Source organism: Cebidichthys violaceus, unplaced genomic scaffold, assembly GCF_023349555.1.
Source record: "Cebidichthys violaceus isolate CVI_PGR_0920_01 unplaced genomic scaffold, fCebVio1.0.p SCAF_11, whole genome shotgun sequence".
In the NCBI taxonomy this organism is placed as follows: Eukaryota; Metazoa; Chordata; class Actinopteri; order Perciformes; family Stichaeidae; genus Cebidichthys; species Cebidichthys violaceus.
In genome coordinates this window covers 16456687-16600865 of record NW_027176274.1, presented here as the reverse complement: position 1 = coordinate 16600865, position 144179 = coordinate 16456687, and the positions used below count along the sequence as shown (strand labels likewise).

The 144179-nt window shown below is 41.4% G+C and overlaps 1 protein-coding gene and 1 non-coding gene across 2 annotated transcripts; both read left to right on the top strand.

The window, feature by feature from the left end:
- Positions 1 to 28675: 28675 nt before the first annotated feature.
- Positions 28676 to 134095, top strand: LOC137868393 (tomoregulin-2-like). The gene is made up of 10 exons (XM_068705159.1): positions 28676 to 29497; positions 41706 to 41815; positions 70784 to 70913; positions 82690 to 82716; positions 114130 to 114226; positions 124928 to 125076; positions 127030 to 127077; positions 127336 to 127465; positions 130747 to 130905; positions 133464 to 134095. The coding sequence occupies exons 1-10, from the start codon at positions 29302 to 29304 to the stop codon at positions 133558 to 133560; spliced, it is 1143 nt and encodes a 380-aa protein (XP_068561260.1). The 5' UTR covers positions 28676 to 29301; the 3' UTR covers positions 133561 to 134095.
- Positions 134096 to 137122: 3027 nt separating this feature from the next.
- Positions 137123 to 137204, top strand: trnas-aga (transfer RNA serine (anticodon AGA)). Its single transcript has one exon. It is a non-coding gene; the product is annotated as a tRNA-Ser (tRNA).
- Positions 137205 to 144179: the final 6975 nt, after the last annotated feature.

Here is a 144179-nt window from a genome sequence, read left to right as displayed (position 1 = left end):
GGGGATAAGATTACTTTTGCAGGTACTTGGGGATAAACTCAAAGTATAGGCCGAATGTTGCAATATTTTTAATAATCTGTGTATGCTATAAAGTACAACAACATATACTGTATATCACATAATTGCATCAAAATGTATTTCTTTTTTAATTGTTTTTTCAATAGATGCCTGAAACATGGTCTTTGTTGAACACAAGTTTAAGATATTGTAATGTTTGTTTCTATGACATAAAATACATCAGTACCAGACGTACTCACGCTGACTAGTCCGCCTTCACAGACGTGTTGTGTTTACTTACTCATGCGACCGTGGTGTAGTTTGTTTATAGCCTATAATGTTAGCTTTCTACCTCTGCCGATTGCATTTACGCTTCAAAAATTGTATTAGTGGTGTTCATTTGTGAAGATTATTTTGCTGAACAAAAATATCAGAAACGTTTGTTTGCTGCAAAGCTTATTTTCTCCAGAATCCAATAGTAACATCCTATCGACTTTTTGAAACCAACATTTGATACATTGATTGACAACCAATTCAAAACTTTTTAAACACCTCAACAACTTTACCCTTGCAGACATTTCTTTTGTACATATAACGTAAATTGTTTGCATTTCTTGAGCTATTCCTTTTTCTCTGCCTTTCTCTTGATATGTAGCACATTGCTTGTTTATTCATGCGAAAGCAAACCATATAAAGGTTAATTTTGTTCATATTTCTGTACTTGCCTCACAGAGGACAATCTCCATATAGCTGAAAAGTCACTCCACCCTACAGTATGCCAATGTCTATACTGAGGATTCCTCTGAAACACATCTGTCAGCATGTGATGACAGCAGGAGCTCTAATTTCATCAACTGTCACACTGGATGCCTCTCGCTGCAATATGAAATGGAGAGAAAATTTAATTATCCTTAGCTTTGTTGTTGCATATTAATTATGCTTCAAAGGGGGAGCAGCAATGGATAGTGCGGTGATGGATTTAAATAGTTTCCAGGGCTACTGGCGGAATGTATTAGTGTTGAGTGAGAGTATTATACACATTTGTTTAACCAAACTAAGAAGACACTGTTGCGGTTCTATCAGGCATTGCGATGTATTTTTTGTCCCCAAACATGAGCATTGTTTCTTTAAAAGACAGCACAAGAGAGTAATAAAGACACATCCATGTTTTATTTAAACACTTTGTTCAAATACTGTACTTAATTAAAACAACATATATTTAGAATTCCTGGCGATGACCTCTTGTGGCTGTGTATACTGTATAACAGCCATCCCCTCTCAGTAGCAAGAAGTGGTCAAGTCACCTTGACGTCACCCATTGGCTTGTCTCTATCTTGGTGTTTTGGAACCAGAAGTGACATGAGAGGGTGGAGCTAATTACAACCGAATGCTGAACAGACATTTTTCATTGACCAAAATGTTTAACTTTCATGAACTGAAAATACACTTTGAAAGGGTTAAACTTATTAAATACGGACAACGCCATGGTTGTCCATATTTAATAAGTTTAAATAGTCCTGTCAATCGCAAGTATTGATTTGTATAGACTTGAAACTAGCAAGTGAGACCATAAACTCATGTTTACAATGTTTACTGAGGTACTAGATCAAGTCAGAAGTAGGGCCAGTTTCTCATACACTTCTATATAATCAGACTTATTTTTGTAAACAGAAGAATTGCCCGCTGATGGCCATAAGAAAGAATGCAAGTTTAAGGCAGTTCCGCATTGGCCTCATTTTGAGACCTGGAGGTCGCCACCTGTTCAGTAGCAACGGTGAAAGTAAATTATGTGGCTTTATGTCACCACAAAACCAACAGGGGGTCATAAACAGCATGTGACATGTATCACCTGGGACTGCAGTTTGAATCTCATACCAACGCTCAATATTAGCTTGTTTTTGAAACTTGGAAGGGGATCTTTCCCTCACCAAATAGTTTCAGTTGCATAACATTACATTACATTACAGTCATTTAGCAGACGCTTTTATCCAAAGCGACTTACAATAAGTGCATTCAACATTGGTAATCAAAAGAACTACTAGTCACCAGAAGTAATAAGTACATTTCCTTTTCCAAACAAGCATCTAAGAGCATGAAGCCGAGCATAACTCAGAGCCAAAGTACAGTGCAGAAACAAAGAAAAACAGTAAGTTAAAAAAAAAGTAATACGAATACAATAAGTGCAACAAGCTAGTATGAATACAATAAGTGCTAAGTGGCAGGCTCAGGGTAGCACTTCCTGAAGAGGTGGGTTTTCAGCCTGCGCCGAAAGATGGACAGCGGCTCCGCTGTCCTGACGTCAGTGAGAAGTTGATTCCACCACTGTGGGGCCAGGACAGAAAACAGCCGTGACCGGGTCGATCGGCTGCAGGGACCTCTGAGCGACGGGGCGACCAATCGCCCTGAGGCAGCAGAGCGAAGTGGTCGGGCGGGGGTGTAGGGCATAACTTTCAAGGAGAATTCAATTTTTTACATGAGTCTGTTTACAGGTGTTGGAACATGTTGAAAAAGTTGTAATAAGCTTTGTTGACTTTACTTGAGAAAGGCTTAATTGGGGCTGAAAACTAATAGTTTGAAAATGAAAAAAAAAATCTGGGGGTGTGGAGTTAGAAAGAAGTGAGATTACCAGAACTCAGTAGCCCGCTCCTCATCTCTGCTTGATCCTAGCGGCTGGAGGCTACATTAGCCACTAATAGGACAAATTGTCTGAAAAACGTTGAACCTGGCAGATCAATTAAAAGTTTGGGGCTTCTAATAAGTCTAGATTTCCTGAATTTGTATTGAATGGGAACATTGGTTACCTGCTGAAATCCATTTTGAACAAGCCCAATACTAATGCCCGACAGGAATTCATAATTTGACACAACCCAAGTTCCAAGGAGTCATCCATCATCAGAAATTCATCACTGCTCACAAAGAGAAAGTGTGCAGCTCCAATTCTTTTCTTCATTACATTTTTTTTCCCTTAACAATATACTCATTCATATGTTGAGTTATATTTCTTACGTAAAATTGTAAATTAGGAAATAACCTGCCATACAAGATCAGCACACATGTGGGGATTTCTAAGATCTTTCTGTTTTGCCTGGAAGCAGTGACATGCGGGTGATACTGACATGCGTCTTGCTAATGTGCGCATAGATCAGCGTCAGGAACCTTTGACATAACCAACCAAAGGGTATCTCGATGACCTGGCAGCCTGAGGTCACGGCTTATCGAGGGGACTAAATGCTTACCAGACATGCCGCAGGGAATGGACAACAAAAAGACATGCCCCACTCATATCTACACTTATGCTAGAGATAGCTCAGGGTTCATCAAAGGTCTAAGTGTACTTGCAGGAACCCTTGAACGTCAAGTATACCACATATTACACTTTTTGCAACTTTAAATCAGTTAGTCAAGGTATGTTTCAATTTGAATGGTCTTAAGCTTCCTAACCTCATCCATCCATATAAAACACTGATTTGCTGGCTCTTGATAGCTACAGAAACCACCTAATTAACTGGTACCATAAAGCCTTAAGTAGCTGTTTCCCTTTTACCACCTACTTACAGTGTTGTTTTATTCATTAGATATAATGGAGAAAGTCTATGAAGAGACTTTTCATCACCTTGCAATGATGTTCTATTGCGTCTTTCCACAAGTATTTACAGTTCAACTCGGAGGCCTTTTTACGAGAAGCACACTAATCAATATCTGCTTCTGTTGCCTCCCTCTCTGTGTGGATTTCAAGACAAGTTTAGGCTAAGGTGATATCATGGATGGAACAAAGTCACTTGAAAGTAATTCAAACTTTGCCGGAGGCAACTAAACTGTCTGACAACTCTGCTCTGTGGAGGAGATGTGCTGCAAAGGAGAAGAGATATAAAGTTTCTCTCCAGTGTTGGAAAATAAAAACTTTGTCAGTTTAGCAGCATTCAAGTGAGCAATTCAAGTGTGCATAGTTCTGTGGCTGAATCAGAACATTGTATCGTCTGTCTGTCTGTCTGTCTGTCTGTCTGTCTGTCTATCCATCGATCAAGCGATCTGTCTGTATGTCTCTCTGTCCGTCGTCCATCCATCTATCTGTATATCTGTGTTTATGTATTCATTTTCCAGACAGTTCCCCAGTTCTGACCTACATCTTGTTTACCTCTGTGAGGCATCTGTTAAAGAAGCAATGGCACATGGGATTATTTCAGTCCACTACAGACGACACGCTTTACGTATGTGCTGATTCACTATTTGGTGGACAGCTTACGTTTACGTGCTGGAATGTACTTCTGATGTGCTTCTGATGTGCAAATCAACCTGTCCCATGTTTCAGATAAACATCCCCACAGTGGTGTTGCCTTAGGCTCGGCTCCTGTGGAGGTCAGGTCTGGGCCTGCAGCTCTCAGGCTCCAAAGCCTCCTGAAAGTCTCAGTCATCTGCCAAGAACTGAAAATGGTTTATTTTTTCTTGTACTGCTTTTTCTTTTCTTCCTCTCATTCATCAGACAAATGTTATGGGTGTTATATATCTTAGGTGATTGCAGAGTCTTTGCAATCACTTGAGACACACACACATTGCGGTTTCATTTAAAGAGGCACACTCTGCTGATTTCTGGACAAACTGTTGTTTTCTTGTCCTCAAGGCCCTTTTATTTAATTTATGATCATAATCATTCCAAGGCATCAGCTGTGATGCTCACTTCTCAAAGGGAGGCCACGCTACAATTACTCTTGGCCCCTATGGGAAAGAAAAGAATGCTGACATAATGCACACTTTTTTTTCAGGGGAGTGCGTTTGACTGGAAATGAAACCGTTGGACTGCGGAAAAATGCATTGTATTAAATTATTTGATTACTGGCCAAGAAGTTTCAAATCGAATGGAAAAAATACTAATAAAAGTGGGTGGGGAGCTCTGCTTGTGTATGAAGGATAGAAAAGATACGACCGGTATCTGTGTGTCTTTGTGGGTTGTCGATACATTTATAATTATGGAAAAACAATCAATATAATGGAAGAATCGTCTCAAATTGTATGTGTAGATTTATTGTTGCACCTTAAGTGTCAAAAAAATTGTAAAAAATTGAGCATCCATTAGTCTTTACTGAAAAATGATATTTACTAATCACATGGTATTTATTATTATATATATCAATCTACAAATAATCACATTTAAATCACAAAAATATGAGTTTTATCAGTGCCAATTTATTAATTAATATTATACCTTATACATACATCACCTGTTGAATTAAACGCAATATGTTGTTTACAGTATGGACATTTAACTACTAGACCTACATTTACATAATCAGATTTTGGTGTGCAGTTAGACAAGGTTAAAACGAGAAGTTGTGGTGTTATGGGGGTTATGTGCCGGACTATTTTTTGACTGGGAGCAATGACTTTCCTTTTTCCTCATGCCAAGAAATAGTCCCTCAGTAAATTTGCAACTTGTCATTTTACACGTTGGTTTTTCATCCACATTAAACAACAAGATATACCATTCTAATTAGTCAGTTAGACTAAGTTCCTTCGGGTGGATTTTTTTTTCCCCTTTGGGACAGAACCAGGCTACTTGTTTCCACACTTCCAGTATAGGTGCTGAGCTAAGCTAACCTGCTGCTGGCTAAAGCTTAATTTAGTTATATGCTGTATTTCTGTCTGTGTGTCTTCTCTCTTGGTTATCTGTTTCAGGAAGCTGCAACCAATCATGTTGATCATGCGATCACTCACTTTTATTGTTTTATACTGTGTGTTAGAGCTAACGGAACTACACACTTGATTTAACGCACTTTAGTTTGACCCCCCCAAGCAGGATTGTAACATCTATGCAAGATTAGAATACGCATATTTCCCAAAATATCGAACTATAACTTAAATTTACACAAAACCTATACAGTCTATTTGGAATAATGATATTTCAAGCAACTGGACAGGGGAAGTCAATTGAATTTATTAAATTCCCATCTCAGTCAGATGCTGATAATTCTTTCACTAAGAACACTGCAAGAAAATGATTCTTGGGCTTTAGTATATCAAAGCTAATTGTAAAGTTTTATGATCCTCAGTAAAAAAATGATTGCTTTCATAGAAAACTTGCAATGAAATGTAGTTTGGAAATTCATGTTTCTAGGTGTTATTATAGACACGTCAGGGATCCCTTGACTTTTTATCTAGCCCCATCATAATACTAAAGATTTTATTTGTATACTATACTTTACTATACTATAATTTGGTTAGTGAAAAAAATACCTGTACACTAATAGCATTCCCATCAGCCTCAGCTGTACCTTGTGTTTAATGCTAATTAGCAAATGTATGCAAACGTGCAAAAATAAGACGGTGAACATTTCAGAGTTCCAATTTATTTCAAATCACACATGTTAAAGTAACAAACACTTTTTTTCCAAGTTAAACACATTATAAACACAGCTTAGTTAAATTGCAATAATTAAATTGATGTAACAGTACATGATTAGAGGATAATAAAGAGTGCAGTGGCAGGCATTGCAACACTTTTTCTTGTGAGACATTTTATTTTTGCCTTTTATAATGGGTGCTTGGCAAAGAAATACAAGTAATCAACCTTTACTACACTGGTCAGTGTGCTTCTCTTGCCAAGGTATCAAAAGAGCAAGCTGAGTTAAACCAGTGTTCAAGACCTCTGACAGCATCTGCATTCACCCTCGGATCACATGCTGTTTGGCCCAGGAGCACTAATTAAATTTGGAATCCAATTATGGAAATGGTAATGAAATTTCCAAATGGGGAAACTCGTAATCTGCTCATTGAGGTGTTTAATTACAAGCGGGCCTGTGCACTGCAGATATGTTACCCTTCTGGATTTGCTGGACAAAGACATGGACACGGGTTTGGTGGAGAGTGTGTGAGGGATGCGATCGAAAAGAGACAAAATACTGAATGGGTGTGGTTGTGTATTGGATGTAATTGTTGTAGTGGAAATGGAAGTTGCCTCCCTTTGTTCCCATGAGCCTGTTTTTCCAAAGGCCAAAGTTCAAACTAGACAGAAAACACATGATCAACGAATCTAAGTAAGAAATAATCATTAGAAGTTACATGAAACCAATTTTCCCCCGACAATTGTAATTTAGCTTTTGATGTTATCCTAAAATCACAGATCACTACCCTCAGTCAGTCCTGTGGTTCGTCTGCTTTCTCAAGTGCTCAGAAGTCTTGTTTAGTGGTCTCACTTGTCTCTGTAGTTTCTGGGTTGGCCTAAATTTTGCCACGCCTCCTGCAGATGTGCAACCCTACTCTGCTAGAGAGAACACTGAGTTTAATATCTTCAAAGTCCTTTAGTGCGCACAGAATGTTCCTTTAAGTGTGCACTTCAGTCAGTCCATAGTGCCTGTCCTGTGTAGAAAGCACAAGCTGTTTAGGAATTATCCACTGCCCCGCCTGTTACTCTAATGGATGAACCTCCAGAGGTACAGAGAGCTACTTTACAGTGACAGCCCATTACATCAGTCCTGAGCAGGAAATAAAACGTCCTGTTCTGCAAACTTGCCCCTCGTATGAGCGGCACACAAACATAAATCTGGCAGAGAAACTAAAGGAGGTACTGCTGGAGCAGAAAACTGATAAATTTAATAATGAAAATAACTACGCCAAATCCACAACAAGTCACCAAGCTGTCTGACCATGTAGCAGCGGCTGAGTGACGGCGATGTACTCAGCAGTGTGTGCACCTGTAGGTCCGTTAGCTGGCAGTCAATGGCAGTATAAAACAGGCTATAAAGGGTGTTTTGAGAAAGTGTGAGACATTGCAACCAGGAGTGCTCCTTGAGCATGCAGCCATAACTGGCCCCCCCATAACATTATGAATTTTGCTGCAGCAGAATGCGAGATTAGCAGTGGATGGACACAGAGGTGCACACTCACTCGCAGATGCATGCAAACACAAAGGCACACACACGACTTATTACAAGATCCTCCTCGTGGAGATGATAACAATAATGAAACTCCTATCTCTCAAAGCCAAGTTTCTGAAATCCATGATAGGAGGCAGCGTTTTGTTATTTTCTTTAATGTAACCCGGGTTCTTGGGACTTCCTCCAGAAATGCCAGTGGTGGAATGTAAGTACATTCACTCAAGTACTGCATTTTAGTACAAATTGGAGTATTTCAATGGCATACTTTATACTTCTACTCTACTCCATTTCAGATAGTAGTGTCTCTAAAATAATTTGGCAATTTTACTTTCTTTACTTTGTAGGTTAAGATTTTTTATACAAAATATGATGAGTGAACCATTGTTGTAGACTGAAATACTATGTGCACATTAATGCATCGGTTATAATTATTCATGGATATAAATTAAAATTGTGTATAACTCTGTCAGCACTGTTGCTGTTGTTTGCACTGTTGGAACCTTTAGCTGTGAACCACAGGCTCAGCCGTTACCATATTTAAAACTGTGTAAAGGCAGTAGATATGCTCTGAATTTCCTATTCAGCACCTTTAAAGCAATAGCGTAGGTTTTGTTTTAACATTGGGTGTGGGCACATATGAGGTGGGTGGAAAGGGGGTCATCAGACACCTTATTTACTGCATTATGCAGCAGTTTATGATGGCAATGATGTTATTTTCTTAGGAAAACACAAAATTTGGGTAATTTCATTCACATTTCATATTGAAAAAAAATAATGGAATATAATGTTTTTCAGTGAAAAGAGTAGAGAGACAGTCCCAAACAAGGCAAATGTGCCATGCCGTTGTATCATCCAGAAGTCCAGAAGCTTTCGATGGCATTCCGTTGAGGAGAAATAATTTGTTGAAGGGGTTGAATTGGGGGAAAGAGTTGTGTAGAAAATGTGATAAGGAGATGACTGTGTGAAGTCAGTAGGCGGAGAGGCCATGATGAGCAAGAGGTAAACATCAAACCGGGGTTGGAGCAAAATAATTTCTTCATTTGTTTCTTTTCTTGTTTACTGGCCCTGTTAGAGATCATTCCTTTGATCAGTGCCTCAAAGCCTGCAATAGTGCAAAGCATGGCATTCGTGAGATTACTGCGGAAGGGCTGCAGGGGCAGAACCAGCTCCACTTTACCGCAGAGCTGCAGCCTCGAACGGTTCAGCTTCCTCTGAGAGATGATCTAGTGTCAAATGTCCATTGATTAGCATCTGGATTTTTAGGGAACACTGACAGTATGCATTTTGGTTAAAAGACATGCAGTGGCATTGATCTTAAACGTGGAAAAAGAGTATCCACACTGCTACAGGGCAGTCTGCATAGATGAGCAGGGAGCTTCTTCAGATACAGTATCAATTTCTGACATTCAACAGAGAGGGAATGTTGGCCCTGGTATGTGGTCGGTTGTCTGTTGGATAAAAATACAAACTGAAGGGAAATCCTCTTTCTCTCCAGTGCTGTAAATATTTTACTGCTGAGGCTGTTGATGGAGTAATATGAGAAGGGCGAGCTCCATTTCAGGAGCTGGACAATTGCTTTGTACTGTTAATCTCTTTATTGAAAGCAAGCCTGCTGTGTTGGAAGGACATTCAGCTGATCTTTTATGCACCTATTACATCCGCACTGACATTTTGCATGGGACTTGTAAAGACAAATAACAGCCACACTGGGTTGAAGCCTTGGATAGAATAATACTTAATACGCATTGCCTCACCTCTACTATACACCACTTTAGCTACTTGACAACTGTGAACTGCTCTGTTTTGAATTAACAAGTCGACCATGTCCTCATCTGCATTGAAGCTCAAGTTCAATTTGGCAGCCACACATTTAATCATCTCCTAGGTATCTGAGTCAAGTCAAGATAACTTCCTACCAAGATTTCCTTGTCAGTCAAAGAGAAAGCTCTCCATTAATGAAATAGCTTCAGATCTTGGGGAAATATGCTTCATTCCACTCACTTGTCTGTCCTTTGAAGATGAAGTTACAGGAGAAAAGAAAACAGCTTAACTTAGCAGCTAGCCTGGCTCCTTCCGAAGATAGAACAAAACGTTTTTTACCCTTGTTTTTTTTTTTTTTAAGGAATTAAACAAACAAGATACTGCATGTTGATAAGGACCTTTAGAGGTGCTGTAAGGAAGATTTTATTTATTTATTTATTTTAACTTCGGACAGAGCCAAGTCAGCTGCTTCCACTCTTTATGCTAAGCTAAGCTATTCACCTGCTGGTACTAGCTTCAAACTTAGCGTACAGACATGAGAGTGGTATCGATCTTCTCATCTCACGCTCCGTATGAAGGATTAAAGTATTTACTAAATTGTTTGACCGTTCCTTCAAGTTATAGGGACATCAAACAAGAGCTCTATGGCGCAACTTTGCCACTCAATGTATGGAGAAAGACAAGTTTAGTTAACGTTGACAGTATTAAAATGAACAGGTGATTGACAGCAGCAGGTAAAAGATTTACACCACATAATTGGATAAACGTTTCCTATTTTCTTACCAGTTATTACTTAATTCCCCAATCAACAGGTAAACCACACAATGCATAACCAAATTGTCATTGTTTTGACATCTTTTGCAACCATTTGGTTTAAGAACAGCTTCACTGCACATTAAGCCAGCATGCGGTCACAACGTGTGCCATCGGTCTCCTCAGAGCCATTTGTGAAAACTACATTTAATTTGAGTTTATAATTACTCACTCCTCCTATCCCCAGTAGCTGGCAAAATCAGCTAGGAAGCCAAATGAACTCTGCCTTACCAATTAGCCGAGTGGGCTGCTCAAGCTAATGACATGAACAACAGTCTGTGGCTGCTTCATTGCTGCAGGAGGCCCTAAGGTCTGCAGGATCCCTCCCTCACAGATGAGAAGATTTTAGACGGATTTCGGTTACTGAGCCAAATGCAACATTAATTACTTTAAGGGGCCTGGAAGTATGATGTAGGCTCTCTGCCCTCTGGGGCCACAATTGGATTTCTTTAATTGACCTGTACCAGAACAGCTGACTTTAACAAAAGCATCACCTGAAGAGTTTTAGATGGCCAAGAGGGTTGAAGAAAGATTGTGAAGCTTTTACTTATCACTTCATAATGATGCAATTCAGACCTATTATAGCTGCAATTCAGACCTCTGCTTAAGCACCAAGTGGATAGGTCATTATGCAATTTTTACTCTTGCTAAGTTCTTGCATTGGCCCAGAGTGCAGGTGTAAGTCATCTACAGAAGGATGCCAGTATTGGTGTGAAGATTTTTGGAGATGGATCAGGTGCTATAAAAATTGTATTGTTGTCATTTGGAGAAGCCTCCTAAAGTGAGATCAATGCCTTGTTAGGGTTAATGAATCCTTAACTCTGCACTTATTAACAGTTAACTATGCAACTCCTCCATCTGGAACGAGCACTACATATTGTCAAGGTTGATTAAATGAGAATAAATAATTACTTTACAAAAAGAACGTTTTATTAAATATAACATTGAACAAGCCTAAGAAAACAGTACAATTATTTGTACAATTAAAGTATCTTTCAAATTGAGGTAGATTATATATTGTAAAAACTTTTCTGAAAATGTGATATAAAACATCACTAATCACTTCAACCTCAATCAAAGTGCAACTGTAATATATTTATTTCATATTTTGTTTTTTTTATAATCTACAATTTACCTTAATGGTAAAAGGTACTGTGATTGTATTATTTGTACTGATTGAAGCAATATTTTATAGAACGTTCTTTTTGTGGCCATTTACATGATGATGGAACGGTAAAAATAAAATTAAAGGGCATGTCTTACAGTGTGTTTCTGTGCTTCACTGTCTAAACATTGTTTGCATGTCATTCTTTATTCAAGTTATATCAACAATGACAGCATAGTGCTCACTCCAGCTGGGGGAACTGCGAAAAGCATGGTTAGTGTACTTATTAATAAATGCATAACCAATATTAATCTAAAGAAAAACAAACAGAAAAAGCTTAGTAAATGTATAATCATGACATAATAGGTACGGTAGTTACACTCAATAAACCTATTAACTAACGCTTATTTCATGGACCTTAATATAAAGTGCTACCTTACGTTTTTAGTGTGCTGCCTATGCCAGCAGCCGGTCCTGCGTGTATGAGGGAGGCTGTATCAAACAGTTTTGGAGTCTTCTGGTGGTGAATAGTTTAAGGTGGGGTCATGGTTACCCAGTGGGTAGTCACCTGACACCACAAACATAATATTCTACATACATACTACTCGGTGATGCAATTCCCTTAATGCCAGAGAGTTCATCTCTTGGTTGTGCCAAGCGTAGCTCGTCCTGTATTTTACACTTACTGCATGGACTGTGGGTTCCTGAAAATAAAGTGTTGTGTAAAGAGTGCTGTGGTAGTGCACAGGTGTTTCATCTCCTCAGGTAGACTTCAAAAAAATGTGGAAAAAAAACCTCAACAAAACACTACAAAACATGACCTTCATGCAAATTGCATTTTAAAAAGACTTTCAAATTTGTGGTCAAATTACTAGTGCTCGTAAACACACTAGGTCTGGTCCTGAAATGCTGTATACAGTGTGATGGCTCCACAGGGCTTTTCTCCTTTTAGTTGCGTCCCTCAGGGAGACCTGGATGTTGTTGAAGGAATTATTATGCTCAGTACGTCTCTGACCTTGGAGCAAACCTCTGTACAACGAATGAGTTGTCATTGAATCATTTGCTCAAGGCCCGGGAACCTCCACTGCCGGCGTGTGGGCTTTTTTTCTTCTTCTTCTTTTTCTTACTCTACCTAGATATTGTATAATATCTTGACTACTGTTATATGAAGTTCATCAGTGGCATTTGTTTTGTTTTGAAGAGAATGTCAGGGCTTTCTTTGTATTTAATTAAAAACAGAACTTAATACCTTAAGTTCTGTTTTATAGGGTATTGTCATCGGTTTGAACATTTTGTTAAGATCTCACAATGTCGTTTTAAAGACCGTTAGTTGTCAATGCTGATTTATTTCTCACATAAGTAACGGGACTGCAGTTATTTTAACCCAAATGACAATCTTTTCCTAAATCTAACTAAGTTTTTTTGTTGCCTAAACCTAACTAAGATTTTTCCTGTGAAGACTGAAGTTTATTTTGACTGTATGCATGTAACATTTGACACGCGTTGCTGGACTTTCGTAGAAAAATGCACAAACTTTTCTGTAAGATATCATATGAACCGTTGTATGAGGATATGATGGTTTGTTTGACCCATCCACCACCTCTCCTGCCCACCCTTAAAATACTTTTTTTTTTGCTCTTAGGAATAAGTTTGTTGCTGTGAGCGTTTAATAATGATACTGATGGGTTTGGTCTATATCAAAGTGCCGCGGGCCACTGGCCAAGCGTCCGAATGTGGCGCCCTGGGGGTGAGACCAGGCCGAGTGATCATGCTGTACACAAGGGATGTTCAATATGGCCCCGCAAGCTCAAAGAGAGCAAAACACACCTACCCTGTATTCTCTTTAAGCCTCGAGGGGACGAGTGTCTGTCTCTCATACCGCGTCCATCAGGGTGAGAAATGAGTTGGGTTCAGCTGTGCCAAAAACAAATCAACCACATCACCCCAGAAAATGAAGATACAAGCTTGACAGATTCCTTCTCCCTCTCTCTGCGTTGTAGCCTAGATAGCATCCTCTCAATATAGTTTGTTCCTTTGCCACTGGCTATTGCACTAATTTCTCATAAGTGCCTGCTGTCACTCAAAACTTGAGTGCCCTACAAACCTTATTAGAGCTGCAGTGAAGGTGATACTGCAAAAGCCTTTCATGTTGATATGTAGCCATTGAGCCCACATCTACACATTCTAGTCTCAGCATGAGTCTCTTCCAATGTATTGGAAAAAATATAACATTTTTCTTTAACTTTTATTTTTTTACACACACTGATCCCCACACGGCATTATCTCATACCCACTATGTACCACAGAAAGTTCTTCTCTAAGTGACAAAACCGCTGTAACTCAAAATGTCCTCTGTGATCACCGCCAGTCGCATTGATTTTTGTTCACTCCTGTCCTCGCTGACCTTTCAGGATTTGGTTTCAGGGCTGTCGAGCACTGACAAGGTTATCTTGGAAGATAAGCAAATAAAAAATACAAAAAGTTAAAAGCGACAGTGACTAGAGGTGGTTGAGTCATCATCTGGGCAATAATCAACACACTTGTACCTCCTAAAACCACTTAAGCACTTGAATATTTTTTGACAATATATAAAGATATATATGACTATGGGTGTGCAGTGCAACATAATTTCTCTGCTTCAGCTGCTGTATTTGGAACCATCTGTCGTTGTTGTTCTTTTTTACATGCTGTCACAAACCAGAAGACACTTCTCTGAATTTCATTTGCCACTGTTAAAATAATTGGTCTTCCTATCCCCAATTTGTATGACCTTATCTCCTAAGCCCTTACAAGGAAAGCATACAGTAAATTATTATACTGTCAGCTTAAGTATTTTTAGAGGCACTTCACTCTTGCAGAAACAGGACAAAAGGCTTACTTCAGAGGGAAAAACATATTAGTTTCTATACATACCAATCAACACTGTTGAAATTAGTAATTTCTAGTATGGATTTATTGTGTTATTTGTATGCAATGCTTTTGTTTTTGTGGTATAAATCTCAATTTGAGGACAGCAATCTCAACAATCATAAAAATTGATGATCCCAGCTCCCTGCACGAAGGTTAATATAACAATGACATAGATAACATCACTCACTAAATGAGGACGGTAATAAAGAAATACGTCATTAATGAGCAAAGCCTCCACAAATGCAAAAGTCATCAGCTAACCTTTTTTTTAACAAGGGGTTGTCGTTCCTTACAATTTATTGATGAAAGCACCAATAGAATACCATTATGAAATGAGCAAGACACCCAATAATTTATTCCCCTTTCAAGTTTTTTAAAGCTTGTGACAACCATCTACATGGGAAAGTTCACTCAAAGAGAAGTAGAAATCTCAACAGCACTGCAGTAACAATGTGCAATTTGGAGACCTTGATTTCTTTTCGTCAGTATTCAGTCATTTACCCTCTCTGAACACTGCTTGTCCAATCATACTGCAAAGAGGCAACCATAAATGGGCAAGTCCATCAAGCGTTTGAATCTTCTAAATATGCCGAACAATGTGTACGTGTTGCTATAGTGGGAGAATTGCTTGGCAGCCAAAAAAGTGTAAGAGCAAAGAAATGGATAAACGGTGTCTGCTCTTGTGGTAAGCTGATGCAGCTGCTATTAGCATGCCTTGCTATCTAACCACCTGCAAGGCTCTACTCTACTTCCAAGGCCAAGAGAGCAGCAGGGCATTGGCTAAGTACATCATAATGTGTGGTCACAGGTTATGTTTGAACTTGTCCTTTTCAGGACTGAAACACTTAAGACTGTTTTTCTACTGGTGGTTTTGCAAGTTCGATTCGTTTAGTGTCCACTGGTACTTACGCCTCCAGGAAATAGCCATATGCTCACATTCTAAAGTCTGACACTGACTTACGCCTTCTCTCACCCACTCTGCTTTTATGTGTTACCAAACTAACTGTCAGCCATATAAGTGGAAGCATACACAACCTGAAATAGTCTTACAAATTCAGTCAGTACTGTGTGTACTGTGAGTGACAAAGTTTAGCTTGCCGTAAGCTCGACTGAGACCGCACAGTACTACAGAAACGTATACACCACTTGACTAACTTATAGTATCTATTAGTGTAAATAACTGCTTTGCATATTCATTTAAATACTTTTAAAATCTCCAGGTCATTTCTTATTTCTACTACTCTCATGATTCAACATCGTCCTACACGAGTTGGTATAAGTTTTGTTTGTTTACTCTAAAAATAATGAATGCAGCATCAACACAATTATCACAGCAAGTAAAGTAAACCATCTCTTGATTTTCATATGTTATGAGCTTCATCTAGGATACAGCTTCATACTTTGGAAGGACAATGAAGCATATTGCTTTACTTGTCTGCAATGTAAAGTGTGAAGAGAAGGGGAGCCGGATCTGCTCCCCGTGGAACCCCCATACTGCAGATAGCCAGTCTTTTCCATTACGTAGAGAGGGCTCAATGATGATGACAGCTTCATCAACTCTAATGCCATGATGATAGGCAAACTGTACAACATTTAGTAGGTTATGATTGGCTAGAGATACACACCCACTCGTTACTGCATCAACTTAACTAGAGAACAGAACAGTAACCCTGGAAGCTTCAGTGTAAATCAAACTGTAGAATTAACATGCATGTAATGGTTTTTTTTGGTAGATATATTCAACATCTACTGCCATCAGATCTAAATTGTAATTCCTTCATTTAGTGCATGGATTTCAAAAGTGGCAGATCAAATTTCAAAGTGGCAAACAAACAAAAAATGTTCTGACAAAAATTCAGACCCTGCCAAACGCAGTACAGTACTGTATGTTAAAGCAGAAAAAGGGTCCTGGGTTCGAAACCCACCGTCCCCTGGCTTTCTCCCACAGTTTGAAGGCATGCAGGTTAGGTTAAATGGCAACTTTTACAGCATGTATGCGAGTGTGAGTGGCTGTCTCTCTCTCTGTGTCAGCCCTGTGATTGACTGTTGACCTGTCCAAGGCGTACCCCGCCTCTCGCCCAATGTCAGCTGGAATCAGCTGCAGCCACCCATGACCCTCTAAGAGTAAGCTGTTAAGGATAATGGATGGATGGATTTTCGACCTCACAAGATCCACCTAAAGAATGTCTTTCATATGCTCTTCTAATATGATCAGCAGACTGGTTAAAGAATGTCTTAAGAGTCAATTACTTATGGATTTATGCTTTGGATTCGACAGCATCACATCATGTCTGTCCCTGGAGTCTCTCTCTCTCTCTCTCGTTTGCATATGCACTTCCTCATATCATTTATCATTTATTTTATCATTGTCTGCATAATGGCTTTTTATTTTATTCATCTACTTTTTTGCTTCTTTCGGTAGCATTTGTGTCATATTGAGATTTTTCTGTTGTGATGCCCTCTGAATTTCTTTTGTCTGACAGACAGTTTGTATTTCTTTGCTCGCTAGTGTTTTTATTATTTGTGCAAGTGAAATAAAACTGCAACATCTCAAACAAACAAATAAAGGAACAGATCATGAACTCTATCAGTTGCATTTTCTGCTTCTTGGTTCTGAGGCTACTGATGCCCTCACTGACATTACCAGTGATGTTTCATCATTGCATGAAACCATTCTGAGTAATAATGCATGACATTTTCCACTCTTTGTTGCTGCAGTGATTTAACATACAGCCAGTTCATGAATGCTTTTACATTTACATATATAAGCAGGCAGCTTTTTACAGTGAAAACTGGTGATGCACACCAATATTTTTTATGTTTATGGAAGTAACAGCGCTGTTGGGAATAAACTTAATTAAAAAAGAGAAATGTGCACTTTTGGGTTTCCTATATCTACCTACTTTTAAAAATTGTCAATTTGTAGCTTTATTATTATGTTTGGCTAATGCCCACATTAAGCTGAAGCTTCTAAGACCTCTTAAGTCATATTGTAGAGTATAATGTTATGAGTAGTCTCAGCTTCAAAATCACTGTTGCGGCTATTATTAAGGTCCCTGCATTCTGTACTTTTACTTGAGGCTACTTCTTTGTTTGCTAGAACATCTTTGACAGTTGTGATGGACCACTCAACAAAAGTGAGAAAATCAACTTAAAGGAGACATATCATGCTCATTTTGAGATCCATACTTGTATTTGGGGATTTCACTAGAACATGTTGACAGGATTTAATGTTAAAAAAAACTTTTTTCTCATAGTGTCTATCTGAATATATCTGTATTCACCCTCTGTCTGAAACGCTCCGTTTTTGCGCCTGTCTCTTAAGCCTTCATCCTGATCTAGGCAGCTGATCTTGGTAAGTAAAATGTATGTGCACAAACACTGAAAAGGGAGTTTTTTATGGTATGTCCCCTTTAAACACTCACATGGAATCTATATATATATATATATATATATATATATATAATACATCATCAAAGATTGAGCGTTTGCTGTTGGCCTTTTTAACTAAAAAATATATGCAGGGATAATGGTGCATGAGAACTTTGTGTAAATTGGATGCATAATACCATCTGTATAACCATTGCTTGGTCTGCAGGCCGCAATTCTGGTATTCTACTGTTTGTCCATGTAACACATTCTAAAAAGGCTAGTGTGTAAAGGTTTGTCAGCTCTTACTCTGAGACCAGGAGTGGTGGAATGTAACATGTACTCAAGTATGTTATTGAAGATGAAATTTGAGGTACTTGTACTTCATTTCAGGCTCAGTTATACTTCTACTCCAGGTCAATTCAGAGGAGAATATTGTACTTATATCACTAGTTACTTTAGATATTTTGATTATTGATACAAAATGACAATCAACAAATAAATTCTACGTGATGTATTATTATAGATTAAGCTACCCAGCAGTACATACTATGTGTTATTCTGAAATTGATGCTTTAATACTCTTGTACTCTAATAGTTGCCCTATTGTATTGATACTGAATGATGACTATGAATTATATAGGAATATGCATACTCTTACTGTAGATATGTACACTATGAGGTACAACTTGTAAATATTATAACTATTTGTGGTACTCTTGATCTTTTTGAATTTGTCTATAAATTGTGTGATTATAATTCATCTTAAATTTGTATGGCGACGGATTAATAATAATGTAATCAAACAGAAGGTGACACACACAGAGCAGAGACCGAGGGAGAAGGGCGGATAGTACAGGTTTATCCCTCCCTCAGCATCTAACTCAGACGAGCACGGCTGCCTGCAATCAGGAGAGACGCGCTGCTTAACGCCTCTTGTCCCTCTGCCCAGCACCTGCTCATTAAATTCACTGTTCAAAGAAAGAGGTAGCCGGTTTGCAGGTAATGGGTGGTACACTCTCTGTACCATGCAAGTTGCTGATGCTCTGAGTCACACATCCACGTCCATATCTGCTCCATACCAAGAAAGGTATGTCCCAAGTGTTATGAATATACATATCTGAGTCCAATGAATCTGATCCTATTTCTGTGTCGGTATGGCCAGTGGTGAGTATGAATGTTGTAGGGTTTAAAGCAATCTACATACACCAGTGAATGGATGTATCAAATTGAACCATGTTAGTACCAAATTTCAAATGACATTTTACCATGTATGTTTAGGCTCTCTACACATGTTTTACACTTTAAAGTTTGAGCAAAACTCAAAAGTCGTTTCCAATAGGACAACTTGTGACCCGTCTGTATGAGTGGGTTAAACTAAGTTGTGTGTAGATTTCCAGATAGAGACTAGACCTCAAACTCTCAGTTGTATGCCTCCGCCAACCCGTCAAGTTGCAGTTTACATCCAAGTCTGTCCATGTCTATCCCTTCATAATTGTATCCAATTAGCCATTTGTGAAATTGTCACAATTAGCATTTGAATTCTCGAGTTTTGTGAGGTCACAGTGACGTTGACCTTTGACCTCCCAAATGTTACCAGTTTATCCTTGAGTACAAGTGGATGATTGTGCCACATTTGAAGAAGTTCACTCCAGTTCCTAGGATATTAAGTATCTTAAAAATAAATGGAAGTAGTGAGTTAAGGATAAGAAGAGGGGATGGATTCACTAAAGGAAAGTAAAACATTTTGGGTGCAGTACAAAACTAAAGAGGTACATCACATGTCAACTGCCCACAGGAAAGCAACAGTTTTAACTTTTTCTCAGATTTGGAGAAAATACCAAAAAACAAAACTGTGTGGGCCTGTACAGCCCTATAGGTAGATATTGCCCGGAACAGTGGCTTTACTTCCACTGGTACCATCCACACTTAACATATGAGGGATCATCTTTCGTTGTGGTGCTTTAGTTGCAAGTATCCACCAAGTGGTATAGTTTGCAGTAACTACAGTGCTGCAGCTGCCTTTATCCTCTACTATAGGCTTTTACCCTCAGGCTAACTCTATTAGTTCCCATGAGGGGGAAGAGGAAAACGTTACTTCCTCATTCATTCCTTCAAGCATACAACAGACTGAAAGTACTGGGATATTTATGATGGGTATTTCATGGACTGAATGGCTTTGTGTCAAGGATGGATGCCCTCGTTCCTGTTTTTATTCATGTTCCAGAGCACACCTACTTGTGAAAAAAATGTCTTTGATATGCTTCTTTTCTGCTTGAAGGACTGAAGTTCAAATTCTATAGCTTTTTATTTACAATGTTAAGAGCTAATCATATCAGAGGGAACATTTTTTAAATTACACAAATTATTAAGTCTTCCATTTCTATTGAGGGTGTCAGCATGTGCCTTCAGCAAATGGCTATCAAAGTTAAAACCTGAAGAATATTTCACAGTCAAAATTTAGATTTTATCCTGCAATAACAGGGATGTTTGGCCCCTTGGGGACAGTATAGAAACAAGTTTTGAACACAGCATTGACATATCACCTTTTAAGTTGATAAGACAAACTTGTTAGCAAACTGTTGCTCATTTACCCATCCAGCAGTTACGGAGCAACATTGTCATTAGAGTCGTGTGGCTGTCAAACTGTAGCTCTTCTTTTAGCTCTGTTTTAATTTCCACTCTGTCTGTCTGCTGTTTGGCACCGAGCCAACCCGGTTTCACTCCCAACTCATCAAATATGGGTCAAACAAAAAGAACGTTCACCTAGGACACCCGTGTTCGTGTCCTGTGTGAAACCATGTCAACGTTGACTTATTTTACCAGAGTTACGTACTTTGCTCTCGGCAGTTGCGTAACAAACTTAGTTATTTGACATAAGAAAGTTATTTTAATCCAAACTGACCTTTTCATAAGCCTAACTAAGTGCCAGTAGTTAGGTTGCATAAGTAAACTAAAACTAAGTAAACCTAATTTGAAAGTTTAAAAAAAGTATATGCATGTAATGAGTGGAAACTGACACGCTGTCCCTGACACGTCCAAAACTGTCGCTAGAGATGTGCATGGAGTGTCATAGTTTGAAGTGTATAGGGCCACTGACCAAGCGTCGGTTGAAGAGTTGGGAGTGAGAATGTGTTGGCCGAGGAGATAGTGTACACTTTTTGGCTTAGACAGCTTCCTGCTGCAGCCATAAACAACACTACGAGACTGCCGAGAGTGAACACAGTAATGTTGTGGGCTGGCCAGCTAAACAGTAAGCTGAAACTTACTATAAAGCTCCATAAAGCCAAGCGGAGCTGCAGATTGAGTGGATAATTCTCTGTACAGACGACCACTTTCACATTGTCACCTTGTTTTCACATTGTCATTTGATACATTGTTATTATAAAAACTATTGATTTTAGCCACTTTAACTCCAATATATTAAGTCTTGGCAGTCCAGTAAGTAATAAAAGGGGGAAGAGTACAAATGGCATGGAGGTGAGATAATTAAGTGGGAGAATTTGACATTTTTGGGGACTAGTTATTAATTCAATGCACAGGCTTGCTAATTTAAGAATAAAAAACTACCCTCAAGACACTTTATGCCCTGAGCTCTGGAACCAACCCTGTCTGATTAAAATTACATTTATGTACGACTAATTCACAACAGCAAATACATTTCTAAAGAGACATAATGCAGCCTAGATTACATTTTCTAAAATGCTTCTTTGTTAATGTAAAGCCTAATTCACAGGAAACAATGTTAATTTAAGTATTTGCCAAGTTGTCAAATGTTGTTATTGAATATATTAGCAAAATGTTCACTGACTACATATTTAATTTGTTGTTCTACAATATCCAGTCATAGCAACTACATCAATTTTTATGGTTTATTTACATTTAACCAAAACCACAAGCTTTCTCCAACCTGAAAGATCCCCAGTCTCAGGTATTCTTTTGAACGGCCTCCAACCACCCAGACCACCCACCTACGACTCGCATGCGGTACAGAAAAGTGCTTATACAAGAAAAAATGTTGCCAGGGAACATGATCCAGGCAGCGTTTACCTTCCCTTCAAAGCACAATTGGGAAAACAGATCAGTAGTATATACATGTCATTTTTTGGAGACAGTGTTGCCTTAAGAATGAGTTTTCTGTTACGGTAATAGCACCAGCATGAAGCCAGTTTTGTACTGGAGTACACAAAAATGAACACACAGACACACACATGTATTGTATGCTCGCATAATATACAGAGTAGTTTCTTTCAATTCCAATATAAATAATAACAACGATGATGCATTTCGGTGCTGCTCTCGGTGTACAAGTACAATTGCCTACGACCGAAATGAGAGCGAGTTTCGCGAATGCGTTGCATTATTGTCATCAGCAGCAATGAACCTTTTGAATCAATACATCGACGATGAAAAAAGAATGATTGAGAAAGTGGGAAGCAAATTACAATAAACGTAGCAACGATGATGAATATTAAGGCTTGAGGTGATGATGATGATGATGATAGTAATGATGACAATTCCTGGAACAGCAGCTCTGCACATGGCAGCCTATTCTCTTCTCAAGAACTTGCACGTAATCATAGCTTGAGAGTACTGCAGCTACACGAGCAGAGAAACTCACACACTGGAGTCGTGACGAAAGTATAATTTGACAAGCGCCTGGCTCACAAGTTACACCCCCACCACACACGCATACACACAGGCACACACACAATAAACTGCCAGTGCTTCCAAGAGCCCAGCAACATGTTGTGACAATGCATCTTAGCAATCACCGCAACATGCCGACACACTTCTATACCATACGCTTCTATATGCACTCTAACCTTTCAACTTTGGCCGTGGGTAATATACACCGGCAAATGTTTCCCATGACATTGTCATCCCCTAGATTTACTAAAGAAATGGATGATTTATTAATACATTAGAGTAATTATGAGGTAAAAATCAATCATCAGATATCTGATACAGGGTTGAGTGTTATTCCAGAATGCTCTCTCAGGAGACGGTGTACATTTCAGTAAGTCAGAAATGTAATTAGCCTTTAGCTTGGGGCTAGGCTGCGTTTAGGCCGACCTCCTCTTCCCAATGCCCGCATGGGCGTCACTGATACCGGACTAGGTATTCAGTCAGACTAATGGATAAATAAATGAGTCGCAAGCAGAAGAGGAATGTTTTAGAAATAACTGTTTCGCCGCAGTGCAAAGTGTACTCGGTTGCAGTCGTGTTAAAGCTTGAGATACTTGTAAATTCTGCAGCCGGCACAGAACACTTTTCTTAAGCAGGAATCAGGAGGAGTCTGTGCTGACCTTTATCAACTTTGGTCACTGGAGTTGAGTGGAATAGCGGAGAACTCTGACTGGCCTTGAGGTAACGCTCATCCAAAACCAAGATGGTTCATTTTACACCCTGCAAATTCATGTGGGTGAAGTTTTGCACAAAGATTGACTGAAGCACGGCTGGCAGTGTAAGTGTCCACCTACACAGAACCAGACCGAGTTCTCTTAACTGCTTCAGGAATGTAAATGTGAGCTTCATTTTGCGCTCCTGACCTCTGAAAGAAAGTTACAAGTCATGCATGTCTTGAACAGGTGTACACACACCCAACACAAACATTTACATGTGAAATAAGTTCTTATTTTTGTCTCTGTATTGGGGTTTAAAACTAATTTTGAACTGTGTTTTTTATATATATATATATATATATATATATATATATATATATATATATATATATTAGCTCTCAATGGTAAGGTTCACATGATTAGAAGTAGTTGTGTCTGCTTAAGTAGAAAATTTGAAATGAGAAAACCTTGATTCTTTTAGCTTCCTGCATGCAAATTATATAATGCAAGGTTGGCCAATACACAATGGATTGGCCAAGATGGCGAATCTCTAGGCTAGTGCTCTGTTGTTGCTTTTAAGGACAAGAATGAGGGCCAGGACCAATTTGCTCCTCAAGGACGGATTCATCACTTTGCATGACTCAATGATACCCATGTCTTTGTTAGTAAATGTCAGATTTGTTCATCCTAAGCTAGCCTGGTTGAGTTACCATGGTGCACTAGACCAAAGTTTTTAGTATAAGCTTGCTTAGAACAAAGGTAATCACCACTCAAGGTGTGCTTTGCTGCTATATCAGAAAAAGAGAGACAACTGTCTGTAGGTAGTCTAAAGAAGATGGATGGTTTAGCTTCTAGCAAGTAGGGCACCACTAACCTTCAGCCAGGATGATACAGTGTGTGTGTGTGTGTGTGTGTGTGTGTGTGACAAATTGGTTGTTGGTCAACCATCAACTGGCCTAGAAAGCCCTTTCAGAGCTACTCTAGATAAGATGCAACACAATGCTGATGGGACAAAACTACTGCTTTCGCCAGAGGCTAACGCCACTGCCGCCGCCAATGTCATTATTAACCCATTTATCATCGCTTTAGCTGGGTTAGTACATGTCACTCTTGAAGGGGGGCGGCTGCGGTTCAGGAGGTAGAGCAGGTCGTCTATTAATCACAAGGTTGGCGGTTTGATCCCCGACTTCCCCCGTCTGCCTGTTGAGGTGTCCTTGGGCAAGACACTGAACCCCGAGTACTGAACCCCGAGTGGCTCCCGATAGGCAGGCCACTTGGACGGCAGCTCTGCTACCATCGCTGCGTAACTGTGTGCGTGAGTGACTTGTAAAGAGCTTTGTCAGTTAAGGTAGAGTGGCGCTGTATTAATGCAGCCCATTCACCGTTTTAATTAACATTGCTCTTCTAACAAAGCGAACCTGGGACTGGCTTTGTTCGGTCAGCAGCAGGTTACACCACAGGAGTGAATATAATAAAACTGGTGCTTCTCTGGAAAGTTGATGCGTGTTGACATTTGTAAATAGGACAGTGGCATATCCCGCAGAGATGACATCCATTAACCCGTAATCACACGTTTCAAGATACCACCAGTGTGTTTGCTTAGAAAACAACGGGAGCGGGTGTTCTGACATGCATCATACGCCACTGATGTGTTTTGCCATTAATTAATGTTTTTAATCACATCATTTTGATCTGAAATTAGGAACTGATTTTCTCGGATTACAGTTTTTGTATCAGTATCATGTTGCTATGGCTGCTTTGGTGTGTTAGGGATGAACAGTGTTAGCGGCACTGCTAACTGCCTACAAATACTGTATTCCTTGATTCATTCTGTTTGTCCTCACACTCATTGATACAGTTGTGATGCTACACTGGATGCTGTTTGAATTTAAGTGTTTCATACATGCCGAGCTCCAAAATATGGAAAAGTGCAGGAAGCTAGTGTGGCCCAGAAAGCATTTCCCCATTATGAAATAAAATATCTTTAAAACTATTCACAGGGCAACCTGGATGATCAGTTATTATTCAGGGTTATTGTGACGTCTTATTCATGGAGATTTCATATTTGTTTCACGGGAAACATATTTTTCTCCTGACTTGTTTTTGACAGATTTTCACAAAAAAGCTTGCAATCATTGTCAACAGGAGTCCACATACGGAAGGGATCGAGGATGAGGTCAAACAAACAAAGGACTTTCACCAAGGAGACCACTGTTCATGTCCCATTCCGTTCAAGGTAACTGATTTTAATTTACATCTGTAACATAAATAACGTTACAAACATACCAATCACAAGTCAAACCGTGATGCTTTTACTAAACCTAACCAAGTACTTTGTTGCCTAAACATTATCTTAATTAAGTCATTTTGTTGTGTTTCTTTTTTTATGTGGGAATACAGTTTAGTTGCACGGGAATGTCATTTTGTAGAAGAAAGGGTTGCACAGTGGTCCAAATCTTTTGAGTCAACCTGGAAAATCTTCAAAGATTCTTCTTGGCTTTTTCGACTCGTCCATACAGCCGAGTCTATTAGCACTAAACTACTGCTTTGTTTGCAAACCCCTAAAAGAAAACCCACTCAACTTCTTAAGTCAGCATTCCCTGCTACAAATCACAGTGGTGGCAACTGGCCTATGCACATACTCAAGCTAAACAGGACAGAATGGGAATGAAAAATTCTCCTGGGCCTTTGAATCAGACATTCACTAACATGTCTTTGTGGTAAATGGACTATTAAAAGCAGCTGAGTTATGACCATATGCTAAAAGAGTCAGATCATGACCAATGTCCACGTGATAGCTTTCTCCGCCCCACAACCAGTCTGGGCTATTCCTCAATGTGACAGCCCCCAGGAGTTGAGATTTTTCTGTCTTTTCTTTTGCAATGTGTTGCATCAGCCAAAACGGTTGAAACTGCCCACCAGAAAAACTGGTCCAAAATGGCCCGTCTGGTCCTGTTGGTGATTGCTCCAAAAACGGAACACTGGCAAGTAGCATTTTATCTCCTTCTGCCAGGACTCACAGTGAAAGTAAGTTTAGCAAATGTGTTACAGGTGTCACTGATGGAAGCAAGGACTAAAGCTTCTTCTCCACAGCTGGGCTACCGAACAAAAAGCACACACTTAATATGAAGTACTCCATTGCCAACAGAGAAATGGTTTAACCGGCTTCTCAAATGTCATTACAATAAAACTTGTATTTAACTCCGGTTTCTCCTATTGTACTCCTATTTCACACAGCAGATTATACACAAGGCTGCCTGGAAAGCAACTTTACAGTATGCCCAAATGCTTCAGTGGACAAATGAAGACTGCTGGAAGCAAAAAGAGAAGTCTTGCTTTGAATTCCAAATTAGCACTGGTACAAAGGCAGCTTTGGGCTGCCTTGCCGCTGTTCTGCAAGTTAGCCTTCTCTTTTCCTCAGGCTGATGCTATACATACTCAACTTTTGCCTGACAAATGTACAGACAAAGACTATACACGTCTTTGTTTTGGGATCAATCTAAACACTACATTCGTCTGGTAGATGCTTTTGTTTTTACTCCCACATACATGCACACTGGGAGAAGTTTTGTGTTCAGTGTCTTTCTCAAGGAAGCTGGTGATTAAACCACCAACTCTTTGATTAATGGCCTGTCTGCTCTAACATCTGGCCTGCAGCTCACCCGCCAGTATTTGTACCCACTACATTTATATTTTGTATCTTGATGAATTAAAATCTTAGCACAATGCCCACTTACAACACTGGCAGCCCATCAACGCATGTGTTCTTCAAGTTGAATGCGACATGTGATTGACCCACTGCCACAGCAGCTACAACCCATACAGCCAGAGAGCACTGCTCTGAGATGTCTAAGATGGCGGCTCGTGGCAAACAGATCTAACAGGTTTAAACTTTCTGCGAGAGATTTTATCTCAGGAGTTGGTAGAGACTCACATTCATCAGGTATCCAGAAACATGACTCATGAATGAATGTGCGAATCTACTGGATGAGTAAAAAAGCCACTCATGAGTTGGCAATACCGACGTAGAAAAGGCGATAATATGTCAGTGTTGTGTTTACAGCTTGCATCCGCTGCCCCCAAGTGGACAAAAAAGAAAAATCAGTCAATGCAAGTTTAAACATCACGCAGACACATTAAGCAACATCAGCATTCCCCCGGCGTTCCATAGCCAAATTTAGTCTCACCTCCTGCGCCGTGTTTTTTTCGGAGAAGCGCTTCCCATTTCCTTTTGGCATCCCGTGCAAACACAGGACGCGTCGAGCTCCTCAGCCAGCTCACTGTCCTCAGCGACAGTTTTGGCGTCTGGCAAGAAAACACACTGATAATCAAATATAAACTATAGAAATTATATATTATATAAATGATCTGATTCTGATAAATGATAAAATATGCATCCCAGACTTTTGACTTTCCTCTCTGCTCCCCCTGCTGTTCTGCCTGAGCTTCAGATGCAGTAGTCATTATTACCAACATCCCAGATGTGTTCTAGTACACCTCTGGGTCCCATCCACCTCTGTGTGTGTGTGAGAACAAATCCATATTGTTTTCTTCATTGTGATGCTACAGAACAGCTCTAGCGCGCAGGTGTGTGTGATTACATGCGCCTTGTTGCTGTTGCTGCAGCTGATGGAACACGTGTGTCACGAACCCCTACGGCAGAGACAAACGGTGGATATCCCCAAGTAATGAGCGTTAATTCAGTGAAAGGCAATAAAAAAGGATTATTTGTTTACAGGCAGCTGCAGCGCTGCCTCCTTATAATCATGAGGTCAAGTATCTTCATAGTCGTGACAGGCCCCAACAGCAGCCCCTTTGTTTTTCCTATAGGGCTTTTCCATGCGCATGGCTTCCAATTTCCTTGGTTGAAAGAGGGTGAGTGTTCTCAACCTGGTGTTGGTCTTGGCCCCTTTTTTAGCTCGCGCAGATGCTGCACACTTTGTAGGGCTTTCATGGCCGAAAGCGTGTCAATTACTAGCCGCATCCTGCCCCGCGTGAAAGCAGTAGGTTATGTCCGAAATATGAATAATATTGAGGTCTCTCTGGATTGCCTGAAGGCAGAGACCCAGGAATAGCGTCCGTGTCGTTTCAAAGCGGAGCAATTATCCGAAGCCAGGCTGCACGAATCGATTCCCGCAGACTTTTTAAAAAATGCTCCCGGCCAATTATAAAGGCAGTGCATCCTCGCCCTTTTAGTCCTATCCAGCCACCACCAACTGATAGGGTTACACCTGGAGCACTCTGTCTTTTTTTCTGTTGCTTTTTTCCTCCTTTTTTAATTTTTTTTTTTTTACCCTATCTCTCTCATTCTCTCCCTCTCTTTTGCCTCCACCAGTAAGATATTCCAATTATTACTGGAGGAGCACCCCCCTCCCTCCTTCGCATCACACTCCACGTGATCGTAACCACTGTAGGAACCAGCTGCTGGTGAGGGAGAGAGAGAGAGCTTGACATAAGGGAGAGAGAGAGAGAGAGAGAGAGAGAGAGAGAGAGAGAGAGAGAGAGAGAGGCACCAACTCGCTGCGACTCTGAACGCACCGCACATAGCCGACAAAGTAAACGGGAGGACCGCTGCGCTCGTGCAGGAGAGCTGCTCGTTTCACCCGTGGATACTATCACACAACAATCGTCGTCTCCACACCGCTGTCTGTGGGATACTCTGGCTCCATCCTCTCGGTTTCACAGTTTTTTTGTATCACCCCCCTCCCTCTTTTTTTTTTCTTTCTCATCTTTCTTCCCCTTCTCCTCATCCTCAAGCATCCTTCCCTTTTCGCAAGTCGTCTTGCCCGCCTGGCTAACTTTTTCCACCCGCCTCCATCCCTCACACTATACCTCCTCCATCGCTCACCAGCCCTCGGCAGTTCACCCGCACCCCCCCGCACACCCTCCTCTCCCCCCCTCCACCACCCACCAGGTCCTCCTCTTATTGCGGCAGCCTCCCCTGGATCGGGCGGAACCCAATTTTTTTGGTCACACTACCACCGGGGCACTGCTACATGGGGCGCGCGGTCTCGCACGGAAAATGGTCCGCTCGCGGTCTCTAGGTGCGCCGCTAAACCTGCCGGGATTGGAGTTGTCGGTGCGAGTCTGCGTCTCTTCCCCACGTCGCCCGTGCTGTCGGGGCCAGTGAGATATGGGTCCCTCCGCGGCGGCGGCGGCGCGGGCACCGCTCGAGGAGCCCCGGCGGCTGCGCCAGCGGGGCGGGACGGCGGGAGGCTGGCTCAGGATCACCCTCGTCTCGTTCCTCGCCACTTTACCTGTGGAGCAGCTGCGCGCCTTCCCCTCGTCCCTCAGCGACTGCCAGACGCCGACCGGCTGGAACTGCTCCGGTGAGAGTCACTTCCATTTGAAAGGCGGAGAGTTTTGTGCTTCACCTATGTGTCCGATGTGCAGCATGCACGAGCCGTAGACCAGCACGCAGCTTTATTATAGAGTACCGAATCAAAGTTTAGAAGAGACTCGCTCTCATTATTGTGACTTAGTGTGTGTGTGTGTGTGTGTGTGTGTGTGTGTGTGTGTGTGTGTGTGTGTGTGTGTGTGTTTGCATCCAACAAACCATGGTTCTGTGGAGCATAGCTGCAGATTCTTAACACCGCAAAGCCCCGCGATGAGAGGATGCAGAGTTGTTGTTTTTTGGGTCGGGGGGTTGCTTGATGTGCATTTAGAGTTTGCCTGGGAGCATATGAAAGCGAGGCATTCACCGCCAATCATGTAAAAAAAAAAACCCTGGCAGGGGGAAATAGGAAAAAGAAAAGGGGATCAATGATGTCGATCCGAGGAGGCAAAGTGAAAACAGCGGCTGGTCGTTTTACCGGGAAGCAGAGCGGAGAGAAGGCTTCGGGAAGAATCGTCGCCAGAATAACGCGACGCGTGCGCCAATAATAATACTAATAATAATATCAACACTGTTTGTTATATGATACAGATACGTGAAGTCCAAATAGCAGCTACTTCATGTAGTCGCAGTGTAACTTGATGTTTGCAGCTCAGTTTGAGTTTAATCCCCCCCCCCCCCCCACACACAAATTTCTGGGAATAAATCGCACCGAGAAAATTATGAATCTAGTTCAATCGACGCATTCTTGGCATTGTTTCATCAAGTGTCACTTTAAATACGAGTGCAGTCGTTTGCTCTTTATAGGCCACCGAGCTGTAAACTTGTTTTCTCTCCACGGGTTTGCCCAAAGCGATAAAAAAGAAAAGAAAAGAAAAGAAAAGAAGCGGACCGGGCTGCAGAGCACAGCGCCTCGCCTCCCCTTTGTAAATCAGCCGACTGTGCCGCCATATATTTCCCCTGTCGCCTGTCCAAGTCTGAACCCTTAAAATAGCTCCGAGCCGATTCCACACACTCACGGGCAGTGGCAGTATTGATATAATAGCTCATAACAGCCACGCATCAATACGGAGTCCACCGGCCGTTCGCAGCCCGAATACTTGGATGTTGATATGAAGAGAGGGGGGGAATATTTCCATGATAAATAACACACGTCATAGGGATATTCGGTGACAGGATAGCTGGCAGGAGATTTTAAATCATATTTACAGTCAGATAAAATTCCCCGTCAGAAGATACAAGGACCTCATTTGGATATTCAAGTTTGTTTTCTTCTTTTTATGAATTTTATCGTGATAGTAGGCTAATTAAGATTTGCATAATTCAAACACAAACGAGAAATATTGTTTTCATGATGCTGATTTGTAACATTTTGAAGATTGCTGTTATCATTGTAAGCATATTTGTTATTTAAAAGTCTTTAAAAATGAAGCGTTGGAGTCTAGTTCTTATATTGCTCTTATATTGGAGGCTCATTTTGCGCTGCTGTTGATGGTGGTGATGATTTGCCCGTGACGACCGATAATGGTACACATCCTGTCCAAATGCACACTTGCCCACCTCCCTACTTCCTGACACACTCTCATATGTGTTTCAAGGCTTTTATCCAACACGCCTTGAGGAGGCTTAAGTGCATATACTGTATATATATTCTACTGAGAATAAAGCAAGCACTCTTGCACCCAGCATCAATTAGAATTAATAGGACGGAAAAAGTGACACGTGATCCATCGTGAAAAAGATAAAGCCCTTTCACTAATGATCATAATAATACAAAAAAAAAAAAACAGGCAGTAATTGCACAGGGCTTCATTATCCACTCCCTTCCTGAACATCATGCACTTTAACAACAGCACTACGTGTGACAGTTTTCAGCTCCGGGGAGAATAAGGCAGGCTGAAAAAAACAGTTTGGTGTTGAGTTTAGTGTCACCTCAGTGTTAAGACACAGATAATTACGGGCAGTAGTGTGAAAAAAATGGGAATAGGGTACCAGATTCAGCTGTGCTGCCTTTGAACCAGTGCTGAATGAGATTCTGTTCCGTGGAATAAAACAGAGATTGTCATTCTGTTTGGTTTGCATCTGTGGTTGGGCATGAACAACTGCCATCGAAGGCTTCTCTCAGGCAGAACAGAGGATCCCTAAATGGTCTTGACACTGAGTTTGTCTTTGTTCTATTGTGAGTGCAGAGATAGACTTGGTCTTGAGATTGCCTGTGGTGAAACCCAGTGCGTCATTGGGATACATGTACTGTAGTGTGTGAAGATGCACTAGGCTTAATGTCTCGCTCCCAACTCGTCAAATACAGACACTTTGTTGGTGAACCCTTGGCGTCTTATACCGACGCAACACGCTTTCAACTAACTCCAACCTAAACCCACTTGCGTAATTTTTTTAGTGTGTTGCTAATTATGTGACTCAAGTGTGTTGCTAGTCATGTGACTCTTTTGTTCACCCGCAGGTGAGTCAAGTTAACGTAAACGTGCTCTTTTTCCTTAACCAAATGAAGTGGTTTTGTTGACCTAAACCTCACTTCCTGTGCAGACAGAAGTCTATTATGAGAAGACACTGTGCATGTACCAAGTGGAAACTGACACGGCGTCCCTGACGCGTCCAAAACTGACGCACGCTGGAGCCGACGACCGAGAGTTGCTAATTGACCATAGAACTGTGAAATGTTTTTGTCACCAGCCACTGTTTTAGGCAAGTGATATAATACAAAAAGTGTTAATTTGCGATTTTTTTTAAATAAATTAACTTTTATGAGCTTTTAGACTCTTTTCACTGAAGACATGTTGACGCAAATCCAATTAATGAGGACTGACTTCCATTTAGCTGCTTCAGTTTCAAGTGTTGTGCATGCTGGCTCACTGTCACACTGTCATTTACTTAGATACTCAGTAACCAGATATTCAGCAACACCTGTGCTTTTTCTACTGCGACCAGTGTGAAAAAAGGCAGATTGTATATTGGTAGGTGCGTTGTTCAAATTATTTGTAGACAGGAAAGGATTACCTCATATACCTTCATACCTTCTACACCTGCTCCATCAGAAATTAACAAAAAAGATGTGCTACTTTTCAGGCTGGAGGATGAACATTTTGATACAGAAATACCTTACGCTTGGGGGGGGTGTAACGTGGCTTTAATTCCAACATAGTGTTGCTGTTGCTCAGGAGGTGGAGCAGCTCGTTCTTTAATCACAAAGTTGGCGGTACAATCCCTCCGCATGTCGAAGTGTCCTTGAGCAAGACACTGAACCCCAAGTGGCTCCTGACATCGTATCCTCATATAATGGTTTTTATGATATCCTACGGAAAGCTATTCCCCATTTTTAGTGCGTCTTCTGGCGGCAAGCGGCTATATTTCCTGGAATCCGGTGTAGCCAGCGGATATCCGGGTCAAAACTTCCTTTTCTGTTTTTTTTCATTGATTACAGTCAGATTAGCAATTTAAGATGCAAGATCAGAGTTGGGGTTGAGAGACGAAGTGTGCGACTGGATTGTTTCACAAGCAGCCAGTTTACAAGCTAATTTGTATCCAATCAAAATCGAAATCATCATCAGACGATTGCCAGTGGGTTCCCAGATTACATTTTGGCTAGTGCGTTCTGCTTTTTTTGAACGTGATTAGTCACTACTACTCAGACTACAAACTAGAACGCCTCACATGGTCCTGTTGCATACAGACTCTACATAGATGTGAATGCCGAATCTATCATAGAGATTACAGGCATACGGTCTTTTCAAATACAACTTCTGACTTCACAGGGAACAACCTGGTTAGGTTTGGTCAACAAATCTACTTAGGTGTAGGAAAAGGTTGTGGTTTGGGTTAAGATAACTACAGAAGTGGTGTTACTAAAGTGCGGCAGTTACGTGCCAAATAAATCAATGTTGACCTCTGGTTTCACACGGACCACAAACAGTGGCCTTCTGGGTGAATGCCTGGTCTTTTGGGCAGGTCCTTCCACCGCAATCTCTTTCCTAAGCTCTTAATACTTCCTGGTTAACTTTTACGTGGATTACTACAAATTGATTTTGTGGGATGCATACGGATTACAGTGCATTATTTTTTTTATGTTTGATATGAGAACAGCCTGCTCGCGATGGCAGCCCAGCCATAGGGTTAGGGTTAAGGTAGAAAGGTGCTACATGCAGTCCATTTATGATTTTACCATTTTGCATTACTAAAATAAAACTTTTGAGACAGATAAATAGCAGTATTTAACCTATATTAACTCATTTTTTGGCTACTCAGGGGCAGCAGAAACAAGCTTTACCTGGCATTTATAAGTTCAATATTCCCTGTCTTTATCTCTGTTTTGGTCTCGACCTATTCCGAAGTGAAACATCTGTCTCTTCAGCTGCTAAATGTTCCGCTATGTCCACTAGTTAGTTGCAAAATGTGTCATTCGGTTAATCAAAGCTTTCTGCTGCTGCTGGAAACAACGCTGATGAGAGTAGTGAGACTGAACTAGAACAGTAAAGCCGTGAGCCTTAAAACCAAAAAAAGGAGTTGTATTCAGTTGGTTTTCAAACCAACTAGTCAAATCTTAATAAACTAGCAATGTGGTGATGGGGGTCTTGTTACCATGGTATTTTACCTGGTGCTACATTAATTGAGCGGGGCAGTATAGCTTAGGACGTAGGGGCTTGGGAACTGAAGGGTTTTCTGGCCAAGTACGGAGTGTGGACTGGTAGATGAAGAGTTTTCCTCCTGGGCACTACCAAGGTGTCCTTTAGCAAAGAACCCCCAAAATGCTCCATGTTTACAATGTTTCTTTACATGCAAATGAAGATGGAAAGACAATTCCTTTCAAACAAATTGGACCGCTTTTTTATATCCATCCAGCACAGTTGACTGTGTTTTCAACATTTTGTGTACTTATCACAGTCAACCCATGGGTGGCAGTTTGCCTGTCATTCTTGGCTTGTACCACTTTAGATAAATGAGCTAAGGCTGTGTTATCTTTAATAGGTGCACTTGCAGACTTTGGCCAAAAATCAGCTCATGTCTTTTTTTGCCATTTTGTTCATCCAAATCAAAAAACAAGTTGAGGCGGAGAATATTAATTTTCATCTCTCGCTGAATGCCAAAGTGCCAGTTTCAGTCAGTCCAATTCCGTTTTTTGTTATTATCACAATTAAAATAGCTGCATAAGTTGTAGTATTGTAATGGTGGTACTGCATGAATGTCTACCCAAAACGTATTTACCCCATGAATTAACGAACATCTCCTGTGGAAGAATTTCCGAGCTGGGGCCACAATCCCTTCTTCACTGAACCCTCCTGCTATTGTTCACTCTGGAAAGGCCATGCGATGCTTTGATATTTGAAGTGACAAGGGGTGAGTGCAGAATATGCAAAGCCCCCTGTAAATCCCATCAAGTGGAGAGAATTACCAGTAGTCTGGGGAGAGTCGGCCATCTGCTTCCAAGATTTGTCAACATGGAGGTCAAAAGTGCCTCCCTTGCATGTAGGTCCACACCTCTGAGAGGAAACAGCAGCAGAAAGCCGTGTAATCGAATAAGACATGGCAGTGAAAGGGAGGTCTAATCAAAAAGTTACAAATTAGCAACTGGCTGCTTTGAGGGAGTTGCTTACCTGAAATTGCCTTAAATGTCAGACTGTAATTAAAGTAGCCATTCTGATGACTATTGGGGTCTTTTAATACTTTGAGTTATTGGGCTTTTTAATAACGTAATGAGGGCTGAACTATAACTCTCTATGGCAAACATTTTAAAACCTGTTGCAAAGTTATCGAAAAAAAAGGCCCCCTAGCATTAGAGAGGTCAGGAAAAAGATGTCTCACCGCTGTGGTTGTTCAGCCTTCATTATTAATTTAGTCTGCTTAATTATTGATCAGAACAATGCTTAAAACAGGGGGGAAGGACTCCTTGTACTTCTTAGTGTTGCGAAAATTCCAGGTAGGTAGGAGGAGATGCATTTGGCTGACAAGCTCTCTCTTTTAGACAAGTAAGTGCTTGGCTTGCCATCTTAATCGTTAGCATATAAACATTACCTTTTCAATATTTGATGTTTGCCAGCTTGTTTTCGTTAATTATTCAGCTCACTGTAATCTCCTCCTGGAACGGCAGGGTGGCAGCAGGAAGTGTAAGTTTTCCAGGCCTCTGACATGAGCAACTTAGGCTGTGCACAGAACCTGTATCAACCGGCACCCAATAACATTGTGTGGAAGAAGTTAGACGGTATTAGAGAGACAGATTTTGTTTGATTATGTGTACTTTTTGTTTTTAAAAAAAGTACATGAGCAGGAATCATGCAATGGCAAAAAGTTCAGATAACGTAAAAAAGACGAAAAATAAACAAACAAGTAACACTACACCTTGTACCACATGTGAACAATGACAGCTCAATATTAATATTATTTCAAATGTTACAATTAATTAGGAATTAAGAGTCTGTTTCATTTCATTTTAAATGTTAAAAAAATATATTAAATAGCTACTTCTTCTGGTAGAACTACTGGTTTTTCTGCTAATTACTAAATGTTTACTTTAGGACAGGACAGAATATATTAGATGTCATTGTGTCAGTAGGTTTTTAGTTGGTCTTTTTTATATTTTTAATTAGCATTTTGCAGTTTTTTGTCATGGCAAATATTTATTTGTTCAGGCTGCACAAATTACATGGACATGGAGTCCATAGTTTTCCCTAACAGAAAAGAAATGGTGCTAGCAAATGGGTACTTCTTTTCTTACTTCTTACTTCTTACTTCTTTTCTTACTTCTTTTACAAATGGGTACTTCTTTTCTTACTTCTTTTACAAATGGGTACTTCTTTTCTGTTAGGAAAACGATGGACTCCATGAGTCTGGGTCTCGCGTGATTGACGCAAATTTGCTTCAACCTGTCATCACTGACGTCCTGCCGTTGTTGAATCAGGAAATAAATACTGTATCTGTCTGTGTTCACCAGGAGCATTATTATAGCTCATATCAATAGAGACCGGACCAAACTATGTGTATAAATGTGTAAACCATATGGTACTAACAATGAAAAAGACGCTGCCGTATTTACGTCTATATGACGTTATTGTGAGTGTTGATGGAGCTGCTACAATGTTAGCATAGCCTAGCACTGATCGATCCGAGCTCCATTGAGAAAACAAGCATTTTAAAAGTTATTTGCTTGTCGTCCTGCGGAGAGAACATTAATTCAGACTTTTTACAAATCGGTGTCATTTGTAAATTAACGCGGCGTGAATAATTTGCGTCGCATTTGGTGTGAACGTACCATCATGTGACGTCTCGAACAGTTTCTCTGTTTTCGAGGTGGAAAACCAGCTAACAAAAATGGCACTGAAGTGTAGCCTATACATATATTTTGTTTTTTCACATTTCATAGCCTACATACATAGGCCTACATACATTACTTTCCCACACAGAACTCAGGCTGCCAACCACATGGGTGGAAACTATCCCAATCTGGCAACACTGCCAAAAAGTTGCTCTTAAAGCCGAGGATTTTGAATCAGGGTTCAGTATAGAGCAATTATGACGGTGTGCAGCTTTTCACATCATTTTAAACGATTGAATAAAGATTTATTGCCTTATCAAGACCTCTTTGGTATTCCGTACTTCCAAAGCTTGTTTCTATCAAAAAGACTTAGCTCTGAGATTCTGACAGTTTCGTGTCTGTGGGTGGTTATAGTTCTGCAAACTGGAAATGCTCATCTTTAAAGACAATTATTATCATAAGGATGTTGTTTAGTCATTTGTTAAAGTTTTTTTGGAGCTAAGCCCAAGCGTTGGAAAGAAAGTGAACATTTACTGTCACTTTTCTAGTTTCGTTTCTTTTACTACACAGGCACTCTATTTTTTTCTGTTTTTTAGACAGGCAATCTGTAGTTGTCGGAACTGAATTTCAGCTCAGAAATGGATCCCAAGGAGACAGAACAATACCAGTAAATGCTTTTCTTTGTCAAATGCTGCGGATGTTGATGTTACACTCTCTGAAAACGTGATGGGTGTGCAGAGCTGTCAGGGTTAGTATCTTTACATGCTCAACAAAGAAAACGATTTGTGTTGGACAAACCTAGAAGCTTAAGTAGTAAATGTGGACATTTCAAAAGAAGCTTTTGAAAAAAATAAAAGAAATGAATTATCATGTTTTTGGATTTAAACTATGCTTTGAGCTATTACAAACACAATAAGTCTCACTCCCCAGAACAGTATCCCTGACAGCCCTTATTTTTAGCATATGATATATGTTGCCATGAAGAAATTGCTTTTTTTGCGACAAATCTTGCAAATAGCGATGCTAATGTTTTCCTAACGTATGCACTCGGATTGCAGAATTCAAAACAGCTGCCACTTCGGAGAGACTCAAAAGGGATTGTAGCAATGACTAAATTAGTTTCATGGGTAAAAGATAACGTCCCAAGGATGATGAAAACTAACTTGCATTTCGGGGTGAACGTACGTCATTTATTACAGTGACAGTAACAACATTTTTTAAGAATATTGCATTCCCTCAGCCCATAACTGACAAGTATGAGAAATTGCCTCTCAGGTTGTACCATTACTGTAAATCTATATTTGCACTCGCTTTAAGGCAATCATTGTCATACAACTAATTGAGATTTGTGCTGACTTCTCTTTGAAGCCAAAACCCTGTTGGCCCTGATGTTTCTGAGTGGTGATCATCTGGGACATTTATTCTATTATGTTTTGTACTTGTTTCATTCAGAGGCTTGACATCCATAACAAAAGCTGGTGAGTCACTCGCATCCTTGTAAACAGTTCACAGAAACTGTTTTTGTAATTCTAGTGTAGACAAATTGTGTCTTTTTATTTATAAGCCTCGATTGCACTGTTGCCCATGAGGATGACTCCATTGGTAATAAATTCCTCTATGTTGTTGTTTACCACCGATACATGTGTTCTTCTTGCTTCGTGGCTCCTGCCGATGTCCAAGCTGCACATCTGTTTCTTGATAAAGAACTTTAATGGCATGAGGAGGACACCACATTCTCTCTTTTTTTACTTCCATTTGTTGTTTTCCATAGCCTGCTCTCCAGTGAACCCTGAAAAAAAACAAAAGCTAAAATATCAAACTATCAAATTAGTCGCTTGGAGTGGTTTCACACACAACAAAACATTTCCCATTTTACAAAGAGTCTACCAGCTGGTGTGAAAAGTATGTGATATTTTACAGTCATTTATATACACCTGGCCAGTAGTATGATTGATCCTCATAACAATGCCTCTCTCCAGTGGGTGTCACCATGCCAGTTTCCCATGTGCCAATTTTTTTTTTGTGGCTTTCCAGATTGCCTCGTACAATATGGCCCTCTTCCGTCTGAGGGCTTTGTTCCGTCGATGCTCTCCAAGCGTCGAGACCTCTCATGTCACTGTTCTTGGCTCGATGATTGCATATTTGCACAGAGGGCTTGCACTTTACGGTCATTCAGGACCCTGGCAAATGACAGGTTCCCTTTGAACACTGGACCTCTCTTCCATGGGGTATTATCGCCTGATAGGTTGTTCCATGCCAAGGAGGGCTTTTAGAAGTGGAAAGGGGCATCGGTTATTACAGTTGGGTTACGGAAGGTGCTGAGTATACAGTAAGTGTCCATTATAATAATACTGTCTATGAATGGAAAATAAAACCTCCGGCTCATAATGTTGACGGTAAAGAGTCCAAAACTCAGGACATTGAGAACTTTTTGGGGTGATAAAATCTGCCTATTTTCTACAGAGCATTGGGGTTCATTTTGAGTTAAATTAAACTTTTTTATTTGAGTACAGCTCTTGTGAGGTTTTGTATCAATAGCACCTGGAACTCTCCTGGATATTAAAACTATAAAGGAGGTTTCAAAGCCCTTTTTTATGAAGTGATTATCACTCATACAGTAAAACTGTACATTTTTTGTTTGATTTTTGTTCATACTGAAGTTGTCTGGCTAAATAATTAATAAAAGTTAGTTAAGAAAAAATAACCTGAATATTACTTTTAAGAGATGTTTGTACCTCAACATTTTCAATTCATACTCACTTCGTCTGACTTACATAGGTAACATATGTTGCATGTTTACACAAGCTTTACACAATTTTCCATGATGTTACAAAGCATGAACTGAGACAAATAGTGGGACAAGCCGCACATTGTTCATAGTTAAACATCAAAGATAGGTATCCTTTTTACGTCCTGTGCTTTACATTCCAACTATACCACGCATTCCGGACTTCAGGCTCTTGTTAAATTACAATATTTGTCATATTTAATGCTTCATTAAAATGTAACCTCCAGAAAGAAGGATCTACAAAATGCATTTGGAGGGTATATCTGATTCAGTAGTGAAAACCAGTTAGAAAGATAGAAGTCGATCACTTTTACAGAACACAGTGTAAAAGTGACCTTGACGAGAGAGAGAACACAATATAAGATGTTTTGCATTGTTATCCAGTCATCGTATCAGTACCCACAGTTCTCTGGGTTCTTTTGCTGCAGTCGCCTTGTTGTGCTTTATTTGCAAGCATGGTTGGGAGACAGCTTTGTCATTTCTTCAGAAATTGAGATTCAAATTTCAATATTCAATTTGCTTATGTGCATTCATAGTAACAGTTATATTATGTAATTTTAAGACATGTAGCTGAAGGTTAATCTGTCTGTTTCTTTGCCCATCATGCATTTGATCCTAAGATGACGACTAGAGCTTGACCAATGGACTTTCAAGGCTAACAGCATCATAATCACTTGTGAAAGTTACATATCTTATATTTCTTTGTCATTAACACATTCATAAAGGGCTTTGGTAAATATGCTTGAAATGAGACCATTCTATTGTTATGAAAGATGATGCTTAATGTTACTGGAAATCAAATACTATAAATGCTAAACAAAAACATAGAAAAACAATATGTAAATCTTAGCATGAGAAAAAAATAAGGATTAACTACCAACAGCAGAGCCGATCATTCATGAATGTACCGTAATTTTGTTTTGCATATCTGTGATAAGCCTATATAACTGGGATATCAGTCAGGCACACGGGTCTCTTAAAGCTGATGAAGCAGATTTTAGATGCATAATAATGACTTTTACACTAAGCCCTCCAAATGCATAAGCAGTACAAACAAACTGAGAATCAGAAAAATAAGAATTTGTTTTTACTACACTGCATTCCAAAACATGGTGTAATCAGACTCATTTGCGTTATCATCAAGCAATTAGTAATTCATCATCAAAATACGCAGAGTGTTTGTTTTTTCTTTGAGTTAGATGAAAAATGTGACTAGAAATGTTTCGCTCCTCATAAATTAAGACCACTGTGGCCTGTGCCAATATCTTCAGTATCATAGCATAATGAGTTTAACTTTCTCACCAGTAATTTGAATTTATACGTACGTCAAACTTGGAGTAAAACCTTTGCTTCTTTAACATTGAAATTAATGAGATGATACTGTAAGGTCCCCACATTAATATATCATAATACTATAACATCATATTTTCTGCTCCATGACAGCTAGAATTCAGGCGAATGTAGACCTATGTACTTTGAAATGCAAAAGCCTGCATGTATTTTTTTTTTTTGTGCAAGCAATCAGTTCAGGTAGACTGATAGCCCCGAGCTCCGTCTCGTCTCATGCCCATGTGACTCTTTGATTTGATTCAGGATGCTTTGTTGGAGTCATTTGAGATCCCTAACGCAACCTGAATCGGATCATATCCCAGGTTTGCATCTCTAGGACAACGCCCCAGAGTCAGCCTCGTTGTACACAAACAAATGTCACAGAAACAACCTGAATAAATGAGTAGAGAAGCGTGACGAATGCAGATGCTTCCATAGATGGGCATCACATGCAATGGCCTCTACAGTCACCACACGCAACCTGAGATTGTAGGCCGACGTATGCAGCTCTGTTCACCGCCAACGTCATTGAAACAGCAAATAAAGAAATATCTTTTGTTCGTGCCTCCAGTATAGTCCAGAGACTAGTCTCTTTTACATGTATTTCATCATTTTGGCAGCTAAGGACAAGAACGTGTACTACCATTGTCTTTTTAAAAGTGCACAGTATGTGATCAAAGAGGGCCTTGTGCTGTGGGAGCCATGACTAATGGTGGACACTCATTATGGACGACCCCGGTTCGGGCTCAGGTTAGAGTTGCTTGGGGGCCGAACAGAAAAAAAACACTTAGTCACTGATGTCTCTTGTTGGCTTTGGTCCTCCAGGTTTTGATGACCGGGACACAGACCTGTTCTTGTGCGACACCAACACATGCAAGTTCGACGGGGAATGTCTACGAATTGGGAACATGGTGACGTGCATTTGTGACTTCAAGGTAAGACCTGTGATGTTACTATTTTATTTTTATTTTTTCCTTTTCAGGTGCATTTGGTGTTAATCTAGTTTTCATTTAACCCTTCTCCGAACGGAGACTGTCTGATCATAGCTCGGCAACCGTAACTAGTTACGGCAGGCCTGTGAAGCTTTGGATTTCTCTACATGTTGAAGCAGTGTGCATGGAGCTGTAGTAACAACAATACTCTGCAAACACCAGCAAGTGATGAATGGATTAAACAGGGTTTTATTTGCTCCAACATAAGATGCAATAGCATGATTACCCGGCTAACAACCTGCAAGCCATGTTCATGACTGGCACACCCACCCAGTATTTATCCATTGTCGGGAACCAGCCCCTTTATGCTATCAGAGTGTAGATTGTCGTTTAATTTGGGGAAGTTTACTAGAATTGTGTGTAGGATTTGTCAGACACAGTGGTTAGTCCTCATCTTAAAAACCTTTCTCTTGTAATGTTGAATCTGAAAACATGTTAGCTGCATGATATAAGTAAAATATGGAATAACATTGTGGAATTTTTTTAATAACAATTTTACTGGCGATAAACAGAGTATTAAAGTGTTCTCACTTCTGCCGTTCTGCTGCTTTTCGGCACACTGCTTGGAAATTATTTCAAACATTCTTTTATTGAAGAAATTGAACATTGAGCTCAACACAAAAGGCACGAATATAAAATGAATAATGGTAAAATTTGAACAAGCTGTTTTTTATCAATAGAACAATATCTCAATGTCAACTTACGAGGAAAAAACTATGTATCCTGCAGCCCTAGTAAGGAATTCTGAACATGTGAGCAGAAGACAGCATTTTCAACCAATAAGCTAACGTTAGCTTAATGAGGTAGCTAGCTAATTTCAGCTGGCAAAATGAACGACTACTGGCTTGAAATGTGAAGCCTGCTTTTGTCCACCTCTGTTTAAAAATGCCGGACTCATTGACTTGTTTCAAAAATTGTAACTGCAAGGCGGTCAGACGGGGGAGGGCTGACAAATGTTGTGGGTCGCTGCAGTAATTAGTCGAACAGTATATCATTGTCAAGAAATCTAAATATTCTTTTTTGTAGTCTAAAAACAATCAACAACAGAGAAGAGGCACGAAAGCGCTCACAAGGTGTGATTCACTGAGCTTAAAAGTGCTCGAGAGAAGTTCTTGAGGCACAGCACATGTTAATAAAAACAAATGTAACTGGGGGAAGATATGTTGAGTTGAAAGGTGATATATTATTAAAGTGAAGCAATAGTTTAAAGAGTTATCCATATAATCAACTGGATCGAAGTCCATTGTCTTGATTGGACAATAGTGGCCCCCGGGGGCGGTGGTTTATGGCTCCTTGTGAAACCCCATGTCACTCTTCTGGACCGCTGCACGCTCTCCACATTCATAAACAAGACTGCCACTGACGAGACCGAAGCCTGAAAGGCCCTCGTTAATGGCATAAATCTGGGAAATTATGCTCTTCTTGATAATGACTCATACTTAACTTTACGACCAGACCCATCATAAAAAAAGGAGCAAACCAGTCCGCCGAGTATTGATTTTGGTATAACGCTTGCAAGCTTTGCCGACTTGTATGCTACGCAGGGCCCCAGATGAATGGAGCCGCTGAGATCTGAAGACGTAGCATGTGTTCTCATCCGTCGCCTTTATCAGCGCGTCATCAGCGCAGCCAGGCACTAAGCAGGCTGGCACTCGATTGGTCAACAGCTTTTATCTCAATTCCGTACTTCCCTGAGAGCAAACGTTAACAGAGGCCTGCAGATAAATGACATTACAGCTCCATTCCTCTTCAGGAGATCTCACACTGATACCGCTGTCGCTGTGCACCGAGGCGCCTCTTTGTGCTGGCAGAACGGAGCAGGTCGCATCGCAGTTTCTGCCTTAATACCGTGGGTCTGAGGTCAGCTCATCTATGCGTCTTCTGTTTGTTCGTGCGGACGGTTCATCAGTCAACGTAAGCGTGACCTTCCTAGCCTAGCAACTGTCGCCGTGCCCTGAAACAATCAGTCACCCTCAATCCGTGTCAAATCAGCGGGTCTGAGATTCCTCTCCCGTTGGCAGTTTGTTCAGGACTGTCGGAAGAGACATGAAAGTTGTATAAATTCTCATCTTGGATGGATTTTCCTTTGTTCTAACAGAATCTTTGGATGTGCACACTCACACGCACAAGAAAAAAACAAAAAACCAAAGGAAGAGACATGCAAGGGGCTCTGTGAAGAGGAAGTGAGTTTGATGTGGTGGAATCAATGGACACTATTCATTGCCAAGATGCATTAGATTCGTCTCACACTGGCTCTTGAAAGAGCCAAGACTTCCACTCACTAGCCCGGAGTCAAACTGCTACAAAACAACATGCCCTCATTCACCTGAAAATGAGCATGTTTTTTTTTTTTTGTGTGGCAACTAACAGCTCAGCTGACCCTGTCTAATAACACATAACATTTATTTGTAATTCATCTCCCAGTAGCTGCTGGGAAAAGCTATTCTTGCCCAGTTTGGTTTCGTTAATGTCAGGTCACGGTGCCGATTCCCCAAAGAGCCGACCGTTCTAAAAATATGTGCGCCCATGGCGCTGTGAAAACACTTCAACTAAAACTGTCCACCGAAGGGTAAATGGCATATTTCATTGCTTTCTGTAATGGTGCTTAGTAATATATTCTTTGGGGTTGGAGAGTCACCCGAATTGTTTCTGAGATGTGCATGCAGCTCTGATTTTTCTGCTGTCTTTTGTACAGTTTTTTGGTACAGAGGACCTCTGCTTACAGTTCTCAATGAATGCAGTTTACATACAGGAGTTGCCAACAGAAAGACACATTTCCCAAGTCCGTTGCCAGGACCAATATATCCAATAAAATGTGAACAAATGTGTGTCTTTTGAAAGGTCAGTTGGCAGGGTAATTGTACTTTGTCTTTCTGAGTCAGATATTAACATAGTAACACTTCTTTAGTTGCTTATTAATGCAACAGGACAGTTAATTCAAGTTATGGAGACGGGGGTAGCGGAAGGAACCCTTTTACCAATCCATACATATTACATCTATGCATAGTAATCCATAGATGCATGCAGTTCTGGACTAAAGAACTAAAAATAAATATATAATGTAAGATTACCATTTCAAAATATCCATGACACAGTGATCAACAATTGTTTATTTAACCTTTGTTTCTACATACGTAAGGTAATTAATATGGCAATTGGCCGACAGTAAATAAAAATGGCCGACGGTCGAAAAATGGATAAAAATGCATTGCATGAGTTTTATTTAGAGGAAAGATTATTGGCAGCAGACACAACCGAAGCATCCAACAAAATGTGTGCCAGCGCATCTTTTCAAAGTGCAGTTGGCAGAAAGGCGTCTTGATGTAGATAATTCTTTTGAAAGGCGTTCAAGTCATAAAGGGCAGGGAGTTGGACAACCCTGTGTGTACTTCGGGGACAGACAGCAGGTTTGTTCACAAAACGAGACGCCACACTGCAGCAGATTGCGAGTGGAATGAACTGTAAACGCGCCCGAGGTTTGAGGAGACTCCTGTGGAAGATTTTGCAGATGAGTTGGGAGACAGATGTGAACACGGCAGATGTAAGTAATATGATGGGTCGTTTATGTCGGCATTACTGACGGCTCAGTGCTGCCGAGCAGGTTACAAAAAAGTACTTCCAGTCCTCTAGATAGAATGGATTTAGGACATTGTGTCAATATGGCAAGAAAGTTCAGCCAGTTACTGCAAATGATCTTTTCTATGGTTGGCACATGTAACCTCACACCGCCTTTATTGTCCGGATATAGTATGTGAGAACGAGGTCTGTGGTGGGTTTGGTTCACAGTCAGGACATGACTTTGTGGCACCAGAGACCTGGTAGAATATCTCTGGGTTTGACCCAAGAATGGTGCTTGTCTTGTTTTGAATGTTTTTTTGCAGAATAAAGAAGACAAACACCCAGTTGTATGTAGTGATTGACAGGCTCGTGGTGGTCTTGCTTGATAACCCAGAACTGTCTATGACTACAGGCTTGTAGAGAGGAAGCCAACTGTGGGCTGGGAGATGACATCCAGCTCATTTGTTAGGACTGTCTTGGAACAGTTCAGTTCATAACACCACACTGAGCGATATCGAAAAGTTTGTTTTCATACAATAATTGTAATTGTGTAAAAGCGGCCGTTGACTTGTTGGTGATAAACATGTGAGGACGATCTGAAAAAGCACAATTATTGCGTGTGTGCAGTACCGTATTTTTGTGTGTAGTTCTTGAAATGGCTATTGGAAATACACAATGGCTCAGGTAAACTCAATTATTCCACCCATGAAAAGCAAAAAAGCAATAATTGTTTTGACTGCAGACTTCAAAAAATACATTTCAGCCACATTCAAAATGAAACAAAATCTCTACCACAATGTGAGGGTGCAGGAAAGTGTTTTAACGGTAGTTAAATTTGAATGAAAAGTCAATAAAATCAACATAACTCTGAGAGATGTATGTCTTTTACTGCAGGCGCACACCAGCCCTAAAGATCTCATTTAACGCTGCTTCCAACAGTGTCTGAAAACATTATTGACATTGTCGACATTGCAGTCACAAGAATTTATGTTGTTATTGGCACATTGAACACAAATGCAAAATGAAAACATTCTTTAGTTGGGCCCAAATCATCAATATTACATTAGAGACCCTCCTTGCCAGAAAGATAACAACATTGGTTGTTCATTCAAATACTTACAACAACCTATGAATACCTACCAACTGGCAACGCTGGTTTATTTTTATCCAAGTAACTAAGTCACTTTAGTTGCCCAATACCTAACCCCATGTCTTATGTTGCCACTTGTACATTAACACAAAGCTTGCCTTTTCAAAATGTCAGAGACGTTAGCTTAACTGATCTCACTGGATTTAACAGATACATCTAGTGTTCAATTTAAATCGTATCATTTTCTGCACAACAAAAAAATACCTGTGCCTCTATAATTCAGTCTGAAAGCTCATTGCAGATAATTGTATCAGTATCTGTTTATATGTCAGAAATTGCAGTATACAGAAATGCCAAGCAAGGTTTGAGGGCCTTTACAGTCACTAATCCGCAGTTGGTCCACCAGAGTACATTGTGAAGTTGTTACTTAGATTCTTTTAAAAACCCAAAACATCCCAAATATTAATATCAGTGTCTGAAAAATCCTGCATTTATTGGGTTATGGTGGACCCCTGGAAGAATAGTTGTTACTGCGGTAATAACTCGTGGGGATCCTTAATAAAGTAATAGTCTGCATACAACACAGTTGGTGCTCAGTTATTTATTTTCGACTGCATGCAGACATCTGCATCACAACCTCAAGGGCAGATGAGTGAATTTAGTTGACGCTGATCCCTCGCGGCTACACATACTGTAGGGAAAGTATCATTTCAGTTCATGTGACACCAGTTCACACTTTAGTGGCTTATAGTCGCTCCTCCACGTGCAGACAGTATCCTCTGACATGCTAATACACATTCAGCCGGCGTAGCGCGGTTATTGACTTGATATAAAAGAACTTAGGGTAATGTTGCCACCACATTTGGTCTTCAATATGCTCCCCGCTGGTTGTTTGATGTGGCTACTATTCGCTGTAATGTCCGACCTCAAATTGCTCTTTCCTGCCTTTCACTGCCTGAAGCCGCCGCCTAATGTTCGTGGGGTTGTGATGGCCGGGGGCCCGCCGGAGCTCGCGGCACTTCAAAGAGGGATGAGAGCTAAGTGTGGGTTCATGTGCTGATGGGATGGTGTGGAAGGGCAGTGCGTCCTTCACATTGCACTAAACATGGACCTGTGAAAACGCTTTGGGACACACCTTTAAAAAAGAAACACACACACACATACACACACACACACACACACACACACACAAAGTATGCTGCTCAAAGTACAGGAGCACGACCAACCCGCCCACCTTCCCCTCTCTTACTCTGCACACAAACATCTCCGCATCCACACAAACAGGCTTATATAATACGTAAAATAATGAAATACGTAGCATTTCACAGATACACACACACACACACACACACACACACACACACACACACACACACACACACACAGGCCCAGGTGGTACTGACACCAGCTTCTGATGCAGACCCCATTCCATATATTTGCATTTATTTATCTATCCTCCTTTCATCCAGGGCCATGTTGAACGGACTGGGACTAGGGATTCTGGGTAATGGTGAATGTATTTCCTGATGCAGGCCCGTATAAACGGCTGCACATGGGAGCTTTTTAACAGCGGGAACCCCCCACGAAGACGATGATGGGAGTCCGTCTGTGACGAAGGTGGCGCAACGGAAAATGCCGGCCATCATCTCAGGGTTGCTTATCAGACTTTTCATGAAACTGAATGCACTTTTGTTTTCATACGGTACAAAATCAGCTCCAGCAACTGATAGTGAGTGGTAATGAGATCGCTGAAGAGGGCCCTTCACACAGCTAAAGACTAAAGGCAATTGGATAAGCGATGCTTTTTGAAAGTCATTTTTGAACAACCTTTAGAGTATAATTTTTTTGCGATTTGATTTGTTTATGGACACTTTTACCCGATGGTAGTTGGATCCCTGTGAGATTGCATTATTTAAAAAAAAGCAAGTTTCTCTATAGCACCAACGGTTCCTTCTGTAAGAATAACAGAATAACCCTCATCCTGCCAAGTGGTGTCCCCGCAGACCAATAATATTTGTCACATCTCACAGGTGTTTATTTCCATTGTTCCAATTCCATTTTATTACCTTTTTAATGTGTTCCTAATGTTTCATGTTTTAATAAGTGCTAAATTCCAGCGTATTGGGACCCAGTCAATGGACTAGATAGATCAAATGTTTGCCATCGGTCCCAATTCAGGGTAGCGGTACACAGTGGCAGAAATCTGTCAGTCATTATGTTGCTTTCCTAAAATTAGAAATAATAAATAAATGTTTTTTTTTCTTCAGAAGACATTAATTACATAAATAATGAAAGGGAAAAAAAGGAAAAGATATTGCTGTGATGGTTTTTCCTTTCAGTATTTTATTCTTGTCATAGGGTTAGGGACCTCAGTTGAAAGGCCTTGTAAAATGAACACAAATTTAATCTCATTAAATAAGTAGCATTAAATGGCTTAACAAAAACACAGTTATTATAAAGTGCTTCCTTTGAAGGCATTTTCATATATATATATATATATATATATATATATATATATATAGATGTTTCATTTTGTTGGTGCCTGCCTGTTTGATTCATTAAAGTCAGATGTCTTAGACGACTGCTCTGTATTTGTGAATTGTCTGTCAGGCTTTTAGTTCGTATAAAGTCCTCTTTACAAATAGGTGTTATTGTGTGTGAATGGTTTGCTTTGTACATGGAGAACAAACTGTCCAATGGTTCAGCCAGACTGACAATTGAAAGGGCAGAAAGAGACAAATAACCCTCTGAGCAACAGTTCAATAATAATAGTAGAAAACACTGTCGTTGGTGAAAGAAACTGGAAGCTCAGCATCAAAATGTGTGCAGATTTAAATAGGACCAGGTTCCTGTTTTATGTCAAGTGCACAATAATGAAGACTAACAAGCTGGAATATTAACAGTTGTGTTGCCCAAGCAAAGTTATTGTTAAAACATCATAATAAAAAATAACAGGTTAGCAGAGGGCCCTAAAGAAAAAGGCTACCTAAAATATTTGAATATTTGGATTCATTTATTTCTTCTTCTTTTGGGGCCAAAACTATTTCAAATGTAAATAACACATTTGGTGTCTAATTATACTCTTTTGTCTCTGTCTGCATGTGTTTTTCCAGTGTGGTCCTCTTGCCAGTTTTTCTGTGCTTGTAGGAGAGTCAAATTGTTAAAATTTCAGTTTGTCCAAATTACAAAAACTCATATTTTACCATTTACTCCCAGTGGCTTCTCTCTATGCAGATAGATTAGGTTTTACGTGCTAAGGCTTTGAGATAACCATCTGAGATTTGTTCTGCAACTGCAATACAATGGTGGGCAGTGGAATTTTGTAGTTCTCAGCATTTTGTCCTGCTTCAAACTATACTTCATACAGGCAAAATATACTCTGAAGCTCTTTGGATTATCTTGAGTGGATTCTGTAAAGGTAAAGGAGAGACAAGCAAAATGTCATTCCCCTGTGTTACATTACAGTGGCAGCAGAAGTGAGGAAGTGTGTTTGCTTTCTCTTTTAATTTGGGTCAATTAATTGTTCTCAGGTTTTCACATTCCTCCTGTCAGAGGTGTCTGCGGTGAGGCACCACCACCTCTTGTGCATGATAAATACGCCAATTAAAATCAGCAAGATGAGCTAGCACTGGAAGCCAGTTTCCGAGCCCCATATACTCGGTTTGAAACATGTGAGAGCTTGCAGCTCAAACAAAGCAGGTGATGACGAAGGAATCGAGCGTTTAGCACAAGTTAGGCTGTTTCATGGAGTGAACTGTTGAAATAATTGTTTGAGGAGCATGTGCTATTACAGTATGTGCTATTTAACACAGTTTTAATTTGTCTCTGACAGGGTTTCCTTATTTATTTTTGGTTTTATTTAAGAAACAGCATGTGTAAGCTTTGTGAATGTGGTGGCTTTGAGGTGGAAAAAAACAACAATCGACTGAATTTCTCCCAAAGTTGTGCTGCAATGTGGTGCTGCGATCACAATGTTGGCTAAGATGAGGTGATATTCTTCTTTGCTAGAGTGGTCGGGTGCATGGCGCTTGTTTTTCTCCTCAGTGCAGCCTTTTCCAGGGGGCTCGCTCCCTTTCCCCTGTGGTTCTGTATTGCCATTGATGGTGACACTTTTGTTACCCAGGGCTTTAACTATTATTTTTTATTATCATATTTTCTGCTGCCAATGAAATGTCAGAACATATTGACTGTTTACCCAGGAGGGGACGTTTTCAAATACCATGCTTTGTCTGACAAAAAAATAGTCCAAAAATAAATATTCAACATTCAGTTTACAATGATATGGATCAAAAAGAAGGACATCTTTACATTTAAGAAGCTGCAACAGGCAGATGTTTTTCAGATTAGTTTGAAAAAGGACTTAATTATCCAAATAGTTAGCAAGTAATTTTCTGTCAATCAACTAACTGACTGTCGACTGATCCTTTCACCTCTAGTCTGTTCTGTGCGGAGAAAAAACAAATAATGGACCTACTTCACATTGTTTTTGCTTTCCCCTGCATCTTCCCCTGATTGTGTAATATCTTTCATGTGATGTTTTTTGATTTCTGTTTTGAGATTCATCATGTGTTAAAATGTTTTGCATCTCATGGCTGCCGTATTAGTGCACTGTGCATCATCACATTAGGTTTTGAATAGCTAATTCTAATCATAGCTTGCCTTTCCTGATTAGAATCAGATTAAAAACACAACAGACGTGGTTAAATGTGCTCAAGGGAGGCCGCTCCTGTCCACCTCATCTCCGACCATCCAAAATTCACTCCTGCCACAGCCGGGCTCGGAGTCGCCTGCTACATTCAGACCATTTAGTCAAGGCGAAGAAGAAAGATGCATGGACTCGGGGAGGAATTGTGTCGGGCGTCTCTCCTGAAAAAAAACGGAGCATCTGTGTCAGCTCCTCTGTGGCTCGGGCTGGCCTGTCAGACACTATTACAGAGGAGCCTGTCTCCCGTGACTCGGCTGGGGAGAGTCCGCAGGGACCGGCGGGCTAGGCCCTAATCAAGAGAAGACTGCCGAGCGGTTAAAGAGCAGAAGCACAAGCCAGCCACCTCCCAGTCTCCCTCTATCTCTCTCCATCTTCCCGTTGTCACAGTAACTCCCTTCTCCTATATTGCTCTCCGACTGTCTCTTTCTCCTCCCTCGCTTGTCCAAACAGCTCACCCTCCCTCGTCTCCGCCGTCTGCTACTCTCTCTTTGTCTCTCCTTCCATTGTGAGGACTTGACCAATGTTCGTAAACAAGACGAGGCGTCATGGGAGAAGAGTTTGTCACTTACCCAGAGAACGTTTGACAAACCCTCCGTCCAAGAGGTCTGTGGAAGACAACACAGTGTCAGGCGCCGAACAGATTTGTCACTTCGACGGCGCTCCTCAGGGATCTGTTGTTGGGTCTCTTGCTCTTTTTTCCCATTCACCTTCCCTGACATCGACTGCCTCTAAGTGTCTGGGGGTATGGTGGTGTTGCTTTGCTCAAGTTTTTCTCAAACAAAATAAAACTTTGCCGGTCCTGTAGAACACACCATTTGTCTGCAGCTGTTTTTCCAGTCGGTACTAACTCCAGTGAAAAACAAGGCCAATCTCTCCAGGGATACCAAGTTTCATATAATTGATTAATATAATTGGCCCAACTCTGTCGGCGACCATTATCTCAGACACACCAACCCACACCACTGCTCTTCTTCTTCCTTAGTGAGCCATCATTAGGGCGTTGGTTGTCCTGGTTTCCCACATGAAAGAAGGTCAGTCCCCCAGCATGAGGCTAATAATCTGACAAATAGCTGTTTCAAGACAGTGACACAGGATAAACCAGGTTGACCTAAATGGGCTTAACACCTGTTATCCAGTTCTGGGTTCAAGACCCTTTTCCCATTTTTTCTTTTGAATGGATGAATCAGTGAAGATAATTGGTTTGATTCTCTTTTTCTGGCCACTTGACTACACTACATTTTGTTTAAAAAGGCCAGTGATGTGCCTTACCTAGTCTTGTTTCTAGATACACTCTTCAGATTCAAGACACATTGCACTGGGGACAGGTAGAATTATAAACAAGAACATTTCTGAGGCTGAGTAGGATTAATTGGCTGTGGGTTCATGGATATTGGATCATTTAAATGTATCAAATACAATAGACTTTCAGTTTTTTCCTTGATGAAAACTTTATTTAAGTATTAGACATGCTGCAGCAACACAATCAATTCATGCAGATTTTTATATATATATATATATATATATATATATATATATATATATATATATATTTGTCAAGTTGTATATTCAAATAAACAAATACTGTCACTTAAAAATGCTCATGCTGTCCCCCATTGGGGGGGAAGGGGCTGATGGAAAGACAGAGGGCGCGTCAGAGAGGCAGAGGAATCTTCTTGGGCGAGAGCGTCTGCCTCTTGTCACGAGCCACAGGTGCTCTCTGCCACCAACATAAGAGCTGAGACGTCTCTGTCAGAGTTGATAAAGCCGATGATTTTGAAAAGTGCGAGAAGGCATAAGTAAAGACTGTGCCGAGGGGGGGGGGGTCTCGGCAACTGAAGACAAGTGGTGTGGAAAGCAAAGGCAACGCTCCTACATCTGATGAAACCAGAGAGGGTTACATCAGAAGTAGAACGTGCTGGGCGGTGTCGTCTCCATCCTCCGAGGCTAGCCCTAGTTTCGTGGAGATGTTTATTATTGATAGAGGTGGATGATAGCCTTGGGATGAATTGCATAATCTAGAGCCGCCTCTAATGGATGCAGGAAATGGATCAGGCTATCAGTCAGGTCTCCGTGGATGAAGGATGTGTCTTTGTATGCATGTGTCTCCCTTTGTGTGTGTGTGTGTTTGCACTAAGGCCGGGCAACCTAACCATCAGCACATGCAGCAAATCCCTGATAACGTGCATTGCGTGGATGTGATTACTTAAACTCAAATGCATCTTTTGAAAATTCACTTTAAACGCGCCATTTTTTACATTTTAAAGGGTATAACTCGGCACAATGCTGAAAACGATAGAGGATTGCGGTGCTTTCCCAGTGGGAGTCTATAGCACATACTGAAATGTAGACACACACACACACACACACACACACACACAGGAAAACAAAAAACAGCAGTCTCAGAGGAATGCTCTGTGAAAATGTCAGTTTACACTTCTTTATGAGCAAAGCTGACAATACATTTGAAATCGGCACGAACACAATTGCTGTTCCTGCATTTGCTTCCATATTTAAATGATATGCACTGCAGACATTTAGATCAGTAAAGGGGTAAATTCACATTTGAGTTGCATTTGTCCGATCACTCTGAATAATCACTAATGAATGATTTTTTTTTTTGGAGCATTTATAAGCTTCTTCATAAAAGACATTTATTAGCACAATTCCAGGAATTATAACCAAACGTCATGAATTTAAGCAAATGAAAAAGATGTTATCCTTCCACCCGAACCGCTGCAGCAAAACGGAAAGAAAAAAAATGTAATAGAGATGTCAATCAACCGCAGTCTGCACACGCCCACACAGTCCTCCGAAGAGGTCTAATCAGACACGATAAGTGAAAACACCTTTGACGCTGCACTGGCCTTTGGAGAAGATACCGCTAATCCACTCATTGATGCAAATAGCAAAAGCCTCCGACTATCTGTACGTACTGCACCGCTAAGCATTGTGCATCAAGTGGGTTTGATGAAAATACCTGGTGGGAATCACACAGGGAAGAGCTGACTGAGACGTACACTATCATGAGCATATATACCTCACGGCTAATCAAGACTTTTCCTTCAGTAATATGTGAAATGCACATCAAACATTCATGTTGAAGGTTTTCAGCGAGGGTAAGAATCAACAGCGAAGTGTTAAATGTCAGATCGCTTATTGTTTCGGTCAGAGCAGCGTGTGATGCGATTAACGGTGTGAAGTGACAGAAAAGCCACGATTTAATTAAAGAACTTCTTTTGAAAAATACCTCTATTGCCTTAAAATGGAACACTGAATAAACCTTAGGAGTTAACAGCTAATTGACTAACAACTAACTGCAATTTTCTGCAAAAGTGGTTACTTTGCTCCAAGGTGTGGCTAATTGTGGGTTCAGTTGCATTAAGTAGAAAAGGTAAAAGAATGTGGAGTAGGATCCAGCCTGTGACACAAACCCCTGCAGAGTATAGACATCAGCTCCACTTGCTGAGTGAACAGCGTTGTTGTAGGTAACTATTGATTCTTTATCGACGCCATAATGCTTCCGTTTTCTTTTGGCTGCTCTGCTGCTCTTTAAAAAGAAAAGGCAAAAAAGAGAGAAAATAATTTGAAAACCTGAAGGATCGCAGTGATATCTTACCACATAATGTCTGTTTTGGCCTGAGTGGAGCAATACCGTCAAGTGTACTTGCGAAGGTGCTGTCGAAAGTATCGACCATTCAGTGTACAGATTTTCCCAGTATGAGCAGGCGAGAATGAGAACAGAGAACCTCAGTTCTCCCAGACTAATGTTTGTAAAACTACAGAAAAACTGTGTGTGTTTGGATTAAATGAAAATACAGTTTAACAATTACAGAGTAATGGGAATAAATTGTTAACATCAAACACCAGTTGTTCTGGTTCAGTGACTTAGTCCAGAAACCTGCGGAATTCTAGGCCAAAGAGAAAGATCATGTGACGGATAAATACTGCAAATTAAATATATGGCGCGCTATAAAAATAAAGGTTAAAAGGATTAATTGAATAATTGTGTGAAATATGTCATGTGAACTGCTGCACAGCTATTTCCCTCAGGATAAACACAGTTGTATCTCATCTATATCTTTATTTGATCTGATCTTACATCACTTTTTCTCCTGCTCAGGCATCAGTGTATCGATTAGGTAATTCGCCACAATGATTCCCACAATCATCACCATTCTCTTGCACAAATGTATTTTCATGAGTCAAAACTATAACTTTATTTTCAAACTAAAACAAAAAAGAAGGCACCATAGTTGCTGTTTCTGCTGCGATTTGGACTATTCCACATCACCCCAAGCAGTGGTGGTGATGGATTGAACCGTCTTGCACTTGTTGTGTTCGGGCAGGAACATTCCAGTCGGACTCTGTCGGATTCAAACATATGATTCAAACCTATGATTTAAACCTATGATTTAAACCTATGATTCAAACCTATGATTCAAACCTATGATTTAAACCTATGTATGATTCAAACATATGTATGATTCAAACCTATGATTCAAACATATGATTCAAAGCTATAATTCAAACCTATGTATGATTCAAACCTATGTATGATTAAAACCTATGATTTAAACCTATGATTCAAACCTATGATTTAAACCTATGTATGATTCAAACCTATGTATGATTCAAACCTATGATTTAAACCTATGATTCAAACCTATGTATGATTCAAACCTATGTATGATTCAAACCTATGATTTAAACCTATGATTCAAACCTATGATTTAAACCTATGTATGATTCAAACCTATGATTTAAACCTATGATTCAAACCTATGATTTAAACCTATGATTTAAACCTATGATTCAAACCTATGATTCAAACCTATGTATGATTCAAACCTATGATTCAAGCTGACGGTGCTGGGTTAGTTAGCTCTTTTGTTTGTGGACATGTACATGCATGCATAAAACTGTAAGTTGGCATTCATCATTGTTGTTAATGTTGTTGAATGTTTCTGTTGTTATGTTCCAAATATTGCAGTTATTACTGAAATGTAAGTTTAGCAGCATTAGCGCTACCAGTATGCAGCTTAAAACTAGCTGTGTGTGGTTGTGTTAATATAACGTTACTGTCATAGTTACTGGACTAATGTGTGTTGTAAATATTCAGTATTTGTTGTTCATATTGTGGTTATTATTTGTCCAAGGTTGCCTTTTGCACCAAATTGATGATTATTGCATCAGTATTTTTCCATACTAATCCTGCCCGGATGTTTAGCCCATAGCTGGTTTATGCTGCCCTCTAATTGTAACATCACCTTTATTTTTTTGGTGGGTCGTTCCAAATACTATTACACATGTTTGTTACACATGTTCTGCTGAACTTAGCACAAAGTTCTGGACAGTTTTGTTGAAAAACACCGTGGACAGTGATTTCTTCAATATGCACCTTTTATAACAGAAGACAGGAATATCTAGCTGTCTATACACAGCGCCCTTAATACAGTTCTGTTGACAATTTAGGCGTCTCTCTTTTGTCAGCTCTCTAAGGCAGCTAAGTGACTGCTATATTAGTTTCGTTCTTGCTCCATCTATATATTCTTTGTTTTTGTGGATACATGCATTTGTCTGTCTCCACTTTTTGTCTGACTGACCCTGTGCTGCTGATTTGATTTTCTGTGTAGGCTCTCGTCTCAGTAAATCAAGAGATTGTGAGCACCGATTGTAAACAGTATTTCAGGCCTTGTTTTGATAGACACCTTCACAACTCACTTCTCCTCTGATGTCTCTACATTATCAATTCTAACGTCTGGATAGCTTGGCTGCTCTTGGTTTTTGGTGGGACTATAGTACTGTGGGCTCCTGAAGACACATGTATCTTCATTGCACAAAGGAAACGTATCTTGTAATCCTGTCAGAAACCTAATTATGAATGAAACGGATTGAGTTTCAGTAATTTCTCAGGTCTTTGGTTAGCCACGTAATACTTTCCTCACTCTCATTTTACAAGGTGTATGGCTACTATTTATGTTTATGAGGCTCTGCGGTGATAATTGATGAGTCCAAAAGGACATTAGCATGTAGTATACAATGAATCCATAGAAGTCTCTTGCTTCTTACGCTTTGTTATATTGCACTGTTTCTACCTCAATTTATCACAAATTGGCAGTTTTCTATACGTCTTAGTCTGTCTGTGTCCTTCTCATACAGCCAAAGCTAGTATGACCCAGCATACATCTTATATTTGGAGCAGATTTTTTTTTCTTTTTTTTCAAAGAATAATACCTGAACAAGACAAAAAAAAGAGAAAGCCTGAAATTGCATTTTGAATTTTAAACAAGTGCTCTATGAGAAGATTATTGCAAAAGCATAAAACAATAAAAAAAAAACGAGCATGATGGCTGTGGAGGCTCAGCCTCATCTTCCTCTAGACTTCAAGTAATTACTAACTGGTAAATGAAAAACTGTGTTTTATAGACCCATAGCAGCTATGTAGTACAGAGCTGAAAAGCTGACGTTAATAGAGGTTGCATTGACTTGCATTATGATGCATTGAAGGTATATTCAGTTAAAATTAGTATTAGGCAAAGTCATTTTTAACGCAATCAGGATGTGTTGAAATGGGATCTTTTAAAATGTAGTTTTTGGAGATAAACATGAATGACTACAATTGAAGGAGATGACTACAATTTGAACCAGATGTTTTCACAGCAATATAAGGTAGATACTAGAGATGGGATTATCACCTCTTTAACTTCCTAACACTAGCTCTTATAATACATAATTAAAATGACTAATAAAAAATATGTATTATTCAAAGCAAGTATTTCAATAAAAATACAATTATTAATTTCCTAATCATTTGAATTGTCTGTTTTGTGCAAATAACCACTATAGATGTTAATAAGTAAAATGATAAAATTTTGAATATTTGACAGTTTACACTGATTTTGGGATGGCTGCAATTATTTATCGTGATGATTCCGGGACAGAGGGGTAAAAAGTTAGTCTGGAACATTGCTGTTGATTGTGGTTCTTCGAAAGAAAATCGTAACTGGAAAATATTTGAATCGGAAGTTCAGACTTAAAAAAACTATTTAATAAATTTAGAAACGGCCAAGAAAATTGCAGTCGGTGCGTCTCCAACTCAGACTAAAGGAAGGATTTGAAGGCCATGTAATAAATTATTGCGTAGCACCTTAGCTCTCAGCTGGGATCAGTGGAATCCATCGTCTTGAAACAGTTTTCTTTGCCCTCAGAAAATGTCAACGCGGTCCTTGAAATTCATTCTATATGCCACACATGCTGATGAAGGGGTCACGGTGTAGTGAAGTGTTTCAAACCCCTGTCTTATGTTGGGGTGGTGCTTGAGATGCTTGCACAGAAAGGTTCCCGAGAGTGTCCTTCAGAATGAAATCCCCTTTTCAGCAGTTCTGAGCCACTGACTCTGTATTTAGGAGGATACTCAACAGGCCCACATATGCGCACTCATTCTCTGGAGATGTGAGCGTTCCAATAAAAGTTGTTGAGCTGGCCTTCATGTACAAGTTGCAGTTGTATCATGTAGGCTGTTGGTTTCTATTTCGTCGGCTCCTTAATGATTAAGTCCCACTGTTCAATTGTTTTGTCTCATGAAGGGCCGTCCCAAAGTGGACACAACTAGAGAAGCAAACAACAATTTATATTCATTTTTCGATGAAGCACTTTTAAGGATGAGGAGCGTTTGAATTTTACCTACATGTACTAAGCAGGACGTTTAAAAAGAAATAGTCAAAAACAATAGTAATAGCAATCATGCCCATAAACAGTGTTTTATGTTTCATAGTTTTATGTGGTGATCTTCACTGGAAATCAAATTAGAGCATCATCTGGATCTGATAACGACGACAATGGGGCCGACCTATTTAATTTGACCATATGTTTATATACCATATACATTATTTACTGGAATTTTAATTCCTGTTTAAGTCTTGATCAATTTGTTGCTGCATTAAAAAGGTTTACGCTAATTTCAAAGATTGTTTCCCATGTTGCTGGTGCATGATTTATTAGTTTAATGATAAATACCAACTTTGTCAATTTATTTGTATTTATTTATTTGTTACATTTTGTTTTATAAAGTTAGGAAAGCAAACATTTAAGTCCAGCCTGATGTTGCCTTTCGCATAAAAGAAAGCTCCCGGTCACTTCCACACAGTGAGGTGGTAGAGACATAGTAATGTGTAATCTTTGATTGGTTGGAGTCTACCATCGGGGTGACGGAGAACGCTTTAGATGGGGATTAAAAGTCAGCATGGACTTTGCACATGGTTTTAAGTTGCAGGCCTGTTATTGAGATAGATGGACCTAGTTAGACTTTAGTCTTTGCCTGAGCGTGACACACTGGTAGTGGAGGCATTCAGCCTCGATGTAAGCCCAGAGCAGTCCAGTAGGCTGTCCTGGGACTAAGAGTCGCTGACGGAAAAGGCCGCCACAGTAAGTCCATTTAAGTTAAGGCCTTCTCAGTGAATAACATCTGCCACATTGCCTGCATGTGCAACAGTCCCTCGCTGTGCACTCTAAATTTGCCCCGACCGAGCCAGTCATATCATTAGCTTGTGTTATGGTCTCTGTTGATTCTTGTGCAGCTGCTGTCTGAATGCAACGTCACAGGGGGGTCTGTAGACCTCGTGTTTGAGGACACAGTTAGTTTCTTTTCAAGAATTGCCTGTAATCTCTCGTGGGTGACAATTATCAAACTATTTACAACTTAAATGTTGTCATAACTAGAGCATCTGTACAGTGACATAATGCTTCGCTCAGCCAAGAGCCTGATGTAACATAATCTCCCAGCATTTTAATAAAATCTTTTATTAATCTTGCAATTCATACAGTGTTTTGAAACTCAAGGGGTTTGATGTTTTTGTAAGATGTGTATAATTGATTATCTTGTAATATAGTCATAGTAACTCTTTCATTCCTTTATTCATGGTAGTGAATTTAAGTACAGTATTATATTTTTCATCTGTCATACCAGCTGGATCATCACTGAAAATGGACCTGGAAAAGTCCTGGGAAATGATCCTCTAGAAAAGAGTGGGCATCCTGTAAAAGTAGCACGTCAATATTTCTCATCTAATCTGCAACCGTATGATCATGATCAGCGTCGCTTTACTGATAGTTCATCATGTGCAAAGCGCGAGAGAACCGAAGATGACATTTGGAGATCGTCATTGAAGCGTCATTTGTACGGGTTTTCGCCGATTAGCTTGAAAAAAACCTAAGTATTAAAAACGTATTACATTATATTGATAGAGGACGTCCGGCCCTATGGGAGGACAGCAGGAGCTCATCCTCCTCTGCCTCCCATCACCACTTTCTCCGCTGCATATTAGTCAACATTTCAATGATTGATTTTTTGTTCCAAAGAAGAGAGGGAAATATTTTATAAATGATACTGAGATTTGGGAAATGGTTTATTTCAACCAATTACTATTTTTTTTAATGTATTTTGATCTCCCCTTTCCTCCTTAAAAATAGAGGAGGAGCAACCTCCTCTGCCTCAATGCACCAGCTTGCTCTGATACACATATAATGTATAATGTATGCATCTTTATAAACAGACAATTTTTTCTCTTTCCATTTCTGGAGTCACTAAAACCTTTGTCATTATAAATGTAAATAAACAAAAGGATGTTTCCATGGCTCTCGTTTACTACTTAGCAACCTTATGTGAGTGTTTCTCACCTGGCAGCGGGCTCTTCATAATTGGCCTTAATTGGCCAACAGCAGTTTATTAGTATGGCAATGGTTTTCTGGTGGTTAGATTGGTTTGATTGGTGAATGGGGAGCTTCTGCTGGTTGACGTGGTTCTCCTTAGGGTCAACATACGGACAGCTGAGAGATGTTTTTTTGAAAAATGCAGAATGTGTATTGAAAACCCTTGAGGTATATAAAATGATGCCACTGCTGTTTTTTTCTGTCTTTTTTTTAAACTAAGCCAGTTCTCAATACGTTGTGGGGACATGATATTATCCGCATGCAGAGCACAAAGCACATTTTTGTAGCGTTTTTGTCCCGCGCTAATACCGTATGAAAGATTTCGTGAAATATAATTGACTTCTGAAAATGATTTCATGCCAGATTCCAATGCCAAGGACAGGCGTGAAGTACAACATGGCATGTCGTCGTCCCCCCCCCCCTGCACCCAAACACAACTGTGGCTTTTTGCCTCGCTTGTCCAAAGTACAGTAGTGTCTGTGTGAGCTTCATTGAGTCGAACCGTGCTTTAAAATTTCACCCATGAATTTCCAAAATCTCCACGTATTGTAACCCTTTATGTAATGATCACACACTGAAACCTCCTAACAGGGCTCCAGAGGCTTAGCCACTCATCTTTATGCATCTGTGCACTGAAAAATTAGCCGTGAATGCTGGGCTCTGCTGCAGTGTGTTGCTGCTGCTGACTTTCCCTGCAATTAGCATAGTGCTCAGAAAGAGTATGAATACTGCAGAGCACCTGCTGTCTTGGTGGAATGCTTTGTAGATGCAACTGTTTGGTCATTTTCTGCCCACTGTCTGTAGGAAGAGAAAGTAGAGGCAGTGCTGCTGGTTTTACTCATTTTAATGTAGGCCGACTTCACACTAACTGTGCCATATACCTGTGTTATAAAAGGAAAAATATAGATAGTTTGAAAATATCAGATCATACTTGGCATTGACAGGATTAAACAGGTACTTGGAACAAAGATTGGGATCAGAAAATGTGAAGCAAACATTCAGGGGGATTGTCAGTTGGACAGCATGACACTAAACCAGGCCAGCTTGGGTGCTGTGTCCACAGCGGAGTCAGCTATGGTGATCAAGCCAAGGCAGAAAGAGTAGAGATTTCTGCCAGTATTGTGACTGTTGTCTGGGATATATTGCGGTTGTTTGTTTTTTTCCGAAAGAGAGGGTAAAATTGATCGTGGGAAGAAATGATAGCTAGATCCGATGACTGCAGTGATGTGGGCGTCACGCAGGACGAAGCTCGCTTTAAAAACAAACACTTGAGTTGAGACACTTCGTCTGAAAGAGGGTTTCATCGACCATAAGGAGCCCAGGGACTTTGGAAATCTGCTCCTCTACATTGACAAGCATGGCTTCGGGCAGTTCATGGTAAAGTTGTTTTCTGTGGGTGCCCCCCTTGTGAAGGTATTTAAAGTACGAGTAAGCAGGCATCAGACCCATGGGGCGGACTGAGGCCACACTGCCGGGACCATCAGTCTGCAGGGACTCCCAGCCGACGGGGAAACACTTTTGAGGAGTTTAGCAAAGTAACTTCTAATATCTACTTTGTTACAATCTTCATCCGGACAGATGGATTGCAAAGTAGCCTATTATGTATTACCTATAGCAGCTATTAATTGATAGTTGTAAAGTTGTTTTTCTGGCATTTATTTTTACACGGAATCAACAGTGTGGGGAGTCATAACACAATATAACTCGATTTACAAATGTGTCCCCCTTATTTAAAACTGCGCACACCTGTCGCTATTTGGTTCCACCACAGTGACAGCTATAATATTGTGGTATAATTCCAGATGTGTGTTTCAACAATGCCACCAGACAGAGAAACGTAACTCGATGAGCCATGCTTAAACGTCATGCCGTTCATCAATACAAGTAATTTAAGTACAGTATTATATTTTTCGTCTGTCATACCAGCTGGATCATCACTGAAAATGGACCTGGGAAATGATCCTCTAGAAAAGAGTGGGCATCCTGTAAAAGTAGCACGTCAATATTTCTCATCTAATCTGCAACCGTATGATCATGATCAGCGTCGCTTTACTGATAGTTCATCATGTGCAAAGCGTGAGAGAACCGAAGATCGTCAGTGAAGCTTCATTTTTACGGGTTTTTGCCGATTAGCTTGAAAAAAACCTAAGTATTAAAAACATATTACATTATATTGATAGAGGACGTCCGGCCCTATGGGAGGACAGCAGGAGCTCATCCTCCTCTGCCTCCCATCACCACTTTCTCCGCTGCATATTAGTCAACATTTCAATGATTGATTTTTTGTTCCAAAGAAGAGAGGGAAAAATTTTATAAATGATACTGAGATTTGGGAAATGGTTTATTACTATTTTAGCAAAGTATAGTTCCAGATGTGTGTTTCAACAATGCCACCAGACAGAGAAACGTAACTCGATGAGCCATGCTTAAACGTCATGCCGTTCATCAATACAAGTTGAATCGAAGGCCGTTAAGGTATGAGGCAGACAAAATGACCGAAGTTCAACTTGGTCAACATGCTGCCCCAAATTAATATGCTGCTGTCAGACAGCTGCATATTTATAAGCCATATACACAAACATTTTCCCTTTTTTAATGATTGCTTTTCAAGCTATCAAGCTTGAAGTTTGTTCGCATCTTGACTTATATTTCCGATTTTTTACTTTGCATCTAAACCTAACATGATTTAAAAAATATGAACTAGTGCATCATTTGAAATTAGTTTTGTAATCATAAAAATCGATAGTATTCCATTCAACGTCAAATCCAATGATCGTGCAATCTCGTACAGTGGATATCTTACTTGTCTGACTAATTGTTGCATGGAATGATCATTTTTTGCATATGTGGAGATTGCAGGGTTTGGGTGGAGCGGACGGATGACTCGTTTGTTTTATCGCTCATTGATGCTGATGTCCTGTCATGTTTGCTCTCGCTGTGTTTCGCAGAGCTCTCCCCTCAAATTGGCATGGCCCCCTTCCCTCCGCCGCACAGTCACGCACCGATGCCTGCACTCGCCTTCACTTCGCATCTCTCCTCTCCTTTGTCTCCCACTCGTAGTGTTTCCTCCCGCGCGCTCTCTCTCTCTCTCTCTCTCTCTCTCTCTCTCCGTCGCGCACGTCCCTCGCCTCCATCCCTCCTCGTCCCTGTCGTCGCCATCATCCGTCCGCCTCCATCACTTACACTTTCTTTACCTCCTCTGCTCCCTCACCCCACCGGCCTCCCTGCATCTCCGCTCTCAGTCCCCTCTGCCTCTTTACACCTCCCTCCTTTTTTCCCTCACATCCTCCTCTTCAAAACCAGCTTTTTTTTCTCTCTGCATTCCTCCCCCCTCCTCCTCCTCCCACCACCTGTCTTTGTTCCACCTCTGTCAGCCGGCGGTTATGTCGGACGCTCTCCGAAGTCAGCGTTGGGAGCTGCTACGGAGGCACAGGATGAATGATGATGGTTCTGCCTGTTTTGCAAGGTTGTTGTGTGTTGTTGTGACCTGGTAAGGCACGGATGCCTATTTTTTTTTTTTTGTGCAAAGTGCTCAGACGGTGGAATGCGTCGGTGTGTGTGTGTGTCTGTGCATGCGTGTGATGCACCGATCCCAGGCAGGTAGAGAGACAACAGGTCCTGGCTGCAGTCCCAAAGCTTAGCTTTTGGAACTTTGATGAAGAGAGTTGAGGGTAGGCAGATCCACAGCAGCCCCTGCAGGAGGATTATGGAAACGAAATTCTAGTGACAAAAAACAGAATGGGTGGGAAGGGATACGAAAGAATAGAAACAAACTTAATTGCATACAAGATGCTGCAAATTTGAACTTGAACGTATGCTGAAGTGCACGGATGTTCACCTCTATGGGCGGACGTGCGTTGTCTACCATATGTCCTGTCCCTAAGCCGCTCCGGTCACACAAAAGAGCACAAGCACATTTTCACACGGGGCCGTCGACACCTCTGCTGTCGCTGCGCTCTCGGTCGAAAACGCCGCACGACTGTCCAGGCTTTGTCACAGCAGAGGTGCAAGGCGATGTCTGCGACTTTCGCTAAGCCCGAGCCAGCGGGCACATAAGGCCGTGCCATATGGCCCGGCCAATGGCCCCCGCTACCCTGTCTGCACAGAATTGTGGAGGATCAAATTTTCTCACCGTCTGTCTTGTTCACAAGCCACCTCTCATTAACCCACTTCATTTTTATCTCCTTCAGAATCTTCCTTCAAATGGCCCCATCTTTCACACAAACTTCTCCGATTTATTTTTCCTTTTTTTTTGGCCTCTTTGTCTTGTTTTATTTACATTTAGCTGACAGTGATCAGGGGCCGACTTACAGTAAAGTGCAACAGCTGACGAAGCTTATATTAGCAGAGCGCCGACATCACACGCTAGTAGTCATCAAGGCACTCGAGGATCAAAGCTGCAGCGCCCCAACAAAGGCTATAACAAGAACGCCTTTGTCTCTAATACGGTCATGCGCTGTGTAAAGAAGTGCTTTGCGCAGAAATACGAGTCAGTTTGAAAAATTTTGAAATTTGTAACCTCGGCTCGCTCTCTTCCTCGCTGTCACATCAAGAGAAGTCCCTGATGAGTAAATAAGAACTTGGCAGATAAGTGTCGAGGTTTCTTTTTTCTTTTTTTTTGACTAGAGCGGCTGAAGATCAGTTGAAAGCGTCAAGTCAAGATGAAGACGCGCCATGTTTTATGTCTTGTCTCATTTTACGCTTGGCAATCTGTTTCCGCCACCATACCTGTCTAAGCCGCTCACTTCTGGTCCTCCTCACCTTAAGTATGAAAGAGATGCACCCAACATGCTTTAAGAGGCCCTGACGACACACAGGATCCTCCTTCATACCCACGTATGAGTATTTCTGGAGGAGACTGTAATCCGCACACAGCTGCCTCCGTTTTGTACCTCCTCCGAGGTAGACGGAGGTTTTTCAAATCACCCGTCCTCCCGTCACTCCTCTCCTTTCCGCAGGGGTGAGAGGCAAAAAAATTGTTGAAGATCAAGAGATGGGGGTGGGGGGAGTTTTCACGGAAAAAGAAGGCACTCTTAAAAGACACCCGCAGGGTTCTGCCGGGCAGCTTTCCCTTCCGTTGCATCACGTCTGGCATAAAGCGAGAGTCCCCAGGTTAAGAACAGCCTGAGCCAGATGGGAGAGAGTGTGAGAGTGAGGGGAAGCGAGTGGGAGACAGAGGGGAAGGATAGAGGATGGCAAAAAAAAAAAAAAACTAGCGCAGGCCCTGCAGTAAGCTATTCCAAGCGCCTTTGTGGGGTTGCCACTTTTTCATTCTCTCCCACTCTCCTTTGAGGGGATTTTCTATTCCTCTCCCTCTCTCTCTCTATCTCTCTGTCTATGTCCCCATTTATTCTTCTCATTCTTTTTTTATTTTATTTCATAATGTTCTTTTTTTTTGTGCCTTGGTTTCTTCAGGCGCTGTGTTTCTTTTTTATCGTGCCAAGTTTGTTGAGCCAGGGCTCCGTCTCTCTCTCTCTCTCTCTCTCTCTCTCTCTGTCTCTCTCTGTCTCTCTCTTTCTTTCTCTCTCTCTCTCTCTCTCTCTCTTTCTGTCTCTCTCTTTCTTTCTGTCTCTCTCTCTGTCTCTCTCTCTCTTTCTGTCTCTCTCTGTCTCTCTCTCTCTCTCTCTCTCTGTAGCCGTCTGCGTCTCACGTCTGTATTTTTCTTTACTTCCATTGCCCCTCAGTCCCCTTCTGTCTCACTCTCATTTCCACTGACTTCTTCCCCCCCCCCAAGTCCAATTTCACTCATCATGTTTGCCTCTCGTCTGCTCTACAGCCATTCCTTCCTGCATCTCAATCCCTTTGATCAAGAGCCAGTGCACCGTTTCTCTTTCCCCTTCCATACTCCTCCTCCTTTTACTCTCTTTATGTGCATTCTGCCACCCCCACCCCCCCCCCCCCCACCCCGAGCTGGTTAAAGACAGTGTTCGCACTTGATCGTTCTGAGGCTCCCGGGCTCCTGAATCGATGGCGCGGTTATTTTTTCCGCTTCCACCCTACGGCCAACAGACCTTGTGTGTGTGTCTGCGTGTCTCAGATGACATTCTCGCCAAGCCAGCTGAATTTGAAAAAAAGCAGTTTATGTGTGAAAACGATGTGTGTTCACGCTGCTGTTTTCAGGTCCTTTTTGCTTATAGTTTTCTGTCCACACTCAGACACCTAAACGATCTCAACCAACAGAGAGTCTCCGTTAATTCTCTGTTCAGTCCCCTCCTGCCCTCTGTGATCACCTTTGGTATACCTAACTCTCGTTTAGCGGTTCTCCTTTATATATCTTTCTGTTGTCGGACCTGAACGAACATGATAATCATATGAATATTTTTTGTTTCATTTTCTGGCTGGCCTTTTTGTTTAGAGAGAAACTGCCTTGAGGAAGTTGAGCGTTCTCTCGTAACACATGCGAGCTTTGGATTGCTAAAGACAAAGGTTTGAAGTCGTTGTTAAATAAATAAGAAAAGATGTTGAAGAAATGTCATGAAAGTTTTATGTTAGCCTTGTGAACAGTAAAGTAACTCCTGTAATACTGTGATAAAATGTAACTTAATGTGTTCTGACAAATGAGCAAAAATCAGGCGGCAACCCTTGGATCTGAAAAGGGAAGCCTAAAAAAGTGCCTAAAAATTGCATTCTCTTTAATAGCCATCAGGGGGCGACTCCTCTGATTGCATAGAAGTCTATGAGAAAATTACTCTACTTCTCACTTGATTTATTACCTCAGTAAACATTGTAAACATGAATTTATGGTCTTAATCGCTAATTTCAAGTCTTCTTCAAAACAGCATGATGTTCATTTAGTTAATTGTAGGTCCATTTACAGTAACATAGACCATAAAGCAGGGTATGCTTTAGGCCAGGGCTACCTTGTGATTGACAGGTCGCTACTACAACATTGTCTGGTTTGAGAGTGTGTTTTCAGTTCATGAAAGTTAGTTGTAACATTTTTTGGTTGCCTTAATGGGGCTTATTCAGTGTTCGGTTGTACTTAGCTCCACCCTCTTCTGTCACTTCTGGTTGCAAAAGAAACAAGATGGCGACGACCAAAAACCATGATGGTCACAGTCAAAATGTCGAACTTGAGGTTTCAACACTGTAGTCAACAAACCAATGGGTGACGTCACGGTGACTATGTTTTATTTACAGCCTGTGACATAAATACAGGTCCATGACAACAGCTGTATTGTGTGATTGGCTATACTTGCTATTTGACTGCTCATACGGTGATTTATGGGTGGCAAAGTTTGCTCCATCGTAGCTCCTGCCTGTGACGGAGCAGGCTTACACCATCCTTTTAACAAAGCTCCCATTTTTTCCCGTCCACACTAAAACTCAAGGCATTTTAAAATGTGTTCACATTGGCGAATGTTTTTAAGCAGCTCAGGCTGTAGGCTTAGTGTGAGCCGGGGGCCAAAATGAGAAGACAAAGATGCATTTTCACGCTGGTTTAGTGTGGACGTATCTACTTCTTTGTAGTTGGGAGTGTCATGTGGCTGTAAACATTCACAGAGTGTGGCAATTCTTCTCCACAGTCATGTGCTTTTTTGGGAGTCATGTAATGTTCTCTGAGGCCACAGACGGATGATTTGGCCCAGAGAGAGCAGATTCCAGGTCAATCCATTAGAGATTTAAAGGGGAACAGAAGTGGAGACAAAGAGCCATGAGCTCCTTAGCCTCCTTCCTGTGGGGACTCTCAGATGAGCCCCTTGTCCTTGTGATGTCACACAACCAAGCAGGAACACATTTTCACACATTGCCCATTTTTCAGCCTTTGAATTTAATCAGGTTATGGGATGTGACTTCTGAGCAACAATTTCTCTGGACCCTCTGATAGCCATTCCTTCTTTCCAGGGAATAGAAGGGAATATTTCACAGTTGAATAATCACATGTGTTATTCCTGCGATGTTGTACAGGGGAATCGATATCAAATCAAATGAATATCTCTCCTCTATGGCCAAAAAAAAGGAAAAGAAAAGAAAACTAAGACTCGTCGGTGCTCTGTGCCATCAGTCATCAGAAATCTAAACTTGGTCCGAAGCCAACAAATCATGTGGGGAAATGAATGTGTAGTGTTCTTCTGTACCTTAGCAACTATTTTGCTCAGTGCCCTTGGAAGTACATAACATTAGCTTTTCCTTTGAGCATCGTCCACTTTAAACCAGTGAACAAATCAAACTGTATTAACTTTGGCAGAAATTAGTGTGTTCATGTACAAAAATGCAAAACACTCACCCGCAAATATTTTGAATCAAAGTTATTCATGCCGACAGAGATGCAAATTTGTCACAGTTGCAGATTTCTTTTCAATAAAAGGTTTGAATAGATTCTCGCAGGCAGAGGAACATCGACCAGGTTTCTATTGACTCATAGCGTTTCCTTTGAGCGAAATGCTCTGGATGAGTTAAATTGCCTCTGGTAAACAGTGACACAGTCTATATGTCTGGGGTTTTTAATGTGAAAGGCAAGAATGGAAGAAGTCAATCTGGTCTGCGCTGCCTATATCAAGGTTGTCTGGAGTAATACAATTTGCCGTCTCGGTTCAGACTTCATATCCTCTGTGTTGCTGTACACTATAGTGTACGTTTTCAATATGTCTGTTACGCACAACGTGATTGGTTGATGGCTTTATTTGCAGTGAAAAAACTCAGTGGAAAAAAATAACGTTGCTTATTCGCCACGTAATATTCAGATTTTGTGTGAGAGTGTCAGAAACAGTTCGGGAAAATTGTATGTAGTATTGACGTACGATTAATTAACAAAAAAAGACGTCCCTTGTGTGTAAAGGCCTTAACTCATAAGAAGCTGAATGAGAAAATATGTTTTCAGGGCTTTTACAATTGTAATGTGATTGTGATGATATGTCAGTTCCATAATTGACTACAATGCTGATTAGGCATGCACCCCCAGCTGTTCTTTATAGCTGAATTTGGTGATAAACAAATGTACACCTTATAAATCTCAGCACTCAATGTATAGATCTGTCAACTGTGCAGTCTGTTTCAATTTGATTAAAGTATCCTGTATCTTTGATTTTCTGCACAATTTAACTGCTGTATGTATTTGTATACAACAGTGCTTCACCTCAGGGATTGATAATTCTCATTTTATTTCAACAACATATTTCACCATTATTATCTAGTCATAATCAAACCCATTAGGCACAAAGCACAAGTTCAACCAATAACCTTTGGCATCTGTTGCACCATGGTTGGCTGAAAATCTCAATTTCACACTGGCAAAACAGCTTATACAATGCGTATCGGACAAAAAAACAAACGCACATCAACCATTGACTCTCACTTACACATTACTAATATTATTATTTTGTTACATTGTGTGATTGCATTATTTTATCTTGCACAATCCATTCTGGACCCAGCATGAATTCAAAAATGTTAAATTGAGGTCTTTTCAGGTCAAAATTAAACATTTTTAAACCACCACATTTGAAAATTACATTTTCCACTTGATTTTAACTTTTTTTGTATGTATTTATACATTATCAATGTGTGAATTATCTTTGCAGTTGAGAATATCTCTCTTTTTCCATTTGAAAAAAAATGCTGTATGATGAGCAGAGAAATTGGCTAGCTAATACAATGATAAAAGCAGTCCTTCGCATTGTTTTCTAAAGTGGCATTAATGAAATGGAGTTGACCCTTACAAGGCCTCACACGTGGCATTAAGCACTCAGCTGTGTTTAGTAAGTCCTTAGCCAATGGCACCTAGCTCAAATGTCTGAATATTGAATAAACATTCATCATGCTTCAATGACACGCAATACATTTTTTTTTTTTTACATGACATTTATATGACCTAACGTTCTTACCCGTTTTCTCCTCTCCTCTCTTGCAGTGCAACAACGACTACGCCCCAGTGTGCGGCTCCAACAATCAGAACTACCAGAACGAGTGTTTCCTGCGCAGGGACGCCTGCAAGCAGCAGTCCGAAGTACTCATTATGTCAGAAGGCGCCTGTCCTGCTGGTACGTGCATTTACATTATTAATATTATGGTGCCAACACAGACGAATAAACAAGAAAATGCTCATCACAATCGCACCACAATGCCACGGTCACAATCGGGTGACCGTGGCTAAGTGGAGAGCAGGGCCGCCTTTCAATCAGAGGGTCGGCAGTTCGATCCCCGGCTCCTGCTCTACTAGCCTCATGTCAATGTGTCCTTGAGCAAGACACCTAACCCCAAAATTGCTCCCGTATTTATAGTATTTATATATTTATATATCTACGTATTTATTTATCCCGTAGCTACGTATTCTACGGTGTGTAGATAGATACTGAATTGTAAGTCGCTTTGGATAAAAGCGTCTGCTAAAATGACCGTAATGCACCAACGCACCCCTGCAGCGCCCACAACACCTACACCAACAGATAAAGACTTGAGTAAGAAGGTAACACTCTGGAAGCTTGCAGAGGATGTAAAGCAGAAGGTCCATTTGTATCGCACCTTTCGTGCAAGAAATGGTGTGCTATCATCAAGAGCATCGTCAGAAAAATGTGACGGTAATTTGAGACTCATTAAGCGTGAACTACGAAAGTTTGACGCCTTGTGCACAGTTTATTTTTGGTACCTAGACGTCTCAGGCCAGAAGCAATCGCAGACCGTCCCGATTTCCCGCCCATTCGCTACAGGTCTCGATTACACCGAAATAAGCATTTTTCAGCCACCCTCAGAACATCTTCCCTGGGGTGTAACCTCACTGCAGGTCTTATCTGTGTCAGGTTCAGAAAACTGCAGCGGGAAAACCACTGAGTGTGGCACTGTGGGGGTTCTCAGCACACACACCACAGTCTTTGCATCCAAATCTACCGGCCACTGAAATAGCAATAATATAACTAAAATTGTAAATAGCTAATTGAACGTTGTATACAGCAGTTACATTTTCAGGCTTGAGTATCATAATCATCAATACATGCAAATACTTGCAGTGGACGGGGTTCAGTTATTGCAGAGTGATGCAGTACTTCAAAGAAATTAAAGCATGATGAAAAAAATAATTGCCAGAGGTGACAGACTGATGTAATTTCCCCAAGTTTAATGTAAGAAGCACAACTTCAATGACAAGTGACAAGTGTTCTCATTGAACGGATGGAGATTTCATCATAGCCACACAATGTCCTCGCAACAAACCGAACGCCGCATTGCTCAAACGCCGAGCGTTAAACAAGTTAATTATACAGTTTAGTTCAATTTGGTGTGTTAAACAGAAAGTTGAAGAAAGCTTGACGGCTGTGGCCTTTTCGTTGCGTAATGCTTAAATAAATGTCAAAAGGCATGAATTGTCATAGGTGGTTACTGTAACACTGTTGCCAAGAGGCATGCTCAACATAGCAGAAAATCCAATGGCTGAATCACACATCATCTTGATGGCCACTTCATTCTTTACTGGAATGTGAAGACATTTTTTATTTAAAAAATTCAAAGAGTGCTCGCATTAATTCTGCGACAATACCAGTGAACCCACTTGGATTTTCTATTTTAAATAAATCCTCACTGTATGACTAATGGAGCAAAAAATTGTTGTCAAAAAAGCTGTTGACTTGGCTGATTTTGGTGAGTCGTGGTTAAAATCTGGACACTCATTGGTGCAATCTTTCAGCACATTTGTTTTTTTTTGCTTAAAGAGTTTTGCCTCAAAATAATGTGCTGGCAAGTGGCCATGGTACAAGCAAGATAAATCTTTTCCCGTAGTAAAAAAACAACATACTCCACAGGGGCAAACCCCTCCTCTGCTTCACATCAATGAGCGAATAGGTTGTTTTTTTGTTCAACAACCGCATAGCTTGTTGTAGATTATCCCTAATACAGTATATAGGGAATACCCATTTTTTGAAAACCAGCTTTTTTTGTATACCAATAAGAATATAACTTCCTTTTCAATACCCTGTCCAATTAGGCAATCACCTATTGTTTTCATCTTTCCTTGGGCTGGAAAGTAGAAGCCCTCAGTGTAATTATCTAACATAATTGGGATTACTGTTTGCTGATATAGCTTGGTGTTTAAGCAGCTGAGTCGGTGGGCGCCTTCAGTCGGGAAAGGTCAGCCACTTCATTAGCCGCGTTATGAACACCGGCAGTGCAGCTCGGAGTATGCAGTGCCATAAAGTTAAAGGTTCCTAGTCATTAAAAAGGTTTGGGAACGCTTATATGGATTCACTCTATAGGCAGCAGTAGAAATGAGATCCTCGTAAAATTGCGACATTTCCTTGCGGGTGACTGCGTTTAAGGTGGGACTGCTTTAATTATGACACTCAGCCTTCTTTTTGAAAATTACCGCCGTGACTAGTGTAATGTAATTATACACATATTACATGTTCCACGGTATTATGGTATACAAGGTTATTTAGAAATCCTGACGGTATGATTTTTAGCGCTGTCACAAATACAGACGCGGTGCTTTCTGTGATGCTGTACGCGCTACCAGAGGTCGGTCTCTGCGGTGTAACAGGCGGCTGAAAGAGCTCAGAAAGATGGCGTATTTAGGTTTTTGGTCTTTTTCAAACTACAAGCATTTTTTTGCCACATGATTTTATTCAACTGCCAGTCCGCCACCACCATATCATCTCCGTTCAGTCCACTGATGTGTCGGTACCGTTGGTACCCGCTGCTTGCGAAAAGTATAAAAGGTATAGACACAGTTACCGCCCAAGCCTGGTTTCTATTTATGCCCTTTTTCATTGAACAAGAAGTCTGGGACATTTTTAAACACAAACGCAGGCAGTGTTTTATTTACCCTGTAGTTTTTATATTGTGAGAACATGTGTAATTTGGTTTGGCCCACGTAATGTGTTGCATCCTGTGATGACAAATCCAAACGGACGAGCGTGTACTTAAAAAAGAAGCATTCCCTCACACTCCCAAAGGAATTCTTTCAAAATCTACCAATTAAGTGAGTCACGTTCTGAGTAAGTTGTGAATGTGTGAATCCACCGGCAAGGTGGCGTTTTCTGTTTCCAAGGCCCACGTGAGTCACTGCATAGGCTAAGACGGCATCGCTGGCTCGAGTCGAGCAGTCGCTGACTCAGTTGCTATAGTTCCAGGCAGCAGGCAGAAGACCATTAAAAGGCCCTCGAACGGGCACAGCTCAGCAGAGGGAACGTGCGGAGACCGCGGTAACGGTCTGTGTGCCAGTAGGCAGGACTTTAGCATGGTCACATGAAACCCCCAGCCTCTCTCTAAAGTGCTCGTTGTTTGTGCTCGTGTGTGTGTGTGTGTGTGAGGTCCTTTGCGAGCCATGTGATAGCGTAAGCCAGTGTGCGTGATATGGATTTGTGGATCTTTTGAAAGCAAAAAGGGATAGAGTCTCCTTTCTTCCATGCAACAAGCAGCGCTTCTGAGACGTTAACGTGGGGTTCAAACAAGGATGTTCTTGTGACTGTCATTGGTTTGAAAAAACAAACCAATGACAGTGGTTCTACAGTATGCTCTGTTCGGCGTCACATGTTACCCTCTCTTTGCTCTGGCGTTTCTCCAGAACAAGGCCACAGTGAAAACAAGTGTACTTCCCTCTCTCAGGCCAATCAATTTTCATTCCAGTGGAGTCCGACTGTCACGCCTCCTCCTAAGTTTAGCTCAGTGGGTTTTATCTTGAATACTACATGTGAAGGGTTATTGTGCGTTCAAGTCATTTCAGTGTGGTTGTGTCGTTCCATTTGGTTGGGGAACTTGGGAAATGTGGTTGGTGACGCGGTGAGGAAAAAAAAGAACTTTCTTGAATAAGACGTTCCCTTGAGACAAACAAATAAATGATAGAAGACTGAAAATGTGTTGAATCTCATGTGAAAATGTGTTGAATGTAATATTAATGCAGCAGTGGCCCAGAGACAATTAGTAATAATAATGAAAGACTATTTTAACTAATTAAAACACACAAAGTTTGCTGCCTTTTCTCTGTAAAACACTCATGTGATTGCCTTGGGATATGGAGCTGTAAAAAACAACTTAAAGAGAAGGTATAAAACATCTTCATTTCTCCTGGTCAGAAATATATATAGTCTGCAAAGACTGGTGTCCCAGTGCCATACTACGTTCTTATTGTATCGTCTATTATGCTAGTTTTCCTAGTATACTGGGTTTTTTTATACTTAATTGCCCCAAAAATAATCTACAAGTCTTTTTATACTTTATGTTAATAGTAATAAGATATGTGCGCTGATGCATGCCAATCAAACTGCAAGTTTGGAACGTCTCTAACGATTAAACCCGACAAACAGACATCACTCTGTCACTGTCAAATCCGGGGAAGGTATTGGTTTGTATTAGCATCTGGTGACTGAAGGTCAGAGTGTGTGATTCACAACGCATCAAGCCATTCAGTGAGTCCTTGAGCCCCGTGGGGGTGCATCTGCATGCATTATGTTTCTCCAGTCATTTATTGAGGTTTTTCATTTCATTTTTTAACGAGTAATCTCCAGTCATAATGTGAGCATTATTGCCTTCTGTTTGCGGTAGCTTGCAAAAGGTCAAACAAAGGCAGCGAGAAAACAGCTCTCCTCAGGCGGGGAGTCAGGTTTCAGTGGAGAATGGATGCACTCATTAAAATATAATAGTAGTAAACAGATATATTTAAGGGGGTGTTAAATTAAAAAGAAATACATTTGAACTTTTCTCATTAAATACATACTTCAATTAAGTATTTGCCATGGCAACAAGCTATCATGACATGACATAAAGGGATGTTTAAATTTATTTAAATGTATGCCGTCCTATGTACTGCAGCTTTGGTATATTAAGAGTAAATTTGAAACTAAGTTATTCAAAAGAAATTGAAAAGAAATGTAAATACAGTCAAATGAAAGTAATGAAGTCTTCGATATCATGGGGATATCTAAATTTACAAATGCTTGCTTTTCATTTTTTAGTTAAACACACGACGGGATTGCTGTGTGGGAGCTTTCTTACGTAAGCGAGTGTTGCACACAAGCCTTTCAAGTGGAAAAGTAGGGCAGGCAGCTACTTCTGAAGTGTTTCCTCTCGGCTCTCTTCGCCACTTAGCCATTTAGTTGATACTCTCTGCTAAGCCAACGCAAAACGAATGCAGTGGCGGGAAACTTTAGGAGATATCACGAATACCAGCGATACGAGTTACTAATTGTATGTAATGCGAGCATCGAACCTACTTCACCCAAGCTGTACATGTACTGGCACAAAAACCTCTCTCTCTCTTGTTCCCTTTCTCTCGATCTCTCCTTGTCCTCCTTTCCATCCTCGTCTCCCAGAATGCCATTAGCTCCAACAGTAGTGGAATGGGTATCTGCTTGTTTTTCATTGCTGGGGTGAATCGCACTTAAATTTTACACGACTTATTCAGACTTAAACCATTACCTCGTGAAGTAATTATGCGTAACATGATCGCAAACATGACCTATTACCACCTACAGCAAAAGGTATGTCATGAGAAACGATACTAAGTCAATGCCAAAATAAAAAAGCGGGATGGTACACAATTCCCCTAATAATGCTACATTGTGAATAGACCGGCAGGAGGAGAGCTAGTAATGTTAGCTGTTAGCAGCGGGTGGGCAGCACTGTCCTGCTCAACAGAGCTAACGGCTAACATACGTATGTTAGTTGCATTGAGTTATATTGTGATGTGTTCGTGCTTTATTCTGTAAACATGAGTATTGAGCAAACGTAACCTATAATGTGTTCATAGGTAATCATGTACAATTTTGTGTTTGGTGAGAAACAACGTTAACGTCACATTGACACACGTTTGACCCATCTTGTCACATTACCAGATCTCTTCTTGTGTTTGCTGTACATGACAGACCTTCTCTGTTTACCAAACCAAACAGCCACCTGACAGCACAGTTTATTGTGCTCCCGTCAAACCCTTTTGGATGCTGCTGAGGGCCAAGAGGCCAGACGTTAGAGTCTGCTGTCATTCCAAACAGTAAACAGGAGGCGTGCTGAGGTGCCAGTTTCATGCTAAGTCACGACACTGAGGCACAGATGAACGCGACACCATAGCCTTCTGTTTTTTTGGACCCCAAGGAGAAGCGTCTTGTGATGTCGGCCGTAGAAAAGTGTGCACGTCCTGAGCAATGTTATACGACAGAGGTTTAGGTTCAAGCAATCTTACAAAGTGGGGTGTTCTTGCCCATTATTGACTTTTTCAGTGCAACATCTTTCAGACAGAGAAGCAAATTCACACTTCCTTTATTCCAGTCCTTTCAGGTCTTTATTCCCTTCATGTCACCAACAGATAAGGAAGTTCTGATTTAGAGGCCGATAGCGGGGTGAGCTCTCAGCGTTACAAAACCAGTGAGAGCTGATTACCACAGGATGGTACCACTTTTCTATCACATCAAGTGCGAGCCCGGCGCAGTGAGGAGCATTAGCTTGGCCAAGTGAAACAAACGAAGCCGTCTATTTTTCCCAAAGGAGGGAGTTTAGCGAAGGCAAGCACTCACATAGCACTTTCCGACTCCATTTCACAAATATCAACAGTGTAACTTCCAGGAAGTCGTTCGATGGGGAGTTGGGAGAGGGTTTAATTGACACACTGTTAAAATGTTGATGACATGTTTAATCACCGTTTTGTCGCTCTGCAAATCCCTGAGTACCAACAGATGACAGGAGCCATATGTTTATGATGATTTAAGACGCGCACTCTGGGTTAGCAGTAGACCAGGAGCTAAATGACAATCAGCGTCGCTATAATCTCACATACATTACAGGAGAAGTCATCAATGTAACACTAATTCTGTGTGTATAAAAAAATATTCAGGTCTTGTCAGCGCTAATTTGTTGCAAATTCTATCTGAATTCTAAGCACTTTAAGTGATGATAATACGTTATTGATCTGTAGGGAGATTTTCTATTTGCTTGTTCTCCTCCGGGGAGGTCAGAGGTCAAGATGAGCTACTGAGCAGCGTCTCAGAGGGGATTCAAGGTCTTTCCAAAGGACATTTTAGGTTGGGACAACCCCATCTCCAGACTTGGACATCAGGGTTAGATGACTGATGATTCTGCAAAAATTCTGGGCTGCATTCATAAACCAAAACCAAAAAGTTTGTGCTTTCTGCAGTATCTGAGCATGGCAAGTTACGGTCAGCAATTGAATTGCAAGCATTCATTGGAGATCTGTGACAGCCATCCAGCCCCACCACCTCCACACCTTATGCTTTCTGCCTGACATAAATACTGACATGTTGGCACTGGACGTAAATTGTGCCAGGCAGATTCCTGCAATATGCTCATAAATCCAGGAGATACTGGGCTGGTTGGGGCTTTGAACCTGAAAAGTCTTCTCTAATCGCAGTCAGGGAGGAAACGTCAGCAATTCTGGCAAATTATAGTGTGATATAGCGATGACCGCTGACGCTCCGCCGCTTCTGAGATTTTAATTTGGGATCTGCGTTCCATCTAGAAAGCTATTTGGTGATGAAGATTCTTGCGAAATCCGGGGATACACCAACCCCTGTGGTCAGTAGATTAAAAACCATATGTTTCCCACTGAGCTGAAAATGTTCCCATCAAGTTCGGCTTTGATGGAACATAATTTTCAAAGATGCAAAAACTTGTTCTACATCTCCCCAGACAGCTACCGTAGCCTTTAAAGCTGCGAATGAGGAAGATTCTTAGTTGTACTTGCCCCAGCTCAAATAATCTGCCTCTCGTTGCCGTTGTAGATCTTGCACATATAGGTTGTGTAGTTTTTGTATGAATAATGAAGTGGTGCTGCTTGTGTATCATAAAAAAAACAAATCCATTACACGGGTTCACCGTGAAGATAGCTCTTCAGAATATGAGAATCATTTTTACAAGGTCACACAGGTAGTTTGATACATAAAACCGCCTGCCATGCAGTGCCTGTCAACATCCCTGTAGCCATACTGAAGCCTAAATTTCAATCCTTATTTACAACAGAAGGTGGAAAGTGTGTGTGTGTGTGTGTGTGTGTGTGTGTGTGTGTGTGTGTGTGTGTGTGTGCAGTCCAGCCTCTGATGTAAGCAGCACAGTGAGGTTAATTACAGTTCCCCTCAAAGGTTCATGTCTCCTTCTATCTGCTTTGTCCCTCGTCTAATCAATCGCTGCGAAACTGAAAAGAAAATCACCTCAATCATCTATTGTCTACAAAAGGTAACCGTTTTTTGTTGTTTTTTTTCTCTTGGCACGCCTTCTCTGCTCTCTTGCTCACTCTTCTGTGCCTCTCACAAAATAAAATTGTGCGGTATCTCCTCTTTGTGACCCTTTATTTGGCAGACAAGTGGGCAGAAAAGTACGCGTTTGCCATTTTGTTCTATTTTCTAATGCCAGTCTTTCTCTCCTGAAACCTCTGCCCTTGTACAGATACTAAAGGTTTTTATTGATCTCCTATGAACCCCTTCTGACTTCAGCCTGATCCTTCAAGCTAAGCCTTTTCATGAAACACTGCTCATACGGTGTCCCGCATGTACCAAGGTCACTGAAATTCTGCAGATGTAAAAGGAGGTAAGACAGGGTGTGCACTGAGATCTTTCTTTTTCCAACATCAAAGTTGCCCATGTGGATTTTTCTTTGAAACAGACGTACAACGTAGGTGGAGCAGTTTCTATTTGCATTCATTGTTACTCAACAAAATGCACTGTGTGAATCATTGAGATCCAACAAGCGTGTTGAATGCATTTCAGGCTACGTTAAACACCTGTCAAGCCAGCTTTAGAAATCTGCATTGTTTGCATCCATGTTTGCTAGCTGGCAGTCTTCTTCTTCACTGCCTTTGTTGGAGCACAGCTACATGTCTCAGTGTATCAAAGGGAAACTTCTGTATTTTTACAACCTGTATTTTTTAAATTGGCCCAGTATTGAGCGAGAGCGCTGCAGCTTTCGGGGCAATTCCTCGCCGTCATTATACGTTCACTGACAGAGCTTGTTTCTGACACTGACAACATTATAGTTTTTTTATTATTGTGTCCAACCAAGTCTCGCTCGAGGAGAAGTCTCGCTCTGAAATCTCGAGAGGTTGTCAGAAGACGGCGGTGGAAACGTGAGTTAGAGTTGGAGAGGGGAGTGCCGGGAACAGTTGGTTGTGTTGACGTACAGGAAGTGTAGCTGTTATATCAACACTTTTCAATGTCAGGCAAAATAAGTCTTTTGTACAATTTGCATATGTATGTTGCTGGGCTGTCATTGCAGTAGTTGTTTCTTAGAGATTTGAAATATGTGGCAAATTATTTTATTCCAGCGGCTCTATGAATTACTGTTTATATTCATAGTGTTGGTCTTTGAATTGAGAAAGACTACGACCTCCCCTCACCTGTTTATATATTATTGTGGGAATTGTGGGAGCATCTTCTTGTAATATATACGTCCTTTCCCATTTTGCAGCTATATTATTTATGTGACTGTGCTGCACATCTGGCACCAAGTGCAAAGACTGGAAGAGAGGGCTAGCTAGCTCCTGCATCTTATGCTTGCAACCCTTTTCTGTCACAGGGGAAAATTGATGTGTATATTATCAGCTCTGGTCCGACCAAGGCTTTACTCTCTACACAGTAAGCTAACCCTCTTGTTTCAGTTAGTGTATTGGTTTAAAATCGTTATGGGCAACGCCTTACTCCATCAGTATCCAGTAAAGTAACCCCAAACCAGATGAGATGAGTCGCTCATCTGTCCACACAGGTGCCACTCTCTAATCACAATCCCCCCCTTTTTTTAGTCCAGTTAACTGCTGATGCTCGCGCTGACACCCAGATAACACCTTCTCAACACCAACTTTGAGGCAGAGTGATGGTGGTCAGGGCGTTTAATGCTGACTAATCCCCATAATTAAGAATTGGCCTTTAGAGATTTTACTGATAGATTTTAGATTATTGGACTTATTTTAAAGCCACTATGCATGCAGTCTTTAAGCGATTATAGCATTGTGCACTGTCAGAATGGTATTCTGATGGTAGTTTTTGTTAAAGAAAAACGACAAACCTGGTGAAAACTCATAATGTCTGTCTTGCTTCCAGCCCTTAAATCAGTGTCTTCAGGTCCATGGGTTGAAGGTTGAAAGGACCACTAATTCATTGCTGTCTGCCACAGTGTATTTCTATGCCTACGCACCAGCAAAAGCTTTGGCCGGAAGCGTTATGTTTTAGGGTTTCCCAAACGTCCGTACCTTTTCTAGTGAGTGTAATTTTTTGAATTTCAAATTTAGCACAAGCATCCGCTTGGACTCAAAGATAAGGTCAAGTACACTGTGACCTCACAAAACAGAGAAGTTTCACACAATCGTCTAATATAATATAATATAAAATGATGAAGTGATGACAATTTAGGCGGACATGTAAACTGCAACTTGACATACGGCATACGACCGCAAGCCGGTAATTCTCATTTTTATACTATCACGTCTATTAAAGAGACTGAATTATTCAATTAAAAAAATGATGTCAAGCAAAAGAAGAAAATATTTTTCCCCAAAATTTGCCAGTACAACATTTCATGTCTGCTGTGATTTTGGAGGCGGTCCCACCTCACTGATTATTGACCGGTTGCTTTGAGACTTACTTTCCCTTGGCACAACTGACCATCTGCTGCACTGACCTCAAAGAATCCTCCCACTGGGGACATGGTTTTATCCCGTCACAAATGCATTTTATCGACCCAAAGCTCACGTCATTAAAGTATCAGGACAGCTTGCTGGGCAGACAGCATGTGTTTTAGTGTGTGCACCTCTTCTTCTAAGCCCTTCTCACATGATATTCATATGGAGCTGAGCTATTATCCCCACAGTCCTCTGAGGCTCTGCGTCTGGTCTATGGCCCCTGGGCATTTGAGCGGATCGCTTTATGCCGTGGCTCAAGTTACACGGTGCCGGTTCTTCCAAGTGCTCATCAGTATCCCTTTCACAGCCATATTGTTGAACAGTTTCAGTAAGCTCAGTGTGTTTTGAGGGAGCTCCGCACAGATTCGGTGTGAAAGCCGCGGATAAGGAGTCACCGTAATGCATGCAGTGTCTTCCCACAGTCCTACCACAGAAAGGAATGGAGAAGATGGGTGATGCTCAAAGCCCCCAGGGCATCCTTTCACTTTTATTCTCAGTATCACTTTCTGCATCATCTTTTAGAAAGAACGTGTATCGCTCAAATGCGCACACAAGAACATAAAGTATGTCTCTTCACGCATTCTAGAGCTGGAACAAATAGTATGAAGCTTCATTGATAACGTTTACATTGGAATTCTAAACCAATATTTGAATGCAGATTTATTTATTTTATTTTGTATTTTTTTTTGCATGACTATTCATTGTCTATAAACCTGTTATTTCTGCACAGGTTGCAGATAAAGATGGGGCCGTGCTGATCTTGTTAGTGAAATACTATTTGCAGGATTAGATTCCAGCGTTAAATAGGATTGGTGTTGAATCTTTATCAAAATATTTCCAATAACAATAAAAGTCCAGAAGTCTAAATTGATTGAAAAAAGAGACGCGATCATTTCCGACAGGCTTTTATCTAACAAAGTATTCGGCTTGCAGTCTAACAGCACCATAAATTACAATTATAAAACCACATGTGTATTTATGTTGACAAAACTGACCAGTTATTTTTATAAAAAGTTCTTTGTTTGTGATTTGGAGCATCGATCAAACCTCAATAGAAGCTTCAAATGTGAGGGAAAAAATGTCAGCACAGCCCTGGTGAACTCACAAGCAGACATTCACAGGCCAAGACACACACTCTCACACAGGCAGATACACAGGCTTATTCAGCCCATGTCTGTGTGTGAGACTCTGGTTAATAACTGTTTGTTTCTCCTCCACAGATGCAGGCTCAGGATCAGGAGACGATGGTAAGATTACTCACCTCCTCCTCCTCTTCTGTTCTAACTCCACATGCACTGCTTTTTAATGTATTCCTCTGTGTTTCTTCCTCCACCGACTCTCTATTTGCAACTATTTGCAGACAAGTGAACTGTCAAACAAGTTCAGTTTATTTAAAGGAAGTAGGGGTTATTCATGACTCCAAACAATATGGTATGCATTCTTAAACAAACAAAAAAGTTTGACTTGAATGTACTTTAAGTTCTGAATATCATTAAATCATTAAAAACATCCAAATGTGAATATAATGACACAGCACAATAATTCAAATGTTAAGTTTCTGTTAATCATGTTAGGTTGCTACTTTTTAATTTCATTTAATTTATACACCTGCAGTGATCAAAATTGGTATATTGTTAAAGGATCACAGGGCTAACTGGTGAACATAAGCAGCCAGATACTTCCCTCATATGAACAAATAAACACGACCCCACATGAATGGAAATGTGGTTCCATTTCTGCTTTCATGTGTTAAAAATGCGACTGTTCGCTAACACATTCACCAAAGCAGCTCTATAATGTGATAATTTGTCAGTGTTGTGTTTACAGCTTGATACCACTGCCCCCACATGGCCATTTACTTAAAGATAAGATAAGACAAGATAAACCTTTGTTGAATCCCTGAAGGGAAATTTGGTTGTTGCAGCGGCTCAAGGACGGCAGTAGCACAGATGATTAGAGAAAGTAAAAGAAAGTGAAATAAAAATGTGAGGTAGATAAAACAACAACAAAAAAAGCATGTGAGAAAAAAAAATGGCAAGGTAAAGTGACAGCAGCGTGGTTAATAGCGGCAAAGTCGGCTATGTTACCTACATGAGCACAAGAAACAGATAACATCAGTCAGAATATGATTTCAGCCTTCTAATTTTTAAGCCAGACGCATACGTGGTGCTTTTATGATAAATTACCACTGAAAAATAAAAATATTCATCTCCAACAAAATTATGATTTTTCTCACAGGACGCATTTCTTCCGTGGCAGTGTGCGTCGACCGGCTCTAGTTTAGCTTGAAAAAAGACGCGGAGTGAAGGTGGTTGCGGGTGTGACTTTTTTGCCGCGTCATCGCCATACAACCAATATGCGTACATGATTGAATTGTTTACCAGAGCACTAAATTCACGAGCACAACGGTCATCATAGAGCAAGCCTCTTAATGTTGCTCTCAAAGAGCTCCACATAGATGCAATTAACTGTAAACATGCACTAAGAGAGCTGTAGAGTCCTGTGGGAAGCACTTGGTTAGGCCAGAGTCGGACCGGTCATCGGGAGCACCGGTGGGCCGGGACTTCATTTACGCCCTTGTGACGTCTATGCCCAACGGGACAACCGCCAAGCAAACTTGAGCCACCGCTGCCTGCCAACATTCTGTTCATCAATACACTTTTCACTGCCATTATTTTTTACCCATCAAATGTATTTATATCTTTGTAATTCAACAGGAAGCAGGGAGTGTTTACAAAGAAAAACATATCAAAGTGGCTTTGATTGCATCATAATGAAACAAGAGTTTTTTTTGGCTCACAACTGCTGCGGTGAATGATAATGTGACTGTGACAGCAAACTGTGATGGATTTTCTGTCTCAAGCTACTTTTCGAGTCTCAGCAAGATCATTTTCAGATCATCCTGAAATGTATGGCCTGGCAGGCAGGAAATAATTTGGAATACTGATAAGTGTGTTTTGGAAAAAGCAATTACACAATTTTTGTGTACACGGCTCACTAAAACATAACTGGCACAGTCCTCTGGGAATCCTAATCTCAAACTGATTAATTTGACTGAGGTTGTTGGTTTCTTTTTTTGGTACAACATGGGAGGCCGGATATACAAATCTACTTACACAACACATGTGCACTGTCATTTTCCCTCACTGAAAAATACTCAATGCTAGTTTCAAAAGAAGACTTACAAGGACTGTGCAGACCAGATGTGGTACCGGGAACCTTGTCCTCTTAGACTTGAACTGGAAGTTCCTTCTCCTGCTGAATGAAACGGAGTAAAAATGGCTGTGTGACCAACATTACAAATAATAAATAATTTAGTTGAAAGAGGACAGGGCTTTGGGAAGTTTGCAAGAGTTTATTGTAGTGATGGAGAAGATGTTTAGTATTTTAGTCATGCCAAAGCTCCAGCTAATTATTAATGTGCCATTCAAGTAAGACTCTTATTTGTTGCCTAATTGACGAACAAGAGCTGTTGTCATTCCAGACAGCACACAGTCGGTGGTCGGGTTCATCTGTCGGCGCATGTTCGTACGCATGCATATATTTACTTCGGTCCATCTCTGACAGACGTCCTGTGTGTTTACCCATGCAGTCCCTTCATTAACTCTCATGCACAAGCATATATGAGAGAGAGATTGGAAAAGAGATTAGTTCCCAAAAAAAAAGAGACAGCAGACAGGCGGATGAACGAGCGGAAATGAAGCTGGTGCTAGGTCAACCAGAGAGAGAGAGAGAGAGAGAGAGAGAGAGAGAGAGAGAGAGTGTGGGGGGGGGGGGGGTTGGACAAAGAAATGGCCCGAGGAAAGTCGCAAAATAGATAACAGAACTGAAGAAACAGAAGGCTCGTGATGCAGGGAAAGTGAAGGAGGGTAGTCGGGGATAAGAAACACGAGGAAGAAGAAACAAAAGGAGACATACATTTTCATGTATGTCCTCTGAACACAATATTCAGAACAATTGATGTGCTTTACATCGAGGCAGCCGGGTGAAGAGCGTAACCTAAATTTGCATTGTGTATTCACATCTGGGGTGGAAAAGCTGACATGAGCATTTGTCTCTTTTTCTCTTTATTCCATCAAGCGATGGCATTTAACTCATGTGCTGTGTTGTGTATTGGACAGGGAACACGCTTCTTTTTCAGCATTTTATTGGAAGGCACTGTCATAACTTTCCTGCAATTGTAAAAAAAATTAAAAAAGCATTCACAGGTGTCTGAAAGAGAGAATGATGTGCTCTACCAAAATAAATATGTATAAATATAATTCTCATATGTGTAAACATACAACAAACCTGCACTTGATCATCTGCAAAAGCTTAAGAAGTTGATTAAAGAGTGTGTTTGTCTGCTCCAACATAAGCTGCAGATGTTAGCATGCCCGGCTAAATGGCTTGATAGCTGCTGTACAGTAGAGTTGGAACGTCTGAGTCCTGTTTTGGCTGCGGGTACTGCTGGGCGACCTGTCAAAAAGGAGATTTGTCCTCATTTCATTTTCAGGTTTGATTCTGAGTAAAACAAAGATCATGTTGGTCAGATCAAGGGTGTGGATTGTAAATAGATTAGGATAAAAATGAAAATATTCATAATGTCATGTTTTATTGTTTTAATCCTTTTGACTGCATCTTTCCCGTCTAATTGGTAGGCCTATGTGTACATGTATTACTATATTAATACATTGCCTGGCCAAAAAAAAAAGTCGCCACCCAAAAAAAAGGTCACACACTCTAATATTTCGTTGGACCGCTGTGGCATTGTTTCCATAAGCTTCTGCAATGTCACAAGATTTATTTCCATCCAGTGTTGCATTAATTTCTCACCAAGATCTTGTATTGATGATGGTAGAGTCTGACCGCTGCGCAAAGCCTTCTCCAGCACATCCCAAAGATTCTCAATGGGGTTAAGGTCTGGACTCTGTGGAGGCCAATCCATGTGTGAAAATGATGTCTCATGCTCCCCGAACCACTCTTTCACAATTTGAACCCGATGAATCCTGGCATTGTCATCTTGGAATATGCCCGTGCCATCAGGGAAGAAAAAATCCATTGATGGAATAACCTGGTCATTCAGTATATTCAGGTAGTCAGCTGACCTCATTCTTTGAGCACATACTGTTGCTGAACCTAGACCTGACCAACTGCAGCAACCCCAGATCATAGCACTGCCCCCACAGGCTTGTACACTAGGCACTAGGCATGATGATCCAGGTGGCGACTTTTTTTTTGGCCAGGCAGTGTATAAGTCAATGTAATTGACTGCATTTTATTGATAGCATTAGTTGTTATAGGCCACAGAATTAACTAACCAAATAATTTGAACAGCATATGGTTATTATAGGATTTGTGTACACTGTTGCGCGCCGGGGCGGGGGTGGGTCTTAAAAATCAGACTCGATCAGGTCTCTGCCCAATTTTTACGTCCATGGCCAAGGAGCATTGTGGGGCTACATCACAAAAGCCCTGCTCACAATAGCACATCCACTGTGAAGGAGCCTGTCTCAGGCTCAACACTCACACTCGAGCAATGTTACCAGGTGTAGTGTTACATTTGTCAAACACATCGGTTAGTCCCCATCCTGAAAGCGCTCTCCTCTTTTAACGCTAAAAGGGAAACAGAGTTTGGAAATACAATCAATCTCACCTCTGTTCTAGAGAAGTGTTGATTCAGCTTCATGCAGGCTGCAGTGTTTGGGGGGAGGGACAAATAATTCAGAGTTTCTCTTGCATAAATGCTACTCGCGTAATAGACTCGCAAAATGCTCCATACCAGCCGACAAGGTTCTAATGTCCCATGCACACGTCTCGAGAAACATCTTCTTCTAGTGAGCAGATTTAATGCGTGTTGTTACATTTACTTAACGGCAGACTTATGGCAAAAAACGCGGACCGTAAACAGAGTGCAGACAATGCATTAAAGAGGAAGTAGAGCTAGAACAGGAAATCATTTCCTCATGAAGTACAAGTGTACTAATTCTACATTACAGGACATAGAAGTGTATTACAACGCTTGACTGTGACGTCGTAAAAAAAAAGAAGAAAGAAAACGAGCAGCAGAAATTGACAGTGACGCATCAGGCGGGAAGAGTTTAGTGTCTTTATCCGCATTAAAAAAAGCCGTCATCCTCTGAAAACAAGCGAGAGAGGTTCATTCTGATTATCCTCCACTGAAGCTCTTCGCTCACCTTTGCAGACCTCTGGGTATTTTTAAAGCCGGAGAACTGTCCTTATTCGCCAACTGTCAAATAAATTTGACGTATCGATCATTCAGGAGGAAAAAGAGACAATTAAGAAAAAATAGCTCAGGGCCAGAGAGGGTATCTGCGCAGTAGGGGAGCGGGGGGTGGAGGCGAGGGCAAGGACAGGAGGAGGAGAAAGGCAAACACATCCTATAAAGATAGAATCGTAGTGGAGGTCGAGAGAGATACAGTAGAAGAGACGGGAGGGGAAGGTGGAGGAAGAGGACAGCTGCTGGTGTTTTATGAGCAGGGGAGAAGGTTAAAGAAAGCGGTTGTTAAAGGCGGGTTGGACTCCTATAGAGGAAATCAGCAGTGGAGAGTAAAAATCAAATGTATTTTAATGGCCAAGGATAAATCTACACACATAAAGCTCCGCTCAGCTGGATAGTTGCCAGTTCCTTTGACTCTACATGTGTGTGCGCGAGGGTGCAGGCGAGCTGCGATGTGCAGTCAGGCTCGTCACGGCGTCTTCTCTCGTGCGCTTGTTTATTTGATCTAATAAGAGAGACCACAAGTCAACTGTGCAGAGACATCCCTCGAGGACATGAGTCTGGTCACATGGCCCCTTTAGTCCGAATCAAGACATTTGTTCAAATCAAATTGCGCTGTGGGGAAAATTGAATTGCGCTCACATGATCACAGGGAGGCGAGGCAAAGGTCAACCAAAGCCTTGATCGTTGAAGTTTTCTGTGGGTGTCAACAAAGTCCCAGTCCCCCTCCTGTCGCCTGAATTGAAGAGAGAGAGAGAGAGAGAGAGAGAGAGAGAGAGAGAGAGAGAGAGAGAGAGAGAGAGAGAGAGAGAGAGAGAAGCTGCTGCTATTTTCAGCGATTTTTCTGTGGAATGATTGTTAGCAGAGGATGTCTCTTCTGTAATAGTTTTCTGTGGCTGACCAGAGGCGTGTGGTCGGGAAGGGCTGTAAGGTTTTTCATTGCTCCCACTGGCAGCAGGAGTAGGCAGCAGGGAAGAGTGGGTATGAGATGCGTGTTCTCGTCTGATAGGTTGATGGTGGATAACATTATACAAATGTCAACTAAAGGCTGAAGCGATTCCCAGAGTAAATCGATTACTAAAAATCGTGTTGGGGCGGGGGTTTACAGTGCTGTAAATCAACGGTGTGCAGATTGATTTCAACATAAATTTGCGTTGAAATCGGCAGCAGGAGAGCTAGTTAACGTTAGCTGCTAGCAGCAGGTGGACAGCGCAGTCCTGTTTGGCTAACTAACGGAGCTAACAGCCAAGGTTAACAGATGTTCCATTAAGTTTTGTTCCGATGCGTTCACGCTCTATCCAGTAAAAAATAGTATTTGGCAAAGGTAAATTATAACGTCGTCATGATGTGTTTAATGTAATCTTGTAATTTTTTGGTGAAAAACTTGAATAAATACAGTTGTTTAAAGGAGATGTTTACACAGCAATATAAAATAAATGTTAAAGAGACGAAGTTTGGACCTGTTAAACTAAACTACTTGTAATCAAAGGAAATATTTAAATAAAAATATAATAAATTATTTCCTAGATATTTGAATTATGTGTTTGTATGCAAATAACCACTATAGATGACAATAACCAGTGAGAAGGATAACATTTCCGTATAATTTTTGGCGGTTTAAAAAAAAGAAGTTGAAGAGCCTTGAAACCCAGAATGTGACCACTTAGGTGCACTAAATGGGTTTAGTTTTGACAGATAATAAAAAAGAAAACCATCTAGTTGTTCCATCTTATGTCCTCTTTCGTTACTTACATAGTAACACTAGAGGAAAAGTCAGGGGATCATCAAAGTGATTAGGATCCATCCTCTGGGAACCATGAATGTCTGTACAAAATGTGATGCAAATCCATTCATTTAGACGCAGCTAGCATGGCTAAAAAAACAGTACAAGGAGTTGACCACTAATTACCTCTAAAATGTCCTTCGATACAAAATCCTGATGAACCAGCTACTTTAATTATTCAATATCTTTTGAAAAGACCTACATGTAATTCTGGTCTCTTTGGCTTTTACGATTCAATATTAAATATGTACATTTTGAAAAATCCTCCCATAGACATAAATTAGTCCCAAATAAAACCAATGCTGGTTAGGAGGCAGCAGGACACTCCTGCCTCAAGCCCCAAAGTCAAAGATTTAAACTCTGTCATGCTCTGAGTGCTTCAGGCATTAAAGTGACCTAATTTCACTGCAGTTTCGAAGGGTAACTCTTATCTAAATTAAGTGCTTTGTCAAGGTCAAAACAGTGTCCCATGACTTATCAGAGCCATTTTTCTGTTTGAATGGTAAAAAACGACTCCATTATGAGTCCTTAGCGGCAGCGGGGAGAGCATCAGTCTGCCTGCAGTCTTAATACTAGTATTTATGAGGCATCCTTCTAAGTGCAAGGGCGTAAGTTTGGTTTTAACATTGATGGGGAAAGTTATTAAGTGGAGGGAACTCATTTCCTGCATTCTGGTGATTATTTTGCATCAATTTATGGTGGAAATGTTTTTATTTAATGTAAAGGAGAAGACAAAATCCAGGCGCCAGGTGACAATTCAAAATACACAAATATAACGGAATATAATGCAGTAAAGCTGTATTGCTTCAAATATTTATTCTCCTGTAGATCAACTTCTGTTATTTAATGCTGTCTCTGCTGACACGTCCCACATGTAGACATGAGTTACTCTTCCCGCCTCGTTTGTGTCTTTAACCTCTTAAAATGTGCATGTGGCACCTATTAACGTCAATGGTACATAAATTCAATTTAATTAATTTATACAACCGTTGACTTCAATAGCTTATATGTGTTGCAGCAAGATTTCTGCTCACACTCAAAACTTTCTGCTCATTCAAAACATTTCCTACATAGCTTCTGATAAAGTGCGGGCTGGATCCACATTTTCAAACCAGTGGTTCAAATCCCCCAGAGTGCAGAGGAGAAGGGCGGGACTTAATGCTGCTGACACTCGTGGTTAGCTGTGGAGCGCACTGCAGCTGATTAAATTGGGTTGCCAGTACAATCATCATGGGTTGAAGACATCCAGGATAACATCAAATGACATTAGAGAATGGTACCACGGAGCGTCAATAGTTTTCAATAATAACTTCTAATACTCTGATATGTGGTTCATCATATATAAAATTGCTGCCGTGAACACGACTGTGTTGTCACCGTGGTGCACCACACACACACACACACGCATTCCGCCTTCTCCAGTCACCTCGCCACCACGGATAGTCGTCTTATTGAAGGCTGTCAGTTTCATGTGGTTTCAGTCATTCAGATGCAGAGAGACGGTGGGGCTTTTTAGGAAATAATGATCGAGGTTCGGGACCTCAGTGACCTCATGGCTGGCTACGGCCACGAGGTCACACCAGAGGTGAAATTCATCCGCCGCTGTCAACGAGCGATTCTGCTCCTCTTCTCCTCTCCTTCTGTATGTGATAATGTGAAATATTTTGCTCAAATATTGGTAGTGACACTTCTGTTCTCCCAACGTATCGACAGGGACATGTCCCTACCGTCCATATGCACACCTACAGTATGCCCTTGTCGAAGTGTCTCTCTCAGCCACCTGATTTCCTTTGTGTGTCTCTAATTATTTGCTGAGCTTTGTTCAGGCTCAGACTTTTCAAGCACTAGTCCTTCAGCGCCATCAAGACTATTAAAATGACTACTCTGTCATTATATCTCCGTAGTTAACGCGACAGATAGATAACGACGAGATAGATAACGGCGTCAGATCTGTGTTTGAATATTCCTGTGCACATGCGACACACTCTGCCCCCTCACTTTGTTTTTACATTTACTTCTCTCTGAGTGTTGACTAATGAAAAGATAAACACTGGGCTCAGGCTTAATTGAAATACAATGACCCGATTGGGGTAATTCATCTAATGATCAAACCCACAACACTATGGATTTGCAAGCACTTCATTAATTTGAATTAAGGGCGAGGCTCCACAGCGGCGCAATTATGAATTCAATTTCAATTGATCTCCCCCTGGTCGGTATGCAGCAATGCACAAAAATGATTACATGAGGTTATTCTGTGGACTCTCCGAATATTCTGGAGCCACATAGTCAGTCAAAAGCCCAGTGTTAGTCCTGATGCTAGCTAACGTTAAACATAATCAGGAATGATCTCAGTGTTTGGTGAGCATGAGCTCATCTGTCATAGGAAACAAGGTAGAACAGACTAGAACAGGACGGTGAGTTTCTGTGGTATAATAGCCGGCTGACCTGCGGTTCCCCCGGTGATTGTTCCACCGTCCACTCCCGCTTCAGCAGCCTCCACAATGACCAGCTGCCGCCCCAGTCACACGGCTATTGCTATGGTAACCAAGTTAGAGGTTTGGGGAAGTGAGTAATCTAATCTTCCCACTTTGTGGCATTGCGATAAGGCCCACCACCGCCAGCCCAACCGCATGTGTGTGTGTGTGTGTGTGTGTGTGTGTGTGTGTGTGTGTGTGTGTGTGTGTGTGTGTGTTTGTGCATGTCCTATTTGGTCATTCTATGCTGCATGTCTCTCTCTCTCACACACACACACACACACACACACACAAACAGAACCTATCTAGCCAATATGTTCCACCCTAATAGGCAGGTGAAAGCCGAAGGGCAGATAGGCTTCCAGCCCTGTTGAAAAGTGTGAACCTTACTGAAGTTGACATTCTGCACCAATAGCCTCGACATTAAAGGAAAGCTCAGTGAAAACAGAAAAGTTTGACTTGTTTCAACAAACGTCCAGTGCAATATTTTAGATCATATATATATATAATATATAATTTAGTTAATTATGGTCCCATTTTGAGTAAAAAACATGATAAAGCAGGGTATGTTTTAGGGCGTGGCTACCTTGTGATTGACAGGTCGCTACCAGAGCCGTGTAGGGTGTCTCTACATCACACCTCCGCAGTCCAAATATGGTCAAAACACCAAGATGGCGACGGCTAAAATGCTGAACTCACTGCTTCAAAACCGTAGTCAACCGGCATCTTAAAACAAACACACAAGGCACCCTTCAATTAACTCCAATGTAAACCCATCCGCGTGTTTATTAGACACTAGAGCAACGGGTGTGGTATTAATGAGCAAGAAGTTCAGTGAGGGCGGATGGGGGGGAAGGGGGGACACAAACACAGGCTTTTTACTCAAGTGATTTTATTACCGACAGTGTTATGTCAGGTGATGTTAGGTCACCAGTCGGGATGAGATCACTGTCTGATCAGACCTGTGTTGATCAAGCCCACGAGAACAGCTTTATCCCAGACAGAATTATTAAATTGTGAGGGCTGAACATGGGGCTTTCCAGGACGACAACGGTTAGCAGAGAAAAGCTTCAAACATTAGAAAAATTACAAGCACAGCAAGACTGAAATGAGAAAATATTATAAAATGTTGTACCTGGGTTTATTTTTTATTAAATATATTCTATGAATTTAAGTTTTGATGTCTGCCAAGATATTTTAGGAAACGCTAATACAGTTTATAGGACTGTTTATACTGTCACATTGATGATGCAGAATGTATAAATGAGCTAAAATTGGCTTCACTTCAACCACTAATATAATAATACATAATTTGCTGTGGTTATAGTTGCTAAAATGGCTAACATATCTGCTAATGAACAGCTTAAGCAGGATGTATTATAACAGTAGGTAGGATCTTCTAACTTTTTTAATTAGATTGTAAATTTAAAACACTGACATTTTAAATCCAGCAGTTTCGTGTGTGATGCACACAACCAGTGCTAAGCTACAGTATATCACTACTAAGCTAAAAAAGACACAAGTCTCTTAGGATAAACTAATCTACGAAACGGCAGCATTACATACTCCATTTATTTTCCGAATCGCTGATGATTGTGAAGTAAAGATAAAGGGTTTGGGCATTGTTGTGGAAGGATATATAAGGTTTATTGTAACGCACACTAAGATAGTCCCCACGTTAATAACAGATCGAGGTCTCTCAGAGCATACATTCATGCGGTGCACGTGAGAGAGGCTTGGCCGATAAGCCTTGATTTTGGCTCGGGGATAAGGTAGTATATAGACGGAGAGGGATGGGATCTGCGAATGAGATAGAAGCAAAGTCGTTAGATCCCTTCATCCGCACACGTTCACTCTCTCTCTTTCTCTCTCTCCTTTTTCCATCTCTCACCTCTGCTGCTTTAGCTTCGTCTCTCCACGGGAACATATCCAATCATACCACTCTGAAATTATTATTAAAATTTCCCTAGCGTTTGTGTGTGTGTGTGTGTGTGTGTGTGTGTGTGTGTGTGTGTGTGTGTGTGTGTGTGTGTGTGTGTATGTATGTGCACAGCAGGGGCTCTGAATGAGATGAGTTGGGGCGGGTGTTGGTGAGGTTTAGACAGTATCTGGTGTGAGAAGGGAGCGTAAGCGGCGAGTGGCAGCCGCCGCGTGTCAGAGCTATCAGTGGAGGTGGGTGAAAAGTGGGACGGAGGCTGATGAGAATAGCAGGGTCACCTCTGGGCCAGCCCTCGCTCTCACTGGCATCAGGGATTTTATTGTCTTCTTTTTTCTTTTTTTTTGTCATCCTGAAAATAATGGGACAGGGCTGATACGGAGAGTGGAGCGGGAGGGCAGCAAGATGGGGCCATGGAAAAGGGAGGGATGGACAGAAAGGGAGGGGATGGACAGATATTGGTATAGAGAAATGGAAGGATTGGACTTTTTTTCTGTAATGGACAGGAATTGACCGGGATTAAGAGAGGGAACAAGGGAATCAGGTGGGCCCTTTAGGAAAGAATTTCAGTGGTGTGTGTGTGTGTGTGTGTGTGTGTGTGTGTGTGTGTGTGTGTGTGTGTGTGTGTGTGTGTGTGTGTGTGTGTGTGTGTGTGTGTGTGAGGGGGGCATAATCGCAGAAGAATGATTTGAAATTGTTACAAACTGCCGCCCCTCCCAGGTTTCAGTGTAAACTGACAGTCAGCAGTCGTGAGCCTCCACATTTAACTGGAGAAAATGTAGATTGTAAAAGTACACATACAGCAGCCAGCGGTTTCTTATAATGTCAACACATACAGTGGCTAATAAAACAAATGACAGATTGCATCTTCATCTTCCGGGCGACTACACATATATCAGCTCAGTGATACTCCGTTATACTGTCCCATAACCATCTGCTGTATACACAGTCTTATAGTGTAAGTGTCACGGCCGTAAAGACTGTACTCAGGGAAACAGATAGGATGTCCCAGATAAATGAAGGCTCATAATCCTTCACACGGCAGCAGCAGCAGCAGCAGCAGCAGCAGCAGCGGGGACATCGCGCCGCCCTTTTGGCCCTTCCCTGGGGATTTCAGGTCATGCCTTCTTATGTAAGCCTGATAGAAAACACTTGTAATGGAACATTGGCGCTTATCCCAGCCCACTTTCTACAATTCTGTATTCAGAAATATTACTACCATTATTATACTATACTATACTATGTTGTCATGCTATTACTATAACTTGTAACATGTCCGAGGCTTTCAGTCCTCACAGTGATGCGATATCGGATTCCAAGCTCAACTGATTGTTCCTCCTGCGGAGTTTCTCCTTCCCCACAAGTTCCAGTTTGGTCAAGTCCCAGATTTCCGTAATCACGCCAGCTGTCATTTCCTTTGTCACCGGCGAGCTAGCGCAGCTCATTAGAGGCTGCGTGCGGCTGGATGATGCTGGCAAAGCAGTTTGAGTTACGGGCTCACAGAGAGACATTGGCCTCAATTCCAGGTATGAAGAAAGAGAGAGAGAAGATAGTGAGCTTTCTCTTGTGGGTCATTTTACCACGGACATCAATTTTTTCTTTCATTTGCCTGAATATAATTGCAGCAGTTATTATTCTGCTGATGCTCAGTTGAGCAATAACCCAGAACAGGTCATTGTTTATGGGACTTAAATTCACAGCTCAGGTGTAATATCTGCTGGACACCTTGTAGGTATTTATTTGACTCATCTTATTATTTGCAGTAGCCATTAATAAAACAAGCCATGATGAAAGTAGGGCATACATTACAAGTGTTTCAACAGTGGGCTCCATTAGTGAATTTATTTTACAGTTAACACTAGAAATGACAGGGATTATAGATACGCAGATATACAGTTAATCCAGCGCACTGTCACTTTTATATGAAAAGGGTTAAATTGATTTACAATGCTATATTTGATAGGTCTAAATTTGCTTTATTCAAGCAAAAGTGCACATTTTCCTTTTGCTCTGTGCATGTAATATTTCTCCCTTATTAATACAGCTTCAATCACCATAAATCAAGGGCAACCATTTCTGATTCTTCTCATCAACAGTGCAAATTAGCTCTCCACTCACTCTCTGCAGGCATTTGCCAGCGTCGTGCTCCATATGTAAACATCTGAAGGCTGTTTATTTTTGGGCTTTAAGACTCCTCTCTGGAGGAGCGGGCCAATCCCTCGTGGCGCTGAAGTGGGGAGAAACCGTTCGTGCTAATGGCTTTGTGTTTTGAGAGCAGAACTTATAGGTTGTGCTTTGGGAACACCCAGCGAGGCTGGTGGTTTGTTTACATCAGAGGAGCAGATCATATTGAGGGTTGGGAGGTTGCATTGGCAGTAAAGAAACAGTCAGCGTGATTATTCATAGTCTTTTTACACCGAAACCTTGACTTTTCTGCGAGGGCGACCCACACGGCGCGCTAGCGGTGTCCCTAATTAAGAATTTACCTTGTTGAATCTTATTGGTTGAATCTGCCCATCGCCTACTTATGAACATTGTAATGTTATTTATTATTTATTTTTGATGAATAGAAAAAACGAGAGAAGCAGACAAAGGGTCTACAATATGTGTTTGAAGGATATATCCAGGATGTGAACCTGATTTAGCAGCAAAACATGTTAAAAAGGATCAAGATAGAAGCTAAAGCTACAGCTCATAGTGTAAAAGTGAACCACCATATCACCTGGAGATCCAGACTGTTCCTGCGAGGCTGTGTAGGCCTTTATTCCCTGTTACAATCATTAGAAAGCAAAAGCAGCATGCTAGCTTAGCATAAAAGTGCTAATGCTTTTTCATGACGTGCTAACGTACGCCGCTAATGTTAGCTCCACAGGTTTTTACGTATAATTTTAACATTTTACAAACGCATATCTCCTTCCAACGTCTCCGGTTAACAAGTATCACTATGACACAACGTTCGACCATCACTAGCTTGTCGGACCTTGGTTGGAGCTGGCTGATGCTACATGATGATTGGCCAGTCTGCGTTTGAGGGCGGGACTTAGCAAAGTGCCAATTACATTTGTCCTGCTTCATAACATTCTGTTGCTCAACAGCCCATCAGAAACTTGCCTTTTCAACACATCTAACTAGATAATGAATAAACTTGTCAATCACGCTTCAGGTGTGGCTTTTGCTGTGTTTGAAATTACATTCATGTAATGTAAATGTAGATGGAGTTTGGTTACTACTTCTTACTATCAGAACTAAATAGAGGTAGAGTACATTAATTAACAGGTCGTTGTCGTTGTGTTGTGAGGTTTCTTGCAGTAAAAGCATACTACCTCCACCCTCTTCGAAATTAGGAAGCAAGGACGTATTGAATAGCTGTTGATGACATTTGTTCTGTAGGTGTTGATTGTAAGAACACCAAGACAATTAACACATTTTGTAAAGATTTGCTACCATCAACGTCTTTAACTGTGATCGTTCGCGTTGCAGCAAAACACATCGGCATGGCGCGTATGGAGCTACCACCAAAAAAAAACACAAGAATTCACTTTTGTGTCTGAGTTTCTTTTCTTTGTTGGAACAATTCCCTGCTAAATGTTTCCTTCCGATGTTTTTCACTGCCACAGAAAACTCTGAAATTCCAAGAAAGGACACAGAACAAATACATTGTTTTCATGTTTTTGTAGTGCATTTCCACGCAGTGCATTCGACTATTTAATTAAACTCAACTTACAAAAGACTTTTCGAAGCAAATCAACAAAGTGCTTTAAAACAATCTTGTGTCTAATCAATGTTTTAAATAAGTTACCTAAATGAAAAATATAAAATAAAGACAACTTTTGAATAGAAGAAAAAACAAAAAAATCCACCGAAACTTTCTCAACGTAAAGCCTAGTACATAAAATGTTTGTGAATGAATTTTTGTGTGTCATCTTTTTTGGACTGTTTATGTCAGTCTCAACATTAACCCCATTAAATGAGGCTACCTGTGGGATAATTACATTTGATTATTGATTAAATGTGCCAAAAAATGCCATTCTGCAGAGGCTGGCTTCAAAAGTGAGTCAATCCCCATAGACCTCCATGTTAAAATGCCCAACAACTACAGAAGAAATAAACAGGTTTACAGCCTTGGTGTCTTGAGCTCATATCCCCGTTCATGACAACACTGCGGGAGTGAATTATTAGTCTCAGGTCGCTAGCTGCTAGCTGTCTGATCTGCGTCACCCCTTTGCCCATTTTTGGATTAGCCAGGGTATCAGGGTGAGTCGCCACACGCTTTGTGCTTCACAACAACTCCTATGAGAAACCTATGAGTGACGTCAAGGAGACTACATCCGTATTTCATACAATCTATGCTTGGCACCAAACAGCAGACGGACAAAGTCAGCAACTGCTAAAGGGAAAGATTGTGTTTTGTGTTACTACTTTGCAAAGGTTAGGGGAGCTTCGTCCTCATGGTTGCAACAGTAAAAACGGTTGGGGAACAGTCATGGTCATGCCTTTGGTTAAAATTTCTTTTCACAGTAAAATGTTGACGGCATATCATGCGGTACGTCGTAGGGATGCACAATCTGCTGCGCTGATTGATTACATTCTCTTCATTACGATTTTGTTACAGTGCGGATATCTGTGCTGTCAAATATCTAGACCGGAGACCACCAGTTCTTGCCTCTCCTCATCCTTCTCCCCCACAGTCACACCCTCCATACTCCTGATATGGCTTTACTCTGCCTCCCTTTTCTCTAGCTCCTTTCCTTTCGCCTGGTCTGATCCCCAATCTGCTCCTCCACTGTAGCTCTGTCTTTAGCCCTGGCCAATCCTCTCTGGTGGTCCTGTGCACACAGGATTAGCCAGTAGCCCGTAGTTTTCTCATCCTCTTCCACCCTCGAGACCAAACCCTGCCACTGCTCACCCACCATCCGGCTGTCCACGGCTCCTCTCCAACACTCAGTGGTGCGCGATTGGCCCCTGTAGGGTGGTGGCGAGTTTAGACGTGGCATGGTGGGGCTTAGTGGGCCGTGAGCCGACACAGGTGGAGTTGGTACGGACTAGCCGCAGGCTGGAGGCATTTCCTGACATTTTTTTTGTCACCGATGCACAATGGAGCACGCAGGTGATGGTAACAGAAGGGACATTACTATGCCAAGGCTGCTAAAGTGTGTGTTTGCCCAAGAACAGAGGGGTCAATAGCTGGGGATGTCAGGGGAATGCTCAGAGAAGGTGTTCATGCAGGTGCATACATTGGAGCTCATGCAAGAACATTCTAGTATTCTTATCTTAAACCCTCTGAACCCCAAAACCCGTCGGCGGGATGGAAAAGCATTATTTCTTTAAACAATCGCCAAAACTACACCGTTTATCATACCCAGAAGCTTTAAAAACGATCATAATCCTCAGTTTTCTTGAACACATCATGTGTGACGAACACTTCCGTCAGAGAACGCAACTAAGCTTAAAATTGTGTTATTTCCTCAAAAACATTTTATTCTACATGTCTCATTTAAAATCTTGCCCTGAATAAACCGTTTGAAGTAACCAGATACTGTAAAAATAATTAAATTCCGCACTCCTCAGTGCAGCTTGGAAGCCAAAAATTCCATGAATCTTCGACTGAACTGCAGGCTGCTGAACACAGTGCATTGAGGAGAGGACAGGGGAGGCTGTAAGTAGAGATTGTAAAAATATATATGTAGGCTGTGGAGCCTCCATTTTTCTTCCAACATTGGTAACAAATTTTTGTAAAATAAATTATCAAAGAAATTCAACTTGCACTTTTTATGATTTATGGCATTGTAACTGTGTTATACTGCATAGAAGACATTTTTGAGTTCTCTACTACTTCTAGCCATGATTGTGCTGTTTCCATAGACGTGCAGGAGTTATATATTGCTCTGAAAATCAAGGCCACAGAGAGAAAAATGTGACAGGAGCAAAAAACGCCCCGAAACTGCTTGTGGTTTAGAGGGTTTTAACTTTTTATTCGTACAGTGGGCTCATACGAGTTAACCACGTCAGATTCAGCAAATGTTCCAAACCTTAGATAACTGTGAAAATGACCAGCATAAACATGATGAATGCCACCTGTGCGAAAATGAGCGTGCTTTTATGAGAATTATAAATTCAATATCCCCATATAAGGCTACGCTTTGCTCCATATGTCCTTTTATTGAATACCTGCTTTCAGATATCCGTAAAGGAAAGTCTATCCTTTTTAACAGAGTCAGCAGCGGAATTAAGGGACCTGATAAAGCAAAGGAATGGGGGAAACTAACGAGTGCTGTTAATGCCTTGTCACCTGAGAGTCGTACTGTCATAGAAAAAATGGTTCCATAGAAAAAACGCCTCACCACAGCAATAGTTGAAGTGGTATTGTAGTTTGATATGTTCCTATTGATTATGTAGTTTTATGCAATAGCATCAGTAGCTAATTTAAAAACAGAGGATAATGTCAATATAAATATGAAGGGTTTTCGAACTCAAAATTGCTCCAAAGTAATGAAAAATACAATTCATTCATGGAAAAACTTGGCTTGGATAACAGCAGACTATTTGCACATGACTCCTTGAGAAAATTCAAATACAGGAATATTTATGCATGCGGCATGTTCTCCTAAATCACTCGCAGAAGCCACTTAAGATCAAATTGGTTCGTAGTGGTTCTTGAAGGAGGCCCCTTGTTCTGTGGCAAAATATTCTTTCATGATCATTTCTTTATTTTACTTAATATCAATATACTGCATATCACAATATAGATCAGGTCTATATTTTTGTTTAGCTTATTGAGCCCCTGAAACTTAAATGATTGGTTCAGATATTATTATTATTATTATATTTTAAGTTTATCCTAACACAATACTCAAATACCATTTGTAAGTTGAAATTATTGGTCACTGTAATCATTCCTCGTGGACATGAAGAGATACCTTCGTAGCGTGAGTACACTCCACCTTAAGATGGTGAACAAAATGTCCTAGTTTCTTTAAATGCATTCTTAAAGTTTCAGTGTTGTTCACCAAAACACAACAGAACTTAAGCAACACTTTCATTTTTTACTTTCACTTTCGTCTGTGAGGTTTGTTCTTACAAGTGTTTTAAGTCGGGATTCTCCAAACTCTCTTAACTGGACAAACTTTGTCGCAAGTTGCCGTTCCAGCCTGATGAATACTCCTCATGAGCTCCTGTTGATGAGGAGTTGTGTTCGACTTTCAGCAGTTTCAGTTTTCAGTAGTCGTATGAAAGGACGTGAAACAATTGGAAGAGAATCGGGAATGGTCTAACATAAAGTAATGCTGAAAAACGTCTTATCACCGGCTAGCCGCTAGCTGTGCCTGTTTGTCATTGAGCTGTTTCAGTGTACAGGGTTATTAGTGCTTTTTCACTATAAAAAGGCTGCTGTGACAGTAGAGCTGTGGGCCAGACAGCCAAACAATGAGCTGCAACTCACTTTAAAGCTCCGTAAAGCAGAGCGGAGCTGCAGATTCAGGTGATTTGCTATAGATTCATCACCACAAAAGACACCTTTCACATTGTGCGTTGGCAGAATAGATTTTCAGCAGTCTGTTATGTGTCAGACTGAAAGCAACCACACCACGGACGTCTTGTTGCCATGTTTCGTCAAAATGAATCTTTACGATTATGATTGTTACGGCTGATGAGCTGTTGCTTTTTTTTTTGCCAGAGATTTCCTCAGAAGGAGCACTCGTCTTTTTCCGTTTATCTGACTTTTGACACCAAAACAATAGCGCGTGGTTTGTTTAGCAATGCATCACTTTAGAAGGTTGGCTATCCATTCCTATATGATATGCTGTCAAGCACTTTACCCTAATAGTATATTTAGGTTTCTCATTTTTACATCTTGGAAATTATCAAGTGAAACGCTGTAGCTGTGCCTACTACAGTGACACTACAGATGTCTTCCCCTGCACTACACGCCAGAGTGAAATACGTATTGTGATTGAAGTGCTCCTAAATGGTTCAGAGAAATAGGTAGCAAAATTAAAACGGAGCTTTTGAAACTTGTGTCAGATCCTGAAAGCTTCATAATAGTAGCTTCCTAGTGGAGAGCTTCGTCCTCTCTGGCTAGTTCCAGATATCTATTTCAGTATGAAAGCAGTCTTTAAACAGATCAACTCATTATACAGTAGTCTAACTGAGCTGCTTTAAAGACGAGCCCCAAGATAAGATTAAAACATGGACTGACGCCAGTCCAAAGTCAAAGCAAAGTAAACTTTTTTTCTTTACTGGACTGATATAGCAACATGTAAATTTGGAGGGTTAAAGAGTCAGTTTTAGGATTTCAATGAGCAGATGTTGGCAACATTTGATTTTAAAAAAAATTCACGGGTCAGTAATGGCTTTGAAATTCCCACTATCACTGCCAAAGTGCCTTAAAGCATGCATGAAATGCACAATATTTGTGTGTAGGAGTTTTTTTATCAATTGAGTTTACAAAGTGGATAGTAAATAATTTCTTTCTTTCTTTCTGAGGTCATCGCTCCTATTATCTATAGAACTTCACACAAAACACTCAAAGGAAACCACAGGGATGCATGCCTTCTCCCGCTCTCTGTCTTGTATCGTTTCTCTTTTTATCTCCGTCATTTTGTCGTAGCTTCTTCCTGCTGAAGAGATATACACAGACAGACAGGTTTAAAGGGTCATTTTGCTGCTGTTCAACATGAAACAGTTCATGATGTGGTTAAAGTAATATAAAAAAACAAATGGCATCAAACTTTAAACAAATTACAACAAAAAAAAATTCTGACAGCTGTTATTTTTACGACAACATAATACAGTTCTAAGCCACTGGCTGACAGTGATGCATCACTTGAGCATATGGACAAAAATGATTCTTATTAAATACTCTTGCTATGCTCAACAACCAGACGATGGCTAGTTATGGTGCAGCTGGAAAGCACTTGAAACATTGTCTACATCCCCAAATTACTACCACAAGCAGTCAAGCTAGCCATGTTTAGCAGTAACGTCTACAGCAAATGACACAGTAATTACCTCCGTTGCTGGTCAAACAAAGCATTAGCTTGCAGTCATTCGTCAGCTCTTGTTCGTTTGCCATGTGGGCCCTGGTGTGTTGCCAGCTGAGCGCTAGGACCCGGGGTAAGCGGCGACATCTGCACGGATTCGCCTCAGGTTTCAGTTGGGCCTGGGTGTTTTCTTTTTGTTTAACTCTCAACTAGGGTTGTCACGATACCAAAATTATGACTTCGATACGATACCTGCCATAAATACCATGATACCCGATACTTACGATACGATACTAGAATTCGATACAATACCACAAATACAATATGATACCACAAATACGATACGATACTGGTATATTTATCTATAATAGTAATAAATAAAACATCTGTATGGTTCCCTTTTTTACCAGCTTGTTCCTGCCCAGCTTTTTGAACACTTAACAAATTGTATTAATATTAGTATTAGCCTACTGCAAGATATTAATGAAAACTACATGGTGCCACTTGCCTCCCTTGGTCTGTGTGGCTTTGAAACAAGTTTTGCTGATGGGTCTCTGTACGTCAGTGGGCTTTCCTTCACTGTCTGCAATGTAGCCAAAGTACTTCCAGATTTCACTTCTGACATCTTTTTTTTTCCAACAAGCCGAGGACGGTCGGCAAAAGCTCCTGCACTTGACGCCATGTCTCGCCTGCAATCACTCGCTGTGAGTGAGCGCTGCTTGTTGCGTGTGTGAGCGCTGGGCAGCCCCGCCCCCTTGCAGTCAATGCGTGCAGGCAACATGACAGGTAGCGGAACAGTGAGTGCGTAATGAAGCATCTATACTAAAAATATGCGAAATCGTATCGTTTTTAACGTACGGATACCGCGATACCTTTTTAGTATTGATACACCGTGCAACATTACTCTCAACCATGAATCTAGTCAGCAGCACCAGCTTGTCAAAACTATCTCCCTGACAGTGGTTGAATGGACAAAAATTGACCATCACAGTTCGAGGTATCGATCTCATCATCAAACAAATACATTTCCCGAAGTGTCAAATTGTTGCTTTAAGTCACGTTCAAAAGCTGTATTTTGAGAAGTGGACAAACATTCGGACATAAGAAATGGGAACCAATAAGTCATACTCAAAACACCTGTATGAGTGTTCCTCAAATAACTCTGCAGTTATGTATTTGCAGTTTGGGGGCATATTATTTTGGGGTAATTTTCAAAATACAATCAAAGCACAAGGAAGTGTCTCGGTACCTATCCATGAACGCTCTACACTGGACAATGTCTGCTACTTGTTCCCCAAACAAGCCACACAGGACAGGATATTTTTTTGCAGAACGACCACTCGGCAAACGGGAGTGCATCACAATTTTCCACAAGGGTGAATGGTTAACGATGGAGATAGAGAAACAGAGGATGTGTGCTGCTCCCTGCCAGCTCATTCCTGTATGTTCTCCACACTGTGCTGGGGCTTGGAGAGTAAATATGCCAAGGTTAGAGAGGCCTAGCTGCTAGTGCGAACTGAGAGGGAATTTAATTGAATTTTCAACAAGCATGCTGATGCGAGCTGTGGATGAGAAATTCAAAATACTTGTGAGATGTGTGTATGAGGACAAATATTGCAGTAATGGAAGGACCGAGAGATGGACAAAAGGAAAACATTGGCCCAATATTGGTGATCCGTTGCATTTTGATGCCCTATTGGTGCTATCTCCCGCTCTCATATGAATTAAATAGAATTGAAATTAGCCAGAAACATAGGCATGAATTATTTAGTGTGGTTGATTAATTCTTTTAGCGAGTGCTTGGCCAGTGCTGTGGCTTTGTCGTAATGAATTAGTCAAATCAAACTTTTTATAGATGGGTGTCCTCTTTAGGGAGGAATAGCATGCATTGATTTCTCCCTGTGTTATTTGAAGTTGAATGTGACTTGTTTTAGGCTAGTTCATCTTATTTCTGAATTAAAACTAGAATCTTGTCTGGGACACGACAAAGGAAGGGACTGTTCAAAAAATGGGCCGTAGCAAATACAGAGGAACAAAAGCTGATTCCACACCCTTTTGTTGCCAAAGCAGTGCATGATGAGCTGTTTCAAGATGTCTAATACTTAGTTTAAAAAAATATTTTGTTATGGTATGTATAGACATTCATAGTGATTTTTACATTTCTATACTATAAAGTTGCAACCCCAGATACCTCTCCGATTAGGACTGATATCTGAAAATAGAAAGAAATCATGGGAGACTTGTGTGACATTTGATGGGCTTCTATTGAAACTCACACTGTTCTGCACAAAACATACCAAAAAAACAAATTATTTCCTGTCGGCCAAATTAAATTCTCTCTACTAAAGCTTCAACTGTTTTTGGGCTGAGATGTGCCAAAGCATACAATTCTGCTCATTTTAGACTTTTGTTGAAAAAAAATGATTATTCCTCAATGTGAGTTATCAAAAGATGTACAGTATCATTTTTGGCATTGGCACCATAACTTAAAGGAATGCATTTACATTGTGGGAAATGTGCCTATTTGCTTCCTTGCCAAAAGTCAGATGGGCAGATCGATATCAATCATGTCTCGCTATTAACTCTGGAGCTAGCGCCAGGAGGCAATTAGCTTAGCTTAGCATTAAAGCTGGAAGCAAGGGGGAAACACAAAATACACATAACAGCACAATTTAAGCTCACTAATCAACACGTACCTCATTTAATTCGTACCCAAACAGTAAAAACTAAAAGTTGTGGTTTTAGGGGAGTAACATACTCTAAGTGTTTCTTGGCAACAAGATGGGATGGAATGGTATTGATCTTCTCATGTCACTCTCGTCAAGAGAGTGGGTAAGCCTACTTTCTAAAATATAAAACATTTCCACTCTGAATTGGCACCAGTATCAGACGGCAACCTCCGGGTCTGAAAAGTGAAGCTAATGCTGAAGTGCTATAAACTTGCATTCCTTCTAATAGCCAGCAGGGGGCGATTTCTCTGGTTGCAAAAATAGGTCAGATTTTATAGAAATTTATAATAAAATGAACCTACTTCTCTCTTGATTTATTACCTCAATAAACATTGTAAACATGAGTTTATGGTCTCAGTCACTAGTTTCAAGTCTTCTTCAAGACAGCATGATGTACATTTAGTAAAGTATGGTCCATTTAGAGTAAATTAGATAGTAAAGCAGGTTATGCTTTAGGCCGTGGCTACCTTGCGATTTACAGGTTGCTACCACGGCACTGTCCAGTTTAGGTGTTTCTGTCCTACAGTTTAACCATTTCACAGTGTGTTTTCAGTTCATGAAAGTTAATTGTAACATTTTTGGTTGCTTAAAGATGTTGTATTCAGAGTTCGGTTGTACTTAGCTCCATCCTCTTGTGTCACTTCTGGTTCCAAAAAATCAAGATGGTAACCAAACACCAAGGTGACACCAGTAAAAATGACAAACTTGAGGCTTCATAAAAGCAAACAACAAACCAATGGATGACTTCAAGGTGACTAAGTCCACTTTTTATATACAGTCTATGACCAGTATCGAAAAATTTCAAAAACCCAACCCTAACCAGGACACAATCAAGCTGCTTGAGGAACAGTTAGTTTCTTTTAATAGAAATGCCCCTCTAAATTTGTTATGAAATCACTTACATATCTATCAATAGTCAAGAACGACACAGAGGCCATGATCTTACTTGTGTTTAGTTAAGACTGAAGAAAATAAAAGGTGCAGATGATCACTTCTCCTTAAGTTTATTGAACGACCTGAATGCTCTTTTCCAGAGCTCTTATTGACTGAACAGAGGGTTTGAAAGACAGTCGCTGAGCCATTCAGGCTAGAGGAGAACAGAACGCAGGATCTAATCCTCTCAACGCTGGGAAAGATGAACGTTTAAAGCCATAATTCCTCATTTTAATCCATTGAGAAAGGCTCTGACCCAGTTGAGGACCTTATTCACAGATTCATTAATGGCTGCACAGTCTCCACCAATGGATCAGTAGTTTTACCTGGCTGCAGCTGCACCCGTGATACCTATAGGTACTCATTCAGTCAAATTATATTTCTAGCATGGTATCTGCTAAATTTACTTCCGACTTACTTCAGAAGCCCAGTCTTTTATCGTGAATAGTAAAAAGGTGAGAGGATGAGAGTGTTTTGGAGTGACAACTGATACAACCACCATCACAAATAATGCAATTAATGATTCATCCTCCCCCCACCCTCCTTTTATGTGACTTTGCGCCACAAACCACCTGCAACATGAATGAAGAGAACCAGCAATATGGTGCAGCACTTAAGCTGCAAGGTCGCATGTGAATCATCTTTACACCATGCACCAGCAAGCCTCAATTACAAATGATGGCTGTCACTTCTGATAGGGTCTTGCTAAAACATGAGACAAGCCAGTAATAAATCAACCCTGTTGAGACTTTATCTGAGTTATGATGTGTTCAGGCTAAACTTGGCCAATGGGGAAACACAAGCAGCTTGACAGTATCCCTTCTTTTTATGCTGCTTGTACCATTTTGCAGTTATAAACAAGGAGGCTTTAGGGCGTGGCTACCTTGTGATTGACTGGTCGCTGCCAGGGCATTGTCCGGTCTGGGTCCAGTCCACGTTTTTTGTCTTACAACTAGTGGCACTTCTGGTTGCAAAAAAACAAGATGGTGACGGTCAAAAGCCAAGATTCCAATTGCCAAACGCAAACCCGAGGCTTCAAAATGGCAGTCCACAATCCAATGGGTGACTACACTGACTACGTCCAACTCAGTCTATGGGAGTACTACTGCATAGACAGTGTTTCCATGCCAATGCCCACCAAGCATTTTGATGGTACCATTATTCATATCAAAGTCATTATTGCCCCGTGCCTGATTCATTTTGTCATTTGCGTCACTGGAACAACAGCCCTTGGCTCACTTTTTGGAGGAGCTCGGCCTCTCCTCATCGGCCTTATGGCTGACAAATGACTTTGTGAAAAGCGATATGGTCTCCTGCAGGGGGAAAAAAAGAATAGAAATTGAATCCTGGCCTCTGTCGGCAGTCTCATCTGTCATCTTTTTAATATTGATGTCCATTATGTTTATGGATTATTTGGCTGTTCTCTGGCCCAGCTCGCCCTGTCAGATCGGCCACTTGGGGCAGCGGCCCATTGATAATGCCATTTTGATTGATGGCTTTCATAGTTTAATTGTCAGCAGTCTTTTTTTAATGGAGCTGCTCACACAACTGAAGGACTACATCTTATGTAGATGAGTCAGAGTTCAAACTGCATGTAATACTGGCGGTGTGATGCAGATACAATGTGACCGTACCATAGATTCAGTATCATCATCCCGGGCCATTATCAGCTATTCGGCTCATGTTTATTGCTTCCTGTATCACCTTTCATGGATCACATGTCGGTTTACGGGAAGAAAACAGCCCTCGCTAAGATTTATCACAGCTGCCAATAGGCATTATTTTGTTTCCCTGGCATGGTGCAATTATTCTGTTGCTGTAGCTTATATACAACTCTTTTGAGACATTCACTGCAAAATTTTAAGAAAAATGTACAGTATTAGGTACATATACGTAGCTAAAACAAATTCAGTTTAACACAACAGCCATACACCTTCATGAATTGTTTGTTGAGACTATTTTAGAGACTTTTGATTGAAAATAGTGGTCATTTTGGAGTTTGTTGTATTGTGTTATACTGAAAGATGTTTCCAATATTTTTTCCACATCATGTTCAGTATATCAATGAGGGTAAGCTATAGAATACTGTCTACCGGTGGTTTCACTGCCTTATTGTATTTTATAGGAAGTTACTATAATAATCTGTATTCATCCCATCGTTTTATTGTCCTAAACCAATTCTCCGTGTGCAATATCCATATCTGCTCACAATACAGATTTTATGCACGTTGAAGGCCATATTGTGAAATTACAACACGTGCCCATCCCAGGTAAAGCCCATATGAACCAAACAAATAAAAATGCTCCAGGGAGTTTGAATACATGGCTGTAAAAAAGTCTGAACCAGGGCTAAACCTTTTGCAGGGCGGTTCAGTAAAAATAGTGAGCCATGTGGGGTTTACCCTGAATCTGTTTCAGTGACCACACACTGCCGTATATATATATGTAGGATGTATCAGCCCGTGTCTCCCTCCCAGCCCTCTGCTCGTCTCCTCTCCCCGGTGTGTTTGCAACCAAGGTCGTAGTGGTCTCGCTCTGTTTTCCAGGGGTGTGTGGGCTTCATTCATCATCCGTATGATAGCTGCATGCTAGAGTGCCCTAAATCTCCTGTCTGTGATTGGGTGTGTTTGTGTGTGTGTGTGTGTGTGTGTGTGTGTGTGTGTGTGTGCGCCCACTAAAAGAAGTTCTCTCACTTTCTCTCTGTTCTCTCGTTCTAATAAATGGTCTTTCTTCCTGTCTACTTCCCTAAAACTCTTTTTTTGTTTCATTGATGTATCTACAAGAAAGGCACCTACACTCCATGCCTGTGTATACAGTACAGTCTTCATGTAGAAAAGAAATATGCTCTACCATACTATAGCACATGGAAGGACTACAAAAGCATAACATAATTACATTCACCCCTTGTGTCAGTATATAGTCAAGGCTTTGGCAGCATTAAAGCCTTAAGTCTATGTCAATAGGTCGATCAGCTTGGGGACAAATTGGACACCGCAATTTGTCCCCCATTCGTCTTTGCACAAGGACGTAAGTTCTGTCGTGTTGCATGAGGTCCTTAAAATTGAGAACCATCTAATTTGGTGTTGTTAAAGCATAGAACCTCCTTCCACATAGGTTCAGAGTCTCCATAGCCATAAAGCAGCGACAAGTGCATCACCCTGTCAACGGTATCTTGAGTGTCATCTTAGCCATGAAATCCTGGAGATCATTAAGATGGCCTCACTCACCAGTGACCTTTTTGCACTGATGGAGTCACGGAAATAAAATAGAAGTAGAGCGGACATTTCTATTTACATCAATGTAGATGGATGGTCAAGTGGTCAAGTGGCTGACTCATTAAGGTGAGGTTTTGCAGTAGAGAGCCAGAGTAAATGAGTACAATTCAACAACTCAATGCTTCCTCCACACACACAAAGGACAACGCATCGCTATCTCCAGATGAGTGACAACTTTGGCTTCTTTTCTGTAACCACTGCAGCAGTAAAGCACGGTGGAAAAAACAAGCGTGTTTAATTTGTGTTTAATTTAATTTGTACAATTGATTATTTTGTGCATCATATTCGTCCTTAATTCATATCAAGCTTAGATAACTTGCACAGTTTTTCTTTTAATATACTAGGAATTTCATCAAATAAGCTAATGTGCAGATGGAAACATTTCATATGCTATATCAAGTATTTTTTGCTAGTTTGCGTTGCTTCTATTTTACAATTTACAACAGCAGAAAAACCTTTCCCCTTTTCTGTGGGAAAAGGTAGGTGAGTGCAGGAATCCAGTGGTTTAAATGCAGAAGTCACGGTGGTGAATTCTCTTGTCATTTTTATGTGAGTTTTCATGCATATGGTACGTAAAGCATGGCCTAGCTCCAGACACCAGTAAGGGGATTAAATACATCCTTTCATCCGCCGAGGTAGCTCCACAGCACCTTTGTGAATGAACTGCCATTTCTGCTTGACACAAAAGGAAAGAAAAAGGCAAGCAAAGATTCAGCTGAGATGGAGGTGAGGCTAGGACAGTAGTCACAGAGGAGGCCAGTCGACCGGTCTGGCCCAGACTCGGATCGATACTGGATGATGTAGGAGCTGGCGGGGGGTGATCGCGGGGGCAGTGGATGGGCTAATCTGTTCAGTCATTACCCAGCCGTGTCTCCTGATTCCAGGGATTAGCAGACGCAGAAACAGGGCCGATGTTGTGTTAGTGCTACAGGAGACTCTATCGGGGATTTGAGGAGTGGAAAACACTCCTGGTCCCCAGTCACCTTTTTGTAATTGCGCCTGCAGTGCCGTGTATGGGGATCCAGGGAAAGAGTGTGTGCATACAAGATGTCCTGGCTGTAGTGTTGGGGAGCAGGGGACAGAAAGAAAGAGGGAGAGGAGGCAATGTTGGCATTTTGCACTTGCAAGAAATACGAGCAGGCATCGCAGAATCATGTACAGTCTCTCCCTCCCCTCCCTCCCCCCTTTCTCTAGTAGGAGAGGAGAGTCGTGGGAGAGCTTACATGCTTGCCTGCCCACAAGCCTTTATGTGGAGCTGATCATTTGACAGAGGACAAAGCAGCCAGAGAGACTGGCTAGCTCCACTGCCCTGCGAGAGCCCTGTGAAAAATTTCACACGCCACAACATCCCCGACGGGTGGAAATGAGGGAAATCACATTTACATCAGCGGTCAAAGAGCTGATTCAATTAGCTGCAGTCCCTGCATCTCCAGTACCTTGAACTCTGATGTGAGACAGGAAAAACAAGCTCATATAATTGAACTGTCTCGCACAATTGAACACTTGAGGACAACACTGACAATACGCCTTGAAAGTCTATGAATTAAGGAACATGGGCTTGTAAGAATTGCTGGCATTAGCGAGTTTGAAAAGGGGGACTTCGCTAATTTTAGGCATTAAGATCTGTTTTTCGAGTCATGAAGCGAAGTACTCAGGTTGTGTGTAGTACTGCGAGTTGTGTAATGTCGTCTGTGGCTCAGGAGGAAATAACCCTCGAGATTGAGACAACATATTTATAAAAGACAGCCTGCCTGTCAAATCAGGGCAGGGAGAGTCTAACAGAAATATGCTATCGAGTTTCATTATGGCACATTAAGTGTAGGATCTAGTTTTGGGAGTTTAATTTATACTAGGGAATAAAGTATTCTAGCTTATTTAAGAGAAATTTATAACAAACTCACTATGGAGTTGCTACGACAGCTATTTTACTACATGATTTAGTTTCAATACTTTTTGATAGCATTTTCCTGACTGTTTTCCCGATTGGTTCACTCTGCCACTTAAAGGATTTTAGTATCGCACTTCAGTAATGTCGTAGAACTCACAAGAGACAGATAATAGGGAGAATGGTCTAAATCTGTGCAGCCGAGTGCGAGATATCCTGACTTATAGTCCCCAAAACACTGGATCTTACTGTATATTTCCCACAATGCAACTTGATAGAATCTTTTATTAGACCCTACATGTCAACGGAATACCCACTTCTTTCATATCCCACATCTTCTCTTTGTATCATCGTTTTTCTTTTTTAAGTGACGAATCAATCCCAAGACAAAAATATCCCTGATGACATCATGGGCTGATACACCTTGTGATTGGAAAACTGAACTTCATGAGTAAAAAGTGGTGGAGTGCCCCTTTAACGAAAAGGAACTTTATAAGGAAAGTTTTTTTGTATAATGATTTCTGTCAGGAGCTGTAGATAGTTAAAACGTGTTTTTTGGAGGGCAATGGATCTCAGTGGTAAACTGAAATTTTCCAGATAAAGTTTTGTTAAGCTATGATGAGGTCCATGATAACAGTAGCAGAGACAGGTGGCGGGTATAAAGAGTCTTGTTACTGCCAGCTTTGCACATACCGTTGCTGGTCTTTCTGCCAGCACATGAAGTCTGTAACCTCCTCACCGCCGTGAAACTGTAAGCCAGAATGATTTCCTCTACTAAAAGGCCATTATTTGTAGATGCCTTCACTACATTCAATGCTTAATTATCTTCTCAACAAAGAGGGAACCTTATGGAGAAACTTTTTAAGGAATATTTTGGAAACAAATGAAGCGCCGGTGGAAACTTAGATTAGATAGATTAGATTCCAGAAATATATACGAGAGCCTCCGTTGAAAGAGTTTTTGCAGGTGAACACTGAGGCAATTTGGCGTTCAAGCTCCACTGGTTGGCTGCGTGCCAATGCAGCTTCACACCTTGTAGTCCTGCCAATCCTGTGACCTGAAGGTAAAGCAAACCAAAGCTGTGAATACAGAACGTACATCTTGCCACCTGACTGTTGAAATGTTCAGCATTCAGAGGACGCGATGCATCACCGCCGTGGCTGCCGTCCAACACCTGCAGCTTCAGACGTCGCTTCAAAAGGGAAAGAACATTGCGAGCAAAGGCTGGGCGTTTGAAAAGGAGTTTAACATCCTCGGCAAAGGAACTTTCCAATCTTGTTGGCCGCACCGTGTGTTTTGGACACAGGCAAAAGAGGCGAACGAAGCTGTTGGCGTAATCCGACGCAACAGCCACGAAATCCAAGCTGAGTTACGGAGGAGGAGAGTCACATGCTAACCGGATTCAACTGTGAAAGACAGCGTAGTAACGTCCACTGACTTTGACCTTAAAATAAGAGTCAATCCCAACTTAAGTTTGACGGCGGAAAATCAGGTTAAACCTCCCGAAAAGAGTTCTTTCCGATTCATCCATTGTGTCGCCGGGGATCACGAGAAATAACAAAAGTTTCAGAAGGGAAATGTAAGTGGCGACACAAGGGAGGGATGTGCACGTGTGTGTGTGTGTGTGTGTGTGTGTGTGTGTGTGTGTGTGTGTGTGTGTGTGTGTGTGTGTGTGTGTGTGTGTGTGTGGGGAGGGCGGAGGGGGAGATTAAATATATGACATGTGGAAATGATGCCACGTTCCACCTCTTCGTCTTCTTCTCCAAAGTTGTCCTCACGGGCCCTAGTAAGTTTAAAAATAGAGCTTTTCTATTTTCTAGACGAGGGCCGAGGGGAAAGAGAAGAAGAGCCAAAGCGGGTAGAGACTGGAGGAGTCCTCTGTGGTAGGAGAATGCAATTTCAGATTGGCCAGATTGCTTTTTTTTTTTTTCTCTCTCTCTCTCTCTCTACTTCCCTCTCCCCCTCGGCTGCTCATGAGGGGAGATATGCACCGGCGGGGTCCCTAAGCCGCCGTAAGCCTGACGGCAGTACCGGTCCCGCCGCCGAGGAGTCGTCGCACTCCCAGCGCAAGGAAATCAGCGGGATGAAATAAAAGAGGGACTCCAAAAAGATCAGTGGGGATATTGGGAGTGATAGATGAGAGTCAGGCGGGGAGAGTCTCGAGGGAGAGGGAGGAGGCGGGGGGGGGGGGTGAAGGAGATGGCTTCAGTGGGATTATGGCGGGATATGGCAGAATATAAATGCGCTTGTGTTGTCCAAAGTTGATGTCTCACGGTCACATTGCATTGCGACAGGGGGGGGGCGTGTTAAGCACACTTGTGACAGGTTTGTACTCCCTCTGAATGCACCAGTTGGGTGTTGGACAAATACAGCCGCAGATTCGTCTTGAGTGAAACAGGCTTGAAACGTTTCCCCCTCTTGTCTCCCTCTGTCCCTTTTTTTAGGAGGAGAGGGCTCCGCCGAGGCAGGGCAGAAGGAAACGTCTACCTGCGATATTTGCCAGTTCGGGGCTGAATGCGACGTGGACGCCGAGGATGTTTGGTGAGTTTGCACACACACAAAAAGCCACGTGACACCAGTTGATCTACACAGCTAGACTCGAGTGATCGTGACACCTTTTCATACTTCTTTTGTCAAAAAATCCCCCCTATATATATATATATATATATATATATATATATATATATATATATACATAAATATTTGCCTTTCCAATAAATGTTTGCGAGTTTGAACACTAAGAATTCAGATGAGAACTCTTCTTTATACTGCACACATCCGCTGCTGAACACCCACTGAAGGCTTACTGCATGGTTGACCATTTCATTTAACCTCAATTACTAGAGCAGGGCACAGAGAGAAAGGAGATTTTTTCGCTTATTCTGGAAATCCAATTACTATCCTTACAGGACTTGCCAATGTCAGGCCAAAAATGACTTTGACTCATCCAAGGAAAACTAGTTCAGTGAAGAAATAACGTTGGCCGTGAATTTAACCGTTTGCTGCGGTTGAGACGGATTCGGGTGATGTGTTATCGGCGTGCATCAGCAAAGAAGCAGCGCCAGAAGCACCCTCATGGGTACAGGATAAACAATGCGGGTGCAGAGCTCAATTAGATGAAGGCTCGACTGGTGCACTACTTTTCTGCACCAGACAGCAGCATTGGAGCACTTGCTTTCGGCAGCTTCAGTGAACCAACGTCGCTGATTCGGTGAGGAACAAGGATCGGCTGGTATCAGCAGAATAAAAGGCAGGCCGTGTAAGAAATCCCAGATGTACCGCTTGAAATTAGAAGTGCCCTGAGAGTATGGCTCTATCAAACTGCCTGATGTAATGGAAAGATAATGTACCCTGGTGTGCCGTAACTGTAATGCCAACGAATGGCTTCATGATGCATTCTGAGCCTTGTAGCAAATACCAAACAGCTGGAGTCCACTCCTCGTGATGCCACCCACTTTCACAAATGCACCTTAACATTCTGCTAAAACACAGAAATTGATTTATTGGCAATTTCTTAATCCCCAAAGGTCGAATTCATAAGGTCACAACAGCACGGTGCACTCTGTCGATGATGCGTGTACACAAAACTGAAAACATTCAAGATAATGGAGCCTCAAGCATGTGCAGCAGAACTGGAACAAAGCCCCCCACCCAAAAAAATAAATAAATAAGGCAATGGATAAGACAAGAGAGGCAGCCTAAGTCAGTAATGTATGCCGTTAAAAAAAGCAGTTGACACAAACAGACATGAATATTTCAGCATCCTTTCTTGTAGAACGGGAACTACAAGTTCTCTGTTAATCTTTCAAAAGCCCCAAGGTACTTTGACAAGAAAATGTTTCTGGCGAATAATCAGACAGGTGATCGCAACCCAACAGCAGGTAATTTTCATCAAACAGCAGCCAACCGCTGGCGCGGCGCAGGATCATTTTGATTAAAATGAATATTGTTCCAATCAGGCGGCAGCTGATTTTAATCAAACAAAACCGCCAGTTAATCAAACAATGAGTGAAGAGAGATGACTGTAATCAAAAGCCAGGAGACGGGGAAAAATGATGTGTTTATTATAATGCATTTCTCTTATTTTCATACAAACATTGCGAAGGGATAAATAAATGCTCCGTAAATTGCTAGCCACTGTGTTTTAGGGTTTGTGGGACTCAAAGTGGCCTGATAATCAGACTCAAGTGCCATTTGGTTTTCACTTCGTCATTTAGTCTGATGTTTTATTCATATTAGTTGTGTTGTGTTTGGGAGCATGTTATCATTTCGCTCTAACCATTTAGTAACGATTGATGTGTCCGTGGTGGCGATGTCATCTGCAGCCGACATAGAAGCTGCGTTACAGTTTTGCCAAGAGCAGTTCACTTTTGTCGTATTGATCCAAGAAATCCCTTTTAAAGGAGTTGTTGGACATTTTTGGGAAATCCGCGTCTTCACTTGTCTACAGTTGAATTAGAAGATTGATATGAGATATGAGAGTGGCATCAATCTTCTCATTCGACTCTCTGCAAACAAGTGAAGGTCTTGAAAGTGTATATCCCAAAAGTTACAAACCATTCTTTTAAAAGTTGTTGTTTCTGGTCGGACTCTATGGTCACTGTGGAAGATCAGGCAATCACAAAGCCATGCATTCTTGCTCAACAGACATGGCCACACATTAGATCCTGACCCGTCATAGTTTACTGTCTTTCATGAGTTGCATGACACATGATTGGTAAGGGGCTGTAAACGGACTTCACTGACTTCACCTTCAATTTTTGGGAGTATTTGCTTTCTCACCATGGCGACGGCTAAACCGGCAATTCGCAGCTAACTGTGCTAACAGTGCAAACAACGGCAAAAGTGCTGACAGAACTAACGGTGCCATGATGGGGAACCAGAGGGTGGGTGCTAGGCTGCTGCGATGTTATCAGCCGGAACCGCCGTATGAGTGCAGTGCAAACAGGGGCTTTGGTCTTGAGAAGTCCCAGCATTCATTCACAGACGAATAAACTGTACACACACTGCGCTGCTACGTTCACAGCTATAACTTTATACTGGCTGGGCGAGACCCGTCTCGTCGCCCCAAAAAACACATGGGCTTTCTAGTAAGCAAACACAGCACTCATCTACACCTCTTCCCACCTTAGCTCTACTGCAATTTGATCTCCTTCCTGTAGCTGGCATATGCTGGAACTTGGCTAAACTCAAAGTACTAATAAAGCCACTGTGATATGAATGTATTGCTTTCCAAAATGTCGAGACATTGCTGGTGGCATCAACAGCATTCTTTGTGGCCTTTAGAGGAATAAACCATCAGTGTGCTCTTCAGTGCAATCATGACACAACATTTTGATGTCTTTTAATACACTTTGACAACAGAATAGCATGCGTGACATTTATGATGAAGGGCTATTGTCATAATGTGCTTAGAAATTATACTTTCACTGAGCAGTCCATTCCAGTCCCTTCACCAATCAACATTCCTTTGATTATATTTGTCATCATCATTTAGATACAAATAAGGACAATAAAATTGTGCTCAGTGATGTGATTGACTGAAATACTGTACGTTGGTTAAACCTGTTTTATGTAAACTACAGTATACTGCATTTGACCCTGTTGTTACAAAAAGCCTTGCTTTCCTTACACCATCCCTCTGTAGCTCTATGTACTCTGGAGGCAGGAGGCAGGCAAAAAAAAGACCAATTTACCCCTCAAGGATCAATAGAGTGTCGCAAAAACCCATTTAGATCCATTTGTGGTGTAAAACCGTAATTACCCACAAAAAGCCATGCTTTCAAACCTGTCAATAGCACCCGTCAGTGTTGATAGAATTATGGTAGAGGAGGAGCAAACAGTGGGCTAGTCATTGAGAGGGGCTGGGGGACACTTGCCGTGTGAACGCTGGGTTTAGACCTCCCGAGAAAGGAGCGCGGGGCTTTTCAATGACGCCACTTGCGACCTTATTAAAGCCCATTCTATGAAGAGCACAGAGAATTTCAATGACAGTCAGACAGTCACAGGCCAACAGGGAAGGTGGGAAGCTGCCTTTGTTTTGTTTGAGCTGGGTACATGCGCACACACACATATACACACACAACATCCCCCTGGAAGCCCTCCACACATTACTGACATGGACAGATTATGAGACAATGGGCCACCGGGCACAGACATGTTCAAGCTCCCTGACCCCATGACATCCCTCCTACACAGGAACAAGACACTCACAACGAATTTATGGTAGTTCTGCTTTCCTTTGAATGAGTTTGCTGTTTCTTTGTGGTAATTTTTTGTCTTTGTTTGTGTTGAATTATCATCTCTTCGTAGTCATTTTGTGTCTCTTTGTAGTGGTTTTGTGACTCCTTGTACTTGTTAGTCTGTTTGTGGATGATTTGCATCTATTTGAGGTTGTTTTGTGTCTCTTTGAGGTTGTTTTGTGTCTCTTTGAGGTTGTTTGGTGTCTCTTTGAGGTTGTTTAATGTTTCTTCGTAGTCGTTTAGAGTCTCTTTGTAGTCTGTTATCATGTCTTTGGGGGTTTTGTGACTCTTTGTAGTTGTTTTGTAACTTTAACACTCATGTTGACTCTTTTTGTGGATGATTTGCATCTCTAAGGTTGTTTTTCATCTCTTTGTAGCCATTCGATTGCGGAGAGGGCCAGCCAGCCCACCTGTGGAAAAGTGTAAAACAATATGTGTGTTTCATTTGTTTCAACTGTGGTGGTACAAAATAGACTTTGGCCGGCCGCCAGAGTCTAGGTAATTAATGGGAAGCACAGGGATGATATTGAAATTCCCTTACTGACGATACTGCTTTCAGAAAAACACATAGATATTTTGTTGCCTTTGTGAAAGCCCCAAAGATTGAGGGTTGATTGCTCACTGTGGTAGGTGTTTTTGGTCCGGCTGCTCCTTTTGGATGGAGTCGTTGCAGACTTGTGTATTCTGTTGAACATTCTGTTCATAACAGGACACGTGAGAACCATTCTGTGGCCAACCAATGTCATATTGGACGATTATCTCGTCATATCGCTCAAGTATATATATGGACATATACTGTATCCTCTCTTCTCTCTTTCTCTCCCTCTCCCTGTTTGTCTTTCACTCATTTTTTCAAAGGATTACAGTGAAATTTGAGGCTAAGGATTATGAAAATCAATGCTATGTTCAGTTGCAATGAGGTTTGCTGCTCAGGATTTGTACACAACATGAGGCCGTCAGTGGATATGTTGGCCTCATCTGCAGTGTGTTTATGTTACAGTGTCTTACAAAGTTTCCCTTAAAATATTTAGGCATAGCAATATTGATGAAAGCCTTTCTTTCACATTTCCGTATTGATCATCTTTAAAGGAAATTGGATTTCTTTTTTTTAAAGAACACAATCCCATTTCTCTTTCAATGCCAGGAAATGGCTTGCTGCTGCCGCTTTCTTGCCTCGTCTTGATGATGGGGATGTTTTATACGTAAACGCTTCAGCTCTTCACTCTCTTCACCTGTTGGACGCTGTCTGTCATGGAGCTCTGAGATTCATAATCGGTTGTAAACCCCTCACACAAAATTACACTCTTTAATCTTTAGTCAACTGGCCGCCATTATCCATGCGCCGAACTTTTACACTGGTATAATGTTATCTACAAATCTACCCTTGGACTGCTGCCCAATTACTCATCCGCATATCACGTAAATAAGGCTGCCGTAGCGCTTCGTCACTCTCTCCATCCCCTCAGTCTGTGCAGAATTTGGTAAAAAAAGAAAAGAAAACGGCTTTCTCCTTTCAACATGGAACACGCTACAGCAAGAACTGAAGCTGTCCAGTATGATTTCAAACTCATTTTTAGAAATCTGAGGAGAGCAGCGTGTACATAGTTATTAAACTACCCACTTTGGCACTTGTCATTTTTATAATTTGTGTTCTATTTCGTCTTTGTATGAATGTCCTGTCTGTCTGTAATTTTGTGCCGTATTGCTGTTGTGTCTTAACTGGGTCCCTCTTGAGAACCAATGAGATTACTGTCTGTCTAAATAAAGGTTAAAGAAAAGAAAAAAAAGTAATAGAATACAGTGTGTGTTTACGTGTGTAAAGTGGCCTTTTCAGGTTGGGAGCCAGCAGACAGTCTGGGGGTCGGGGGGAGGGAAACAATCGCAGGGAACTAATCAATACGACACATCCTGCTCATAAAGTGCGCTCTCGTGCCACACACACTCTGATATGTACAGCACACACGTTCACACCACACACACACACACACACACACCGCCAATACTTCTCAACGACTTTGTGCCTCTCAGCAGAATGTGTGAAAGCAATGATTTGGTGTGTGTGAGAGAGAGAGAGAGAAAGAGAGAGAGGAAAAAAAAAAACAATGCTTATCACAAAGCGATCACCCGCCCTGTGCATGTACATGGCTGTTCGCGCACGCCTGTCTGCAGGTGTTCGAGTGCGTGTGCGGGCAGCATTAGGATGTGTTGACGCACTGCAGTCTGGTGGTATAGTGCCTATTGTGGAGAAAGTGAGAGGCGTCATTAAAAATGCATGAAGCCCAGACATCAGCCACCGAGCAACAGTGGCCTCTCGGGATGGCCGAGGCTCTGAAAGCTCTCCTACGGTGGGAGGTTGTGGGGGGATAATGTGCATGTCTACATGTACATGTGTGCAGCCTGAAGCCTATACTCCCTATGTGTGAAAATGTCCTTTTAGCTCAGAAGCTCTTAAGATGTTTCGCTTTCTTGGTTCATCACAATTCTTCTCGCTGCCTCCTTTCATGATTGAACTATGCTCATTTAGATACTTTTAATGATAAAGCAGCCATTTTAATTGTGAGCCTAATCATCTCTTGCGGGTGGGTGGCTATTGCTAAATTAAAGTCTGTTTTTTTAATACACTTTAAAGGTTAACTTACTTCTCTAGCCTGTATCTACAGATCATTTTGTCTTTAACTGTGTGGTATCTGCATCCACCTTTCACAACGGAAGTAGGGGTGTGTATCTATTTGACACTTGTCTAGATACACTGTCCATGATAAGATACAAAAAATATATAGTAGTTATATTTATAACAATACAATTATCTGTGAGTCCAAGCCAATTCAGCAATTAAGACACAGTTGGACAAGATTTTATATTTGTACTTATTTTTTTTTAACTATATGTAGTTTTAATTATCTGTGACTAAAATAAAACATATTTTCTTAATTTTTATATCATATACTGAATGACAAATACCTGTTGTCTACTGCTACACCAACAACAGTAGACATGGGGAGTAATACACATTTTTTGCTTTTATGCTACCTAAAATCTACCCAGGTCACAAGCCTGAATTTATTGTCTTGAATAATGCTATAGGGGTACAAGTCCTTGTAAATAAAACAGAGTTCTTCAGTATTTGCCTTCAACCAAGAGGAGTTAGGGGCTGGTGTACTTTTGATGTGACATTTGCTGCTGTCAGCATACACATTGATGTTGCAAGATGTATATTGCCACTGGTACATTTTATGATACTACTGTGTGTTTTACATACTGACGATTCAATGTAAGGTTTTCAGGCAGTGTTGTATATGGGTAGAGTATTTTATTTCTCTGTGAAAAGCTTGGCATATGTGAATAGCTACACACACACACACACATAGATCAGAGGCAGATGAGCTCAGGTTGAAAATATATTTTTTTATAATTTTTTGTCACAAAGACTTTGTGTTGGATCTGTGGTTGTTTATCAATGTATTATTATCTCTGATTCTTGTCACTTTTACACCCTTTATTGGGAAGCGAATGGGGATTCATTTGTTGTGAAAAAATCACAAATATAAAAATTTGATAACAAATAATTTTTCCACAGACAGTATCTTTACTTCTGTCGGTGATATACAGGCTGTCAACACTTAATTTGGGGACTATTTCTCTTTTGAGAGCTGTTAACAGCGAGGTCTTGAGGAAGCTATTTCAAAACCTTTGCAAATAAAACCAAAACTATGCACGGCTAGAGATCGTCTTGGGGTTAGAGGGAATATATCTTTTTTTGTAATTTGGGTGAAGTAACCCTTTAAACACAATGAGCCTACCGGCTCCACAAGGTTAGGGTAGTCGTCAGCAGGTGACAGCTAACCCCACATTCCCGCTCGTTTTAGAAGGAGCTCTGTCCGTTTGCCCCTTTGCCGAGCTGTATTATGTTTCGAGGGAATGGAAAACATAATACGTGGATTACGTTTGTTTTTTAAATGATGTCCATGTAAGGAGGAGGTTGGAGTTGTGGATGGGTCAGACAAACACAGGACTTTCACCCAGGAGACTGCCGATCGTGTCCCGTTTGAAACCAAAAGTGAACATTTACTTATACTAATTTACGTCCACAGCTTAAATAACGTTACAAACGTAGTCATTTGAACCCAAACTATATTTTTTATCCAACCTAACCAAGTCGTTTTGTTGCCTAAACCTAACAAAGTAGTTTGTTGCATTTTTTTGCTGTTTAAAACTGCAACTATAATACATTTGTTTATCTCGAAACTAGTTTGAGAATGCAGTTAAGTTGTATCGGAACGTCATTTTATAGGAGCCAAGGTAGCTAGGTCTCATAAGTGATGATTGAGAGGGATTTTTTGGGGATCAGTCTTATTTTTCAGGAAAATCCTACTCTTTTTGCAGTTACAGTGTCATTGTGTAACCCTTTGCAGTGGCAGGTCATTCAGAGCTGCATCGGCTCACCTGCAGTGACACGCAGGGTTTTGGATGTCTTCTCTGATGCATAACAAAGCCCTTCTTTACATCATTCTTACTTTGTTGATCCATCATTACAACAGTAGCTGAGCACTGCCACGCTTTGCTGCACGGCGTTTCAATCAACATCAATGTCAGCAGTACGAATCATCATGGCTGATTGAGAAGGTGTCTGCTCGTGTTTGTGTGTGTGTGTGTGGGCACACGGTTATGTGTTGGCGAGCGCCCACGTGGGCGCATATGCAAATGCAGCTGTAAGACAGCTGAATGCCTGTGCTTTACTGAGAGCTTGGCACCAGGGGAAAATGGAAAGACCAGGAGAATAATGACAGATTTATAATTACAGAATCTAGCGTTCAGTGCTACTCAGCAGCAACTGTCTAGGGAAGGCAATCTGGGTGTAATTTTTGCTGATCAGGCCTGCCACGCACTTAAGGGTCACGCTACACGTGTGCCAAAAGACGTACACACACACACACAAACACACACACACACAAACATTGATGCGCATGCACGCAGGTGTATGTGCTGACTCTCTCTCTGTCATTTTCGCAGATGTCGCACACACAGGCTATCACACACACAGAGACAAACACAGAATGTCTCACACTTAAATTTCACCGAAAATTGTGTTGCGACAGCAAATTGCGCGGTTAATTTGCGAGCGCTGAAAGCATCAAGTAAGCGCCTGAGTCACTGAGAAATGAATGCATTAGTCTGCCACAAAAACACACCAGAAACATCAGCTGTGGAAGGGTGCAACTGATCTGATATACGGAGTAGAAAAAGCATAGCTATATGCCAAAGACAAAATTTACATTCACTCTCTTTTTATATTTGGTTATATATTGGTTTCGAGGGAAACATAACTTTTCGCGGATTACATATATTTCTGACGTATCGTTTCAAAAGACCGTCCGTGAAATTTTGTGTCGGGAGGAGGTAGGAGTGGTAGATGGGGCAAAAAAACAAAGGACCTTCACTCCGGAGACTTCTGATCGTGTCCTGTTTGAAACCAAAAGTGACCGTTTATTTATTTAAATTGCCGTCTTTAAAAACCATGATGTCTTTTACTAAACCCGAACACAATTTTAATTTGGCTCGTAGTCACTTATGTAAAAAAAAGCTTAACCAAACTTGCACTGAAAATAGCCGCTATAACAGAATATAGTAGCTCATTTTTTAAAGGCGCCTGCAACAAAGATAAAAAAAATCTGTGTTTGGATTACAGACAACAACGTATCGTAGATCTCTGTTTCTGCCTGCTAGTGTTAGCCTTGCGGTAGTTAACACAAGCAGCCAGAAACAAACACAGATGTTTGTTTCTTTTGTTGCCCCGGGTTTGTTTTTGGGCTGCTAGCGTTACCTAGCAGTGGCGTTAGCAACATAGCCACCGCTAGTAGCCTGGCTACTGGCCAAAGCAAGAACCAACCATCAGAACACCAATTTCAACTAGAAACCCTGAGCTCAGTGCTATTATGCAGGCAGAGTAAAACTAGTAAAAGATGGAGCCTTCATTTTCCCCGGGAGAACACGACCCAGTGGTGGACAGAATTGCATAGTGAAAGCGAGGCTAATAGGGAAACAATCGGAACGCTTAGGGTGTCATTATTCTATAGCCATTACATTGTGCAATCAGCATTTACTTCATAATGATGAGATAAAGCAACAAAAAAAAAAACATGTATATTGCCACTTTAAGCTAATCAAGCTATCAGTGATTATTACTTGCTTGTGGAATTAACAGAGAATTTCCATTTGAAGGTAATGTAGGCCACACTTTAGTGCCCAGCTGTGACAATAACACACCAGACATGCCTGTGGCCTCGAAGCCAATGTTCTGCGGCCGTCCTCATCCTCATCCTCATCGAGATCACTTTTTAGAATTTCTCAGCTGAGTGGGCTTTGTTGAAGGACATTAAAAAGACATGGGGTAATACCAGAAAGCTGCTCTGCAATCTTCAATGAATTTTCTTTTTTCTTTTTTTACCGAGCTGTTTCAGTGTGCACTATGATAGCTTTAGCTTATACGTTATTATTTTCCATTCAGGCTATTTTCAATGTTATCTAGAATAAATTACATATCTGAAAGCCTTAGAATGGCGGCTGTTTTTTGTGCTGCAATTTCCCCTGCAACACAAAAAATGTACTGCTTTGTTATCTGCAATTCTGTCATTATTAATTGCTTCCTGCCATTATAAGAATACATCATCTGTCAATCAAGCCCTCCGTGGAGTCTGTCTCTTGGAGTTAAATCCATTGTCTATTGTGTCAGATTGAATGTGCCAGAACCCAGTTTGAACAGGATTACTATGCATGGTCCAACATCCTGACTGAGTGCAAGCTGTACTGTTTGTTTTTTTCTGTCTCGTTTTTTAATCCCCAAACGAGTCTGCGTCCCTCGCTGTCAAAACCACATACAAGTCTCACAATAAAGATGCTATCGTTTTTATTAATACTTCAGATCTCATTTATCTCAGACCTTGGCATAGATAATAAAACAAATGCTGGGACGCCTCGACTAATATGATTTCTTGCTCTGCAGGTGTGTTTGCAACATCGACTGTTCCCACATCAGCTTCAACCCGGTGTGTGCCTCAGACGGTCGTTCCTATGACAACCCCTGCCAGGTGAAGGAGGCGTCCTGTCAGAAGCAGGAACGCATCGAGGTCAAGTACCTGGGCCACTGCCAAGGTCAGACTCCAAAACACGCACAGGCGTGCCTGTCACACACACACACACACACACACACACACACACACACACTCACAGCGGAAGCCGTCAGGTTAAAGTTGGGGGCAAATGAGGCAGCTCACAGATCTGAATGCAGAACGCACGACTCTATATCTCCCTCCAGCCGCAGCTGCAACCACATTTCAGAATTCCAGATATTTGCACTCAATCATATTTCGGAATAGTGTGCAAAGATAATCCCCAAATCCCACATAGCCTTCTCTGCTATGTATATTGATAATTTTACTGAACGATAATCCCCCCCTTTTTAGTGTAGTATCTCTTATTTGGATGCAGTGTTTATTTGCAACGGTCCCTGGGATAAACTTATTTTATTAATCTCTGTGGTTGAATCCCTAAACCGAATGATAGTGCTAATCCACGAGGGGAGAAGACAAAGGCGCTTGAGAACATTTCTTGTGGATAAACTTATTTTTATTTTATTTAGTTTGAGGTATGATCTCCAACACTTTAATTTCTCCTTAGTTTGAACACATTTTGCTTCATGCAACTACAAGATCTGGCCTGAAAATGTCACAAGGTGGAAAGAGAGAAAGAGACCGTATCAATCCAGGGGGTTGCTCAAATCTCAATTGTTAGCGGCTTTTATTGTGTATGGGCACACGTGCGAGCATTTGATTGGCTCTGGGTCCACCATGGACCAACAGGACAATTGATCGAGATGTGAGAACCGAGATGAAGGCTTTTGAGGAGTAATGGGGAGTAAAGTAATCAGGGCTAACCAGCTCTGGAACACAAAGACAAATCAGTATTCCCTCATGTTGCACCCTTTGGGCCGCACCGCGCCGATCGATCCCATCACGGCTCCGCGCATTCCGTTTCAATCAGGAAAAGTGAAGAGCGAAGCACATGTCAAGAAACGGGAGGGATTTGGACCTGTGAAAAAGTAGACATTACGTTAGCCGTGATTCAAAGTGGCACCTTGATATTTAGATTGCTGGTTTACACTAGGTCCTCATGTGTCACTTGTCATATTACAGTGAAACAGTTTTACATTTTATTTTAAAAAATTTCTGGAAATAGTCTTGCTTTCTACCGTAGCTCAGAATTGAATAAGCCTAGCATTTAAAATGTTTTCATTTATGCAGTTGTGGCACCAGATGCTCATAAATTGAAGTTCAGTATCATTAAGACCTCAAGTTGACATCAATGTGTGAAACGAGGAAAAATTAAAGGAGGATGAGAGAAAAATAGAGGCATTTTTGTAGCCGTAGTCTTGTTTAGTTTGCAGCGTCTCCCTCTCTGAGCGGCCCTAAAAAAGAATTAAGTCTTATATTTCATTTTTTCTTACGTGGATGTCATACAAACAAGACTCTAGGTTCTGATCTCATGGAAACGCTGCTTTGTTTCTTCATTATTACATTATTATTCTTCCGCTGGTGTACCGAGAGCCAATAAAAAAGGAAAAATAAATAAAAAAGGAAATAATTGCACAGAAAACCTGGGAAATACTTTCACAGACTCAGTTTGAGGGAATAAATTCACGGACCACTGAAAGAAATCAATTGCAATAAAATGAAAATGATTGGAAGGAGATTTTGTCTTGCTATTGTGAAAAGAGGAATTCAATGCAGCGTCAATAAGGTGAGCAAAACATGCATTATTCCCTCTGATCTTTTCCAGCCAGCTCTGCTCCGTTCCACCCTTTGTTCAGTCTTCAGGTGTGACGCTCTCTCACTTTTGACGAGAATAGCTCACATACATACACATTAACTGGACGGGTGCACACACACCAGGTGAATCCTTTGTCGAGATGGTGATTCACATTCAACCCCCCCCCACTCGCACCGGCGTCAGTTTGAACATTATAACCCATAATGGAGGGGGGCTGGAGCCACAGGGGAGGTTGTGGTGACCTGAAATCACTTTGAATGTGTTTTTCAACCTTTCCAGGCGACATCAAAGGCGGAGACGGACACTTCGCACGGACCGACCTTACAGGTGAGTGCAATGGCGGCTTGCCAAATAACACGTGCTGCCACTCAAAGCTGCATTAGTCCTCCTGACTCCCGTTCAATTCTTTGTTTGTGTCGCTCTCGGGCGTTTCTCTCACTTCAATCTGTTTCGGCCTATTTTTATTTTTGCTCCTCCTCGCTTTTTGGAATCTGGATCTTTCTTGTACAGCATGTTCACAGGCGGTAAAGAGCACATGTTGCTTTGAGGATTCATGGATTGTTTGTATGCGTTTTGTTCACGCAGTTGAGGAGAAAGAGGATCCGAGGAACGAGCTGGCCCGCGGCCTGTACATCCCCTGTCCAGATCACTACAAAAACTACTGCGTCCACGGGGAGTGTCAGTTCCCAAGTATTCTGGCTCAGCCCTCCTGCAGGTACACACACACACACACACACAGTGGTACTATTCTGTGGGGAAAAGGGACGGGTAGGGACAGGACAAACAGTATCAGTATCATTTGCTACGTATTTGCTGTTGTTTTATTTAACACGTTTCAACAGTTAATGCCACAATATTTGCGGACAAGTTTGGAACATTCCTAAAACGTTAGGTAGCTGAACCCTATTTTCTAAATATGGTGTATTTTTAGCATAATGCATTAGAGTCGGGGCTATTGATTATTCATTCACAATGAGTTTAAAGGGTTTTTAATAGCTAGCAATATGTAAGGCTATATGGGTAGTAGCTAATTATGGGCTACAGTGCATGGATTCTCATGTAGCAATCAATTAAACTATATTCATCTCAGCTATTAGTGGCAAAAATGTTTTTACATTGTAACTCTGTTACTGTGTTGGTGCTATAAATACATCCTACATAACACAAGAGGACCCAGACCGGCTCTTGGTGTTTTCGCCACAAATTTGATGACAAAAGAAAGAAACAAAAGAAAAGCGTGTAATGTAAAGATGGCTCGTCAGTTGTGAAATTTAGCATTTGAAGGAGAGTGCTTGAGCCTATTTTTTTCTCAATTTGTCTGGTTTATCTTGCCAGTGTGCTGAGGGAGGGGAAGTATTCGAGATCTGGCTGTTGACCAGTCAAATATGCTTCACCGCCTCAAATTAATCCTGCGGTGGAGTTTCCTTCCACGCACATCATGATGTTGTTTCACAAGTTTCGGTGATGATTTAATCTCGACAACCCACACTTTGTTGCACTGTCATCTGTCTGCCGATGATAATATTCGGCTGCAAACACACCACCGTGCATAAATGACTGACACCTTGAGTGTGTCATCAGCGAGTTTCCAGAAGCTCTGAAATATTTGAGTATTGTTCACAGCAGCAGGTAACTATAAAAAGCATTTCAATTGCAAGTGATCGACATAACTACTGCTTACAGTCTAATACTAAAAAACCTCAGCACTAACCTGAAAGCAGTTCTGCTGTAACACTTACACTATTAACAAAGGGTGAAATTACGTATTGCTTTTTAGCATCTTTCAGCTCATTGTTTTGGGGTTTTTTCTTCTCACAACTTGACTATTTTCATTCACCATCACTCCTCTCATCGCAGTGGCGTTCAGTTGAAAAGCTCTGATTAAACCCAGTGTACCCGGTCTACCCAGCACCGGACAGCAAACGGACAAAGTTAGCAGGTTAAACATGACCACTACATGCCTCATCTTACTAGAAACCTTGACCTGAACCTGGTCCTACTTCTAGTCCGAACCCTAAACCACCATCTTAAAGGATAATTATTATTTTAGTCCACTTAGATGTAAATTTTGTAAGCTTAGCCATTATTTTGGTTGTGATAACATCTCACCAAACTGAGATCTGTACGTAGTTCAATGGGGTGTGAAGCTTGTTCGTCGTTTCTCAACAAACCTGTCTGGCTTCAGCCTGAACTTGTGATAATGTCTGTGATAATCCCTCACTGCAGAGGAAACCTGTGCGCGCGCAGTTTAGCCTGGAAGTCTGTGACACAAAAAAACAACAACTTAGAAACTCAGAAAAGAATCCTCTCCTAAGTTTGGCTAACCTGAGGGCTTTGTTTGTTGCTCAGACTTTCCTTTAGTGGTTCCCAGATCTCAGCACTGCCTTTGGGGAATACAACGTCCAAACCAATACAAACATTGGGCAGCAAAATGTCCGGACCTTGGAGGGTTTTGGTCATATTTTGGCTTCATAAGAATAGGAATACAAGCAGCAACAAGCAGCAATTGCAGACACACTTCACACACACACACACACACACACACTTGCAGAACAGTGGCCTCAAAGCTGCAACAGGCAGCACATATACAGTGCACATACACATTTACTTAAGCACACAAGATAGACCTGAACATAGGCAGCCCAGACACGCATTTACATAAAGGTACAATGAGGAATGATATTAAAACCCACCGCCCACACACACACACACACACACACACACACACACACACAATGAAGTGTGCCGCTCAGGTCTGCCATCTTTTGCAGCCTGATAGCGTGGCAGCCAAGGGGGGTCTTGGTATCGCTCGCTCCTTCTATCGCCTCTCCTTTCTCTCTAACCTCGCTCGTCCCAGCTCACCCAGCCAGACATTCTTCATGCATTTAGAGTGGGGTCGGCAGAGAGGGGTTGTGAAAGGTCTCTGCTGCCCCCTGCTGGCTGCAGGGATGCCGGAGCTTGTGTCCTAATGAGGAGGGAAGCACAGCGGTCTCTATGTGAGCGGCGTGCGTCTGTGGAAACGGAGCACAAACAGAACAGGGTTGCAATGTTCATCTTACCCAGTGTCAGGTCGCAGGGATGGAGAGTGTGTGTGTGTGTGTGTGTGTGTGTGTGTGTGTGTGTGTGTGTGTGTGTGTGTGTGTGTGTGTGTGTGTGTGTGTATGTCGGTACCAAACAAGGATATGCAGGTGTTGGTGGGTAACAACCTCCCCAGAGAGAGAGAGGCAAGCAGAGAAAGAAGGAGAGATGGAGAGAGAAAGAGAGATTAAAAGGGGAACCATTTTAGCTCCTCTCTGAGGGCAAAAATCATCTCCATTAGTCTCTCTCGCTCTCTCTCTTTGTGTGTGTGTGTGTGTGTGTGTGTGTGTGTGTGTGGGTGTGTGTCTGGCTCTCTCCGGCTACATCCACACTAAGCTGGCTCAATCCGAAAACGTCAATTACATTGACTCCGCACGTCCCTAATAGCTTTTTTCAAGTAGCTTTTTCTAAATTACCTGAATTACAGTTCACAGTCACAATGGTGATTTAACCAGGCAAACTGTCACTATCACTATTCTGTGTTCGCAAAGTAATATGACAAATACAGTTTACTGCCACTGCTGTTTGTCTCCACCGGTAATAATCCACTGACGTCCGAAACTTGTGGGAGAAAACACGAGAGGCCCCGGTGTTAACGTTTGAACCCACGCTGTAAATTCTGAGCTGTAATTCCATCTTGTGTGTGGACAGAGGGCCCAAAACAATCATCATCCAAACAGTCACAGCGAAAGAATAGTTGCTACACTGTCACACAAATGCATTGTTCCACCGCGACGCCTTCACCAAACAGGCACCGACGTCTCAATTAGAAACACAGAAATAATGGACCTGTCTTCTCTCAGTGCAAAGAAATGACTCTCGTTCTCTCTCTTTTTCCATATCACTTTATGTGTGTGTGTGTGTGTGTGTGTGTGTGTGTGTGTGTGTGTGTGTGTGTGTGTGTGTGTGTGTTCTCAGCTGTCACTCGGGTTTCAGAGGCCCCCAGTGTGACATCAAAGAGTACAACGTGCTCTACGTGGTTCCAGGCTCCGGCAAACTGCACTACGTCCTCATTGCCTCCATCATTGGAGCACTCCAGGTGGTCATCATCTGTGTGGTGGTGCTCTGCATTACCAGGTGAGTCATGCCTTAACACACACACACACACACACACTCACATTGAAACACAGACTACTAATGAGCCTGGCAGCAGTATTTTCCATGCGGTCTGTATTTGGGAGTCACAAGGGGGGCCGTGGAGCTCCTGAGCCTGGAGGAAACAGCTGAAAGGTCACCTTGCTTACACCACAGAGAGAAAGTACCGTCACGCTCCCTGTGGACGTACACACACACACACACACACACACACACACACACACGAGCGTGCACGCGCACACACATCCGAAAACATGCAGCGTCTTCGTACAAGCAAAGATACACAGAGATATCTGTGTAGGCGTACAAATTTGTGTTTGAACAGACGTTTTGTATTCACAGTAGAGACTCTCTCACACACACACACACACACACACGAACACACACACATATATAGCCTGGGGCTTGTCTGCCTCCGGCTGACCTAAGCAATTTATGACATTTAATAAAAGATTTTTAAAAGAGTTTTGGCCGAGACAAAACTGCTCCTCTGAGCAAAGGAGAGGAGGTGGACGGGGGACAAAATGAGAGAGCGAGTGGTTGTAAAGGCGCATGGAGGGGGCGGGGGGGGGGGGGGGGGGGGGGATAAAGAAGGAAAGAGAGAATTATAACACTGAATACACACACTGTTCAATCAGTGTGTCCTGCTGTTCTGCGATATATTCATTTAGAGCAAGAAGTATAAAAACACTCAGCCTTGTTAATAAGCCCACGATGCGTCACACGGCTCTCGCTCGTTTCAGTGGAGTCTAGTGAATGAACACAATGTGAAGGAGTATGAATGAATCTGTACAGACAAACGCTCACCGGACACTTTATGAGGTACACCTTTCTTAATTCTTCGTGGCACTGACTCAGCGAGGTGCCGGAAACATTCCTTGCAGATTTCGGCTCATATTGACATGATGTCGTCATATTATGCGAGTCTCCAGTTCCGCCACATCCCCACATGTTGCTCTATTGCAACATATCCTCACACAAAGGTTCATATAATACCTTACAAAAAAGTTACTCCTCTTTTTGTTTTGGTGCGTTTTCCTACGAAAGTCCAGCAACACGTGTCAGTTGCTGCCCGTTACATACTGTACATACGGTATTTTAAAAAAATACTTCTGTCTTCACTGGAAACTACTTGGTTAGGTCAAGGGAAATACTGAAATACTATGTTAAGGTTTAGGAAAAGTTAAATAGCATTTAAAAAAACGCTCTACTGGTACTGAGGGCCCAAAGTGTGCCATGAAAATATCCCCCAGGATGGATTTTGTGCTTTCACATTGTTGACGCCAAATTCTGAACCCCATCCATATTTTCTCTTTTTCAAACCATTAGAGATGTTGGTTGTGCGTGAAATTCCCAGCAGATTCTGAAATACTCAAACCAGCACGTCTGCCACCAACAACCATGCAACATTCAAAGCCATTTAAATCCCCTTTCTTCCCCATTGCGATGCTTTGTTTGAACTTCAGTAGATCGTCTTGTCCTTGTCTACATGCCTAGATGCTTTGATTGCTGCCACGCCATTGGCTGATGAGATATGAGGCAGGTGACCAGGTGTACCTCGTAAAGTGGCCAGTTGAATCAATGTCCTATCCCTTTGTTTGGGGGCAGACTGAGCTGTAGTTGTATGAATGCTGCTGGATTTGTTTGTGGTTCACGCTCGTTATAAAGACTTGCCATTCACTTAAAGGACAAACAGGCGGGAGTGGAAAAGGTCATCTCTACGCTCTGCCACCTGTGTATAACATCATGCCACATGTTGGAAAAGGTCTGCTCGAAAGGGATTCAGAGCAAAACATCATGTGACTTCTCTGCCCTGGTGGTGGAGGTTGTTGAGAGTACACAGGCTGAGAGGAAGACTTTAAGCACTGATCTGGGCTGGGAAAGGATTTTATCCATATTCAATCTCTGTGTTTATTTACGGTTACAAATCGAAACATCAATAACTTGGAAGGCAGTAAAAGACAATTGTCTTTTTAGTAAGGAAGCTATGATCTATCATAAAAAAACACTAAAGCGGATGTTAAGAAGGACGAGTGCGTAACAACACAAAGATTTACAGAGCATATTGTGTTGTTCTTAAACTACCACTAATTATGGAAGAACAAAAACCATTAACTTCCTAATTATTTATATTTTTATTTATATATATATATTTATGTTTTGTGTGTGGACTAATACACATTTGATGCACTAGTGAACACAGCACCCAAAATACACCGCAGTGTTCACTGTACTGAAGCAACATGTCTCCCAGAGCAGTGGTGTGAGCTCACTGATGTGTTTGTCGAGCAACAATGGAGCTCTGTGACAGAACAATAACAAGCATCAGGCTTTGGTTCTAGTCAATCAATATTGGTTTTGGTCTTTTCGTTGCATTTGTTGACAATAAGAAAAAAACATTTCCAACCTCATCCTTTCAGAAATCATTTTAGGACAAGCGTACTGAGGTCTATACAGTATGCAGAATAAGCTTTCACAGCTGCAGAGTGGCATAGCTAACCCCCCCTTTCACCCCCCCCCCCTTCTTCTCTCCTGCACAGGAAGTGCCCACGGACCAACAGGATCAACCGGCAGAAGCAGAACAACGTCCACTTCAGTACAGAGAACACCATGCGCGCCTCCACGCGGCTCATCTGAGCCCGGACACACACCGGACAGAGTCCCACCTCCGCTTTACGGAGCGCTGTGGCGTTAGATGTTCCCCCTCCTTGTAGGCCAACCCCGAAAATTAGGATCTGCTTCCCCCCCACCTCACTCCTCGCCCTCTTCTCTCCCAGTACGAACTTCAAGGATGCCCAGGGAGGATGGCGGTAAAGCAAAGAGCTGGCGTACCAGTCAGAGATGAGACTCGCACATTTTGGGGTATTGTTGACATCAGTCCCCAACCGCCGCCAACCCCCTCAGGTGCAGATGTGTCTCCCTGCACCGTGTCACTTCCCCCCCCCCAGGGGGTTTTCTGAAAAACTGAACTTTGAGGTTTTGGGGGGGCCATGGGGATACTGAATGTGTGTGTGTGTGTGTGTGTGGGGGGGGGGGGAGTGTGTATTAGATGTGTGAGCTTTGGTAGAGGCGGGCTAGCCGGTGTCTGTCGTTTCTAGATGAGGGGGTCAAAGCAAAGCGGGGTAGCGCAAAGCAGGGTAACGGGCTTTAAATGCGTTGCGTGTTGTTCGGTCCGGGAGGGGAGGGGGTGGGGGGGGGTGGGAGGGTTTTTCGGGGTTACACGTGATGCCTTTGCACCTTGTGTTATAGGAGACCTTTGACAGAGGGCACAATGTTATTATAGAGCTCTCTGTTCGGTTGTGACGATAACGTCGGCTTCTGTATCTTGGGTTCTATTTCCAATAGTTATTACTACATTGTCTTGATGGGGTCATTTTTCTGTAAATGTAAATAAATAATTTATATCACGAAATGTAACATGCTGTGTCGCTCTTTGTTTGTGGCGTGGTAAACTTATTGACAATATATACATGTATATTACAATGACCAGGCGGTAACATTATTTTACAATGACCAGGCAATAACTAGAGGCTAGTTAGCATCTACTATTGTCACAATGTTTTAAGTAATATATATTAAAATTGGGCTAATCTGGTAACAATATATACTATATATATAAATATATATAACAATGCTATAACATTCTCTGCATTTAAAGAAAAACATTTTAAATTATATATATTTTTTATTTGATGATGAAATATGCAACTGAGACATTATCTGAATCTAACTTTTGGTGAATTTAGGAGAAATCTACAGATGCAAATAGACAAAGCATAGTATAATAAACACTTACAGTAAATGTGTATCTTGGATGTTTTCTTTCCACCAGTCTTAAAGAAGAAATGCTATTTTTATTTCATGGACACTTCATCCTTTTTCTCCACTACACATGTGCTTTTTACACCACTATATTTTTATTTGACAGCTTTGTATTATGAGTTCCTTTTTTTCATACAAAACATATGATAAACTCACAGAATGTAATGCATCTACAGATGCATTATATAAGTATAAGTCTATAAAATTGGCTCCGCCTTGACCAACTGTAGCAGTAAAATTCTAGTCTCTCATCAGCAAAATATGGCTAGTATAATATATATATATATATATATATATATATATATATATATATATATATATATATATATACAGTTATACAGTGCTGTGAAAAAGTATTTGCCCCCTTCCTGGTTTCTTATTGTTTTGCATATTTGTCACACTTAAATGTTTCAGATCATCAAAATTGTTTTAATATTAGACAAAGATAACCCTAGTAAATACAAAATGCAGTTTTTAAATGATGATTTCATTTATTAAGGGAGAAAAGCTATCCAAACCTACTTGGCCCTATGTGAAAAAGTAATTGCCTCCCCTTGATAAATCATGAATCAACTGTGATTTTTTGGAAAGCTGAGTTCAATTTCACTATCCACACCCAGGCCTGATTACTGCCAGACCTGTTGAATCAAGAAATCACTTAAATAAAACCTCTGACAAAGTGAAGTAGGCTGAAAGATCTCAAAAAGCAACACATCATGCCTCCGTCTAAAGAAATTCAAGAACAGATGAGAAACAAAGTAATTGACATGAATCAGTCTGGAAAGACCCCAGAACAACATCTAAAGAACTGCAGGCCTCACTCGCCTCAGTTAAGGTCAGTGTTCATGATTCAACAATAAGAAAGAGACTGGGCACAAATAGCATCATGGGAGAGTTCCAAGGCGAAAGCCACTGCTGACCAAAAAGAACACAAAGGATCGTCTCACATTTGCCAAAAAACATCTTGATGATCCCTGAGACTTTTGGGCAAATATTCTGTGGACTGACGAGACAAAAGTTGAACTTTTTGGAAGGTGTGCGTCCCGTTACATCTGGCGTAAAACTGACACAGCGTTTCATAAAAACAACATCATACCAACAGTCACACATGGTGGTGGTGGTGTGATGGTCTGGGGCTGCTTTGCAGCTTCAGGACCTGGACGACTTGCCATAATTTACGGAACCATGAATTCTGCTCTCTACCAGAAGATCCTGAAGGAGAATGTCCGGCCATCAGTTCGTGACCTCAAACTCAAGCGCACTTTGGTTATGCAGCAGGACAATGATCCAAAACACACCAGCAAGTCCACCTCTGAATGGCTCAAAGAAAGCAAAATGAATGTTTTGGAGTGGCCTAGTCAAAGTCTGGACTTAAATCTGATTGAGATGCTGTGGCATGAGCTTAAACAAGCTGTTTATGCTCAAAAACCATCCAATGTGGCTGAATTAAAACAATTCTGCAAATAACAGTGGGCCAAAATTCTCCCACAGCAATGTGAAAGACTCATTGTCAGTTATCGCAAACGCTTGATTGCAATTGTTGCTGCCAAGGGTGACAAAACCAGTTATCAGGTTTAGGGGGCAATTACTTTTTCACATAGGGCCAAGTAGGTTTGGATAGTTTTTCTCCCTTAATAAATTAAATCATCATCTAAAAACTGCATTTTGTATTTACTAGGGTTATCTTTGTCTAATATAACAATTTGTTTGATGATCTGATACATTTAAGTGTGACAAATATGCAAAACAATAAGAAACCAGGAAGGGGGCAAATACTTTTTCACAGCACTGTATATAAATATACGATGTATATGTTGTATATATATATATATATATATATATATATATATATATATATATATATATATATATATTATGGATACATTTTCTCCATTGAGTACTTTACTTCTGGTATGCCTACTTTAAGGTAATTTCAAATGCAGGAATTTACCTTTAATGGGGTACTTTACCAACAGCTGGTGTTAGCTCTGCGTGATCCTGTATCCTACGTCCTAGTGAAGATTTCATGCCTCCCATGTCCATACACATAGTTTATATTCATGTTTTCATTATTTCATTCACATATTGTTTTCATTTTTCGCTGTTGTGTCTTTTACCGACTTTCTACTTTTCCAAAGACTTTGAAGTGCATACAAAGAGAGAGATGTCAATGAATGTCATTTGTAATCAGTTACAGGCGTCCACCACCGCTAGATGGTGGTGTGCAGCAGCAGCACCTCTCAACAACCGGCTTCAGATGTAAATGTGAGCGGAAGCATGGTGCATGATTGTCCCAGTTCATCAACCGTCTGTCAGCAGCATTGGCAGCTGGGATAAATACCTTTGTTCATTTCTTTTATGATGATTTTAATGTAGAGTTGTCGTGGCCGAGTGGTTAAGGCGATGGACTAGAAATCCATTGGGGTCTCCCCGCGCAGGTTCGAATCCTGCCGACAACGAAGAAATTTTGCAATTAATTTTGCATACACAACATCAAGACAGTTATACCACTATGAACCAGATATAACAATGTTGATCGCTTACATTAAGACATTTCTTGTCTGTATGACACTTTCTGAAATGCTCGGTGAATATATAAGATCTACAGACTCAAATCGACAAAATAGTGAAATAAACACAGAGAAGTGTATCAAGGATGTGTCCTTCCACTAGTCTGAAAGAAGATGTTATTGAGGAAAAATAGCCCAAAATCTCAAAATTGTCCTGTGCATGAAAAACAATGTTTTTGTGTCTTGCCTTAAGATGAAATGTCCAACAGCCTTGGACTACTGGTGGAGAAAATTAAGTAAATCCATTCATTATATAGCCTGCTGTAGTTCAGTACCTCTTTGAGCTACCTGTCCTTAGTTTGAGTGTTTACATTCTATGTTGCTTTATTACTTATGTTAACATAGTATTTCATCTTTGATATCGAGCCAATAACACAACAGTCCTTATGTCCTTCAGCATACTAAGTATTTGTACTTTTTATTCACTTGTTTTAAACACTAGTTTTTCAACACCGCTGGTTACATATTAATAAAGCCACCTGAGAATGAGTTGACGTATTATAGTTTAGCCTTAAGGACACAAATACCACCAGCATTCCTCAAGATTTTATGCATTTTTTTAAACATCAAAGTGATATAGGGGAATGATCCTAGTCCATGTAGGAGGTTCTCAGGTGGAAGTGTGCCTAGGGTCAGCTATGGGTCATTCTGGCAGACTTTAAAATGTTCCCAGCGTTTGTGTTTGTCTGAAGGGCCGTCTGTTATTAACCTCAAACATTTTATAATGTCAACACAGCTTTGTCAAGTTTAACACAGAAAAATCAGGCAACGATGCATTCAGACTGTACATAAAAACAAGCGTTTCATATGCGGCAGTCTTCGTATGTGTGATGAATCTGAAATAAGCAGCATTGAGAGCACCTATATTCTACTTCCTGTCCTATTCTTCACACGCACACAGACATCTCCTTAGTCACGAAATGTCTCTCATGTATGTTGAATTGAGTATCTATCACTTTGCTCTACAATTAATCTGTAATGTGTTGAGTCAAATATCTTGGAATAAAGCAGCCGTCCTCAGGAGGAGCCCTGAGCTCCATCGAATCTGTTACAACATTTTTATTTCACAGCTGGTACAAGTCTAAACTCTGCGTATGACACAATGCCATTCATTCTGAATTTTAGAACAAAACAATCATATTTTCTGAGAAATATGAGTTAGTATGTGCTTCTCACTATCAATTTAGAGGCCATAATTATGTACTACGATATTACGACAGGGACACAACATAAGTAGTTGTTTGCTAATGTATTAATGCCCTGAATCCTGTTTATAGAACCTTTTAAGGAGAGGCTCTGTTTTGGAGATGAGAGACAAAATAACCAATATTAAATAAGAGCATGAATTGCTAGTTCGAGAGCAGGAGTTGGTATATCGAGAGCACAAACAAGTAATTTGAGAGCATGGATTACTTTGTTTTTTTTCTCCACGGCACCTCCCGGGCTCCGTAGCCTTTAGGGTCAACCCATGGACACACCCCTATTTGTATACACATCTGTGTGTCTGTGCAGCACCCAGCAGACCCAGTCAGTGTAATCCATTCAGTTTCCTGTCTTCTCCTGCTGGTTTCAGCTCAAATCCAGTGGGCCTGAGGCCAGGGAGGAGTGCGAAGGACGTTTCTGTGAATGCCTGAGTATCTGCTCTGATCTGAGGTTGAGGAATGTGGTGAATGCTATCATTAGCGGACAGCATTATCATCCCTATGGATTTCACTTTTACTTGCTTAAAAGTTTGAACAACATGTGAAATACACAGGTAATAACTTCTGACAGACCGCTAAGGCCACAAGCTGCAAAAAAAATAGGAAACCCCTCCTCGTTTTCAGGAAATAAAGGAAGCCTTTAGTCACATGTGGACAGCACGTGATGTGTTTTTCAATTCTGCCGTCTGTGGGTGTACCATTTGCCACTATTACTTGGATTTGCGTGAACAAGTTTAAACAGAATAAAGTGCAGGTTGATGGAGCAGACTTTGCTCCAGTGACAGCTTGTAAGAGGTGTCTGGTGGAGGAGGAACATACTGCACCTGTGGTAAATCTTGACTGCAACTTGAAATGTAATGTTAGTCTTTTTAGTTTCAACATGCTGCCAACAGTACAGCATGGACATTTCACAGTGGCCCTGCTATACAAATCCAAGGATTTAACTGCAATCCTCACATCTGGGGACTCCAGGTCTGTGAGCCAATGGGAAGACAGGAGGGTCCCCAGGTTTGAGGTGCATCACTTATCTACCACAAAAATACACAGTAGAAGCGCTTCAACAGTTTTGTTATTTCTAAGAATGACTGAGGGACAGAACCGTAACTTCTGTACTACAAGTGAAATTAAACCAAATATGTAAGAAAGTCACACAGAAAGTGGAATGTTCATATCCTGCTGGGCAAATATAACTTTATCTTCAGTCTTTCGTGACTAAAATTAGCATTCTAGCATTAGCGAGGATCTTAATTAACGCTACCGTCAGACGTTAGTTAACTAACGTGCTGTTAAAGATTACCAGTTACTGTACTGTTCCCCTCTCAAACTAGGAAAGTATGTTATTAATAATTTTCTAAATTTTCCTACATTATACGTTGAGTTGAGTTTAAGCAAACAATGTGTGAAAGTAACTTGTGTGCCATACTATTTAATAACACGTTTAGCTAAGCTAACTACATTTTTACTAACTCTTAATTTCAGCTTTAACCTGTTTTCCAACTTATTCTAATAGGCCTATTGTTACATTCTCATGTCTCTTCATGATCATTGTCATAGCTCAGTTTCTTACGACAGCACTCTCATTTTAGTGTAAAAACATTAGATTGGATTTACAAACGCACCCCATGTCACATGGTTCTATAGGACTAAAGTAATAGTTAGCTTCCAAAACACTCTAACATCACCGGCACTTAGCATCAACCAAGTTGTATTTGTTTAGCATAGAAACTTTAATTAGCTAGCTTTTTACCCAACAAACACGTTAGCACTACTAACAACAGAAGACGACAAAAAGGCCTGCATTTAACAACTAGTTGGTGAACATAGTCTAGCATTTAGCAGATAAATAGTCCGATATCTCCCTCAGGAGTTGGTTGAGACCAAAACCAAGTGAATATTAGACTTATATTCATTAAGTGGACAGAAACATAACTCCAAATGAATGATAACGTTGCTCTGTAGCTGCTGGATGTGTAAATAAGCAACTGTTTGCTAATAAGGTGGTCATAGCAATTAAAGGTTTCTGCCCACTGTGATAACTCAGTTATCAGTGTTGATGTGATGTGCACTTTACCTTGAGGCTTAAAGGAACAGTGTGTCAGCTTTGGGGGGATTTAAGGCAGAAATAGAATATAATATTCTTATATTATATTTAGCTTAGAATGAGGTCTTTATATCTACATAGGGAGCAGGTCTTCGTCACAGGGTCCGCCATGTTTCTGCAGAAGCCCAGAACGGACAAATTAAACACCGGCTCTAGAGAGGACATTTGGCGTTTTCACATTACCTGAGGGCCACCTTAGTGTTTGCTTCACAGCGGTGGCTCGCCTGCTGATGGAATAATCCATTCATCTGTTGAGCGCAGGAGGTGACACAATTGCCAATGATAAAATAAATTATTTGAGAGCATTGCATTAGTTATTGTAAGGAGATATATGTATTATAAATATCTTAATAAACCTTAGTTTATAGGTGGGCCAAGGAAGTTGCCCACCTAATGGTAAAGCCCGCTTGGATCTTCTTTTACACCGATGAGGTCCTCGCGGTCCCACCAATCCCATACTTACTGCCAAAGGTAAGCACAGAGGTGCCTTTTCCAGGATTATATGTCTCATCTCATCTCATCTCATCTTCATCTGCTTATCCGGGATCGGGTCGCAGGGCCAACAGCTCCAGCAGGGGACCTCAAACTTCCCTTTCCCGGGCCACATCAGCCAGCTCTGACTGGGGGATCCCGAGGCGCTCCCAGGCCAGTTTGGAGATATAGTCCCTCCACCTGGTCCTAGGCCTCCCTCAGGGTCTCCTCCCAGCTGGTCGTGCCTAGAACACCTCCCTAGGGAGGCGCCCAGGTGACATCCTTACCAGATGCCCGAACCACCTCAACTGGCTCCTTTCCACGCAAAGGAGCAGCGACTCTACTCCGAGTCCCTCACGGATGACCTAACTTCTCACCCTATCTCTAAGGGAGAACCCAGCCACCCTCCTGAGGAAACCCATTTCGGCCGCTTGTACCCGCAACGAAGATTGCCCGGTAGATAGAGAGCTTTGCCTTGCGGCTCAGCTCTCTTTTCGTCACAACGGTGCGGTAGAGCGACTGCAATACCGCCCCAGCTGCTCCAATTCTCCGGCCAATCTCAAGTTCCATTGTTCCCTCACTCGTGAACAAGACCCCGAGGTACTTGAACTCCTTCACTTGGGGTAAGGACTCATTCCCTACCCGGAGTGGGCAATCCACCGGTTTCCTGCTGAGAACCATGGCCTCAGATTTAGAGGTGCTGATCCTCATCCCAACCGCTTCACACTCGGCTGCGAACCGATCCAGTGAGTGCTGGAGGTCACAGCCCAATGAAGACATCAGGACCACATCATCTGCAAACAGCAGCGATGCAATCCTCAGCCCACCAAACTGTAAACACTCCTCCCCACGACTACGCCTCGATATCCTGTCCATGAATACCACAAACAGGATTGGTGACAAAGCGCAGCCCTGGCGGAGGCCAACCCTCACCGGAAACGAGTCCGACTTACTGCCAAGGACCCGGACACAGCTCTCGCTTTGGGCGTACAGGGATTGGATGGCCCCCAGAAGTGGCCCCCTCACCCCATAATCCTGCAGCACCTCCCGCAGTATCTCCCGGGGGACCCGGTCATGCACCTTCTCCAGGTCCACAAAACACACGTAGACCGGATGGGCGTATTCCCAAGCCCCCTCCAAGATCCTTGTGAGAGTGAAGAGCTGGTCCGTTGTTCCACGGCCAGGACGGAATCCGCATTGTTCCTCTTCAATCCGAGGTTCGACTATCGAGCCGAACCCTCCTTTCCAGCACCTTGGAGTAGACTTTACCAGGGAGGCTGAGTAGTGTGATACCGCAGGATTATATGTGTAGTAGTGAATGTTTGCCCTGTGTCTCAATTGAATGCACAAGTGAAATAAAGAGGAGTAAAAGTGTGGCCAATCACTGAAGCAATCCATCTCGGATGGCCTCGGGTTAATTTGTGGTAGACAAAGATCTTAAAGGACGAACACACCTAAACTCAACAACCGGTGTACACAGAAGTAATCCCCCATTCGCAGAATCCAAACCCTACACCTCCAGAGTTTAACAGATAGGTACTCAGCTTTGGAATCTGACACTTATCTTAGAAATGCTCGATTCCAGAACTGGCTCTGTGCCATTTTAGACGGCGTGTTTGAACGTGCAGGCTCGCTCTCCAAGGCATTCAAATGTAAATAATGTACATATCACTGAATAATAAAATGTTCTCTATTCAATAGATTAATCTGGGGGAAATGACATGGCGTGTAGAGAAGTACAGATGATAAATTAAATAACAGTGAAATCAAACTGTTTTGCTGGGAGGCACGTGGCCGCCTTGCAGAAATCCACGCTGTGGGAACTGTCGGGCCAGGAGAGCCTTCGCATTGATTTTACAATCAACAAAGTGCACCACAACTCCTTTGGCAGTGAAGGATTGGCCCGTTGGTTTGAAGATAGATGGCGTTGGACGCATGAAAACATGTACGCTTGCACAAACAAACAAGCACACACACACACACACACACACACATGTTCCTCACGTTCTATGTGTATAAAGCTCAACACCTTGAAAATTGGTCCATTAGCTTCGGAATTGATAGCATCACAGAAATCCAACACACCACCGGAAACACACACACACACACACACACACACACACACACACACACACACACACACACACACACACACCTACAGTAGCATACAAGGCCACCTTTAAGTGAGCGTGTGTTTGACACACGGCGGTCTGTGAAAAAGGGTCATTTAAAGATCCATCGCCATCTGTTTTGGTCCCAGCATGCCATTTTCCCCTCTGTGTGGGGCCTTTGATTTAGCGACAAAAGGGTACCATTGCTGCTTTCCTTCCCACTGTGCGACCAGACATCCAGTCTGAGCTGGGTATGGAAATCAAACACTGCCGGGCATCCATCGTATCATCATAGGCGTGACCACCTGCGCGGAGCTGTTGTTGCTAATCACAAGCATTAGGGGTCACATTTAAACACTGATCAGGGAACCTGTTTGTTGTGTCTCTTGCAGGTATCACATGACCTGGAGTGCATAAAACTGACTGTGAAGTGTGAGGAAGCAGGGGGATGAATTGAAATTCCCATGTTCAAACAATAGACTATCTTGTACATATGGCATGTGATTATTGTGTTTAGAAGACTTTTTTTCTAAATAATAAAGTATTTCATTGTCTTGGCCTCACCTGACAACTGGAGGTATAGACATTATATTTTGGATTTAGGTATTTTCTGTCCTCAGCATACCTGATTTTAAACCAATAAAAAGTGAAATCATTGTCTGACGAAGGCCCATGGGTACCAAAATTGCACATTGCCGTCTTTTTCCCTCCACACTAACTGTTTACCTGCAACCCAAGCCGTCTGTGTGGGAAACCATCATTAAAGTCTCCATACATTTTGCTTCTCGAGTGTTTCAGTTGCATTCTTGTACCCGCACCAAGCAGGCGCTTGGACAAGCCTGTGGCCTGGATCAACCCAGAGGAGGACAGGGGGGACCATGTAACCGTCTTCTTAAATCAGCGAATGAAGCCAGCAACGACGAGGACTGTGGACGATGTAAAGGTGAAATAAAACAAAGACAATGAAACAAGACTGAGG

Coding starts and splice junctions, on each gene's coding strand:
- LOC137868393 (XM_068705159.1), top strand. CDS start 29,302: ATGGGTCCCTCCGCGGCGGCGGCGGCGCGGGCACCGCTCGAGGAGCCC. Junction 82,717..114,129: donor CTCAGGATCAGGAGACGATG/GTAAGATTACTC, acceptor CCCTTTTTTTAG/GAGGAGAGGGCTCCGCCGAG. Junction 127,078..127,335: donor CGCACGGACCGACCTTACAG/GTGAGTGCAATG, acceptor TTGTTCACGCAG/TTGAGGAGAAAGAGGATCCG.